General features: G+C 44.3%; 1 protein-coding gene, 1 long non-coding RNA gene and 1 other non-coding gene across 3 annotated transcripts; all 3 read left to right on the top strand.

Moving 5' to 3' along the window:
- The first annotated feature begins 60,186 nt into the window (after positions 1–60,186).
- LRIG2 (leucine rich repeats and immunoglobulin like domains 2) lies at positions 60,187–99,382 on the top strand. The gene is made up of 18 exons (XM_029069336.2): positions 60,187–60,369; positions 76,063–76,128; positions 76,647–76,721; positions 76,872–77,006; positions 77,584–77,727; positions 77,834–77,977; positions 78,897–79,040; positions 79,437–79,580; positions 82,052–82,132; positions 83,305–83,376; positions 83,966–84,034; positions 86,680–86,843; positions 90,867–91,187; positions 91,973–92,254; positions 93,673–94,122; positions 95,213–95,362; positions 96,071–96,352; positions 97,896–99,382. Exons 3-18 carry the CDS (start codon positions 76,651–76,653, stop codon positions 98,120–98,122), a joined length of 2,880 nt encoding a protein of 959 aa, XP_028925169.1. The 5' UTR covers positions 60,187–60,369; positions 76,063–76,128; positions 76,647–76,650; the 3' UTR covers positions 98,123–99,382.
- A 4,363-nt stretch (positions 99,383–103,745) lies between these two features.
- On the top strand, positions 103,746–112,739 carry LOC114813281. Its single transcript, XR_003760991.2, has 3 exons — positions 103,746–103,869; positions 105,377–105,437; positions 112,546–112,739. It is a non-coding gene; the product is annotated as an uncharacterized LOC114813281 (long non-coding RNA).
- Positions 112,740–124,852: 12,113 nt separating this feature from the next.
- On the top strand, positions 124,853–124,990 carry LOC114813482. The gene has a single exon (XR_003761199.1). It is a non-coding gene; the product is annotated as a small nucleolar RNA SNORA7 (small nucleolar RNA).
- The last annotated feature ends 10,047 nt before the right edge of the window (positions 124,991–135,037 follow it).

Raw genomic sequence — 135,037 nt, 5'->3', positions numbered from 1 at the left:
AATGGGGCACCTGGAAGTCAGTCAGTGGGTCAGTCGTGTTTCCTAAGTACTTACTGTGTGCAAAGCACTGTACCTAGTGTTTGGGAGAGTACAATCTAACAGATGCTTTCCCTGCCCACAACACCCTGGGAAGACAAATTGTTTCTGTAAAGCTTTTAGGTATTTGATGACTGACTGAAGTATCCTAATCATAGTTACCAGGGGTGGGGTGAGGGTTGCCTTTATTGTTTTATGAGAGGTACACTTTGCCTACTCTTGCTGTCTCACCCAATTTTAGATTGGAAACTGCATGGGGCCTGGACTTACTGGAATATTGTAGTTTGCCTATTAAATACTTGTGATGATTATGATGCTGATGTTGATGGAAAGGAATATAGGGACCATTGATAGTAGCACCACACCAAGCACTTTTTCTCATCCCTGAAGCATCTATATGACCCATGCACCTTACCAGAACACCAATGAAGATTACATATGGCTTCTCACAAACAAGGGAGGAACGCTGTGGAGTGGATAACAATGCTTAAAAAACCTTCTAAACCCTTCCAAGTGCTTAGTACAGTGCTCTGCACATAGTAAATGCTCAATGGATACTATGATTGGATGAATCTTCCACCATTGTAGATGTAGTTCTTTAAAGCACAGAGAATCTGCCAAAATCTAAAGGCATACAGATCCTTTTGATGGAGTCACTACTGTAGTTAAAGCCATGGAAAATGGTAAAATGCCAGGGTCTGATGTTTGTCTGCTGAAAGCTAACAAGAAAAAAGGGAACATAATGCCTAGAGGTGAGGCAAAATAAGTTCTTCGGATATGGAATGTTGGAGAAATCCCTCAGGACGTCAAAGTCACCACCATGATCACCATCTTCTCGAAAAAAAGGTAAAGCCACTGACTGCAGAAATGACCCTTGTAGCTTGTTGCTTCCCATAACCAGAATGTTCCTAACTTTAGATCTGGATTGGCTATTGAATCTTTATGCCCTTCGTGGCTTAGTAGAAAGAACACCAGCTTGGGTGTCAGAGGATGTGGGTTCTAATTCTGACTCCACCACTTGTCTGCTGTGTGGCCTCAGCCAAGCCACATGACTTCTCTGTGCCTCAGTTACCTCATCTGTAAAATGGGGATTAAGGCAGTGAGCCCCACAAGGGACAACCTGATTACCTTGTTCTATCCCAGTGCTTAGAACAGTGCTTAGTACATACATAGTAAGTGCTTAACAAATACCATCATCATCATTATTAGTATGCTCATTGTGGGCAGGGAATGTGTCTACCAACTCTTTTGTATTGCACTCTCCCAAGTGCTTACTACAGCGTTCTGCATGCAATAAGTGCTCAATAAATACCATTGATGATGATGATAATGATGACAGAACTCTAGAGAATAACACTGAGACCACTACATTATACTTGTAGGTGTTTACTGAAGCAAACTGAACACCATTAGCAAATGGCTGCCCTGGAAAGCCCACCGAAAACATAAGGCTATTCTGTGATTGAATAATAGCTGATAGTATGCTGTTTAGCTTTCTCCCCAAAACATAGGAAGAAAACAGGACGGAATATTGGGTCCATTCCTGTTCAACCTAATTAGGGTTGCCATCTTGAACATGCAGCAAGCTGGTATTTGAATAGTCTTTAAATACCCCAGCGAACTCTTTCAACTCAACGATTTACAAACACCAAATGTCTTTGAGACAGACATCCAAGAATTGTTGTGTGTTGATGATTATGCTCTGGAGACACAAACAGATAATAACTACAATGCTTATGAAGACATGCAACGTCATTATGAACCAATTCACTGACTGATCACTGCGTTGTGGCCTGAGATAAACCTGAAAAAGACTGAATCTATATATGTCCACATTAGGGAAAACCTACAATGAAATGTTTAATTGAATTGAATTTAACTTAATTGCCCTGACTTGCTCCTTTTGCTCTACCCCCTGCCCCGCCTCCCCCGCCAGCCCCAAAGTACTTACGTATATATCTGCAACTTTATCCCTTTGCTCTTCACCCCTCCCACAAAGCAGTTATGTACTTATCTGTAATTTTATTTATGTTGTACTGATGTTTGTCTCCCCCTACTCTAGACTCTGAGCTCACTGTGGGCAGGGAATGCCACTGTTTATCGTTGTACTGTATTTTCCGAAATGTTTAGTATAGTGCTCTGCACAAAGTACTCAGTAAATACTACTGAATGAATGAATTGAATGGGTGTTAGAATTATGCCACCTGAGCAGCATATTGTTCACTGATTCTCAGGTGGAACACCTAATTAAGAAGTCCAACATGTCTTTTGGGGATATTGACAGAATTTGGCAACATTAAAGCATTGACCCTCTGCTCTCAGGGTTGCACCTGGAGAGTTTCCAGTACTCTAGCACTCTTGGCTATGGGAGGGAGGGTCAAGCAGAGGTCTACCCATTCCATCTCTAGGTAGGACAGCGGTTAACGAGTGGAAGGCAATCTGCTACAAGTCAGAACTCATCCACACTGGGCAGCAGCAGCATGAGAGTCGAGGGAGGACACTCAAGTTTACCGCATGGAAGGAGGCAAAGGTAAATCACTTCCAAATTTTTACCAAGAAAACTCCATGGATACACTACCAGAATGATTGCAGATGGAGAGCAGAGCGTTCTGGGAGACATGTGTCCATGATGTCGCTATGGGTCAGAAACAACTCGATGGCATAAGACAAAGCATTAACTTTATAACCTTTATCAGGACCATCTATAGCCATACTTAACATCTTGTAATAAAACTGGATCGACCACGATGTTATTTTGGAACATGGCCAGTCCGCTAGCACTGAAGCAATGCTCATTAGTAAAAAGATTTTCCAGGCAGGATGAGAGGGAAATGAAGGCCAAGAGTATTCCTGAACAGCTGCTGTAAGGCAAGCCAAAATAGGATATAGGCAAGCAGAGAGGACAGAACAAACATTTGAAAGCACGATGCAGAATAATGTCAAGCAATATGATTTCATAATGAATTATGAAGAAATAATATCAGTAGGCAGATTGGGTGGATGACAAATGAGAGAGGGCTCCAATCAAGGAGAAACTTTGGAATCTAAGAGGCATTTTCAGATACACGGCAGGGTTTGTACCTGGCATTAGCATGGCAAAAGGAAATCTTTATAAATACACTGTTTGGAATAGATTGCAATTCCATTATTATGAAAACATCTACCTTTCCATAATAATTATGCTATTTATTAAGTAGTTAATAGGTGCTAAAGCATTGAACCGAAGGCTAGGGATCAATATGAGAAAATCATATTGGACACAACCTTGTCCCAAATAGGGCTCACACTCTAAGAGGTAAGAGGGAGGAAGTATGTTAATCCCATTTTATGGATAATGAAATTGAGACCCAGAGCCAATAGGAATGTCGAAAACAATCCTATGAGCCCTCTAATTACTCAGAAAATACTTCTGATTAAATTAAAATAAAAAATTTTTAGATTCAGTATCTTGAAAATGCTGTGTAATAATTTCACTTTGCTGGTCAGGTAGCTCAAACTCCCTTCATTTTTTTTTTTTAATGGGAGGAATAACTAAAATTAAATGTATTTCTTTTGAGGAATTCAAGTACTTTATGTACATTACTTCATCTAGCTTCGTAAAATCTCTGGGAGGTAGAAATGGGGCATGAATTGATGCAAAATTGGATGTCCCCATTTTTTGATATTAATATTTACCCCTTTTTCCAGGACAGTTATAAGATATTAATACATTTTAAAGTGACATTAAATAATCACATTTACTACTTGGATGCTGTAATGAAAACCCAGATTCCTACAGTTTGGAAATTCAGAATTCAGTGCAATAAACTAAAAAAAATCAGAAATCACTTACACTGCTCCCTTCCCAAGGGTGCCTCAGTTTGAGATTAGCATTGGTTTGAAAAGAAAATTCCATACCTTGCCCTATCTTCACAGATCTATTTGTCACTTTGTTTACTTTTTGTGATTAAGTCTTGGTGACCAAGAAGAAGGACTGTTTTGGATCATTAACAAACTGTTGATGGTATTGAGAACTACAAGCAGAACTTTAAAAAGTCTTCAGGCCTGCAAACATTCTCAGAATCTAGCATTTTCCCCTTAATTAGATATAAAGGCATTTTTAGAAATACAGAATTCATAAAGTCATATAACTTGTCCTTTATGTGTTTTTTCTTTTAGATTAGCAGATCAGGCTAATTTCTCCATTTTTTTTTTCAATTTTGTTATAAGCTATTGTGCAGGAGAAAAGAATTACCCTCATGCAGCTGAGGGAGAGGCAGGAATATTTTAAGATATATAATGTCTCAATGCCTAATATCTGTCTTTATGACTAAAGCCAAAATTGTGCTTTTAGATTTGGTGTGAAACCTATTACCATCTAGAACAGTTTCAGTATAGTCCAGACCATTCTCTTCTTGAAATCCCTCCACCACTTTATTTTGAGGAGTAAATGATTTCTAAGAACTTATTGGCTGATTCTGATTCCCTCCTCGAACATTTCAGCCCTGGAGAGTAAGGTTTGAAGCAAGAATGGAAATTACAAAGGTTTAAAAAAAAAAACCACTTTCTTTTTTTCCCCTACTTAGACATTTGCTCAATAACTAAGGTCCTACAAAACCCATTCCAAGGCAGAAAAGCCAGCATTTTTATGACATCCATTAGCCCGTTTGCATTCAAAACTTCTAATTTTCTTGTTTTTCACTCAAACTTAGGAACTAAAAGCTGTGGGTTCCATTTAAATGGGCAAACCATGCCAGCACCCTAAATGAGAGTAGGACATTAAATGGTTTTGAAATGTTAAAAGATAACATTTCAGTTGTTTGTTTTATCTCCATTAGAGAGTCTGCTTCTGGAGGACTGAATCATCCCAGGGTTCTGCAAAGGGCTTCAAATGGAATTATTTGCAAATGGGCCCTCAGATACTCCCTGTAGTTGATTATTTCAAGATCTTGGAAAGTAAGGCAGACAGTTTGAAGCAATTACTTCAACAAGCTTTCCTTAACTTTCTCTCTGACATGTTTAGAATTCCCTCTCTTATGAATTCTAGTAGACTCTTTACCTTCCTGGCAGGAATCCCAGATATTCCATTGCTTTCTGTTTTTCATTTTCACTCTAAAAGATGTCATTTACTAGACACATTTCTTCAGGGTGTACTTTAAAATGATTTCTCTGAAAACTACCTTCCTTATCTCTGCTCATGTTGCACAAAAGCCTAAACAGTGACTGCATTCAATATGCATGGCTGCCCTGATTTAAACTGCAATGAAGTTTGATATTTGGGAAGTCACTTTGATTTGAAATCTGCTTGTCTCTCTCATGAGAAACCTGGTCCATCCCATCCTTCCTAGGAGCCATCTTTATAAAAAATACACTTCTATAGTTTTTCTAAGTGATAGATTGACAAATTGTCACAGATTTTATTTTCCTCTCTCAGATGCTATTTATTTTTCTTTTCGTACTATTTTGCCTTATGCTCTATGGGCAGAGATCCGGAGTACCAACTCTGTTGTAGTGTACTTTCCCTAGGGCTTAGTACAGTGCTCTGCACACAGTCAGTGCTCAATAAATACCATTGATTGATTGCAAATGAGAAGCTTCTCTATAGCCTAGTAAGAGGCAGGCTGATAAAACTGCCAGTAAGCCTGGAACCTGACATTTTTTATGAGCTTAAAAGTCTTGGGTTTTCTAGGGATATTAGACTGAAAGGGAACATGATTGAAATTTTCAAAATCATGAAATAACCAGATTGGGTGAAGTGGAAGTTGTAGATCACCAAATCTTATAGCATTGGGACAAGGAGACACCTACAGGACCTTGAAGGTGATAGACTCAAAACAAACAAAGACAACACTTCTTCCCACAGTGGGTGGTAAGCATGTGGAATTTGTCACCACAGAAAGTTATAAAGACAGGAAAACACCAGTGGGTTCAAAAGAGTTTGAATAAACTCATGGATAAATAGTACATTATGGATCGCTGGAGGGAATGTTATAAAAAAAACTTCAAAAAACTCTAGTGGCTGCCCATCCACCTCTGCATCCAACAAAAACTCTTCTCCACTGGCTTTAAAGCACTCTATCTCCTTGCCTACTCCTACCTCACCTCTCTTCTCTCCTTCTACACACACTTTGCTCCACTAGTGCTAACCTTCTCACTGTGCCTCGATTTCGCCTATCTCGCCACTGATCCCTGGCCCACGTCCTGCCTCTGGCCTGGAACACCCTCCTTCCTCTAATCCAACAAACAACCACTCTCCCTGGCTTCAAAGCCTAAATGAAGGAACATCTCCTCCAAGAGGTCTTCCCAGACCAAACCCCCACTTTTCCTCATCTCCCACTCCCTTCTTCAGTGCCCTAACTTGCTCCTTTTGCTATTCCCGCCTCCCGGCCCTAAAGCACTTATGTACATACCTGTAATTTTATTTATTTATATTGATATCTGTAACCCCTACTCTAGACTGTGAGCTCATTGAGGGCAGAGAATGTCACTGTTCACTGTTTATGACTGGACTGTACTTTCCCAAGGGCTTAATGGCTCAGTGGATTGAACAAGTGCCTGGGAGTCAGAAGGACCTGGGTTTTAAATCCGACTCCACTACGTGTCTGCTGTGTGACCTTGGGCAAGTCACTCAACTTCTCTGGGATTCATGTCCCTCATCTAATGGGGATCAAGACTGTGAGCCGCATATGGGACAGGAACTGGGTCCAACCTGATTAACTTGTATCTACCCCAGCGCTTAGAGGAGTGTATGCACTTAGTAAGTGCTTAACAAGTACCATAATTATTATTAATAAATGGTTCATCCCTATACATTAGAATGGGTGTCAGGGAGGGCAGTTATTACCCAGTTCTTCCAAGCATCCTGTTAGTACTGTCAGAGGTATAATACTCACCCACTAATAACACTGCTTATGTTTTTATATTCTAGAGTATAATTGCTTCTAATTAGCAGCAAATATACTCCATGGATTTATGATTTAAACTTGCTCTTTTTACTCGATTTCTGAAATTTGAGGGTTCTAGGCTAAAATTCATATAGAACTGGTATAGTTTATCCAGTAAAACAGACAAAAAGACATTTCCCTTAACAGCAGCATTTTACTTTTCTCTGGAACCTTCACAAAATTTGACTGTCTCACAAGTGCCTAGTCTCAAATACATTTATGAAGGCTGAATAACTTTTAGCATATGGTAGGTGCTCAATATTCATTCACTGTTATTTATTGAGAGTCCACTGTGTACAGGGCCTCAGACTAAGTGATTAAAGCAACAATTCAGTAGAGATCAATGAGATGGTCTCTTTTTGCAAGAATTTCTTATGCAACATTACACTACTATTGACCTTGATCCAGGGTTATTTCGATGCCCAAGATTAAGGAAATTTGGTATTACATCAAAAACGTGATATTGAAATGCTGTTAAAAATCATGCCAAAAGAAAGAGGTTTGAACAAGACAATTTCAGCAACAGAAAGGAATGAGTTTCCCTTGAATCATCATCCAATTATTTTAGTAAGTATCAAAGTAAAATTGTATACTCTGAACACAAGAGCTCAACGAACTGTACATTCCAAGAGCTTAGTACAGTGCTCTGCTCATAGTAAGTGCTCAATAATTACTACTGAATGAATACCACTGATGATTGATGTGAATCAGTAACTAATAAAATCCCCCAACATGTATTGTCTAGTAATAGAATTTAGGTTTTGAATCACCCTCAACTAAGTATGTGACAGCAGAGGAGATGCTGAAATTCTAAAGGGAAAATCAAGACAGGGAGAACAGGACTGTATTAAGTGAAGAGATGCAAATTTGATATTTATTTAAGGTATTTGTTAGGCTCTGTGTTACAGGCACTGTACTAAGCACTGGGGTAGATTCAAGCTAATCAAGTTTGGACACAGTCCATATCCCACATGGGGGCTCACGGGGCTCACAGTGTAGATCCCCATTTTACAGATGAGGGAACTGAGGCACAGAAAAATTAACTGACTTGCTCAAGGTCATATAGCAGACAAGTGGTGAAGTTGGGATTAGAACCTTCTGAGTCCCAGGCCAGGCCCAGACTCTAGCCATTAAGCCATGCTGCTTCTTTGTTTTCTTTCTTCTCTCTCTCTCTCTCTCTCCTCTCCCTCCCTCACCCCAACCCTTGGAGGTGGGAGAACTAATTAGTCCTCACACTTAGGCTAAAATTGATTGGATGAGTTTCCTGATGGCATTTCTGGCTCAGAGTGCAATTGCTACTAATACTAATGTTGGTATTTGTTAAGCGCTTACTATGTGCCGAGCACTGTTCTAAGCACTGGGGTAGACATAGGGGAATCAGGTTGTCCCACATGGGGCTCACAGTCTTAATCCCCATTTTACAGATGAGGGAACTGAGGCCCAGAGAAGTTAAGTGACTTGCCCACAGTCACACAGCCGACAAGTGGCAGAGCTGGGATTCAAACTCATGAGCCCTGACTCCAAAGCCCGTGCTCTTTCCACTGAGCCACGCTCAGAACCTACCTCTCCAGATCCTAACCCAACTAAAGTTGTGGTTAGGAATGTTTTAGTATATATTAGGAGAAGCAGCATGGCAAAATGGATAGAGCACAGGCTTGGAAATCAGAAAGGTCATGAGTTCTAGTCCCTCCTCCACCACCTGTCTGCTGTGTGGCCTTGGGCAAGTCACTTCACTTTTCTGGGCCTCAGTTAACTTCAGTAAAATGAAGATTGAGACTGTGAGCCCTAAATGGGACAGAGATTTATGTCCAAACCGATTTGCTTGTATCAACCCCAATGCTTATTACAGTGTCTGGCACATAGTAAGCGCTTAAGTATACCATAATAATGTGCAACTGAATGAGAATATGAGTGGGGGTGAGGAGTGGGGGGGAAAGGGGGAGAGAGAGACTGTGTGTGTGTGTGGGTGTGTGTGCATGCACATGCGCGTGTGCTGACCTTCAGGGTTGGCAGAGCTGACAGGCAATGGAAGTTGCAGAGGAAAGGAAAACTGAGAGAATGGGGAAGAAGATAGGGGAAGGAAGATGGAAGAGAAAGGAAATAACAGGGGCAAGTGGGGATCAAACACAGGGAAAGTTAGGAGAGGAAAATAAGCCAGTGGGCAATGTCAGATAAAGATGGGAGAAGGAGACTAGTAGAGGGATTGAAAGAAATAATGAGAAGTAAAAGATGCGAAATAGTACATTTTCATGGGACTCAGTCAGAACAGAAATAAAAGTAAAGAGCTAAGAGGAAGCCAAAAAGGGAAAGAAATGTAAAAAGAGGTCAACCAGCAATGTAAGGATTTTTACATAATAGTATTTCTTGAGCACCTACTGTGGGCTTTCCATTCATTCATTCAATCGTATTTACTGAGTGTTCACTGTGTGTAGAGCACTTGGGAGAGTACAATATAACAAGAAACAGACACGTTCCCTGCCGGCAATGAGAATACAATCTAGAGGGGGATACAGGCATTAATATAAATAAATTACAGAGATGCACACAAGTGCTGTGAGGGAGGTTGAATAAAGGAAGTATGTCAGGGCTACGCAGAAGGGAGTGGGACAAGAGGGCTTAGAGAAGGCCTCTCAGAGGAAATGTGCCTTCAATAAGGCTTTGAAGAGGAGAGAATGATTGTTGGATTTGACAGTCTGGGCACTGAACGAAGTGCTTAGGAGTGTACAATAAAGTAAGTAAACATGATACCTCCTCTCAAGGAGCTTACAATCTAGCGGGGGAGACAGACACTCAAATAAATTACAGAAAGGAGGAAGTAATAGAGTTAAAGGCATAAAAAATAACAATACTAAAAATAAATATAATATTTAAGAGCTTACTAAGTACTATAAGACAATCAGGTTGAACATAGTCTTTGTCCCACATGGAGCTCACAGTTTAAGTAGGAGGGAGAACAGGTATTGAATCCCCATTTTACAGATGAGGAAACTGAGGCACCAAGAAGTTAAGTGACTTTCCCAAGGTTACTCAGCAGGTACATGACATTGCTAGCGTTAGAACCTGTGTTCAGAGACTACGGCAGATTAGTTCAACTCTGGACTTTGGCTTTACCTACTGTATTTTTTAAAAATCTAGACTAATCCTTAAAAATATTTAAATCTGCATTGGTTTTCTTATATGTGTTAAGTAATAGCAGAGTTAATTCAGCTCCTAATGTGTGCCATTTTTGTGGTTGGGGGCACTCATAAAAAATATAGAACATGATCCATGCTTGTAAGGATTTTACCATTTGAATGGGGATGAAAGTAGATGTAGATTAACTAATATACCATAATTAACCGTGAGAAAATAGAGGTAAAGGCTAGGGAGAAATAAATAAATATGACTAGATCAACAGTTAATTGAATCTCGCTTACTGAGGGAAGGGACCAGTGGTTTTGAACCCTAGGATTAGTAGGCTCTTCAATAATGTTTGTTAAAAAGATCAGAAGATGAATAATTGATGCACTGGTGAAGTTTCTGGAATTACAGATTAATATGCAATTGACACTTCCATCTGCAGTTAATTACTGTCATATTATAACTTCCCTTTGGTCAAATTAACTAGAAAGTCTCTGCTGCAAGAACATTTGGATACTATTTCATCTACGGGCAATTGGGGTTCTTTTTTTTGTTTTGTTTTTTGGGGGGGTTTTGCCATTAGTCTGGTGGTATAGGAAAACATTGAAAGGAAAGGCAAAACCAACGCCTACCAATTCTTGGTTGTAGAAGAATGTTTATGAGAAATGCTACCTTAGACTTCAGTACATCCTACTGAACCTGCAAGAATGGAGTAAAATACATTCCGACAGCTCTGCTGATATAAACTGAGAAAGAATTCTGTTATCTGAGACCTAGTAGCCTGACAAGGTTCTGGCAGTCCCACCAGGACTTTTTGGCAGCCTAGATTGAATCCTCCCCTTTCCAGATATTTGCTCTTTAGATAGGAAAGCAAAACTCCTCCAATCATTTGGAATCAGAACCTCCTTTCTGGCAAAAGAGACCATCTACCATCATTCTAAGGATTTTTTCAGCTGCTTGGCACCACTGATAAATCCCCAAGGCAAGAATTTGCCACACATTTAGAAAATGGGCATCAAGCCATGTGGACAGATATGAATGCCTGAGAAGCTCCGCATATGGATGAGGAGGCTGAAATTAAAAACCAGAACATCCTATGTACGTATGTTCTAAGTCAGGTCAGACAGAGTTGACATTGCAGCTGCTCCAACTCTTGACTGGGGAGATGAATAAATGAGGATTCACCTGTTGCATAAAATTAATTGAGGGTTTTTTTGTTTCACCCTTACACAAAATGGAGCAGGCTGTGAACCAAAATGGAGCAGGCTGTGAACTGATATCTGGCAAGTGTGCTAGATTGACTGTGACCAATTCCGCTCCTGAACTACTTAGAACCACGGTATGGCTGTGTCTGAACTAGGAGATTATGCTAAACTTTGTGAACCGAATCCTAACCTAAGAATCAGGAAGCCTGAATTCTAGTCCTGGCTCTGTCAATGCTGGCCTGGGTGGTCTCCAGCACTCACTTCTCCAGACTGTATTGTTCCTGCTACAAAATATGGACAAGCAATATTTTCTACTTTCCAAGTCTCCAGAAATTCAGTGAGGAAAATGAATTCAGGTTCTAAAACACTTAGAGGTCTCCTGGGAGAAAGGAAGCATTTATTCCTGTGCTCTCTACCTGTTTGCTCAAGTACTCAAACATAAGTGTTAAATTAGGACTAAAAGAGCCATTATTATTTGAACAATCCCACATGCCCCTTTATTTCCAGCATTTTCTTATCTCTATGATCTAAATGCTTCACTCCTGCAAACAATCCACCTCTCTTCTTTATCTGCCTAATCAATCCTTTCAGGGAAATTCTCAAGCCACTTTCAGTTTAGCGTGAAACCATGTAAATAATTTATAGATTACTGTATTTTCTCCATGGGAGAGGGCAGCCATTTTGAGCCACTCCCCTTTCTATTTTATCTAACGTTTAAAATGAAGTTGTCTCTGAATTTCAGAGCTAATTAGTTATGGTATTAAGTGCTTACCATGTGCCAAGATTTGTTCTAAAAGTTGAAGTAGATACAAACATAACAGATCTGATACAGATTCTCTCTCTGGCCTGGAACTCTCATCCCCCTTCATAAACACTCTTCAGCTTCAAAGCCTTATTAAAATCACATCTCCTCCAAGAGGTCTTCCCTAAATAAACCCTCATTTTCCTGACTCCCTCTCCCTTCTGCGTCACCCTTGCATTTTGATTTGTATCCTTTAAGCACTTGATATTCACCTCACCCTCAGATCCACAGAAATTCGTTTTAATTTCTGTCTCTCCTTCTGGACTTGAAGCTCCATGTGGGCAGAGAACATGTCTACCAACTCACTTGTACTCTCCCAAGTACTTAGTATGGTGTTCCGCACACAGAAAGCACTCAAATATTATTGATTAATCTACTGATTGGTGGATCAGATCCAATCCCTGTCCCACATGGTTCACAATCTAGGTTGATTTGGATTTTTTTTAATGGCATTTAAGTGCTTACTATGTGCTAGACACGTACTAAAAGATACAACCTAATCAGTTTGGACATAGTCCATGACCTACATGGGGCTCACAGTCTTAATTCCCCCTTTACAGATGAGATAAGTGAGGCACAGAGAAGTTAAATATCTTGCCCAAGGTCGCAGAGCAGACAAGTGGCGGAGCCAGGGAAAGAACCCAGGTCCTTTGACTCCCAGGCCTGTGCTTTTTTCACTGGGCCATAATGCTTTTCTTATTTCTATAATTTAAGTGAAAAAATCAATATTCTTGTATAAATGGAGTAGTAGTGTGGTCTAGTGAATAAACAAGAAATCTGAAAGTTGAAGGACCTGGGTTCTAATCCTAGTTCTTCCCCTTGCCTGATGAAAGGCCTTGGGCAAGTCACTTACCTTTTCTGTACCTCAGTTTCCTCATTTATAAAACGAGATTCTCCCTCCTATTTACAGTGTGAACGCAGCACAGTGTAGTGGATCGAGCACGGGCTTGGGAGACAAAGGTCATGGGTTCTAATTCCAGCTCCGCCACTTGCCTGCTGTGTGACCTTGGGTAAATCACTTCACTTCCTCTAGGCCTCAGTTACTTCATCTGTAAAATGGGATGGAGATTGTGAGCTCCATGTGGGACAGGGACTGTGTCCAACCTGATTACTTTGTATCTATTCCAGTGCTTTGAACAGTGCCTGGAATATGGTAAATGCTTAACAAATACCACAATTATGAGAAATAGCATGGCGTAGTGGATAGAATACAGTCCTGGAAGTCAGAAGGCCACAGGTTCTAATTCCAGCTCTGCCCCTTGTCTGCTGTGTGACCCTGGGAAAGCCACTTCCCTTCTCTGTGCTTCACTTACCTCATCTGTAAAATGGGGATTAAAACTGTGAGCCCCACATGGGGCAGGGACTGTGTCCAACTTGATTTGCTTGCATCCACCCCAGAGTTCACTGTCTGCCACATAGTAAGCACTTAACAAATACCATCATTAACAAATACCATCATTAAGAGTGTCAGGGAATGTGTCTGACCTGATTATCTTATATCTACCCCAGCGTTTAGTACAGTGGTTGGCACATAGGAAACATTTTACAAATAACATAATAACGATTATTATAATCCCAAAGTAGAGAACGACAGGTAACTGCCACTGAGACCATGAGAAACTTGTTCTATATCTGACCAAGAAAATACATTATGCTTTTTCTCAGGTGATATGTGCAGATGAGGATCTAATCAGTGTCAGGGGATTTATCTGCCATATCAGAGGTCCAAAACAGAACTCCTCATCTTCTCAATCCAAACCCCATCCTCTCCTTACCTTTCTCATTACTGTAGACAACATCAATTTACACATTTGAATGTTTCTCACCTAGTACTTTTCACTCATGGTCTCTTTAATTTTCAGCCATTTCCTTTATTCTCTATGGGTGTGAATGCAGTCAGAGAGGCTGTCTCCCTAAGTCCCCAGAAAATTCAGAAATTACTTTTTCTTTTTTCTTCTTGGTCCCCAGTGGTCTTTTTTTAGGGGTATCTCTACCCACTCAGGGAGCTGTCTCCTGCTTGACAGAAAGGAGGAAGCAAGTCTGTCAAACAGGGTCCAAAGGTTGCTGCAGTATACATATACATGTCAAAAATGTATCTGCAGTTCTCCTGGTCCCCATAAATATTGTGGAATTCTCCAAATATCACTGTGCCTCTCTTAATTCTTGGCCAAACTTCAGACTTGCCAGTACTTAGAGCTGTTGTTCCCTTAAGGTTCCGCTGCCAAGCAACAGGGAACGGTAGTGTCACAAATCATTTCAGTTTACACAGTGAACTGTCAAGTGCCACAGACAGTCAGCCTTCTCTCTGACCTCCCTTCCTCCTCTCTCGCCCCGCTCCGGTCTATTCTTCACTCCGCTGCCCGGCTCATCTTCCTGCAGAAACGATCTGGGCATGTCACTTCCCTTCTTAAACAACTCCAGTGGTTGCCTATCGACCTCCGCTCCAAACAAAAACTCCTCACTCTAGGCTTCAAGGCTCTCCATCACCTTGCCCCTTCCTACCTCTCCTCCCTTCTCTCTTTCTACCCACACCCCGCACGCTCCGCTCCTCCGCCGCCCACCTCCTCACCGTCCCTCGGTCTCGCCTATCCCGCCGTCGACCCCTGGGTCACGTCCTCCCGCGGTCCTGGAACGCTCTCCCTCCTCACCTCTGCCAAACTGATTCTCTTTCCCTCTTCAAAACCCTACTTAAAAATCACCTCCTCCAAGAGGCGTTCCCAGACTGAGCTCCTCTTCTCCCTCTACTCCCTCTGCCATCCCCCCTTTACCTCTCCGCAGCTAAAGCCTCATTTTCCCCTTTTCCCTCTGCTCCTCCACCACCTCTCCCTTCCCATCCCCACAGCACTGTACTCGTCCGCTCAACTGTATATATTTTCGTTACCCTATTTATTTTGTTAATGAATTGTACATCGCCTCGATTCTATTTAGTTGCCATTGTTTTTACGAGATGTTCTTCCCCTTGACGCTGTTTATTGCCATTGTTCTCGTCTGTCCGTCTCCCCCGATTAGACTGTAAGCCCGTCAAATGGCAGGGACTGTCTCTATCTGTTGCCGACTTGTTCATCCCAAGAGCTTAGTACAGTGCTCTGCACATAGTAAGCGCTCAATAAATACTATTGAATGAATGAATGAACCTCATCACTGGTTGGCGATCTCTTCTTGAAAAGTAGACCTTAAAGCAAACTCTTATTTCCCATATTCTTAATTATGTAAGTAGAGGTCATTCACATACAGACATACATTAACAACTCCCCTTGTAGAGGAGAAGAAACAGGTTTTCTGAATTTTTGTTTGGTGTCCATCTTAACCTCATATTAAAACTTGTGTTTTATGCATTCAAAAGTCACACTGCCAAAATAATGTTCTCTCATCTTTGGCTTTGATCTCAGAAAGGAAGAATTCTTTGAAAAAAAAATCACACACAAAATGAACTTTTAAAAAAAGTGTTTACCATCTAAATGCACGTGACATTCTAATTAAGTGATTTTGCAAAATAAAGGCTTTCTTCAGAAACTTCAGTAAGGTCTTGAGTGAAATAACACGAGTCTAAGTGAGTGTTTTCTTACTAATGGAGTGTGACTTGCCCAAGTTACACAACAGATATGCGACAGTCCAGGGATTAGAACCCAGTTCTTTCTGACTCCCAGGCCTCCGTTCTATCCAACTAAACCATGCATGGGCCTGGAAGTCAGAAGGTCATAGGTTCTAATCCCAGCTCTACCACGTTCTGCTGTGTGACCTTGGGCAAATCACCTCACTTCTCTGGGCCTCATTTCCCTCCTCTATAAAATGGGGATTGAGACTGTGAGCCCCCTGTGGGCTAGGGACTATGTCCAACCCGATTTGCTTATACCCACCCCAGCACTTGGTACAGTGCCTGGCACATAGTGAGCACTTAACAAACACCATAATAATAATAATAATCTATTCCAAAGGTTGTACAACTCTGCCAAGAGCCCCTTTTTGTGAGACAATAGGGTGGCAGTTTAGTCCTTGCTACAAGAAGTGCAGTGATGGGATTGATAAACCCATAGTCAGTCCTTGAAGCATTTGGTCTCTCTATACACATGGAGGCTAGGTCCCTAAATGTGGGCTCCGTGCCTTGCTTCCCATTCTACTAATTCCAGAGATTCCATCACTCCAGCTCCTCCCGGGCATTCTGGAAAACTGTACTCAGGAGCATGAGCTGCAGCTATTGCCTGGTTCAGCCAGAGAGAAGCCAAAAAAAATAGCTTCACGCTGTGTACTCCAACTCCCCCATCGCTGGCACATGTGGTGTGTGTCTGTAGTGTTATGTTAGTTCTTCCCCAGGTCTGCTACCTATTCAGTAGCTCTGCAAATGCTATTTGTCTTTCTATTTGTAGTTGATGACCTGGACATCTGCTGATTATTTCCTTTCTCGTCAGTTTCCAGTGTCTCTAAAGTTGGGGAGGGTGAAAACAGTGCCTACTGACAGCAAGGACATCTCATGACAGACTCACTTTCTGATTTACTCTTTCTAGAAAGTCCCTTGAGAAGTGTTGTTTACAATCCCCCCCTTCCCCAAAGCATATGGAATCTCCCAGGAACTGTTAGTCTTGAAGGGCCTGTAAAAGGAGGTGATGCACCATGAAAAACATCATCATCAATAATGGTATTTACTGAGCACTTACTGTATGTAGAGCACTGTACTAAGCATTTGGGTGAGTATACTACAGTAGAGATGGTAGACACATTCCCTGCCAGACTAAAGATCCAAACAGTACCTAAAAGCTCAGAGGAAGAGCAGTGAATTGCAATGAAAATCAGTGTTGAAACCAGAATGGCTATCAACATCATCAACAATATTTATTAAGCACATACTAGCATTTTTTTAGGGCTTAATACAGTGCTCTGCAGGAAGTTAACTCTTAGTACATACCAATATTACAACTGTGACTAAGGGAGACATACAGAAGTATAAAATCTGATGCCAATCTTTGAGAAGTTGGAAATTTCACAGGAAAGAGAAACAGACATAATTCAATTGCTATACAGTAATTTTTAAAAGAGTGAGAGAGGGTAGCAATAATGAATGAAGGTAAATAAGTCAATAACAAAAACATAGACATTTGCATAGGAGTACTGAGGTAGCTAAAGGGGAAGCATGAATGGAAAGCTGGGCTCATTGTGGGCAGGGAATGTCTCTGTTCATTGTTGCATTGAATGGTCCCAAGTGCTTAGTACAGTGCTCCATACACAGAAAACACTCAAATATGATTGAACACTTGAAAGAACTGATGAGAGAATATTCTCAGAAGGAGAAGGATGAAGAGAAAGCTTTTTAGAAGAGCAGGTAAATTTTGAGATTGAGAGTTCTATTCTGAAGTCCACCCTCAGTCAGAAGAGAAACAATATTAATTAAAAGATATTCCATTACATTAGGGCTCCTAGCTTTTAAAGGGCCATTTGTAATTCTTGGAGACATTTCTTGAATGTCTGGTCAGGCTGATGCCTTACTCTAGATCTAATTGTGGGAATCCTTGCAACTTTGGAGGCTACAAGCATGAACTGTAGGTGCCAAGAAGGCTTAAACTTTATGTCTCCCCCTCTAACCACCTCTATCTCACGGACTCACACTTACCAGTATATCACGCTGGGAGCGCAAGGGGCCATTGCCAGAGCTCTGAACTTGGGCTCTTCACCCCGGCTCCCAGATGGCCAAATCCCCCTGCACACCCAGAGGAAGCCACTGATGAGTCTATGTCTGCCAAAAGAAGATGAATCCCTTGTTTCTTTGTAGATGGTACTTGCAGTGAAGATGATAAGTCCATATTTCATTTTCATACCAAAAGGAAAGTCAAGGCAGTCAAATACTGTAGTTTTCAGTGCATTTCCCACCTCAGTTTCTGCACATCCTTTTAGCAAAGTTTCACCAATATTATTATAATTCCATCCCAAACTAATTTGTCATCAAATGACCCCAATTTATTGGCAACACAGAGACCTTGTATATATATTCAAGTAAGTATTCAAAAGGTTTATTAAAGCCTCAGTTTTCAGTTATCCTTTCTGAAACCTGTTGCCTGGAGGTTGGCCTCCTGCCCAACAGTAATCTGCAAATTAAAACAGCCAATATCATAAAGATCTTGTTTTTGATTCAGTCTCTAAAAAGAGTTTTTGTGGGTGAAAGTTCATTATTTGGAAACATCAGAAAAGAAGACACTCGGGATTGGAATGTAGACTTTGCTCCTAAAGCCCAGAAGCTTAGTACAACTTTACTTTCATTCCTCAAATGGAGGAATATTGACACAGCTTTGCTACGCTCCCACATAGTCACCTTTCAACAAGGAATTTTGTAAACTGATCTTTGATATCAGTTGAGGGCAACCAGAAGAGAATCTCCTCTGAGTTGGTCTAATAATAATAATAATGTTGGTATTTGTTAAGCGCTTACTATGTGCAGAGCACTGTTCTAAGCGCTGGGGTAGACACAGGGGAATCAGGTTGTCCCATGTGGGGCTCACAGTCTTAATCCCCATTTTACAGATGAGGGAACTGAGGCACAGAGAAGTTAAGTGACTTGCCCACAGTCACACAGCTGACAAGTGGCAGATCCGGGATTCGAACTCATGACCTCTGACTCCCAAGCCCGTGCTCTTTCCACTGAGCCAAGCTGCTTCTGCTCCTGGTCTAGGAGACCAGTGGAGCAATCAGACATGAACTTCATGGTGTTTGTTCTCTGCTTAGCAAAAAATCCCTCAAAAGATGAACTAAATAATTATTTGCTAAAAAAATAGCTAATCTTCCTATTTTCTATTCATTTCCTTCCTCTCTATTCCATGTCCACAATTAAAAGAAAATACATCATATTTGAGATCTTCCTTGATATGAACCAGACTTCTAAGTAACAATCTCAAATATAAGAACTCAAAACCTAAATTTCATTTGGCAGGGCCCTGGTTTTGGTAGGTCATCACGAATTTCCATTTGGAGGAGAGGTGATTAAAATATATGCCTGATAATTTGGTTTAGAAGCCATAATGCCCTTATACTAGCAATGATATTGGCTTGATTCTCCCATCATCTGTGGAATTGCAAGGAGCTAAGAGGTTATAATCACAAATAAATCCCTAAAATGCTGTAATTACAATAAGTTTGTTTCAGAATATCAGAGGTTCAGACACTGGCAAACTTGGAAATCTCTGGATAGTCTATAAATACCTGCAGCATAAAATCAAGATAGGCATATTTATTGATCACTGTGTGCAGAGCACTATGCTAAGTGCTTGGGAGAGTACAGCATAACAGAGTTGACAGACACAGTCCCTGCCCACAGTGAGTTTACAGGCTAGAGGAGGATTATTAATTAGGGAATGGCAAATTACTACTTTATAATCTCTAAAACTTTCTACACATTCCAGATCTCTCTTATGTGGGCTGCTGGAGAGTTGCTTGTAGCTAGTACTCCCATTCACCAATAATGAAACTGCGTCAGAGAAAAAAGCTGCTCATAGTTACTTTGAGGAAGGTAGCAGATAGAAATCTAATGTGTTCTCAGACCTCTTCACTGTATCTGTCTCTTGGACCAAAAGTTCTGCCCTCAGTCTTGTAAATCAGGCAGCTCACTTAGGAGCCTCTCGTGGAATGTATTTGTCCTTGGGAAGCCAAGCAACAGCATGCAGAAATGCTGACCAAGCGGAAATATACTTGGGCAGAGAAACAGCTCGTAGAGGCCAGGTGCATTTGGAAATAATGTGTCATTTTGTCTGCAGAGGGGTCCTTTGAAAACCATGCTCAGACTGTACATTACTTGTGAATGGGGTCATCTCTACTCCTTACATGCAACCCATGGGCAGCTCTCAATACTGTAAATATTTATTGACTGACAAATTCTAAATATGGACCCAAACTGAATTTACTAACTCTTCTCACTTAGTTCATGTGAACTTGTAGAGAATTCTGTTTTCTTTTATGACTCAGTTGCAGATTCCAGGCCAACTTCAACTTAATATGGGCCTCAACCAAAAATCCAATTTCTTCCCCCAATTTCACCTCAGAGCCTCTCCAAGTCACATTCTAGCCAACTAAAGTGAATTTAAATGTGGCTGATAATCTGGCTTGTTCCTTTGAAGAAATGACTTAAAGCAAACTCAGTTTCCTTGTTTTTTCTAGTGCAAATTCTCTACATAAAGAGCTGAGAAATTCTAGATGTAGAATCGAATCGAGAGGTAGGGGAGGAATAGGAGCCAGGAAGGGTCCATTTGACCTTGTCGCCAACCACCATCTCAGTTTTCGTTACTTTCTGCAGCATTCCTGGATCGGCTGCCGTCAGGAAGCAGAGAGTAAGATGACAAACCTTGTTTGTTTCTTTATTTAAAAAAATTAAAAGAAAAGCAAACATGTACAGGAAATGTAAAAGTGTACAGGAACTTATATTTTAAATATTCATAAATACATATTATGGAACATTTTTTATCATCCCTAGAATCTCACTCCAGGTCCCCTTTAATCTTTTTAAACATCCTCTAAAGTTAGTTCCAGCTGCATCTACACCAGGAAGAATAATAAGATAATAATTGGTCAAAACCCAGAAACACTTGGGTGGGTCTTATACAGCTCTTTCATCCCCTCTCCCACAAACACACCAGTTCTTAAATTTCTTCCAACTGCATTCTTGTGTCTTTTTCTATTTTTTTTTCCCCAAGTTATACAAATTTTTACCAGGTTAAGGGGTTTTGAATGATGCTTCTTGGAGGGATCCTGGGCAATAAGACAAGTCCCCACAGATGGACTAGGTTCTCTCCCCTAGCTTTGGTGTCCTCCAAACGGTTTTCAAGAAGCAGCATGCCTAATGGAAAGAGCATAGATTTACCAATCAGGGGACCAGGATTTTAATCCTTTCTCTGCCACTTGCCTGCTGTGTGACCTTGGGCAAGCCACCTAACTTCTCTGTGCCTCAGTTTCTTTTTCTGTAAAATGAGGATTAAATCCTACTCCCTCCTACCTAGACTGTGAGCCTCATGCATGACAGAGACTCTGTCCAACATGATAACCCAGTGCACAGAACAGTGTTTGGCATACAGTAAGCACTTAAATATTATTCTTTATCCTGTGTTGAGGTTTTTCTTCAACTTAATTTTTAGAATTTATGAGAACTGTAATATGGCACAGTATCGTCCTGGCCCTCTAGCAATCTGCCTGGATTTTTCCACATCTGAACATTGCCTTGCCATTAATAGGAAGAAAGATATGACAGGTGACAGATACAGCAGGTGAAACAGAGCAGTGGTTGTAGGAGAGCTGGTTAATCAATCAGTGATATTTACTGAGTGCTTACCTTCTGCATAGTTGGGCCTGCTTGAGATTTTAAAGTGTTATGTCATGAATCAGGTAAGAGAAAGCTATTCTGCTACAAAAACCAGAGGAAGCTATTACCAGTACTCCTGCCTCAGATCTTAGAATAACTGCTCAAATTCAGAATAGTTTGCAGGTGGCTGTTAGATCTTATGATGGCTGGGTTTCTTAGAAAATCCTTAAAATCCACAAATCAATTTAACCCCAGATAAGATTCCCCTGGGCCTTCTCAGGACTCATTAGATGAAAGTTAATAATGATGAAAGCAAAAAGCATTTGGTGACATTGGCAAAGGTGGAATGGGTGGGGCCAATTAGTTTATGTTTTTGTTTTTCTGGTCCTTATTGTTCTTTAGTTTGCTTCTTTCCTTTCCCAGAATCTGAAATGTTTGACTAGGGGTATCCTGTGGTGCTTAAAGACTTGTTCAGTATTCTTTTTATTATAGCCCTCGAATGGCTAAGCCAGCCAGTGTGCCTGTTAATTAAGTGCACCCCCCATTTCTCATTCCCATTGGCAAATTTTCTTGCCTCATGTACATATTGCAGCTTTCCCTGACTCGCTGTTTGATTCTGGGACCAGAGCCCTGTGGGATTCCTATAAACTCCTACTGAGAAAGTCAGCTGGTGCCATCACCTCACCACCAGACTAATGTCTCCAAAGGCAGGGAGCCACTCATATCATTTCTGTAAGCTTCTAGAGACAGAACCATCTTTTGGGATGTGCAACATCTCTGGGCACTTTGCAACACTTTCCCTTAAACTTTTTTACATAGGAAATAAGAGCCTTACAAATACTTGCTATTTAGGAAGCACCTTTCTTTTGTGGAGGCCCAAATCCTTTAAATCCCAGAGCTAGGGTCTCCACCAAGACTTTTCCAACAGCCATGTCCAAGCGCTTCCCTGAAGGTTATCATATCTTGATTTTTTGTTGTTGTTGTTCTTCACGCTTAGTTCTCCCTGGCCCAGATCACCTCAGCAAAATGCAAGGCAAAGAAGAGTGGTGGGGAGATACACAGAGCTGGGGACAGGGAAGAGAGAACCACACAGGTGTCCAAAACCTTTTCTGGAGTCCAGAAAGCCCATAAACCATAGTTGGAAGACTATCAACACAGACTTTGGCCTACAGTGGGCTGGTTGGTAGAAATAGACAAAGTTGGGGAGGGATAGACTGATATTATTACCCCTATTTCGTAGGAGGAGAAACTGAGATGTATTTATTTATGAGTTCCTCACATCTGCTAACAAATCAATCATATTTACTGTGTGCAGAACACTGTACTAAGCACTTGGGAGAGAACATAATGGAACTGGTAGACCTGTTCTCTGACCTCAAGGGGTGAAGAACTTGCAAAGTCAACATCACTGGCCCCCGGGAAGCTTATAGTCTAAAACACTGTGGGAGGGAAGTAGAGGGAAGAGCTTTCTTATCATAAAAGAGGAAGTCAGCAGCACACTTGTGAATAGGCACTACATTCGTTCATTCATCCTGCCTTCTAGTTCATTACCTAGTAAGCAGGGAAAAGTTTCCTGCTTCCATGTGATGTCATCACGTTACACTGAAGGTTTCACCCTGGTTATGCAGCATAATAGTGACAGCAGTCCAAATCCCTCAACAGAGAGGATTACTGTTGCAGGGATTACTAACACCTCCCCACTTCGCTCCAGTGTAACAGGGTTCTCCTTCCAGGCCCCTATCAACAAAGAAACTGCTTCTGACTTGGATGGAAAATGACCAGCTGCCTTCATATTTTCAACTGCACCATTCTGTGGACTCCTGTCTCTTCCCACCCACCTTCCCCACTCCCACTTTAACAGCACACCCTGAAGCAACTGCTCTTTTCACTTGCTGCCTGAAGCAGGCCCAGCAACTCATTACTTAGACCACCATGAGCCCCATAATAACAATAATAATAATTGTGATATTTGTTAAGCACTTACAATGTGCCAAGCAATATTCCCAGCGCTGGCATAGATACAAGGCAATCAGGTTAGACACAGTCCGTGTCCCTCAAAAGGCTCACAGTCTTAATCCCCATTTTACAGAAGGGGTAATTGAAGGAATAGAGAAGTTAAGTGATTTGCCCAAGGTCACACAGCAAACATATGGCAGAGCCAGAATCAGAACACACAACCTCTGGCTCCCAGGCCTGTGCTCTTTCCACTAGGCCATGCTACTTCTCTAATGTGTGGAAACTGTGCGATCTGTATTTACTGATTCTACCCCTGTTCTTAGCACAAAATGTTTAATTACTACAACTATCATCATTATATGGATTGTATTACTTTTCATCAAAGCTAATCTTAGCAAAATTGAGTACTAGATCAAAATATACCTCCCCGTTGGGGTACCAATATCTTCTACTAGACCTGATTTGGGGAGTAGGGAGGAGGAAGAGATTCATTTTAGCCTCTTTTTTCCAGAAAGACATTCAGGACTGGGAATTCAGGAGAGGAAGTGCTGAATTAGTGCTGGGACTTGCCAGTTTTGACATCCATTCTAGACCCAGAACCACTGCCTTCCTCATTTGCTGCTTCAATTACATATCTTGAGCAGTGCACAGTTAATGTGTAAACTCTAGCACTTCTTTCTTAAAAATGAAGCACTAAGATGGGAAGAGAGAGAAGCTTAAAAGGATTGAGGGAGATAGAACAAAAGAATCAGTAGGAGAAAAACCACCCATTCTGTGCTGGACAGAAGAAGACAGAAGCTAAGTGTCCTCTCTTCTCTAACCAGCTTCCAGGATGACCCAGCATCCTGTAATGGAAGCAAATGTCTGTGGATTGAAGAATGAGTTTTTGTCTCCCTCTCGCCCTCTACCCCCATCCTCTCTCTCTCTCTCAAACACATACCTTCTCAGCTTTTCTATTCAGAAGGGCATTTATTTGCATGGAAGGGCACCAAACCAGATCAGGCCACGTCAGGACACAGCATGTTATGTCTGAAACAGCATGGCTAAATTTACTTCTGAAATCCTAAGGCAGCCATTTCATTCATTCATTCAATTGCATTTGAGTGTTTTCTGTGTGCAAAGTACTGTCCTAAGTGCTTGAAATTACAATTTGGCAACAGATAGAGTCAATCCCTACCCAACAGTGGGCTCACAGTTTAGAAGAGGAAGACAGACAACAAAAAACAAGTAGACAGGCATCAGGGAACAAAATTGTCCCGGTTTTCTTAGGTAAATTCCAAATAATTAAAATCTTTTTTTTTTTTTTATTTCATAGCTGAAGTGCACCAGTTTCTTGTGGACGAAGACTGCATGTGCACTTAGCCTGATGCTGCCCCTTTACCCGTCCCCCATCTTCTCGCTTGTTGCCCCAAACAGGAACCTGACTGGCAGGGATGAGTGTACAAGTAACACTGCTCTCAAGGGTCTAGCACAGAAATCAATTGCTCTGCATAGGTTCTTGATCCCGAGACTCCCCAGTGGGCGACTCCATCAGTATTTCCTAATTTAAGAATAAGGGGGTTGGCGGAAGTTGGCTAGAAACCCCCAAGGAAAGATGAAAATCATAAAAACAGTCCTGCCGTCACCTCAAGCTGTACATGTTCAAAACAGAACTCCTTATCTTCCCACCCAAAATCTGTCCTCCCCCTGACTTTCCCGTCATTAAGGACAGCACCACCATCCTTCCTGTTATACAAGTCCATAACCTTGACTCCTCTCCCTCATTCAACCCACATAGAGAAGCAGCGTGGCTCAGTGGAAAGAGCCCGGGCTTGGGAGTCAGAGGTCATGGGTTCGAATCCCCCCTCTGCCACTTGTCAACTGTGTGACTGTGGGCAAGTCACTTCACTTCTCTGTGCCTCAGTTACCTCATCTGTAAAATGGGCATTAAGACTGTGAGCCTCAAGTGGGACAACCTGATTACCCTGCATCTACCCCAGCACTTGGAACAGTGCTCTGCACATAGTAAGCGCTTAACAAATACCAACATCATTATTATTATTATTTCTACACCTTTTTTTTTGCTTCAAAGAGTCCCCGCTTCTTCTTCTTGTCCAACCAAAGGGAAGCATTGGAAAGGACCCAAGCCTGGGAGTCAGAGGACCTGGGTTCTAATCCCAGCTCTTCCACTTGCTGTCTGGATGACATTGGGCAAATCTTTTAACTTCTCTGTGCTTCACTTTCCTCATCAGTCTAACTGGGATTGCATACCTCTTCTCCCTCCTACTTAAACTGTGAACTAGGGAAACTGGGACTGGATCCAACCTGATAAACTTGCATCTACCCCAGAGCTTGACAGTGCTTGACTCATAGTAAGTGCTTAAATAGTGTAATAATTTACTGATCATTTACTCTATGCAGAGCACTTTATTAGGTAACATGTCTACCAACTCTGTTGTACTGTATTCTCCCAAGTGCTTAGTACAGGGCTCTGCAGACAGTAAGAGTTTATTACCAATGAAAACTCTTGGGAGATTACAGTAGAGTAAGTAGACACAATCCCTCCATTTCTGTCCCCAGTACTCTCTGATGAAAGAGCTGAAGAAATTTGTGACTTGAAAAATAAACCACAGCTTTTTGATATCATACAGAGATTTGGCTTAATGGAAAGGCAGAGGTCTGAATTTAGGAGGCTGAGCTACAGGAGGCTCCTTGTTTCTAAATTTCTAGTGTAATTTTTTTGACTAATTTTATAGTGCTCAGGAGGCCACTATGCCTCTTAGGGCTTCAGATCCTATTCTAAATGGGAATGTAATCTCTGTTTCTCTTTCCATTAAACATATGAAGTTAAATGACATGAAGTATGTGAAGCTCTTTGGGTTTCAGAGGAAAAATGGTTGAGAGATGGGGAGCATTACTCTCATAATTATGTCCACTCCACTTTACCATCATGTATACTTGGCTTCTCAATTAGATTTTGCCTCATCTAGTGCTCCATCAGGCTTGGCTGAACTGATTTTCCAGTTACAATCCTGAAGAAATTTGCTAAGAGGCACCTTTATAGCATAAACTGGGATCAGATTTCTTCAGGGACCACTCCTGTTTCTGTTGTGCTCTCTCAACAGTTTAATACAGTTTTTCATTCAGAGTAGGCCCTTAATAAACACCACTGGTGACAGTGATAGAGCCAAATCTAGCAACTAAATGAGGTAACAGTGTTATTTAATTGCTTACTATATGCCAACCACTGTACTAAGTGCTGGGGTAGATACAAGATAACTAGACCCCACATGGGGCTCACAGTCTAAGTAGGAGGGAGAACAGGCATTGAATGCCTATTTTGCAGATGAGGGGAAAAGGGCACAGAAGTTAAATGACTTGGCCAAGATCACACAGTAAAGTGGTGGAGCAGGAATTAGAACCCAGGTCCTCTGACTCCCAGGTCTGTGATCTTTCCATTAGGCAATGCTGCTTCTCCTGATCATCATCATCATCAAGCCATTTATGGAAATAAAATATTAAAAAGGAAATGTTAGTAGTAACTGGATTGCTTGTTAAGATGTCTGTTCACCATGTCAGATGGTAAAAGGTTCCTGAAGAGGGGTTAGGGAGAAGGATTTGGGGCAGAACTGATGTCATGGGAGGTGAAGAAGGCATAGAGAGGAAAAGTCCCATCTTGATCATTTAGGTCAGAACCAAAAACTTAGAAGGGCTTCACCTAGTAATTCTGATAAGGCTGAGGTCAAGCTGATCTGCACTAGACTACACTCTACTACAGGATATACTAGCTTGCCCTGTGTTTGAAATGTGGAATCTTCTGGGGGATTAGACCAAGTGTCAATTTGCTGGAAAACTGCTGGACTCTGGGTTAGAAAACTTGGAATAAGTCTTCCTCAGTTCAGGAAGTTAAGTGATTTTGAAGAACTGCCAAATAGTTGGAATCCAGACACTCAGGATTGGAAAAAGCTTGAGAGAGAGTGAAAAAGAGAAGCAGAGAATATGAGAGAGAAAGGATTAAGAGAGAGGCAGAGGAGGATGAGAGAAAGGACAGAGAGAGGAAATAGAAAGAAAGAAACCCAGAAGGTAAGAGAGGGAAAACAAAGCCTAAAAAATAGTAGAAAGAACAGAAAGGGGAAGAAGATGAAAGATAAAGGGGAAAAAAGTGTACAACCAAAGATTGTCAGGGCTTCAGTAAGGAGGTAAGCACTCTATACTACTACTAATGATAAAGAGCAAAAAGGGGAAAGATAAGGAAAGAAACCAGCTAAAGAGAGAAAAAGTGAAAGGGTCAGAATAAAGAACTGACCAAAGAAGTGCTAAAATGAAGTTAAATATGAAAATTAGCAAGTCATGTCCTTCATTCCTTCCCCCTCTTCTCACCCTGACTTTCCAAAGTGTTTTCTTGAACTCCCTATTAAACCCCATATCTCCAGCACTTTCCCTTCTATTACCCTGTATCTAGAGATGATAATAGTCAACCTAGGGGCCCATTTGCCTTCTGGAACTTTCTTTCCCCACTCCCCCTTCCCTATGTGACTAGTTTATGTTCAGGTTTCCAGTCCAAGTTTCTTTCCAGCTACTGTGGCCAAAAGAACGCACCCTACACGTTCCTGGAATCATTGTGGAGGGTGTGCCGGCGATTTAAGGGCCCCTGGAGCTGATGGCAGATAAAGACGTCAGATCTAGTTCAAACTATCTTTCTCTCACCAGTACTGAAGCCAAGCAGGAAAAGACTGAATGACAACTAGGCCAGAGGAGAGATAGACAGACACAGATCACCCACCCTGGCTTAGAATAAAGAGGGGAGTTTGAACAAGATCACCAAGGCTCTAATATGTGGTTTTTGTAAAGTGCTTACTCTGTGGCAAACACTATTAAGCTCTGGGGTAGATATAAGATGATCGGGACCCGTTTGGGGCCCAAGGAGGGAGATGGGGGGGATTGAATCCCTGTTTTACATATGAAGAAACTGAGGCACAGAGAAGTTAAGTAACTTGCCCAAGGTCACACAGACAAGGGGCAGAGTTGGGATTATAACTCAGGTCTCCCGACTCCCAGACCTGTGCTCTTTTCACTGGGCCACACTGCTTCCAAGTAATTTGTTTCATTAAAAACATGTGAGGTGCCAGGGCAGATCAACTGGCCTACTGGGCCTCCTCATCCAGTTATAATAACCCAACCCTCGCAGCGCTTTTGTTCACATTCAAACAATATGGCTTGGACAGTGTACTGATCTGGACCTTGGATGACTTGGGTTCCATTGTTGAGTTTGCCACTGACATTTTAACTTCTCTTGCCCTTCTGTAAAATAGGGCTAATACCTAATCTTACTTCCTATAAAGAGATGTTGAGAAGATATAGAACATGTGTTAGGGTATAGTTTGAACTCCTCAGGAAAGTGTGTGGGAGGGAATAAGTACACTATTATTGATTTTGGCAATTGAAGGCTTCCCTTTGATTAGAGTCAGTCTTCACCTTGTTTTCCACTGGAACCAAAATAGAGGTCAGTTGTTCTCCCAGAAGCTGAGGAAATTGTCTTTGCCTTCCATCCTTCTCACTAGAGGCTACTGGTAACAAGACAGCCAGCTGCACCAAGCTGGTTTCTATTGAGCCTGGCCAACTAGGTCCTCCCAGCTGTACAGATCTGCCAAAAGAGTAGTGTTCTAGGGACTGAGTGCCATGGTGAGGAGACCAGCAGTAGCTCTGTGACAGATCCAGGATAGTCACATCTGCTAACAGCTAGAGTCAGAAAGGAACAATTATTAATATGCACAGTTGTCCCTGCTGGCCCCAGCACACGCCCATTTTTCCTCAGAGTAAAGGACCCACAGGACCCTCGGCTTGACTTCCGATAGCCCCGGAAGGCGGAACCTCATCCCTTCAGTTCATGGGGAGGTAAGAAATCAGAGGAAGAGGGAGGACAGCAACCATGAACTAGATCACTTACCCAAGCCTAGTCTCCATTTTCTGGATAATTCTCCACATCAGTTGGAACACTCAGCAATGTCCCTGACTGCTTACAGACTCTTTCCATCAGAAAATCAGGACACACTTTTCCCATTTTGATCCATATTGGTTTGAATAGCCCCATTGTTTCCCTTGTTCTTGCTTTTTGAGGGTCACCCTAGATCACTCCCTTCCGCAGTCTTTGTTTCTCCTTCAGCTGAAAGTGAGCAGCTGGGAAAACTCTCAAAGTCACACTGGGAAAGGTTTGTGTATGAACTGAACTGAAGCTGTGTCAGTCCATCACCACCTCAGCACTCTTCCCTGAAGCAGGATTGGAAAGGGAGCTTCCCTACCTAGCCCCAGGGTCCCCCAAAACAAGGGCCATGATCTAAAAATAATAGTATTTAAGTACTTCCTAAGAGCCAGGCACTATTCATTCATTCATATTTACTGAGTGCTTACTGTACTTAGACCACTGTACAAAACACTTGGAAGAATGCAACAATGAATACTCACCGGGTCCACAGCTAGTTTACAGTCTAGAGGGGAAGACAAATATAAATTACAGATATGTACATAAGTGCTGTGGGGCTGGGAGGGGAGAAGAACAAACAGAACAAGTCAGAACAACACAGAAGGGAGTGGGGGAAGAGGAAAAGGGAACTTAGAGAAGGCCTCTTGGAGATGTGCCTTTAATAAGGCTTTGAAGTGGGTCTGAGTAATCATCAGATTTGAGGAGGGAGGGCCTTCCAGGCCAGAGGCAGGATGTGGGCCTGGGGTCAAGATCGAAGCACAGTGAGAACATTAGCAGTAGAGGTGCAAAGTGTGCAGGCTGGGCTGTAGTAGGAGAGTAGCAAGGTGATTGAGTGTTCTAAGCACTGAGGTAGATACAAAGTAATTGGATTGGACACAGTCCTTGTCCCATACGGGACTCACAGTCTTATTCCCATTTTACAGATGAGTTAAACAGGCACTGAGAAGTGAAGTGACTTGCCTAAGGTCACACAGCAGTCAAGTGGCAGAGCCAGGAGTAGACACAGATCTTTCTGACTCCCAGGCCCATGCTCTGTCCACTAGGCCAAGCTGCTTCCCTCATTCATTCACTCAATAGTATTTATTGAGCGCTTACTATGTGCAGAGCACTGTACTAAGCACTTGGAATGTACAAATCGGTAACAGATAGAAACAGTCCCTGCCCTTTGATGGGCTTACAGTCTAATCACAGGCTTACAGTCTCACCTACACCATGTTGAGACCCAGCATCATATAGGCCGGAATCAGAGCTAGAAAAATGTATTCAGATGCTTTTAGGTTGTAAAGTGTCCTCTTATGCTCTTGCTACCTCCAATCTTCAATAGTTTGAGGTTATCCCTCTCTAGGCATGATGATCTTTCATTTTTTTTCTCTGTAGCAGTATGCTGAATTGAATCTGCTAATGGTGCTTTTAAAATACTAATTACTAAAGTATAGTGTTTTAAAACATTATATTAAGTACTGGAGAAAACTTCTTGGGAGAGAATTAGACAATTCCTGGCCCGCTATCTAATGAAAAGGTCGGTATTGGACATATAAGGATAGAGAAAATATACAATCACATAGCATAGGGGATAGAGCACGGGACTGGGAGTCAGAAGGACTTGGGTTCTAATTCCAGCTCTGCCACTTGTCTGCTGTGTGACCTTGGGCAAGTCACTGCACTTCTCTCTGCCTCAGTTACCTCAGTTATTCAGTCATTTATTGAGCACATACTGTGTGGAAAGCAATGTACTAAGCGCTTGGGAGAGTACAACAGACACCTTCCCTGCCCACAATAAGCTGAAAATGGGGATTAAGTCTGTGAACCCCATGTGGACAGTCATCCAACTTGATAATCTTGTATCTACCCCAGCGCTTAGAACATTGGTTGGCAAATACCATATTCTATTTCCCCTATCCCTTAATCTATTTTAATATCTGTCTCCCCTGAGAGCTTCTTTTGTGCAGTGATTGCACCTACCAACTCGGGTAAAGTACAATACACCAAAGGACTTAATTCAGGACTCTGCCCAAGTAACCTCTCATTACTACTGATTGAAATAACAAAAACAGAGACCAGGACAGCAATGAATATGGTAAAAGCTACTGAACAGTGAGGCTTAAAGAGGAATGATTGGCTCCTTAGCACAGGTGGACCTGTTCAAAATTTGTCAGCCACTGTCACCCCTACCCCAGTGTCCTAAAATCTTGGAAGCCTTGCTATCACTTGTCTTCATCCTTGTCAAATGCCATCATAACCATGGTGACTCCATAGACACATCTTCTCCAGAGTGTCCCATCAGTAGTCATTCCAATATGCAGTCCATAAGGTTTTCTTGATTTAAAAAAAAAAAATAGAGAAGTGGTTTACCATTGTCTTCTTCCATACAGTAAAAAACTTGAGCCTCTGTCCTTGTTTTGGATCAACATTTTGATCCACCTTTGACTCTTTCCCACTTAGCTACTGCCCAGCATAGGTGAAACAATTTTGTCTTACACTTCAGCTTAGATCTTTCCATTATGGGTAACCCTGATGAGAGAATCTCTCTCAAAGACATAGCTCTTGGCATCATCAGCGAACGTAAACTCTTCTGCCACGATAAGGTGTTGAGTCATAGGAGAAAGTCTTTATCCTGCCATTCTGGAATAAAGCAAAATGGGGGTTGATGGTGAAGAGTGGGGAGGGGAAAGATAATGACTGGGATGTGTTTCCATGTTTCCCAGACTACAGGTCTTGCAAATGGGTCTGGCCTGAGAGTCATGCTAGGGTGATTTGGTATCAGATACTGTTAAGGCAGTCAGTCAGTACAACTGGCCCATTCTCTCTAACACTACCACTAAAGAGAGTCAAAGAAGGAGGGTCCTGTAGAAAGCAAAATGACCTAGTTTAAAAGAATACAGGCCTGGGAGTGAGAGGACCTGGGTTCTAATCACAACTCTGCCATGTGTGCTTCTCTGTGCCTCAGTTTCCTCATCTGTAAAATGAGGATTAAATCCTGCACCCTCCTTACTTAAGGCTGTGAGTCTTATGGGACAGAGATTGTCTCCAACTTAATTATTTTATCAGTGTTTAATATCATAGTTCACCTGTTCTGTTTTGAGGATAAGGAGGTTGCCTCTGGGTACCCCATCCAGTCTGATTCATTCATTTAATTGTATTTGAGCGCTCACTATGTGCAGAGCACTGTACTAAGCGCTTGGAAAGAAACTCAGCAACAGATAGATAATCCCTACCCAACAAGATCACAGTCTAGAAGGGGGTGACAGACAACAAAACAAAACAAGTAGCCTGATCTGACCCAGGGGCAGTTTAGGGAAGAAGGAGGGGGCAGACGAGCCACTGAATTAGAGGGACCAGGCCAGGGAAGATTCCTGGCTATTTTGACATTAAACAGAGGGTGCAAGTTTAGCACATTGCACTTTCCTGCCAGGTCAGAGGCATGGATTGGGCCCGGCCTCAAGTCCCAAGACCCAAGGGCTTGGGAGTCAGAGGACGTGGGTTCTAATCTTCATTCCGCTATTTGTCTGCTCTGTGACTTTGGACAAGTCACAACTTCTCTGTGCCTCAGTTACCTCACCTGTAAAATGGGGATTAAGACTGTGAGCCCCATGTGGGACAACCTGATTACCTTGTCCAGTGCTTAGAACAGTACTTGGCACAGAGTAAGTGCTTGAATACCATCGTTATTATTATCCCATTGAGAGCTGGGTCTTGTACCAGCTCCAGCTTTCAAATCAGACTCCACTGTGGGTGAAGGAAGCAAGATGATTTGTATCCATGTGGGGCTGCTGACAGTTTAGTCCAAGATAAGTCTCTGTATCTTAAAATAAGAATCCCAGCTTGGCCACTTTGTGTGACCTTGGGCAAGTCCCTTCATTTCTCTGGGCCTCAGTTACCTCAACTGTAAAATGAGGATTGAGACTGAGCCCCACATGGGACAGGGATGTGTCCAACACGATTTGCTTGTATCAATCCCAGTGCTTAGTACAGTGCCTGGCACATAGGTGCTTAAATTCCATTATTATTATGTCTCCCTGTCCATGGGCTCTGAATCCTTCCCCAGCTTCATTCCTCAGAGATGTGAACTGCTATTTGTTTCTTCGGTCACTATTTCCTAGAGTCTCTCTCAGTCTCTCTCTCTCTTCCCCCCGCCCCCATGTGTGGCTTCTCTAATGTTTATAGAGGCTTGAGCAGCTACTGCAGGCTTTTCTACAGACTTTCTTCAGTGCAGATTTTTCTGGAGTTCAGTAAGGTCTGAGCTGTCACTGAAGTCCTTCTCACATCCACTGAGTTTGTACAGTCTCTTCCCTTTGTGCAGAAAGATTTAATCATCTGATGTTTTCCTCCATGTGTGATGACTCATCAGTATATTCCCAGCATTGGCTCAATTCATATTTGTTCATTTGCTGCTGCTTAAAGGACTGTTGGATTAAGGGTTCAGGAGAGCTTGGGGCACATAAAATGGAGAGGTCCTCGTGGGAGAGAAGATAAGAGGGGTAAGGGGAACTGGGCAGGCAGAGAGGGGCCAGTGAAAGAAGAAAGGAGCAGGGAGGAAGGGAAAAAAAGTGTAAGAGGAAGAGGGTATTCACCTTCACCTAAGCAGCAATGGCTATAGTGCCTGGCTGGGGCTCATCTGATTGTTTTGGATGCCTAGGGAAAAAGGACAATAGCCCTGGCCTTGGGAATGTTGGTATTTATGTTGGTATTTGTTAAGCGCTTACTATGTGCCGAGCACTGTTCTAAGCGCTGGGGTAGACATAGGGGAATCAGGTTGTCCCACGTGGGGCTCACAGTCTTAATCCCCATTTTACAGATGAGGGAACTGAGGCACAGAGAAGTTAAGTGACTTGCCCACAGTCACACAGCCGACCAGTGGCAGAGCTGGGATTCGAACTCATGAGCCCTGACTCCGAAGGCCATGCTCTTTCCACTGAGCCACGCTGCTTCTTGGGAATGGTGCAGTGACTTGATAAATTAATTCCTGTGGGGTTTAACCAGTCACAGTAGGGGCCTGAGTAGCTGCCTCCGCCCTGGAGGGTTAGGGTGAGACAAGGACATTCATTCATATTTATTGAACAGTTACTGTGTGCAAAGCAATGTATTAAGCAATTGGGAGGGTTCAATATAACAGTAGACACTTTCCTTGCCCACAATGATCTTAGAGTCTGGAGGGGAATAAATCACATATATATTTGTAAGTGCTCTGTGAGCAATGCCTGTGAGCTCTATTAGGAGAGTTCATTGTCCAGAGGGAGATTGGAATCAGTCTCTCTCACCCCATTGCAGAATGCACAGGATTCAACTACAGTGGTGTAGCTAAAGGAAATAAACAAACCCTTTTTCAACCTGGAGCTGGTAAACATGGAATTCATTCCCCAGAAAATTGAGCTGAAGACTTCAGCGCGGTCAAGAAAGACCTGGATAAATTCATGAATGAGCAGCCTGCAGTAGGCTGACGAAGGGAACAAGGATGGAAATGCAGAAGTTAGGTGGTTCAATCCTAACCACGAGTATGGATGGCCAGGAGGGCACCTCTTTGCAGAGTTCTGCCACGTGGTTTAATGCCACTGCCAGAAGCAAAAATCCTAGGATAGTTCTGATCTAGGAGAACACTGTTCAGTCTCAGGTCCTTGGGCAGATTCCTAGCCAGTCAGGAGGAAGTGACTTCAGTACCATAACAAACCCACTTGCACAACACCAAAGGAAGAGCTTATGTAAGGGAAACTCTCAGATCTCTTCACCTCAGTATCTACTCCTGAATAACTGCAGCTAGTGCTCCCCAAGACCATCCAACTACTTTGCTGCTTCCATCCTGTGAGTGGATAGACTTGAATCTCCAAGAGGCAAAGGGAGCTTGGGGAAAGGTTTGTGTGATGCTGTTCAGCACTCCCTTGGGTTTAACAACTAGCAGAGACAGCTAATAGCCTCCAGTCCTTCCCCATTATAATGGCATGGCTTCCTTATACACAGACAGAAGACCCAGACAACCCTCTTCTAGAGGTAATATGGCAAGAGTTTCAAAACATTCACATCAGTCTCTTAAATTTACCTTAGCTAAAAGTAAGCAAGATTAGGCAAAGTTTTAAAAAACACAAAAATTCAAGTTTAAATGACAAACTAACTTTAGTTTGGTTCCCATCCTTACCCTAACCTGAACAACACCAAAAATTTAAAATATTCACTTATCTCCTTTCCTTGGGGAAACATGCTGCCTCCAACTCCACGAGGTGAATTCAAGCTAGTTCTCTCAGACAAGGCAAATTATGCCTTCCTTTGCTCATTTTAACCCCTTCTCTCCCTTCCCCCTTTGTGCCCATCCTTCCAGATAAGTTTCAGCTGGGGTCAGCAGGTGAGCTCACCTACCCAAAAGTGACTGACAACAAATGCAGATGGTTTGCCCTCATAGCCAGGTGTGCCACATGACCTCCTTCTTGGGCCAAAAGCCACAATTTCCCCCTTTAATAATGAAAATGATGATATTTGTTAAGCACTTACTATGTGCCAAGCACCATTCTAAGCGCTGGGGTAGATACAGGGTAATCAGGTTGTCCGATGTGGGGCTTATACTTTTAATCACCATTTTACAGATGAGGTAACTGAAGCACAGAGAACTAAAATGACCTGTCCAAGGTCACACAGCAGACAAGTGGCAGAGCTGGGATCAGAACCCACATCCTTTGACTCCCAAGCCCATGCTCTTACCAGTAAGACTGCAGGAATGCTTCTTTCCCACTCTAGGGGATCTGCAGAGAATTCAGGTAAAATATGCAAGCCAGGAGCCGCCCACATGGTAGTCACCATGGCTTAGTGGATAGAGCATAGGCCTGGGAGCCAGAAGTTCCTGTTGTTCTAGTCCTGGCTCTGCCATGTGTCTGCTATGTGACTTTGGGAAAATCACTAACTTCTCTGGACCTCAGTTACCTCTTCTGTAAACTGTGTGAGCCCCATCTGGGACAGGGATTGCATCCAAACTGATTAACTGGTACCTACCCCAGTGCTTAGAACAGTGCTTGGCACATAGTAAACACTTAACAAGTACCATAATTATTATTATTATCGTTGGCAGGGTCATGGACTTGGGCACTGAAAGAAATTTGGTCAGGCCTATTTGAACAATCCTAAATTAAAAAAAAAAACTTAATATGTCTCCCCTTGTAGACTGTAAGCTCCTTGAGGGTTGGATTCTCATCTACCAGCTCTTCTATATTGCATTTTCCCAAGTGCTTAGTATACTTAGTCACAGTAAGTGTTCAATAACTGACTGATAGATTGACTGAAGGGAAGTTCAGTCTTGGGCTAATGATGGGATCTTAAGATGGTGCTGTTGGTGAAAGTCTCCAGGCCCGGCCTGAGGTGAAACCTGAGACACAGAGAAATGTGAACAAGGCCAGAATGGTGAGCACAGGAGGTGAAGAGATCCCTGCTCTTCCCCACTCCCTCCTACCCTAGACCCGTTCATTGACCACAAGCAAGGAGAGGGGTCCTGTGCTACGGCCATGAGCAGATGGTGTCGTGGCAGTGCCCGGTCTGGAGAAGAAAAGCAGCCGATCTTATCATCACAGTGGGAGTGGATAGTCAAACCACGGTTCAATCCCCCACCTTCTGAGCGGGGAACCTTGATTCCTCTGGCTCTCTGGGGGATTCTGCCCTAAGCTGCCAGACCTGATTTCTGTGAGGAAGTCCTAAAGTTTAAGGACCTGTCCCTCCTCCTCCTTTAGTTAATAATGGTACCTGTTAAGCACTTATTGTGCGACAAGTGCCATTCTCAGTGCTGGGGTAGATACCAGTTAATCAGGTTGGATGCAGTCCCTGTCCCAGATGGGGCTCACAGTCTCTTAATCCCCATTTTACAGAGGATGTAACTAAGTCCCAGAGAAGTTAAGTGATTTGGCCCAAAGTCACATGAAAGACAGATAGCATAGCTGGGATTAGAACCCAGGTTCTTCTGACACCCAGTTCCTTGCTCTATCCACTAAGCCACACTGCTACCCCAGGTTCCTCAAGGAAACTCTTGTGCCTCGAAAGACAAAACTTTAGCAGCTTTTGGAGATGTAAAAAAATTGGCTGCACCCTTGAGAGTAGTGCGGTATGGAGAAGAGTGCATGCTCACAGTGGCATCCACCTCTCTCCCCATACGGGGGCAGAGGAGAAGGGCAGACAGGACAATCCCAGAGCAAGAAGGGGACAGGCAGGCAGGCAGAGCAATTTAGAGAAGCAGCATGGCCTAGAGCACAGGCCTGGGAATCAGAAGGGTCAGGGTTCAAGAAGCAACATGGCGCAGTGGAAAGAGCACGGGCTTTGGAGTCAGGGCTCATGAGTTCTAATCCCAGCTCTGCCACTTGTCAGCTGTGTGACTGTGGGCAAGTCACTTAACTTCTCTGTGCCTCAGTTCCCTCATCTGTAAAATGGGGATTAAGACTGTGAGCCCCACATGGGACAACCTGATTCCCCTGTGTCTACCCCAGTGCTTAGAACAGTGCTCTGCACATAGTAAGTGCTTAACAAATACCAACATTATTATTATTATTATTCTAATCACGCCTCTATCACTTGTCTGCTATATTGACCTTGGGCGAGATAGTTTACTTCTCTGTGTCTCAGTTACCTCATCTGTAAACTGGAAATTAAGACTGTGAGCCCCATGTGGGTCATAGACTGTGTCCAATCTAATTAGTTTGTACCTACCCTGGGTTTTAGTACAGGGTCTAGCAAGTAGTAAGTGCTTAATAAATACCATTTAAAAAAATCCAGATCAACCTAGATTGTGAACCCTGTGGGACAGGGGTTGGATCTGGTCTACCAGTCGGTAGATCAGTCAGTGGTAGCTAAGGGAGCTAGTGCTAGTGGCTAAAGAGAAGCAGCATAGCCTAGTGGCTAGAGCATGGGCCTAGAAGTCAGAACGACCTGTGTTCTAAGCCTGGCTCTGCCACGAGTTTGCTGTGTGACCTTGGGTAAGTCATTTCACTTCTGAGACAGACTGCAGTCACTGCACCAACTGCATCGCATCATCAATGTAACAACTCCCCATTCATCTTACCCTCGAGTCCAGCTGACAAGCAGGAGTATTTCTCTTACAGTCCCTCTAGGCAGTAAGCTCCTTGTAGAAGGGAACATGTCATCCAACACTCTATTCTCCCAAGCCCTTTGTAAAGTGCTTTGTACACAGTATGTGCTCAGTAAATATTCTTGATTTATTGAGTCTGAGGGCTGAGATAATGTCACCCTAAGCAGGAACCAAGGCATAAATTCTTGGAACTGCAATCTCTTCCAGGACTTAACAACTCCAAGAGGCCTTCCCAGACTGAGCTCCCCTTCTCCCTCTCTTCTCTCTACCCCCGCCACCTCTCCTCAGCTTAACCCTCTTTTCCCCCCATTTCCCTCTGCTCCTCCCCCTCTCCCTTCCCATCCCCTCAGCACTGTACTCATCTGCTCAACTGTATATATTTTCATTACCCTATTTATTTTGTTAATGAAATGTACATCGCCTTGATTCTATTTAGTTGCCATTGTTTTTACGAGATGTTCTTCCCCTCAACTCTATTTATTGCCATTGTTCTTGTCTGTCTGTCTCCCCCGATTAGACTGTAAGCCCGTCAAACAGCAGGGACTGTCTCTATCTGTTGCCGACTTGTTCATTTCAATAGTATTTATTGAGCGCTTACTATGTGCAGAGCACTGTACTAAGCGCTTGGGATGAACAAGTCGGCAACAGATAGAGACAGTCCCTGCCGTTTGACGGGCTTACAGTCTAATCGGGGGAGACGGACAGGCAAGAACAATGGCAGTAAATAGAGTCAAGGGGAAGAACATCTCGTAAAAACAATGGCAACTAAATAGAATCAAGGCGATGTACAATTCATTAACAAAATAAATAGGGTAACGAAAATATATACAGTTGAGCGGAGTACAGTGCTGTGTACAGTGCTCTGCACATAGTAAGCACTCAATAAATACTATTGAATGAATGAATGAATATGTCTTCCTACCCTCAGAATCTTTCCCAGGCCCCTCTGCCAGCCCCATCCCTGACCCCAGAAGCTTCGTTTCCTTCCCAAACCCAAGGTGGTAGGGAAGTGCAGGACACAAATTGTAAGCTCTTCATGGGCAGGGATCATGTCTACCAACACTCATTCAATTGTATTTATTGAGCACTTACTGTGTGCAGGGGACTGTACTAAGCACTTGGGAGAGTAGAATACAACAATAAACTATTGTATTATATTGTACAATAAGCAATATGACCTAGTGGAAAGAGTCCAGGCCTGAGAGTTGGAGGACCTGGGTTCTAATCCTGACTCTGCCAATTACTTTTATTTTTTTGTAATGGTATTTGTAGGTGTTTATTATGTGCCCGGCACTGTTCTAAGCTCTGGGGTACATAAAAGGTAATCCGGTTGGATACAGTCCATGGCCCACATGGGGCTCACAGGCAGATGGAGGGGGATTTGATTCCCATTTTATAGATGAGGTAACTGAGGCCCAGAGAAATTAAGCGACTTTCCCGAGGCCACAAAGCAGGCCAGTGGCAAAACAGGATTAGAACCCAGGTCCTCTGACTTCCAGGCCCGTGCTCTATCTACTAGGCCATGCTGCTTCTTACCTGCTAGTTGTGTGACCTTGAGCAAGTCTTTTAACTTCTCTGTGCCTCAGTTACCTCATACAGTGCTATGCACACAGTAATTGTTCAATAAATACCATCGATTGACTGATTGGTGGGGATTGAATTAGCTGGTTGAATTGGGATCCAGCGACCTGAATGAAGATGGCCACATCCTAGGCTAATGTTTCCTTTATCACTTAGGAAGAAACTCTATAAGGTCTTTGGCAGGGTAGGGGAATAAAGGAATCATCTGAGAGTAATCTTGCCATGACCCCTGGTTCAAGGAGGTTAATAAATCAATACTTCAGTGTTTATTATTGAGCACTTACTAAGTGTGAAGCATTGAACCCTGGGGGAGAGTAAATTCTTGCCTGCAAGGACCTCACAATCTAATGAGACAGAGAAAAATTATTTATAAATAATGGGAGTTGAAGGAGGAAAAAGGAAACAATAAGTAGGAGTATAAATATATCAGGATAAGGAAGCTGTATACATGAATATATATATATATGTACACAAGTGTAGATTGGAACAAAATATGTAGGTGCCATGAGTGGTTATCAGGCTCACATGATTTAGGGTGTGGTAAATTAAGGTTTCCTGGAAAAGCACTCTTAGCAGAGCATTGTACTAAGTATTTGGGAGACTATATTTGGGAGACTACAATATAATAGCATTAGCAGACAAAGAGTTTACAGTCTATGGGGGAGACAGGCATTAAAAGAAATTAGGGATATGAACCTAAGTGCTATCCCCTCTAGGGATCTCACCTGGAGAGTTTCCAATACTTTACCAGTCTTGACTACAGCAGGAGGAGTCAAGCAGAGGCATTCCTTTTTCCATTTCTATCTTGGGTAGTGGCTAGTGAGTGGAAGGCAATCTGCTACAACTCAAAACTCATCTGTGCTGGGCAGCAGTGGCATGGGAGAGAGTTGAGGGTGGAGACTCAGGTTTACTGCACGCAAGAAGGCAGTGGTAAACCACTTCCGTATTTTTACCAAGAAAACTCTATGGAGACACTATCGAAATGATTGCAGATGGAGGTGGGACATTCTGGGAGTGCTGTGTCCATGGAGTCGCTATGGGTCGGAGACCACTCGACAGTGCAAAACAAGACAAGACATAAGTGCTGTGGGGTAGAGGGTGGGGTGAATGACAAATGCTTAATAGGTAAAAATGCAAATGCCAGAAGGCAAAGGAAGTAGGGGAAATTTGGGCTTAGTTGGGGAAAGCCTTTTGGGGGAGTTGTAATTTTAATAAGGTTTTGAAGGTGAACAAAGTAGTAATCTATTAATTATGAAGGGGGAGGGAATTCCAGGCCAGAAAGTTTGGCAATGAGATAGATGAGTTTGAAGTTCAGCTAGTAGAGTGGCATTAGAGGAGCCAAGTGAGTGTATTGGGTTGTAGTAGATGATGGGCAAGGTGATATAGGAGAGGGATGTCTGAGTGAGAGCTCTAAAGCTGATGGTAAGGAGTTTCTGTGTGATGAGGAGTTTGGTGTATAGCCACTGGAGGTTCTTGAGGATTGGGAAAATATGGATTGAATTTTTTTTAGAAAAATGATCTGGGCAGCAGAGTGAAGTGTGGACTGGAGCGGGGAGAGAGTGGCATGGGAAGAGAGGCTGGAAGGTCAGAAGGAGGCTGATGTAGTAGCCCACTCTCTTTTCCAACGGCCAACAGTGGGGATTAAAACTTCATGGGGGCGGGGACACATAACACTGGAGGGGTGGCGGGGGGGCGCAGAAGCATGCTTGTGGGGAGAGGAGGCAAAGGGAAAAAGAGAATCAGGGAGAAGAAAAAAGGCAGAGAGGAACAGGAAAGACAGTGGAAAAGGAGAGGAGATTAGCTTGGTTCACAGCAGTGGGATTGTCTCCAGCCCAGGTCAGTCCCCTGTTCCAGGGTGGCAGTCACTCAAGGAACAGTGAGAGGACAGTTGCCCCAGCCTTAGAAGTAAGTGACCACTAGGTGGAACAAAGCTACAGGGTTTGTCGGGTATCTATTAACTGCTTATTAGTTGTCAAGCGCTGTTCAAAGCATTGGAGTAGGCACAAGATAATCAGGTTGGACTCAGTCCCTGACCCACCCAGGGGTCACAGTCTAAATCGTAAGGAGGTGGATTTAATCTCCATTTTGCAGAAGTGGTTAATGAGGCCCAGATAAGTTAAGTGACTTATCCAAGGTCACACAGTTGACAAGTGGCAGAAGTGGGATTAGAACCCAGGTCCTTCTGACTCCCAGGCCTGTGCTCTTTCCACTAGGCCATACTGCCTTGCCCCTGCACCACTCACCAGGCTCTTTGGTGGACCAAGAATGAGACAGGGCACAGAGCGCCCACATCGGGCTCTGGGGCAGAGAGTGAGAGAAGCTTCAGGCCTGGACTTGGAGCCCAGCAGGATTAGCAGAATCTAGACTATAATAAGCTCACTGTGGGCAGGGAATGTGTCTATTGTTGTATTGTACTCTCCCAAGTGCTTAGTACAGTGCTCTGTACACAGTAGCGCTCAATAAATACTATTGAATGAATGAATGAAACCTCCATGGCTCTGAGCTGGATCAGTGAGCTACAGCTGCCCTGAAGGGGGCTCCACTTTTAGCCCTTTCCCATTCTGAAGGGTTGGGCGGGGTAGCTACCAGGGTCAGCACCCACCTGCCCAAAAGGTAAGGGAATGGGCTGCCTCATCTCCACAGAAAAGGGCCCCCCCCTTTTAAATGACATTTGTTAAGTGCTTGCTATGTGCCAGGCACTGGGGTGGATACAGGCAACTCGGGTTGGACACAGTAGTTGTCCCATATGGGTCTCCCAGTCTCAATCTCCATTTTACAGATGAGGTAACTGAGCCCCAGAGAAATGAAGTGACTTTCCCAAGCTCACACAACATACAAGTGGCAGAGTTGGGATTAGAACCCAGGTCCTTCTGACTCCCAGGCCTGTGCTCTAGACACTAGGCCAGGCTGCTATCTTTATCCACTAGCACTAGCTCCTTTTGTCCCCAGGGGCTAGTGCTTCTGATAGGGGGCTCTCTGTGTCCCTCCGCCTCCCCCATCGCCCTTAATTACTGTTCTAGTTGGGAAAGTCGTAGGGGGAAGGAGAATAGATATTCCTTTCAAGAATGAAAAGGAAAATGACTTGGGGACAATGCTCCTTTGTGCATTCTCCTGCCTTCTGTTGATGGAGCTGAAAGTCATTAGTAATGGAGACACGGCGGAGGTGACCGGGGACACCCACCATCAGAACGGGCCACTGCCACAGCCTCTGCGGCCACCGCTGTGGCCACTGCTTCTGCTTTACCAATAAGCCATGAAGGTCTTCAGTTGCCTGGTCCTCGGGACGGCTTGGGGCTGCCAAGAGGAGAGGAAGATGTCTCCGGGCCAAGGCGGGGGAAGAGGACATGACGAAGGCCGAGAGTTCACAAAGTCGCTACCTCACTGCTGCAGAAGAAATTAGACTGTGTTTATAATCAGGAGGAAGCAACTGGGGCGCCGATGTTTACAGTACTTTGACTCTCCTTCAAAATAGACAGTGGGAACTCTGCCAAAATTCTGGAGCCCCTGACCTGCTCATTTCCTCAGTCACCTTTTTTTAATGGTATTTGTTAAATGCTTACTATGTGCCAGACACAGTACTATGCGTTGGGGTAGATACAGACTAAGCAGGTTGGACACAGTCCACGTCCCACGTGGGGCTCAGTCTTGGAAGCAGCACAGTATAGTGGATAGAGCAGGGGCCTGGGAGTCAGAAGGCCATGGGTTCTAATCCTGGCTCTGCCACTTGTCTGCTGTGTGACCATGGGCAAATCACTTCACTTCCCTGGGCCTCAGTTACCTCATCTGTAAAATGTGAATTGACAGTATGAGCCCCATGTGGGACTGGGACTCTGTCTCACCCGATTTGCCTGTATCCACCCCAGCATTTAGTACAGTGCCTGGCACATAGTAGGTGCTTAACAAATACCATAATTATTATTATTTTACAGAGAAGGTGCAGAGAAGTTGAACCACTTGCCCAAGGTCACACAAAGACAAATGGAGGAGCTGGGATTAGAACCCATTTCCTTCCGACTCTTAGGCCCACTCTCTAACCCCTAGTCTACAGTTTCCCTTTTCTCCGTTTTCCCTCCTTCCCTCCTCTTTGAGTCTCACCTCTCCCTCTGCCTCTGTCATCAATGACTCAATCAATCAATTCTATTTCTGAGCACTTACTGGATGCAGAGCACTGTACTAAGCACTTGGGAGATTACAGTATAACAGAGTTGATAAGTACATTCCTTGTCCGCAACGAGCTTACAGTCTAGAGGGAGAGACAGACAGCAATATAAATCAATTGAATTACAGATGCACACAAGTGTTATGGGGCTGAGGGAGGGTGTGAATAACCCTAGTGCAAGAGCGAAGCAGAAGGGAGTGGGAGAAGAGGAAATAGGGGCTTAGTCAGGGAAGACCTCTTGGAGGAGACATGCCTTCAGTAAGGCTTTGAAGGTGGGGAGAGTCATTGTCTGTCAGATATGAAGAGGGAGGGCACTGATGAGGGCATATGATGAGGATTTGCCGGGGAGATAAATGAGATCGAGGTACAGTGGGTAGATTGGCACTAGAGGAGTGAAGTGTGCAGGCTGGGTTGTAGTAGGAAATCAGGGAAGTAAGGTAAAAGGGGGTAAGGTGATGGAGTGCTTGAGGGCTAATGGTAAGGAATTTCTGTTTGATGTGGAGGTGAATGGCCAATCACTGGAGGTTCTTTGAGTAGTAGGGAATCATAGACTGAACATTTTTGTAGACAAATGATCCAGGCAGCAGAGTGAAATATGGACTGAAGTGAGGAGAGACAGCAAGGAGTCTGATGCAACAATCAAGGAGGAATAAGTAAGTACCTGGATTAACGGGGTATCTTTGGATGGGAAAGAAAGGACAGGTTTTAGGGATGACACTGCCTCTCTCTTACCTCCTAATAATGTTGGTATTTGTTAAGCGCTTATTATGTGCAGAGCACTGTTCTAAGCGCTGGGGTAGACATAGGGGAATCAGGTTGTCCCACGTGGGGCTCACAGTTAATCCCCATTTTACGGATGAGGTAACTGAGGCACAGAGAAGTTAAGTGACTTGCCCACAGTCACAGTCACACAGCTGACAAGTGGCAGAGCCGGGAGTTGAACTCATGACCTCTGACTCCAAAGCCCAGGCTCTTTTCCACTGAGCCACGCTGCTTCCCACCTCCTCCTCCTTTCACCTTCATTGCTTCTCTTCCCAAAGAATAGTGAGTAAACGAATGGTATAATTTTTTAAGTCACCATAAAATAGAACCCTTTAAAAGGGAAGGGGACATGTAGTAAAGGCTTTCTCTACATCTTTCTGGCTGGGGGTAGCGTTTCTGTTTTCTTGGACATTTTCCTACCACCCCAATGCTGGGGGAGCCTCAGGCACACTCTGGCTTTATTGACCTGTTTTACTGCCTTAAGCTTTAGTGGGTCTTTATGGCAAAGACAGGAAAGATTTGTCTTGAAACAAAACTCAAACACAGAGGTTGCCCCAGCCAATGCCAAGTCATCCTATTTTCTCCTCCTTCCCCCAGTGCTTCTTCTCCCTGACCACAGGAATCTTGCCAGGATGAGGCTGCTCTTCCTACTGAGATGACAAGGAGCAGAAAACAGGCTGAAAAAGGCAATAACTGGGGTAATATCAGTTGTACAAGCAACTGAAAAAGGTCTCCTGTTGGGTGGTTTTGCACAGTATCCAGGGATTTATCTCTATCCAACCCCTAGTGTATACACAAGTGCTTTTTGCTCTCTACCACTCACTCTCCCTCCTCCTGAGGACAAATTCCATGTGACATTCTAGGCATTTGTAGTTTGCTGGACTCAATTCTAAAGATTTAAGTAAAAAAGGGGCATGGGGCATAGGACAAAAGCATGAAATGAGCACTGGATAAACAGTTTCCCTTTTCTTTCTTTTCCACTGAGGTTGAAGTCCTTGTGACAGGCTCACCCATGCTTGTTGATTTCTAGTCTTCCATCTCTGATCTGGAACCAGGTCATCATCAGCTGCCTCTGGTCATTCACCCCCTGGTGTGGGAGTCAATAAATATTAATCAGTGGTGAGGTTAGGCGAGTGTCCACCAAGTCAAACAGAAGTCAAACTTTTGCCCCAAGTTCAAGCACATCCTGAACCAAATCGACCTTGCAGTTTCCCAATCTGGGATTGACATTCTGGGAATTCTACCCTGTTTTGCCATTTGGCTCAGTGGGGTACTGACCTGGGCACTCCTGGTTTTAGTTTAGCAGAAAAATATCCCTCTAAATGCTATTCGAGAAGTAGATGTCATAAGGGTTTAAGGGCTCAACTAAAACATACCAGGTCTTTTTCCCCTCAGGCATGGGGCAACTCCTTGAGGACAACGGCCTTCCCATTGTACCCATGGATTTTCTATCAGGGGCTGACACAGAGGGAGAAGTCCTTTTTTCTACCCCCAAGTTATCAGTCTCTCATCCCAGAAACCCACGGCTTGGAGAGGGACAAAGTGAGCAGGGTTTTTTGTTTTATTTGTTGTTTTTTTCATATTTGTAAGCACTTAATATGTGCTAGGCACTGTACTAAGGTCTGGGGTAGATTCAAGATAATCAGATTGGACACAGTCCCTGACCCACATAGGGTTCACTGAGGCACAGAGAAGTTGTGCCTTGCCCAAGGTCACACAGAAGGTAAGTGACAGATCTGGGATTAGAACCCAGGTCCTCCGACTCCCAGGCCTGTATTCTTTCCACTAGGCCATGCTGCATCTCAAGAAAAGTCTCCTGACCTTAAAGTCTTCTGACCAAACTTTTTAAAGTTTGCCTTCCATTCCCGAGTCCCATCCCACTTGGTCCTTCCAGCAAAATCCGCCCCAGCTCTCAGATTTTCAACGGAAAATGGTAATTGTGAGGCGGAGGCGACAGTGGGAGGGGGATGGGCAAAATGAATGTTTAAATCTGTGCGGAGGTGGGTACGTTGTGCGTAAGCCCTGTCCCCTTCTTTTTCCTCCCATATCATTCTTTTCTCAGAGTCTCCGACTCTGTCTATATCTACCCATTACTACCTATATATAGTAAGACATATATACATATGTTATAGGCATATATATATTACTGCCCTTTTATATATTATATATAATGTATTACATATATAAATACATTATATATATATTATAATAATATATTACATATGTTATTCATTCAATAGTATTTATTGAGCGCTTACTATGTGCAGAGCACTGTACTAAGCACTTGGAATGTACAAATCGGCAAACAGAGACAGTTCCTGCCCGTTGACGGGCTTACAGTCTAAAGGGGGAGACTATAGACATATATATATATTACTGCCGTTTTGGTCCATCCCCACCCTCCACCCTTCGGGTCCCTGATCACCTTCCCCTCAAGCAAGTCCAAAAGGAGGGAGCCCTGCCTGCCTTCAAGGAAGTGAGGCACTGCGCCCCAGCCCCTCTCCAGCCCACCATTATGGCGGGGGGGATAGCCATCCTGAATCCCCTTCTGAATAACGGGCTGGAACCCACTGCCAAAATTTGGGGTACAACTTCCATCAGGGCTACGAATAATTGCCCTGAGTCCCTGCATGGGCAGGAGATCCGGTCTGGGGGCCGGTTCCCAAAGCCCAGTAGTTGTGCCAGGCTCAGAAACTCTGAAGACTCCAGCAATTTTTGGTTCCGGGCTTAGCGTGCGAGCAGTTGGAAACAAGCTCTAAAAACCCAAAATGACATTCCAGGGCCTTGAAGGCAGCCTTGCCCTCTCTGCTTTCTTTGACAAGAGATTTTGCTGCCATCTAGTGACTCATTGGAGGTTCCTTGTGGATAGAGAACGTGTCTTCAATTATTCTTTCATTGTTTCAGTCGTATTTATTGAGCCCTTACTGTGTGCAAAGCACTGTATTAAACGCTTGGGAAGTACAATTCAGCAACAGATAGAGGCAAACCTTGCCCACAACGGACTCACAGTCTAGAAGAGGGGTGACAGACATCAAAACAAGTAAATAGGCATCAGTAGCATCGTTTTAAATAAAAAGAATGTTGTGCTCTCTAGCATCTAATTCAGTATTTCACATGAAGTAGGAATTTAGTAAACACTGCTGATGTTGGTGATCATATGATGACGATGGGTATAAGGAACATGTCTCTCAACTATCTTGAATTGTACTATCCCAGGAGCTCAATTCAGTGTTCTGCACTTAGTCTAGACGGTGAACTTGTCATGGACAGGGAACATATCAGTTAAATCTGTTGTCTTATACTCTCCCAAGCGCTTAGTACAGTGCTCTGCACATAGTAAGTGCTCAATAAACACAAATGACTCGTTAAGCACACAATAAATGTCATTGATGATCAATCAATCAATCACTGGTATTTGTTAAATGCTTCTTATGTGCCGAGCACTAGATGATGGTGATGATGATGACAATGATGAACTGAATCCTCATATGGCTGCCTCAAAGAGCCTGGAATACCATGACCTGATTTTTCATACACATCTGCACACCACTGATCTCTGAGGCAGAAACCTTGTCTAATTCCCACCTCTGTATATTTTCCAGCGTGTAGCCCAGTGCTCAAGATTCGGTAAGCACTTAATCAATACTATTACTCTTACACATTGATTTGTAACCTGCCCTCTCTCTACGGCCCCTGAATCAAAGTCAATGGACTATTTGGGGGACCTCAAGGAAAAAAGGATAAATAGGAGCCTTGAGGGCTAGGATTGAAGCAGTATGGCTTAACGGAAAGAGCCCGGGTTTGGGAGTCAGAGGTTGTGGGTTCTAATCCCAGCTCCTCCACTTATCAGTTGTGTGACTTTGGGCAAGTCACTTAACTTCTCTGTTCCTCAGTTCCCTTGTCTGTAAAATGGGGGACAAGCTGATTACCTTTTATCTGCCCCAGTGTTTAGAACAGTGTTTGGCACAGAGTAAGCGCTTCACAAATACCATCATTATTATTAATGTTAGAGTGTCCTCCCAAGCACCTGGCTTAGTGCTCTGGACACAGGACCTGCTCAATAATATGGATAATTATGATGATGATGATAGATGGCAGAGGAAGCCACACTGAGCAAGCTGGGTTTGGCTAGGAGGGTCCCACCTGCAGAATAAGAGGCAGAGTTCATGAGAGGCTGTAACTACTTTCCTTAGTGTTATGTGTGTCCCCTTTCAGAGAGACGGAGAGGGGTCATCTTTTTTTTTTTAACGGTGTTCATGAAGTGCTTTATTATGTACATAATTATCTACATAATTATGTATTATGCATTGTTGTAAGCACTGGGGTAGATATGTCCTACATAGACCTCAGAGTTTTAATCCCCATTTTACAGATGAGGTAACAGGCACAGAGAAGTTAAGCAACTTGGCCTGAAGTCACAGAGCAAACAAGTGGCAGAGCCAGGATTAGAAGCAGCGTGGCTCAGTGGGAAGAGCATGGGCTTTGGAGTCAGAGGTCATGAGTTCAAATCCCGGCTCCGCCACTTGTCAGCTGTGTGACTGTGGGCAAGTCACTTAACTTCTCTGTGCCTCAGTTACCTCATCTGTAAAATGGGGATTAAGACTGTGAGCCCCACGTGGGACAACCTGATTCCCTTGTGTCTATCCCAGCGCTTAGAACAGTGCTCGACACATAGTAAGTGCATAACAAATACCAATTGTTCCCCAAAGATAATAATAATAATGATTTGGTATTTGTTAAACACTTACTATGTGCAAAGCACTGTTCTAAGCACTGGGGTAGACACAGAGTAATCAGGTTGCCCCCGTGGGGCTCACAGTTTTCGTCCCCATTTTACAGATGAGGGAACTGAGGCCCAGAGAAGTGAAGTGACTTGCCCACAGTCACACAGCTGACAAGTGGCAGAGCCAGGACTCAAACCCATGACCTCTGACTCTCAAACCCGGGCTCTTTCCACTGAGCCACGCAGCTTCCCAGCCACACTGCTTCCAAAGATGGGCTTGTGGATGAGAGACCAGTACCCCCTGGAGGAAGAATTCCTGTATTTGCAACCTCAGAGTAAGGTCACTACACATGGAAATGGTCAAAATCAGTCTGTGGGCTGTATTTGACCCTCAAAGCCATTTAATGCTTCCAGCAGGGCAAATTCAGGCTTTCTGAGCTAGTTGCTTCTATCCATCGGGGCTCCTACCTCCACGCCTGCCTCTCCCACTACCCGTACTAACTTCTAGGCCCATGGCAATCCTAAAACCAGCAGTTTAGGGGTTTATTAACTATGTCTGTGGTTGGTTTGGAGTGGGAAAGGAGACGATGGGGTGGAAACGGACTGCAATTCTGGGATCCATAGTTCTGCCGTCACCCAACCCCTTCCCTTGCTCTACACTGTTGACGGCTCCAAAGACGCTTACAGGGCGTGGGGAGCCACCTGGGCATCAAAATAATTGGCTTCCTGAAACCTGGGGAGGGCCAGGATTTTACACTGGAACTAGTACTCCTGTCATGGGCAGATCCTGCACCTGAAACCTTGAACCAGCCCCCACAGTCCTCACAAACCCATGAGAAACTGCCTCACCCCCTCACACTGCTGCCCCCACTGAGGAACAGTGGGACCAGGTGAGCACTTTTTTTAAACTTCACTCCCCTCTTCCCACCACCTTATCATTCCATCCAATAAGCCCTCCTTCCCCCTGAATGGTGCTCAACCTGTCTTTTTAGTCCTTTGTTCCCCCTCATCCCTGCTCCCTACCCTCATGGCTTTGAGGAAACACATCTACTCCTATCCCCACCACACCATGCCAGTTCCCCCTTCTTCCCCACCATAAATCCCAAACCCAACCCCCTGCCTTTCTTTTGAAAGAGAAGCAGCTTGGCATAGAGCAGTTACCTCATCTGTAAAATGGGGATTAAGACTGTGAGCCAAATGTGGGATGGTCTGGATCCAACCTGATTTGCTTGTATTCCCCCCCATCCAGCAGTTAGTACAGGGCCTGGCACCTAGCAAGCATTTAACAAATGCCATAATTTTTTTTTCAGTTTTTGTCCTCCTGTTTCCTCCATCCCACTGCCCCAATCCCATCCCTGCTGCTCCCCTCCGCCAGACCCCAGCACTCCATAGAATGGCAGGCATAGAATGGGAAGACAGTGGGAGGGGCAAGATTGGCATAGCTGGAGAGGGTACAGGGAGGGCAGAAGTGGGACGTTGATGGTGGGGATGGGAGAGGAGAGAAATTGGGCAGGTTGGGAACAGAGGCTGGAGGGGCAGGTTAGGGTTTGCGGAGGTGATGGGGGGAGAAATGCCAAAGCAGAGTGGGAAGGAACAGACGTAGGAAGGTCACGGGGATTGTTTCGCCGTGGGGGGCGTTTTATAATGGTGGGGGGCCGTTATAAAAAGATTCCAGGTCGGGGTGGGGTGAACAGAGCCTGACAATAGCTCCCTTTGTCAGGGAGCTTCTCACTGGGAGTGACTGTGATGTTGAGCAAGTTAGTCAACTGGGTGCCTAAGTTCAGGACCAATCAGTAAATCAATGAATCGCATTTACTGAGTGTTTTCTGTGTGCAAAGCACTGTACTAAGCACTTGAGGGAGAAGACTACAATAGAGTAGGTAGACATGTTCCCTGCCCTCAGTGAGCACCAGGACTGGCATCACCTGCCTGAGGGCTGCTCCTCCTCTCTTGGTCACTAGCCAGTGGCCAGGATGCCCAGTCCACTGCAGTCATGGGGAGGCCCTGTTTCCTGAAAGGGACTGTAAATAAGAACGTGTGGTGTTACCTGAAGTGTAGCCTGAGGAAGTGGGGTGAAGCAGCATGGTGTAGTGGATAGAGCACAGGCCTGGGAGTCAGAAGGCCATGGGTTCTATCTAATCTTGACTCTGCCATTTCTCTGCTGTGTGGCCTTGGGTGAGTCACTTCACTTCTCTGTGCTTCAGTTACCTCATTGGTAAAACGGGGATTAAGATGATGAGCCCCAAGTGGGACAGGGACTCTGTCCAACCCTATTTGCTTGTATCTTCCCCAGTGCTTAGTCCAGTGCCCGGCACACAGTAAGTGCTTAACAAATACCAAAGTTATTATTATTATTATTATTACCCTTAGCTCCTATTTCTGAGTGGACGGGTCAGGGGTGCCAGCTCCAAGGGGGCCATCCAGAGGGGTCACCCCCATGGAATTGACACTGTGGCAGTGAAGCCATGAAGAGGAAGCTCTGAGAGTTAGATAGAGGCTCTGGGTATAAGCTGGGAACTCATCTCTCTCCCCCTCAGCTAAAGGGCCGGACCCAAGACTTCTCTCTTCCTGGTTCAGGAGGAGAGCTTGGGGGACCCTTGAGTGGATCCAGGACTCGCTCACCCTCAGTCTGGTCCTGGGGCCGGGCAAGAGCTTAGGACATGAGCTGGGATAGGGAATCTCTGGCCTCTAGTGGGGATCTTTGGACTTCACTAGGACATGGTGCTGGCTGGGTCCTTTTCGCGTCTTTCCAGGCCGGGTCCATGGCCAACCTGGAGGCTGTGGGAAGAACCCACTAGAAGCCACACCCCCTGTGCCTTCCTCTGGAGAGCTCTGCCCCAAGCTGACCCCTCTGCCCAAGCACCAACTGTTAGTTCAGGTTTGAGCAAGGGGACTTGAGCCAAGTATTGATAGTGGCTGTTCCTCCTGGAGAAGGTAACAGAACAAGCACTAACCATTACAGTAATGGCATTGTCACATTAGGACCAAATGATGTCATGGCATGGGGGAGAAGATGGATCCAAATTTAAATCCTGCCAATCAATCAGTCAAGTAGTGGTATTTATTAATTGCTTACCGAATGCAGAACACTTTACCGAGGGCTTAGTTAGACAAAACTGCTCAGGGGACCAAAATTGCTCTGTTCTCCTGCTGCTGAAGAGAGAGCAAATCTTGGACCCCCTCTTTTTGCAAGTCCCCTACGATGCTGCTGGCATTGCTTGGACCAAATCTAGACTCCCAGACGTGACCCTCTCCATCCCCAGCTCCCCCTCCCCCAACTGCATACTCCATTTTAAAAGGAACTAAGCTCTTTTTGCAAACCGCATAAGAAAAGTCCAAAGTGGTACATAATTATGCTAGAATCAAAGGACCAGAGGACTCTTCAGAGAACAACTAGCCTCCCTATTACGGAGATGAGATCGATGAACCAGAGAGTTATGAATGAACAGGGACAGAGATGGGAAGGAGACTGAGGAGTCCTTGTGCACAGTACCACCCTGACTGGGGCTCTAACCCGACATCCTGCTGGCTGAGAAGCTCCCAGGGCTAACAGACTCCAGAGTCCCATCAGCAGGAAGTTCTTGCTGAGAAGCGCAAGCACCTGGAGCAATCTGTTAAGCAGCAGCTACCTTTGCATTTCTCCTTCTCCACCCACATCCCCTCCTTGATGATTCGGGGACTTAGCCAGCAGGCTGGCAACAGTTTAGCATCAGGATGTGCCAAAGAGCCACCCTGGGCTCTCTCTTTGCTTCCTCCCTCTCTCCCACACTGGGCATAATTTCTCATTAGTCCAATTAACAAGATGCCACTGTCAGTTTTTGCAGCCCTGAGCTCAGGGGCAGAGGGAGGCCCTGGCAGCCCAGAGCGGGTAGGAGGGTGTATGGTGAGGTCTGGGACTGAGGTGGAGAAGCGGAGGGGGAGTGCTTTCATTCTCACCCGGGAACAGAGCAGGGTTTTGGAGATGGAGGAATACAGGTCCACTGAAGCCAGGTACTCCCAGCGCCAGCTCATTAGTGCAATCCATCAGAAGAAGCCCTGTCGCTGAATGAAAGCAAAAACTTCTTTGTAAGAGGACAGTACCCAGATGCTACTAACTTTGGAGGAGCAAAAAGAAGATAATGAGCAAGGCAGGGAGATTTGCTCTCTTGGCTCCTTTTCCTATTCCCCTTAGCTTCCACTCATGCAGTAAAATCCATACACTCACATGTTCTCTAAGGGCTGGAAGGGCGCCACTGAAGGGTGGAAAGAGTAGAGGGATGTGAGATCGCAGGGAACACTGGACGGATGTGAGGACACAGGGAACACTAGATGGATGTGAGGTTACAGGCAAGACTAGATAATAATAATAATAATGGCATTTGTTAAGCCCTTACTATGTATCAAGCACTGTTCTAAGTGGTGGGTAGATACAAGCTAAGCAGGTCGGACAGTCCCTGTCCCACTTGGGACTCACAGTCCTTCATCCCCATATAGATGAGTTAACTGAGGCATAGAGAAGTGGAGTGACTTGCCCAAGGTCACATAGCAGGCAAGTGGCAGAGCCGGGATGAGAATCCAGCTCCTTCTGACTCCCAGGGCCGGACTCTAACCACTAGGCCACGCTGCTTATGTATGGTCCCTGGAAACATTAAATTGACGTGAGTTCCCTGAAAATTCTAGATGGATGTGATGTCACAGGGAAAACTAGATGGATGTGAAGTTACAGTGAAGACTAGATGGACTTGAGGTCACAGGGAAGACTAGATAGATGTAAGGACATAGTAAAGATAAGATTTCCTTCCCCTCTTCAAATCTTCCCAGAAGCAGCACTGCCCATTTTAGAAAAAGGAGATTATCTTCTCACTGCCACCCTGTACACTACACTCTCAAGGGGGAAAGAAAATAAAATCTTGAATTTTTAAAGCATTTCTATTTTTCCTAAGCATTGTCCCATCGATTATTTCATTTTATCCAGTTGCAGGGGTAGGCTTAAGTCTCATTTTAGAGGTGGGATATGGAAAGATAAAATGGATTGCCTAAGATCAAATAGCAGTACTGAGCTGTACATACCGTAGCTGTTCAATAAATACTGATGATGATGATGATAATGATGACGAAGATGATTATAATGATAGGCCAGGGCAAAGGTTTTCTAGCCTTACTGAGCAGTTTGATTGCTTTGAGAATTTTTTACAGTGCTGTATTCAGAATAGTAAAATCATACTTGCTGAATGTTCTTATAAAAGAACACATTCCATAGAAATATGTATCCCCAAAATGCCTATCATGGTGGTATCTTTGGACCAGGTACCAGCTCACCCACTGGGTCAATCGTTAGTGCAGCACAATTTTCCCATACCATGAAGTTCTTTAGCAACCCAACTACACCCAGTTCTGCGATGATTTGAATAAATAAATAAATAAAAGCCTAAAACAAGGGTATACTGCTATATATATTTTATTACCCTATTTATTTTGTTAATGAGTTGTACATCACCTTGATTCTATTTATTGCTATTGTTTTAATGAGATGTTCATCCCCTTGATTCTATTTATTGCTATTGTTTTTGTCTGTCTCCCCCGATTAGACTGTAAGCCCATCACTGGGCAGGGACTGTCTCTATCTGTTGCCGATTTGTACATTCCAAGCGCTTAGTACAGTGCTCTGCACATAGTAAGCGCTCAATAAATACCATTGAATGAATGAAAGCTGAAAGAGGAGCTCAGGTCTCCTGACTCCCAGACCGAGGCTCCTTCTATTAGGCCTCCACATGTACAGCTTAATAATAATAATAATAATGTTGGTATTTGTTAAGCGCTTACTATGTGCCGAGCACTGTTCTAAGCGCTGGGGTAGACACAGGGGAATCAGGTTGTCCCACGTGGGGTTCACAGTCTTAATCCCCATTTTACAGATGAGGTAACTGAGGCACCGAGAAGTTAAGTGACTTGCCCAAAGTCACACAGCTGACAAGTGGTAGAGCCGGGGTTCGAACCCATGACCTCTGACTCCAAAGCCCGTGCTCTTTCCAGTGAGCCACGCTTAGAATACCTTTCAAGTCAGAACAGAGCAGCTAAACTTCACGGCTCCCTATATTGTTGCATTTAGCTTCAGCTGCAAGTTAAATGGGAAACCCTCTGCTCCCCGACCTAATTTAGGACAATCTCTAACCCACATTCCCTGACATCCAGAGTTTCACTTGGCATCAATAATGACCGAAAAGGAGATTCCCAGGTTAATGAATAACTTGAGAGACTCTCTCTCTCTCTCCCTGCCTTTTCAGGATGGAGCAAGAGAAAAGGGGCAAGGCATCCATGCTGGAGTAAATAAAGCCAGAAGTGTTCCCATTTTACCAGAACATCTTGCCAAGAGAACCTTGGTCCCAAAAGGAGGGTCCACAAAATACTCCACACAGAGAAGAGTCCTGGTGATAAGACCAAAGCCTACCGTTATCCAGGTGAGAAACAGGACAACGTGAGGGACTAGAGATATCAAGGACAAATAGCGGAGGGGTAGAATGAAGTTGGACCCTTGAGAATTCTTCTCCCCACTGATGGGATTTAAATGGGAAAATAGGGTGTGTGTGACTTCAATTCCACCCAGACTAAAATGCATGGAGAGAGAGGTGAGGAGACAGAGAGTGTGTGTGTGTGCAGAGTGTAGAGGGGAGAACAACCAATCCATTCCCAGACCCCAACTCGATATATATGGGGGTCTCTCTTTGGACCTAGATTAAGGCCTTAGTGGGCCTGGGACAGAGGAAGCCAAGTCAATCAGTGGTATTTTTAACCTTGAGTGCTAACTGTGTGCAGAGCACTGTACTAAGCACTTGCGAAAGTACAACAGAAAAAGTCTGGAGCATAGCCCCAGTCTCTGAGACTCCTCCCTATCTGACCTCATTGAGACTTCTTTTAGTCCAATGTACAGCAAAGTAAAGGTAAATCAGTCAATCAATAGTATTTTTTGAGTGCTTACTGTATTCATTTATTCAATCGTATTTTTTGAGCCTTTATTGTATGCAGAGCAGTGTACTAAGCACTTGGGAAAGTACAACAATAAACAGACATATTCCCTGCCCACAATGAGCTTATAGTCTAGAGGGGGGAGACAGGCATCAGTACAAATGAATAAAATTACAGATATGTACATAGGTACGCTGGGGCCGTGACAGGGGACGAGCAAAGGGACCAAGTCAGGGCAATTGAGAAGGGAGTGGGAGATGGGGAAAGGTGGGACTTTGGCAGGGAAGGCCTCTTGGAGGAGATATACCTTCAATAAGGCTTTGTAAGTGGGGAGAGTAATTTTCTGTCAGATGTGAGGAGGGAGGGCATTTCAGGCCAGAGGCGGAACTTGAGCTAGAGGTCGGCGGCGTGGTAGATGAGACTGAGGCTCGGTGAGAAGGTTAGCATTAGAGCAGGAATCTGTGCAGGCTGGAGTGTAGAAGGAGAGAAGTGAGTTGAGATAGAAGGGGGCAAGGTGGTGGAGTGCTTTAAAGTCAATGATGAGGAATTTTTGGTTGATGTGGAGTTGGACGGGCAACCACTGGACTTTTTTAGGGAATGAGGTGATATGTCCTGAACGTTTTTGTAGAAAAATAATCCAGGCAACAGCGTGAAATACGGACTGGAATGGGGAGAAACTCCAGTGAGGAGTGAGCTGGGAGGTCAGCAAGGAGGCTGATGCAGTAATCCAGGAAGGATAGATGAGGGATTTTATTAATGTCATAGCAGTTTGGATGGAGAGGAAAGGGCAGATTTTAGCAATGAAGGTGAGACCGACAGGATTTAGTGAAGGAGTGAATATGTGGGTTGTATGACAGAGAGGAGTCAAGGAGAAGCAGCATGGCTTAGTGGAAAGAGCACGAGTTAGGGAGTGAGAGGTCATGGGTTCTAATCCCGCCTCTGCCGCTTGTCAGCTGTGTGACTCTAGGCAAGTCACTTCACTTCTCTGGGCCTCAGTTCCCTCATCTGTAAAATGGGGATGAAGACTGTGAGCCCCACGTGGGACAACCCGATTACCTTGTATCTACCCTAACGCTTAGAACAATGCTCGACACATAGTAAACACTGAACAAATGCCATCATTATTATTATAAGGACAACGCCGAGGTTACGGGCTTGTGAGACAAGAAGGATGTTGAAGCCATCTACGGTCATGGGAAAGTCAGGGGGAGGACAGGGTTTGGGTGGGAAGATAAGGAGCTCTGTTTTGGACATGTTAAGTTTGAGGTGATAATAAGAATAATGATGACGGTATTTGTTAAGCGCTTACTATGTGCCAAGCCCTCTTCTAAGGGCTGGAGTAGAGACAAGGTAATCAGGTTGTCTCACATGGGGCTCACAGTCTTCATCCCCGTTTTACAGATGAGGAAATTGAGGCACAGAGCAGAGAAGTGACTTGCTCAAGGCCATACAGGAGACATGTGAGGAGCCAGGATTAAAGCCCAGGTCCCTCTGACTCCCAGGCTGGTGCTCTGTCCACTAAGCCAAGCTGCTTCTCATAGCCACTTCCACCTATGAAACGCTAAAGAAAGGAAAGAAGCCGCCGAGACTCAAAGATCTGTAAGGAGGGGGTGAAAATCGAGTAATGGACCCAAGAGTCTCAACCCTCTGTTCCCCACTCCGCTCATTACAAGGGCTGCTTCTCTAAGAGCGGGCTAGGCTGGGAACGAGGGATGCCATGTGACTCAGTGGAAAGAGCCCGGGCTTGGGAGTCAGAGGTCCTGGGTTCTAATCCCCACTCCGCCACAAGCTGTGTGACTTTGGGCAAGTCGGTTCACTTGCCGGGACTTCAGTCCCCTCATCTGGAAAATGGGGATTGAGACTGTGAACCCCACGTAGGACAGGGACTGTGTCCAACCAGATATGCTTTTAATAATAACAATGACATTTGTTAAGCACTTACTATGTGCAAAGCACTGTTCTAAGTCCTGGGGGGGGGGGGATATAAGGTGATCAGGTTGTCCCATGTGGGGATCACATCTTCATCTCCATTTTACAGATGAGGTCACTGAGGCCCAGAGAAGTGAAGTAACTTGCCCAAAGTCACCCAGCTGACCAGCGGCGGAGTCGAGATTAGAACCCATGACCTCTGACTGCCAGGCCCGGGCTCTTTCCACTGAGCCGCACTGCTTGTATCCATCCCAGCAATTATTACAGTGCCTGGCGTATAGTTAAGCACTTGAGAAATACCATCATTATTATCATTTCCTTGCACCTACCCCAAGCGCTTACCCCAGGTATGGTAGATATTACCTTGTACCTACCCCAGCACATGAGAAGCAGCATGGCTCAGTGGAAAGAGCCGGGGCTTGGGAGTCAAAGGTCATGGATTCGAATTCCAGCTCTGCCACTTGTCAGCTGTGTGACTGTGGGCAAGTCACTTAACGTCTCGGTGCCTCAGTTACCTAATCTGTTAAATGGGGGATTAACTGTGAGCCTCAAGTGGGACAACCTGATTACCATGTATCTACCCCAGCGTTTAGACCAGTGCCCTGCACATAGTAAGTGCTTAATAAATACCAACATTATTATTATGAAAATGGGGATTAAGACTGTGAGCCTCATGTGGGACAACCTGATGACCCTATATCTACCCCAGCGCTTAGAATGGTGCTCTGCATAAAGTAAGCACTTAAACACCAACATTACTATATTAAGCGCTTAACAAATACCAACATGATTATTATTATTATTATTGTTACTGTTATTAAGCGCTTAAGAAATAGCATAATAATAAATTAATATAATTATTATTGTTATTATTAAGTGCTTAAGAAATATCATAATAATAAAATAATGTCATTATTATTGTTATTATTAAGCGTTTAGAAAAGCATCATAATAAAATATCATTATTAAGCGCTTAAGAACTATAATAATAAAATAATATAATAATTATTATTAAGCGCTCAAGAAATGCCATAATAATAATAAAATGATAATTATTAAGCACTTAAGAAATATATTGATAAAATAATATAATGATAATTATTATTAAGCACTTAAGAAATACCATAATAATAACAAATTAATTATTATTAAGCGCTGAAGAAATACCATAATGAAACAATATAATAATAATTATTATTAAGAGCTTAAGAAATACCATAATAATAAAAAATTATTGTTAAGCGCTTAAGAAATACCATAATGGAAAAATATAATAACAATTATTATTAGGCGCTTAAGAAATACCATCATAATAAAAATTATTATTAATCGCTTAAGAAATACCATAATAAATATGATAATAGTCATAATGATAATAATAATAATAATAAGATTTCGGGGACCCCCCCTCTCCCGCCACCTCGCGGGCAGGGGAGAGGCGGCGCGCAGCCTCCGGCCGCCAGGGGGCGGCGTCCCCGCCGGCCGCGGGGGCTCCGGCCCGGCCCGTCTAGATGGGGGTTTCAGCCCCTCTCGTTGGCGAAAGCTCCCGAGGGGCGGGGGCGAGGGCGGGGGCGAGGGCGGGGGCCGCCTCGGGGCGCGGCGCCGATTGGTGGGCGGCCCGTGCGCGCTGACGTCACGGCGCGCGAGCGGGGGAGCGGCGGCCATCGGGCTCCTCGGCCGCTGGGCGAGGGCCGCGGCAAGATGGCGGCGCAGGACCGGCCGCGGCCGCCGCCGTCGTCGTCGTCCTTTCCGCCGCCCCCGCCGTCCTTTCCGCCCGTCCTTCTCCTCTTCCTCCTCCTCCTGCCGCCGGCGACGACCTTCTCCGGGTCCGGGGCCCGGCCCTGCCCCGCGCCCTGCGCCTGCCGCCCGCCGCCGCTGCTCGACTGCAGCCGCAGGAGGCTGCCCCCGCCCGCGTGGACGGGGCTCCGGGGCCCGCTGCCCGCCGCCGCGCACCTCCTGTGAGTCTCTCCCGCACACACCCGCCGCCGCGCTCCTTTCTCTACATTTGATTCCCCTATTTACTTGTACTTAGTTTACTAATGAGGTGTCCCTCCCCTTCATTCTATTTATCGTGATTAAGTCCTCTTGTTTCTCTTCTAATAATAATAATGGTGGTATTAAGCGCTTACTATGTGCAGAGCACTGTTCTAAGCGCTGGGGTAGACACAGGGGAATCAGGTTGTCTCACGTGGGGCTCACAGTCTTAATCCCTGTTTTACAGATGAGGTCACTGAGGCCCAGTGAAGTGACTTGCCCGCAGTCACAGAGCTGACAAGGGGCAGAGGCGGGATTCGAACCCATGACCTCTGACTCCCAAGCCCGGGATCTTTCCACTGAGCCGCCCAGTTGTCCATTTCAAGCGCTTAGTCCAGTGCCCTGCACAGAGTAAGCGCTCAGTAAATACTGTTGAATGAATGAATGACCCCGGGCCCCCTCCCCTCCTCACCGTCCCCCCGCCACCCACGTCCCACCTCTGGAAACGCCCTCCCTCTTCCCCCCCTTCCAAGCCCTCCTGAGAGCTCCCCTCCTCCAGGAGGCCTTCCCAGGCTCAGCCCCCCGAGCGCAGTGTCAAGAGCCCGGGCTGGGGAGTCAGAGGTCATGGGTTCGAATCCCTGCTCCGCCACTCAGAAGCTGTATGACTGTGGACCAGTCACTTAACTTCTTTGTGCCTCAGTTCCCTCATCTCTAAAATGGGAATTGACTGTGAGCCTCACGTGGGACAACCTGATTACCCTGTATCTACCCCAGGGCTTAGTGCTCTGCACATAGTAAGTGCTTAACAAATACCAACATTAATTAATTTCCCTCACCCCATCACCCCTACCCCTCTGCTCCTCCCCCTTCCCACACCACTTCTATTTGTTCATCTTTATTACTCTATTTTATGAATGATGTTTATATATATATATATATGTATAAACATATATATATATATCTAGGATTCTGTTGATCTTGATGGTAGTGATGCTTGTCTGCTAGTTTGGCTTTGCTGTCTGTCTCCCCAGTTTGGACTGGTAGCCTGTTGTTGGGCAGGGGTGGTCTCTCTCTGTGGCCAAACTGTACTTTCCAAGCACTTGGTGCAGTGTTCAGCACATACTAAGCGCTTTAATACTATTGAATGAATTGTACCTTCCAAACGCTTACTACAGTGCTGTGCCCACACTGAACGAATTGTCCATTCCAAGCGCTTAATACAGTGCTCTGCATATGGTAAGCGCTCGACAAATATGAGTGAATGAATGAATTGTACATTCCAAGCGCTTAGTACAGTGCTCTGCACACAGTAAGAGCTTGATAAATACAATTGAATGAATGAATTGTACATTCCAAGCACTTAGTACAGTGCTTTGCACACAGTAAGCGCTCTATAAATACAATTGAATGAGTGAATGACTGAGTGCGGCCGTCCCGGAGGGGTCGGGGTCACGGGCAGGACTGGGTGGGCCCGACCCCCACCTCCCCGTCGGGGACCCCAGCAAAGCTCCCCATAATAACCCACAAGAACCCCTCACTAGGTGCTTAACGCTCAGCTAATAACAACTCATCCTCACAGTATTTAAGCGCTTACTCTGTGCCGAACTGCAAATGTATATTTTCCTCAAGAACCTCTCCTTTCAAAAAGCAACACCTTGAGGTTTTCCCCTTGCTCTTCAGGTTAGATAACCACAAACATTATTTTTCTAATAACTACGTGGTATCTAATAATTTCTAAAATTACATGATTTCTAATAATCGTGATATCTAATAATCAAGGTACTTGTTAAGTGCTTACTATGTGCCATGCACTGTTCTAAGCGCTGGGGTACATACAAGATGATGATGATGATGGCATTTGTGAAGCGCTTACTATGTGCTGCACACTGTTCTATGCGCTGGGGTACATATGAGGTGGTAATGAGATAATGGCATTTGTTAACCGCTTACTATGTGCCACGCACTGTTCTAAGTGCCGGGGTGGTGGGCGGATAGAAGGCAATCAGGTTGTCCCACATGGGGCTCACAGTCTAATCCCCATTTTCAGATGAAGTAACTGAGGCCCAGTGAAGTGACTTGCCCATTGTCACACAGCTGACAAGTGGCAGAGCAGGATTAGAACCCATGACCTCTGACTCCCAAGCCCAGACTCTTTCCACTGAGCCACAGAAAACCTGTGAGCCCATTGATGGGCAGGGATCGCCTCTATCTGCTGCTGAATTGTACTTTCTGAGCACTTAGTACAGTGCTCTGCGCACAGTAGTCACTCACTAAATACCATTGAATGAAAGCTTGTCCCACTTGGGGCTCACAGACTTACTCCCCATTTTACAGATGAGGTCACTGAGGCACAGAGAAGTGAAGTGGCTTGCCCAAGGTCACACAGCAGATGAGAGGCAGAGCTGGGATTAGAACCCAGGTCCTCTGACTCCCAAACCCAGGCTTTTTCCCTAAGCCACACTGCTTCTCTAAAATATAATTATTCGCTCCAATGTATTAATAATAGTATTAATGGTATTTGTTAGGCACTTACTCTGTGCCAGGCACTGTTCTAAGCACTGTATTCATTCAGTGGTGTTTATTGAGTGCTTACTGTGTGCAGAGCACTGTACTAAGAGCTTGGAATGTACAATTTGGCAACAGGTAGAGACAATCCCTGCCCAACAGTGGGTTCACAAACTAAAAGGGGGAGACAGCAAAGTTATACAAGTAGTTAGGCTATAATCAGTCGGTCCTGCGTATTAAAGATAATAGTATTTGTTAAGTGCTTACTATGTGTCAGATACTCTTCTAAGTGCTGTAGATACAAGATAATCAGTTGTTCGTATGTATTAATAATGTATTTGTTAGGCACTTACTATGTGCCAGGTACTGTTCTGAGCACTGTAGATACAAGGAAATCAGTTGTTCATATGTATTAATAATGGTATTTGTTAAGCGCTTACTATGTTGGCAGGCATTGTACTAAGCGCAGGGGTAGACACAAGCAGATGTATTGAGCTCTTACTGTGTGCAAAGCCCTGTACTAAATGCTTGGGAGAGTGCCCTACTACAATAAGCAGGCACATCAGGTTGGACACCGCCCCTCTCCCACCATGGGGCTCCCAATCTTAATCCCCACTATTTGAAGATCCGAGGAGTTGTGGCGGGGATTCATTCCTTCGTTCCACCGTAATTATTGAGAGCTTACTGGGTGCAGACCACTAGACTAAGCGCTTGGAGAGTAGAATACAGCACTAGAGAGAGACAATCCCTGCGCACAGCGAGCTCACAGTCGAGAGGGGATGTAGTCCTCTAGGCTCACTCACTATGGGAAGGGAATGTGGCTGTTATATTGTTATATAGTACTCTTCCAAGAGCCTAGTACAGTGCTCTGCACCCAGTAAGCACTCAATAAATACGATTGAGAGGGGCTTGGGCCCCGGATGCTTTAGGAGGTGGACCCCCCCCCCCCCACCACCACCACCTTTCGGGACCCTCTTAATTTCCCAGGAGCTGCCAAGCCTCCTCTGGGCAGCACTTAAGAGAGGGATGGATGGATGGATGGATTGATGTGTCACTTCCATCATGAGGAAAAGAGCTTGGCTGAGCGAGTGTCATTTGCTTTGGGGCCACAACTCAATTGTGTTACCACCCCGGCCCTCCATTCTCCCCCCCCCCCCCCCCCCCAAACCACCAGAGACCACCCAGGAGCATCCTGCAACAGCCCAGAACTATTTATCCTCCCAAGATATATTCGGAACCTGTTTTGGTTATAGCGGGAGCGAGAGAGAATATGTATGTAGGGGAACATTTTTCTCACTGTGGAGCAGAGGTGCCTTGCAGTGCATCCTTTTTGTGAGCGTGCTAAAATTAGTTAGAAACCACTCTTTATTTGTGTGTAAAAAAAAAAACAACAAACTTGAGTTCTTGTTGAGTCAGTTCTGCAGGTTCACCTTGAAGAAAACGTTCTCGGGTCTAATGTGAACGGATTCACCGTCAGTTTGGTGGCTCATGGAAAGATGAACCGTGTGAGTCAGGGTAGTGGTGTTAGCAGTAGTAATAGATATAAGTGCTGCAATTATGGGGCTACTTAACCAGCCTACTAATACAGTTATTTTTCTGCCGCTAGCTGGGATTTGTATGTTAGTCGAAATCATTCAAACCAATTTCTCAATCCGAAGAGGATTAGGGCAAGCTAGGGGTGGAGAAAACTTGTTACTAGTACTGCAATAAGCCGAAGAAGGAACATTTTAGATAATTGAATATTTTGGTGCTCACAAAGCAAGAGTAAAGTATTAGGACATCTTGGGCACCCGTGGGCAGGCTGTAAACTCACACCTGTGGCTAAGCTAAGGTTCTCCAAAACTCCATTTACTTTGAATAGATTAACATCAGCACAATGCATCTTCTGAATTCATTACAGCTCTGCATCTTTGCTACAGTGTCTTTCTACATCTCTCGTTCATTCAGTCGTACTTATTGAGGACTTACTGTGTGCAAAGCACTGTATTAAGCGCTTGGGAGAGTACACTAAAACAAAAGACACGTTCCCCAGCCTGATCAGTGGAAAGAGCCCGGGCTTGGGAGTCAGAGGTAATGGGTTCTAATTCTGACTCCACCGCTTGTCAGCTGTGTGACTTTGGGCAAGTCACCAAACTTCTCTGGACCTCAGTTACCTCATCTGTAAAATAGGAATGAAGACTATGATCCCCTCGTGGGACAACCTGATCACCTTGTGTCCTCCCCAGCGCTTAGAACAGTGTTTTGCACATAGTAAGTGCTTAACAAATACCAACGTTATTAACAAATACATTATTATTCCTGCCCACAATGACCTCACAGTATAGAGGACCGAGCTCACATCTAGCCACTGAATAGTGACCAAAAGCAACAAGGACACCTTTAGGTTCATTTTTTAAGTTTTGGTGGGAAAGAAAAATAGGCCAAATGGATTCATTTTATATATTCTCTGAGTACAAATTTCATCTGTCTAGTCAAGATAATACGCCCTATTTCAGGTGGCACCCCCCCCCCCCCTTTAATGAATGTGTAATGCAGTTTTCATTTTTGGTTATGTGAGTCTCTGTAGAATAGCTCTACCATGGAAAGCAGCTAATAATAAAGATCATGCTAGTTGTGGGATTTAAATGTTTACTATGTGACAAGCACTGTACTAAGCACTGGGATCAGACTCCGTGGGTAACAGAATCTAATGTCCACATTCTTAAGACTACTAAAAGGTAGCACAGTATTGTTATGCTTGAGAAATTTAACACAGTGATAATCTTGTTCCTAAATACCATCAGAAACAAGAAGGTTTCTTTATGAGAATTTGAGTCGTGTTAGCTAAATTGTGGCATTTATGATGCAACAGAAGTTAGAATTCAAATGTTTAAGCCTGTAGGAAGCTAAAAAAATCCGCTCTACAAGAGACATTTATTTGATAGGAATAAAATGTTTCAAGATTGTGTTTGTAACCTCTAACGGGGGGGGGGGGGGTAACAGGACTGTATTTGCTTGGTGATTGTTAGCTTCAAAATACAAATGGATGAATAGTTTAAAGAAAACAAAATCCCATTTTTAGCCAGTTAAATATCTATTAAAATTCTGGATTTCTTTGCTTTTGCGACTCTTAAATGGGACTTAGGAGTTTCTGGATGTCTTTAAGGGATGTCTAGAATGTTAGGAGCAGGGAACGCCTGTAGAATTCCTAGACGGGCAAAAGATAGGTGGAGAAATTACTCGTTGGGGACAGAGAAATTATCAATCACTGGTATTGATCAAGTGCTTATTATGTGCAAAGCAGTGTACTAACCACTTGGCAGAACACAATACAACAGTTGGTAGGCAAACTCCTTGCCCACCAATGAGTTTACAGTCAGAGAAATTATGGTAAAAAACTATAGATTCCAGGTAATGAGGCAATAAGTGTATAGAAAAAGCTCTTAAGGTGCAGCACACTACATCTTTGGCATATGACATTTAGGGACAGTGACATTCTGTGCCTCCAGTCTCTTTCCTCTTTAGTCTGTATCCCTTTGAAACCCAGATCAATATCCTTGAATGCCATTAGCACCCATCTCTTCCCCTCCTTGAAAACCAGCAAGGTCGTCTATCTCCCTGTCCATCTCCCTCAGCGGCAAGATTACTCATTGGCTACAAGGCTCCCCACAGTTCTCTCTCCGTATTCCGTCTCTGCCATCTTTTCTTGCTCTCCTGCTCTCCAGTCTCTGTTCAGTGCTCCTCCCTAAGTCACTTTTTCACTTGTCCCACAGTGCGTCTCTCGCTTTCATCCCTTCAGGGCCAGGACCCTGTCTAATTCTCATCCGTGTGTTCTTTGCACACAGTCAGCGCTTAATAAATACCATTACTGCTATCAGTGATGATGATGATGATGATTGTGGTATTTGTTGAACTCTTCCTCTTTGCCAAACACTGGACTAAACGCTAGGGTTTTTACAAGATAAGCAGGTCCCACATGGGGCTCACAGTCTGAGTAGGAGGGGGAACAGGTATTGAATCCCCATTCCTGTAACTGTTGCTGCAGCTTCCTCCCCATTCAAATCCAACGGACCACAACTCTTCACCTAACTCCAAATCCCTCTTGAAATCCCATCTACTCCAAAAAGTATTCCCGGATTAATTTTCTTCTTTTGGAGACCAAACCCCCGCCTTCTCCTCAGGTCCTCCTCCTCATCACCCCAACTCGCTCCCTTTGTTCTACCCTCCCCACTCCACAGCACTTGTGTATATATGTACATATCTATAATTTTATATATTTATATTAATGCCCATTTACTTGTTTTGATGTGTGTATATCTATATTCTATTTATATTGATGCTATTCAGTCAATCCACCAATGGTATTTATTGAGCACTTACTGTGTGCAGAGCACTGCACTGAGCACTTGGGAAGGTACAACACAACAGAGTTGGTAGACGCTTTCCCTGCCCATAGAGAGCTTATAATCTTTAGCTGGGAGACATGCTACACACACAAACCTCCCAAACAGACACACACCCAGATACAACACCCAGCGGTTGCTGTACATTCACACAAACACTAACATCCACATAGATGCCCACTTCATACACTTGAGGAAGGCAGAAGGGGAGAATCAGAGAGTTGGAGTCAGGGAGAAGAAGTTGGAGGGGAGAAGAGGGCTTGTTTTGATATCTGTGTCCCCCCTTCTAGACTATAAGCCCGTTGTGGGCAGGGATTGTCTCTCTATTGCTGAACTGTACTTTCTAAGCACTTAGGACAGTGCTCTCCACCCAGTAAGCACTCAATAAATACGAATGAATGAATGATTTCAACCTCCACCTCAACATTTATGTAATCAATCAGTGTACTTACAGCCATTCCAAACATGTATGTATACATGGATTTGCATGTGCTATTATTTATGCACTCACTTGTTGGCATATCTGTTTTTCCATTCTCTTGTTATAACCCATCGTAACTTTCTTTTTCCTACTAACTAAGCCATGTCATATCTGCCTGTCTTCCCCCATTAGTCTGTAAGTTCCTTGATAGCAGGGATCATGTCTCCATTGTACTATTCCAACTGCCTAGTATAGGGCTCAGTCCACAGTTGGCCGTCAAAAACCACTGTTAGATTCACTGCATCTTAATTTGCGGTCACCTTAACTCAGTCGATTCTCCTTTTTGGACGTTTACAGCATGTTTACGAAACGCCTACTCAAAAATGAAATGTGTTTGCTTTGTGACGTGCAGGCAGCTTTTTAATTTATGAAAGTACTTGTGTGATTTTTTTTTTCTCAGAAATTTCAGTGTATATGTTTGAGCCTATTTGGCTAAAAAATAGGAAAGAAGTAGTGTTGGCCAAGGCTCAGGATTGTGCAATCTAGTGAATACTGTAAACAATAATTAAGTGTATGTATGTTTTCTGTTGTAATTTTGAGGGGTTGGAGAAGGGGAAAATGGAGGAATAATTTTGCTGTAGCCAAATACTTTTATAAAAAGTTGGAAAAATAGTTAAGAAAACTCTTGATTTTTTTTAAAAAAGGAAAACCATCTTATATAAGACTTGTCTTCCTCTTATTGTTTTTTGGCATGAAGTGCCACAAATTGTTTTTATTTTTCAGCCTCCCAGGCTGAGAATGTCCATGTTTAGGTTTCAAGTCTAGTTTCTTATTTTTAGAACTCTAACTTAAATGCCAAAAATCTCTAGAGGAAATGTTGAAACACATGGAATTTGGACATTAAAAATTACTGATTCTGTGCCACTTGAGTTTATTTTAAAACAAAAGAAAAATATCGCCTCCTGATTTGTAGAACTCCACTGCTTTCACGTAAGAGCCACTGCCTCTCTCAGACCTCGTCTATACATTACACGGGAGTAAAATCTAGGAGTAGAATCTAGGAAATGGGAGTGAGTGACTGGAGAAATCTAGCGAGGAGCCACTTTCCACCCATCAGGGATCTTGGCTCTGGCATAAATTAGTGGCTCTTAAAAGACATTTGGCCTCATTTGCGGGTGCCACGTCTTTTTAAAATTTGGCAAACAATGGAAAAACTAGCAGAAATCAACCAAATAGTCATGGTATTTTAAAGTGTACTTGCTGTGTCTCTACTCTTTCAATCTGAATCATCCTGCTTCTCTGGCCTTGGCACGGAAATTCTCCTGGCGATCCCAATTTTCACCTATGACAGGATTTAACTAAAGTGCCCTAGGCTCCAACCTAGCTATGACTTAGACTGAACTTGGAGAAGCAGCATGGTTTAGTGAATAGTGCACAGGCCTGAGAGTCAGAAGCACCTAGGTTCTAATCCTGGCCCCACCGCTTGCCTGCTGCGTGACCTTGGGTAAATCACTTCACTTCTCTGGGCCTCAGTTACCTCATCTGAAAAATGGGGATTAGGAGCATGAGCCCCATGTGGGACAGGGACTGTGTCCAACCGGGTTAACTTGTATGTACCCCAGTGCTTAGAACAGTGCTAGGCTCATGGTAAGTGCTTAACAAGTACCCTGATTAATTACTTTATTGCTTGGAGGCTGCTTAAAAATAACCCCTTTCCAATCCTAGGGTAGGGTTAAGGAGTTGAGTTGTTTGAGGCCAGCCCAGAATCTAAAACTGGGCACATGATCCCCACTCTTCCACCAATGCCTCCGGATTTCTTCCCAAACCTAGGAAATCCAGTAGACAGCGTGCTAAAAATCCACTTGCTTCTCTTTAGTCCCGGTCTCTGGTAGAAAGTGGGCTTGAAGTCATCCAGCCCCTCCTCCTTGACTGGAGCTGCAGAGAATTGAATGAACTCTTGCATATTCAGAAAAATTTCAGACATTTCGGGCAAATGTTCTTGACATAGTAATAGGTAGGAGAGAAGTAAGAAGGCGGCATTAAAAGCACTAAGTAACAATAGAGAGCACCGTACCAGGGGTAATTTTGTTTCGTGACTGAAGCCAACATCATTTGAGCCCTGGGGATGGAGTGGATGCTGAATCAATGTTATTACTCTGACCAGTACAGCTTGTCCAATTTCCATTGGGATTATTCTGGAAGGAACATGTTGTCAGAGTGCCAGACCCAGCTGCAACTCCTGGAGGAACAGAATGGCCTTAATCCCAGTGGGGTGGGGGTGGGGGAAGCATCTTGTCACCCTTGCATTGGGAAATGCCCCCTTTACTCACCCCATCCTTAGCCCCACAGTGCTTTTGTTACATGTGTGTAATTTATATTGTCTGCTCCCCCTCTAAACTGAAAGCTTGTAGGGACTGTGTCTGCCAACTCTGTTATATTGTATTCTCCCAAGCACATATTACAGTGCTCTGCACACAGTAACTGCTCAATATTCACAGTTTCTTCTGTCTTTATCGCAGAGCCATTTTTCCAACCCTAAACCTGCCAAACATTCACATATTCATTTTCTTTCTCTCTCCCTCTCTCTGTCTCCCTCACTCCAGTGCAGCCCGGGCAAAAGGTGAAAGGAATTAGGGAGGTATTAAATCAGGATGTCAGCCTTTTCCGTTTATCCACTTATTTTTTGACCTGTCATAGCTTTTAGTTTTCAGCTGTTAACTGTACTTGTCTTGACTTGATTTTAGTAGTGCAGCCTGTGACCTGCTAGTTCTCAAAACAGGCTCCAAGAGAAAAGGTTTAATCAGTGCTGATGAGAGCATTTGTGGAGGAAAGAGGGCCTAGAATTTGAAAAGTGACACAGCATTTTGTTAATACTTCACTCTTTACCACTCTTGCTTTTCGATAGGGAGGTACATCTTTTTCAGACTTGATCGGAGACCCTTGAGGAATAGGAATTTTAAAAATGCCTCAGTTTTTCAAAATGATTTGTCATGATATTTTGTTTGGGATGTTAAATTTTAAAGCTTTACAGAAAGCCTGGGGTGATTTGGGAATAGGATCATGTTATCACCTGGGGAAGAAGTCAGTAGGCTGAATTTAGCCTTGTCCCCTTCTGTTTCTGTTTTCTTGAGAGATAGAGACATATGAAGTTAAAACTATCAGATTTTCTCTGAGATTAAACTCCTTCAATATTCCCCAGGGCTGAAGGCAAACACTGTTGCAAAATGAACTCAAAAGAAACATCAGACAGTAGGGAAGAGAAATTTGGGATAAAATAAATAACCTGTTCATTCACCATTCAGAAGAGAAAAGGGGGATGCTCCCCAGAGATTGGTATGGCTGTTATTCTGTCTAAAGTCCAGCTCCTCTATAAAGGTTTGAAGTCTCAGCTTTGAAGTCTGCAACCCTGCCACTCTGCCAAATGTTGAAGGGCAGAAAAGTATTTTATGATTGAAGGAAAATGACTCAGGATTTACCTCTGCAACTGGGCAGAAGAAAATCCCTTAGAATGCAGAGGTGACTTCTCTGTTGTTGCTGCACTGGTTTGCCTCCTCTGGCCTGTTGTGATTGCCGCACACATCCATCATCTGAATTATTTACACCCTGATGGCACCATTAATGGCACCTCTGGCTCCACATGCTGTCAAGAACTTTAATAATTCATCGTTTATTACAGTTATATCCCCATAGATTGACATGAGAGGGAGCATGAGTTCACAGTGTGGCCGAGATTTGCTTTTATTCTTTAGCAGCGGTGTTGGGAGGTGAGAGAAGTCAGTGTATAATTGCAACATAGGACTTTTTAAAGACTTATATTAACAAGGATTTTATACCTCATCATATATGCACGTACCTTCCTGGGGCCTGTTGAAGGAAGAAAAGTCTTTGAAAAAGACTTTCCATGTTCCATGTAAATACACTGAGTTACAGTTGCTTTGTGGTGATGGGAAGATGTGTTTTAACAAATTGGAAAGGCAATGTTTGCGTTGACCATAATTCATTATCATTGCTGTAAACCCACAGTAAACTAATCTTGAGTTCCCCAACAGAAATTTTGCTGCTGAGAGAACCACAGTACTGTAACCATATAACCTGGTTACGTAGTTTTCTGCTTGGTTTCACTTGCTGGACTATATATGGCAGTCTTCTCAGACTGCTGAGTCAGAAGAAGCAAGATATTGCTCCTCTCTTTCTTTGGCCTGAAGAAATGTCATATTAGGAATAAGGAACTGACAGGTTTGCAGGTCTTTGTTTTTGCACTCATTTTCTTAACCTTTTTTTGTTTTTTGTTTTTTTATGGCATTTAAGTGCTTACTAGGTGTCAGGCACTGTACTAAGCACTGGGGTGGGTGCAAGCTAATCATTTTGGACACAGTCCATGTCCCACATGGGGCTCCCAATCTTCATCCCAATTTTCAGATGATGTAACCGAGGCACAGAGAAGTGACATGCCCAAGGTCACCCAGCAGACAAATGGTGGAGCTGGGATTAGAACATGGGTCCTTCTGACTCCCAGGCTCATTCCTATCCACTAGGCCACACTGCTTTTTGTGAGCCCTCATGGGAAAAATCAGATGATTAGTAGCTACTAAATTTTTATTCTGTGTAACGGTTCTTATTTGATATTTCAGTCTGTGTTCTAAACATCCAGTTCAATCCTTTGCACATAGTTGGTACTCAGTAAATAATGTTAAGAGAATTTAATGTTTCCATGATACTTATGTCAAATGGCAGTCTGTGTAATTCTGTCCTGAGGCTTAGCTGCCTAGAGCAGGCTGTGATTTTTTTAAATTGTCTAATTGTTTAATTCTTCAAAATAAATTTCCACCACTGGTTAAAAGGGCCCTTCCTACCATAAGTAGGACTGCAGCATTCATTCAATCAATTATTCAGTAGATCGGCCCTGCCGTTGATCGAGTGGAAAGAGCACTGCTCTGGGGATGAGAAGATCTGGGTTCTAGTCCTGGTTCTTGCTGTAGCTAACATGGACGAAGACTGCATGTGCACTTAGCCTGATGCTGCCCCTCTACCCGCCCCATCTTCTCGCTTGTTCCCCCAAACAGGAACCTGACTGGCAGGGATGAGTGTACAAGTAACACTGCTCTCAAGGTTCTAGCACAGAAATCAATTGCTCTGCACAGGTTCTTGATCCCGAGACTCCCCGGTGGGTGACTCCATCAGTATTTCCTAATTTAAGAATAAGGGGGCTGGGGGAAGTTGGCTAGAAACCCCTGAGGAAAGATGAAAATCATAAAAAACAGTCACCTCAAGCTGTACGTGTTCAAAACAGAACTCCTTATCTTCCTACCTAAAATCTGTCCTCCCCCTGACTTTCCCGTCACTAAGGACAGCACCACCATCCTTCCTGTTTTACAAGTCCATAACTTTGACTCCTCTCCCTCATTCAACCCACTTAGAGAAGCAGCGTGGCTCAGTGGAAAGAGCCCGGGCTTGGGAGTCACAGGTCATGGGTTCAAATTCCGCATCTGCCACTTGTCAGCTGTGTGACTGTGGGCAAGTCACTTGATTTCTCTGTGCCTCAGTTACCTCATCTGTAAAATGAGCATTAAGACTGTGAGCCTCAAGTGGGACAACCTGATTACCCTGTATCTACCCCAGCGCTTAGAACAGTGCTCTGCACATAGTAAGCGCTTAACAAATACCAACATTATTATATTCAATCTATCACCAAATCCTGTTGGTTTGGCCCTCACAACGTTGCTAAAAATCCATCCTTTCTTCTTCATCCAAACTGCTACCACGTTAATCCAAGCACTTATCCTGTCCCACCTTGATTACTGTATCTGCCTCCTTGCTGACCTCCTTGCCTCCTGCCTCTCCCGACTCGAGATCACATTTCACTCTGCTGTGTGGATCATTTTTCTCCAAAAGTGTTCAGTCCATGTTTCCCCACTCCTCAAGAACCTCCAGTGTTTTCCCTTCCACCTCCGCATCAGACAGATGCTTTAAAGCACTCATCTGCTTTGTCCCTTACCTCACCTTGTTACTCTCTTACTTCAACCCAGCCCACACACTTTGCTCCTCTAATGCCAACTTACTCACTGTACCTCCATCTCTTCTATTTTCTTGCTGTCATCTTGACCACATCCCGCCTCTGGCCTGGAACGGCCTCCCTTCTCATATCCAACAGGCAAATGACTCTCCCCACTTTCAAAATCCTAATTGAAGGCACATTTCCAAGTGGGCTTCCCTGTCTCCCCCTCTAGACAGTTTGTTTTGGGCAGGGAACGTGACATATTGTTGTGTTATATTGCCCTGCGCACAGTAAGTGTTCAGTAAATGTGACTGAAGAAAGAGTAACAGTAAAAGCAATGACCCTCAACTAGGTTCAACTAAAGTAGAAAATAATGAATATATACATATACCTAATTGCTGAGGGTAGGTATAAATACTGAAAGTTGAAAATAATTAACTGAAACGCTAGCAGCCTTTGTCCTCTCAGGGGGCAGGAGCCACTCCTATCTGGAGCTGTCACTCTGGGTTTCTTTCTTATCCTGGTTCAGAATCCCAGCTCACTGCACTAGTATAAATCAGTAAGTGCTAAGGGTGACTTTTAGTTGTGGTGTCAGGAATTAATTGGAAGTCTCTCTGGAGGAGTAGGATTTTCAGGAGGGCCTTGAGGATGGAAAGAGTTGCGTGGGGGTCTGGTGGATTGGATTTTGCGGGTGGAAAGGGAGAGTGGAAATAATTCCCAGTTGGGTAACTACTACTCTGTAAATGTAGTGCTGTGCACATCGTCTTGACTGCAGCTACAGTATGGTATTTTAACACCAGTAGTTAGGGGGTCTCAGCAATCCATGTAATTCTGATTGCTCCAGATTCAGATGTTAACAGATTTGGGATCAGCCATTTCCTGTAATAGGGACTTGTGGTTACTCAGCATGTTACTTAGATACTGTCTCTGCTGTGACACATCTGTTCTTCAGATAGTAAAACTTCAGAGTTTGTCATGTTGGGAAGGGTTGTCCAAAGTAGATCTTCAAACTGCCTTGAAGGGCAAAGAAAGATGTTTACTTTAATTTTTGCTGAAATTTATTTTAAGAGCATATCACCCATGGCAATTAATGAACTGGATCATATTTTCTTTTGCTATGATTAAAGGAAGGGGAGACACTGATTATACCTGGATATTGAAACCCATGGAAAATGTCCAAGTTCCACGTTAACCAGTTTCCATTCAGTCCTGTTAATGCCTTGAAAAACACGTAGAACGAATCAGGGTGGAGGAGGATTTTTTAAAATAAAATTTTTATTTAGAAAACTTTTGGACTGCACAGTATAACAAAGCTTAGGGAATGAAAGCGATTCAGAATTTTAATCATTAATGTGATATTATCTATCCAATTAGGAGATGGGAATGGGATCACTAAATTCAGTGAAAGTGAATGTTTTTAATTGAAATCTAGAATGATGAAAGCACTTCCAAGTGACTACTGTAGGGACCCCAGATGGATTCTACTTTTCCCTTTAGTGTTTGTTCATTTAAATACTGGGAACACATGCTGAGACATTTCATGTTTAAATGAAGTGATATTGCATAAAAACATCTGTTTTTATTTTGGTTTGGTTTCATTTGTGCTCGATAAAATTTCCTTGAACTGATCACACTGGTGTAGAATGGGGGTTTGCTGACCTGGCCTTTTAGTAATTATCGAGTTCAAAATTCCCTAAGCTAGTAGCTCATTTTTATTTAATTGAAAAAGGTATAAATCTAGTCGAGAGCATTCTACTCTCGTAGACGTCATTCAAAACTATAAGCTTGTGTCCAATGGGCCGATACTGGTGATAAGCTCTTCCCACTCAAGTTTTAATGATCTGCAAAACTCTGGCTTCATAATGCGTATTCTCATCCATCTTATAATATATTGTTTAACATTAGGGCAGACAGCTAATTCAGACCGGATTCCACCACAGTTTTAAAAGGTGACAGGAGGCATTAGCGTGGTGGAGTATCTAATTATCTGACAAGGCATTAACTTCAGTCAAGTCTGAATTGCCCTTCATATTTTATCTGCTATTGGGTACTTTTCAGAATTTAGTTTACTTTTTTACATCTTCATTTATTTTTTGTCCTTGTTGCCATTGTCTGGAATGAGATGGGTGTCCTTCACTTCAAGGTAAAACTGTGTTCTAACAGGCCAAAACCAACGAAAGGTGGATGCAACCCTAGTATCCAAATCGCCATACTTTAGCTCTGATAAATCTCTGAGAGTTTCATTTCACATTTTTCAGTTGTTCTTAAGCAGATGTTCTTATTCTCCTTCTCCCCCATTTATCTTAAAGGTGTTATTTTCCTGGATATGATAGCTCAGATCGAAATGAAGATGTAATCTTTTGTCGTTGTTTAGGGATTTGAGTCACAACCGGCTGTCTAATTGGAGCATCAGCTTGGACTCTCAGACACTACAGGAAGTGTAAGTTATTTGGAATTGTATTTATATTTATATTTTTGTGCAACTGGTATTTGAAAATTCATGAAAAATGAAGGAAAAAATTGGCTAGAACATGTTACTAGACAGCAGGGTAAAGGACCACAAGGGACCTCAAAGTTTCTTCATATATTCTTTCAGTATTCCTTATTTCTTTGTAGACATTATAATCATGAAAGCAACCCACCAGGGCAGGTACAGAAATCATTTTGCTGACTAAGTTTTGCCCCCACCCCCCACCCCTTTTAGTCATTTAGCAGGAACCTGAAAAAGCTTAGAACTAGGTCTGAGGACATGATTCCGATTTTCATTAAAGAAATTGTGTTCTGACAGTGTCAGCTTTTAAGTTGCCATCTAATTTCTTTTGGGCCCTGGATTTGGCTGAGAATGGATTTTATAAAAAGCCATATAAGAAAGTTAAAATAAAACAGTGCTTGGCACATATAAGTGCTTAACAAATACCATCATTATTATTAAAAGAATAAATTATTTTCTCTTTTTAGGAAAATGAACTATAATGAGTTAACAGAAATTCCCTATTTTGGCGAGCCAACTTCCAATATTACTGTTCTGTCTTTGTAAGTAAATGCTCATATTATTTCCTATATCTTCTCAATCATATAAAATACCCCCAAATTTATGGACTATTCATTCTTTTTTACTTGTGGCATTTTGCTTAAGGAACGGCTTATTTGTGTTCTTTACAATGCCTTCTCTTTGATTTTCAGAATTCACAATGTAATTCCAGAGATCAGTGCAGAACAGCTACAGTTTTATTATTCCTTGGAAAACCTGGATCTCAGCTCTAATGTCATCTCTGAAATTAAAATATCTTCATTTCCTCGGATGCAGCTAAAATACTTGTAAGTGAAGTGTGGGTATCACCCCTGCTATTTTTGGAAGCACATATCTGCACTTTACCTTTAGGAATGCAGAGCGTATGAGATTATTAAAGAAGGTTTGTTGATAAGTGGTCAAAGATGATTTTAATAGAGGAAGCGTCTAAAAATTTTGGTGGGAAGTGGAGCAGGGAGCAGTGACCCAAGGAAGATGTCGTCTCATGGCAGGAACCCCAGCTCAAGCCAGTGCATTGTTTGCAGTGGTGGAAGACTAGGGGACGGAATTGCACCACCCTCCATTGCATGCATCGTATCATTGTGCTGTGGTGTCATTGCTCCCCGGGTCCCATGCAGATCAGCGATTGACCCGGTTTCTAGGGTTTAATGCTGACTTAACTTAGCAGGATGACCTTGTGCTGACTTTTTGATTTCTTTGAGGGTAGTTGTGCAAAGTTAAAATAGCAGTATAAATGCCATGAAAGGTTTGCCAAATAAATGCCAGTTCTACTTAGAGCCCATGGAATGAAATGCAACAGGCCCAGGCAGCTCTCTTGCAGTAGACTTTTCATGTTCCGAAAACCTTTTTCTGGCTTCATTTCAGGAATTTGAGTAATAACCGAATAACCACCTTGGAGGCAGGCTGCTTTGATAATTTATCCAGTTCCCTAGTGGTGGTGAAGATAAATAGAAATAGGATTAGTGTGATTCCACCTAAGATCTTCAAGCTGCCTCATGTACAGTTCTTGTAAGTAAACTGATTGGCAGGGCCTTGGGTTGAAATCACTTTTTTTTTTCAAGTTAGCAAGGTAAAACAACTGTACTTTAAACTTTGGTTCTTGTTTCTCTTTAAGGGAGCTCAAACGAAATAGGATTAAAGTTGTGGAGAGTCTTACTTTTCAAGGGCTGGAGTCCTTAAAATCTTTGAAAATGCAGCGGAATGGAATTAGCAAACTAATGGATGGGGCTTTCTTTGGCTTGGATAACATGGAAGAGTTGTAAGTACTAGTACTCACAGCAGGGGAATTAATAAAATGCTTGAGGTGTTTGTTAAACATTGACTGTGTGCCAAGCACTGGGATACAGTTCAATCAGATCCAACATATTCCCTGTCCCTCATGGGACTCATGGTCTAAGGGAAAGGGAGAACAGGTATTTAATTTCCATTTACCGATGAAGAAAGTGAGTCACCGGGAATCTGAGTGACTTTCCCAAGGTCACACAGCAGGCAAGTGGCAGGGTGAGGGTGAAACACCTAGGTCTTCCAACTCCCAGTCTGATGTTGATTAAAATGTTGATTAGGAAGCCTGATTTAAGCTTTTGAGGTCAAACAGCTAGAGCTTCGTGTTTAATTCTGAAGGCTTTCCCTGAGGGTATTGTATGCCCTTATCTGAAGCATTAGAACATTACAGTAAATGTACACAGGGCGGTCTTCTTTTAATGTTGTATGGTTGCTAACATTGAATACATCACCATTACCTCAAGCAGCCTTATATAAAGTATGTTGAGTTCCATTACTGTCATAGGTGGAGAAAACCTTCAGAACACACCAGAATCAGATGCATTAGTCTGGCCATTGCCTTTTCTTGAATTAGGAGGATTTTGCTGTTTTGAAAGTCTGATATTCTGAGTGGTTCAGCTGGAGATATTTATGCATTCATTCATTTAATTGTATTTATTGAGTGCTTACTGTGTGTGGAGCACTGTCCTAAGCGCTTGGGACAGCCCGATACAACAATAAACAGACTCATTCCCTGCCCACAGCGAGATTACAGTCTAGACTGGGGAAGACAGATATTAATATAAAAAAATTACATGAAGACAGTCTCTTGGGGTTAAGTGAACAAGATCCTTCCCCAGCAGGACAAGGCCTTGAATATTTTTCTGTCTTAGACGCTTTTTGTCGTAATTCTACAGGGAACTGGAGCATAATAACCTGACAGAAGTGAGCAAGGGCTGGTTATATGGCTTACGGATGTTACAGCAGCTGTATGTGAACCAGAATGCTATTGACAGGATCAGTCCTGATGCATGGGAGTTCTGCCAAAGACTAACTGAACTGTAAGTGTTGGGCTGCATTTTGTGGGGGACGTCTGAAGATAATAATAATAATGATGGTATTTGTTAAGCACTGACTGTGTGCCAAGCACTTTTCTAAGGGCTGGGGTAGATACAAGGTATCAGGTTGTCCCACATGGGCCTTCACAGTCTTAATCCCCATTTTACAGATGAGGTAACTGAGGCACAGAGAAGTTAATTGACTTGCCCAAAGTCACCCAGCTGACAAGTGAGACTCACTTTGTTTAATCTGAAGTGGGTGAGGGGCCTGGACTGTGTGGTAGAAGTTGGTTGAAGACTCTAGAGACATTCCTCTCGGAGGTAGAATCTTGACTATTTTTCACCTTAATAGGAAGTTGACTGAGGAATAGTGATCCATCTTATCTCCTTCTCATTCAGTGACTTGTCGTACAACCAGCTGACCCGTTTAGATGAGTCCGTCTTTGTGGGCCTAAACTTATTGGAGAGGCTGAATTTAGGGGACAATAGAGTGACTCACATTGCCGATGGCGTGTTTAAAGGCCTTTCAAATCTGCAGACACTGTAAGTACTCGTTTATGTGAAATTTTCAATGGCTTGATGATTCAAAAAGAGCAGAAAGTAATGAAAATGACCGTGTCAGCCAGTCAGTATGTCAATTTGTCTTTGCCCATTAGCTCTCAAATCTCCCTTTCCCTCACCTTGAGCTAACCGGAGAGATGATCATACACTCCCAGACAGAAAGCCCATGGGCTCACCTTGACTTTTACAGGCAGAAGTAAATCTGAACCACAAGACAGTCATTTGAGAGGCCGTGTTTTCACCCAAGCTTGGGATCATTTCATTAAGAAAATACCTTAATAAGCAAAAGCAGATGTGACTTTTGTAAATGGTCATGTTCTATTAACTTTAATGAAGTTTTCAATTGAAATAATTAAAAATCTCTCAACTTTAGAGCAGATTGAAAGTGAGCAACAGGAGATTAATTAGCAGAGACTGTAGGCCCTGAGTGGCCAACTCCTGGAGCTTCTGATTTAGGGTTGACAAAATGCTCTCTGACCAAAGGACATGTAGATGAACAAGGCTGCAAACTCTTGGGCCTAACCATGCCTGTGTGAAAGAAAGGGGCTGATGTGAATAAATTCCCCCAGAGAAATATCCTGACTGAAGTGAATGATTAATGCTTCCTAACGTGCTGCATTCTAATAGTATACTTTTAAAAAGGGTAGTGGACACAGACAGGAAGTTATCCAAAACCACAGAGGTAGTTAAGAACAGATTTGGGGGCAGAATTTGGAGATTCTGGTGTTTAATCAGTGCTCAACTATTCTCTTCCTCTGTGTGATTGGGGAGGTAGGAGACAAGGCTACAAATAAAGCCTTTTCTATTCTTAGTGTCATTCTTGATGGGATGGGCCATTGGTTGTTCAGGAGACCACTGCTTAGCTCTTAAGTGTAATGAATTGTGCAAGTCAGCCCAACTGAATTAGAAAGATTGGCCTGCCTACAGTTCATCATCTAATTTAAAGTACTTGGAATAATGCATTTTGTCTTGTTTCAAATAGGCTTAGTTTTGTTCTCAGTGAGAACTTCAGTGAGACCCTATTGTGTGCAGAGCACCAAACTGAGAACTTGGAAGAGTACACAATAGAATTATTAGATATAATCCTTGCCCTGGGGGATCTTACAGACTCTAAACTAAATTACAGATGGAAGAAGGTCCAGAAGCACAATGGTCAAGGTTCTGCATTTGTCCACCTTTCTCTCTGACCTGCCTAGGCCCCCTTGACCATTTTGCGTGTGCCTGATGAGTTGATTGACTCCAGGCTTGGTTACTTGGATTCAATCAAGTCAAACCCAGTAGTTTGATTAACCCAAACTACCTGGTTACTTGATTTGCTCCAAGCCAAGCCCAGTCATTTGACTGACTCAAATAACTTGGCTGTATGATTGACTCAAATCGAGTAGCCAAGCTTGATCTCATTCAAGCACATTACAACATAGTAAAACCCCTCCCTTGAACTAATCAAGCCCCTGGCCCTGCTTAGCACCATATCAGAGGAGGTTCAGGACTAAACAGAAATGGTATATATCTATAACTATATTTATACTGATGCTATTGATGCCTGTCGTTTTGGTTTGTTGTCTGTCTCCCCGCTTCTAGGCTGTGAGCCTGTTGTTGGGTAGGGATTGGCCCTATTTGTTGCCGAATTGTACTTTCCAAGCATTTAGTACAGTGCTATGCACACAGTAAGCGCTCAATAAATACAACTGAATGAAGTATTTCTATTATATTGTTCTGATCATTATGAATGTTGTACTAATGGTATATAAAGAAACTGTTTTGCTTAAAGTTGGCTGGCCTTGACTAGCAGGGGGAATCTCTGCTGCTTAACGACTCTCCCTACTAGTGCTGGATAAAGCTCTAGTAGTAATAAAACTTGTCTCTAACATACCTTTTTCTGAACACAAAGCAGAGTCTGTCAAGTTTTTCTTCCACAGAGGAAAAAGGGGTATATGTACTGAATGCAAATGAAGCACACTTTTTCTCGAACATCTCCCGCATAGTATATTGGTGTGACTGCAGCTCCTCTTGGAAAGAGACGTGGATTTTAAGACAGAAAACTTAGTTGGATTTCAAAAGGAAACACCGACATCCCTGTTATGTGTATGTGGAGGGCAGAGTATCATCTGGCTTTCCAGTGGAAGAGTTTAATTGTGCTAGAACTGAGAAGTGCTGCATTTATATTGCTGTGCTAAAGGCACAAGGGATATGCATAAGTTTGCTCAGAAATCCCATTAGTAATGAGCAGTTATCCAGGCCGGTGTGCTTGATTTGTGGTTAAAAAAACACCAAAAAAAATACCCAGTTCTCATCACCAAACTGACCCTTTTCAAAGACAACTAATTCAAGCGCTGCAGGCAAAAAGTAGAATTAGAGTGCTGTCCTGGCACATCACTCCAAGATCCTGATTTAGAAGTTGATATCCTCCATCATCTTGCTCTTCCTAAATGAATATGGTTTGTTTCTTGTAGAGATTTGCGAAACAATGAGATTTCATGGGCCATTGAAGATGCGAATGAAGCCTTTGCTGGACTCTCCCGGCTCACTAAATTGTATGTATATATAAATCTATGATATAACTGTCTTAAAGATATACTTTCAAAGCATACTTTTGTTGGCCAAGAAATAGACTGAACATGACAAATGTGACACACATTTGAGCATGACACACATGAACATGACACACAGACACCCCCGCCCAATCCACAAAAAGGGAAGCTCAGCAGTAGTTTCAGAATTGCTTTGTTTCTTGAGGGCCCTTCTATTGAAGATCACTTTTCAGTAGCCAACTGGAGCAAGCATATGCCTTCCAAAGTTGATTACAGTAAAGGGTTGGCATTTTGGAAATAGAAACCCATTGTAGCTTTTGGGATTTATAGGGAATTCAGTTAACAGCAGGGTGCCAAATCTTGCATTTAAAACTTAATCTAAATGGGATGAATTTAGAACAGCGCTTTAGGGTGGGGTTGGGCTTTGGGAGAGTGTAGTGTCCTCTGTGCTTCCTCCTCCTCCTCTTTCATCGCCCTCCTCAACCCACCTCGCACATCTCCCTCACCCACAAGTGACCCCAGACCCCCTTGGAATTAAATACCGACCGCAACCTAGGGTAGGAGCCATCTAAGTTTTGAAGGTGAGCGGAGACCCAGCTTGCTTCATGCTCTTTCCCAGACCCTCTACCAGGCTGCCCTTCTAGACTAAGAGGAAGAAAATCCATTGGTGGTATTTATTGAGGCACTTAGCTTGTGCAGAGCACTGTACTTAAGTGCTTGGAAGAGGTGAATATGGCAGAGTTGCAGATGTTACCTACCAACAAGGAGCTTGCAGTCTATAAAGAAAAGCATCCTACCCAGCTCCGGGTTGCCCAAAGAGCCTGGAGGGGGCCTGAGGAAACCTAAGTTTTGGGATCGGGGCTGGGTTGAGTACTTTTGCTGACTTAAGCTTTGTATGATAATAAAGAGAGGAATATGAAAAAGGGGAAATATTATCCTTGATGCAGTAATTACTCGTGCAGCAATGATAGTTTCCCTATCCAGAGAGAGATTGGGAGACATTAAATCTTTTCAGAAATGCTGAACTGAGAACTTTTATTTTGGGTAATAGTTGAGCCTCCTCCTTACCCCCCAAAATTAATTTGCTAAAGCATCCTGGCTGTTATATGACAATTTTGGTGAGATTTACTTTCCCTTTTTTTGAGGGGGATAACTTATTTCTGTTTGTATTTCAGAATCTTACAAGGAAACCAGATTAAATCAATCACAAAGAAAGCATTTATTGGTCTTGAAGCACTTGAGCATCTGTAAGTATTCTGCTTCACCAAACAAATGACTTGCTATTAGTATCAAAACTTTTGTCTCCCTATTTCAATTTTATTTTCCCAAGCTCTTAGTGTAGTCTTTGCACATGGAGGTGTGCAGTAAATGTTATTGATTTGATGTAATTTATTGGGTACTTCCTGTGTACAGGAGTGCATTAAGCCTCTCACCCTTGAGGTGCTTACTGTTCAATGAAGGGTAGATATAACACACAAATACATAAGCACAAATAATATCCAAACAAGAGATAATAATAATAGTATTGGTTAAGTGCTTACTATGTGCCGGGCACTGTACTAAGCACTAGGGTAATCGGGTTGGACACTGTCCCTGCCCCAGCTGGAGCTCACAGCCTTAACCCCCATTTTACATATGGGGTAACTGAGGCACAGAGAAGTCAAGTGACTTGCCCAAGGTCACACAGCAGACAAGTGGTGGTGCTGGGAATAGAACTCATGATGTTCTGTCTTCCAGGCCCATATTCTGTCCACTACACCAGCCTGAAATAGAAGTGTATTTTATTGTCTGTGTGCACAAATGCAGAATGCTAATGCGGGTGTTCTTTGTTTTCAGAGACTTGAACAACAATGCTATAATGTCTATCCAAGAAAATGCTTTTACTCAGACACATCTTAAAGAATTGTAAGTACTTTGTTGTTTTCACTAATATTCAATCCATTCTTTCCACCCTCCTCAAGGGCTACTCACTAGATAAAAAATGAAATGCTCCCAGATGTTCCTCAAAGAGAGTAAAATAGCAGGTAGGTTCCTTTCCCAGCCTAATGGCTTGATTCTATGGGAAAATTAATCATGTATAGAACAGTGCTTGGCACATAGTAAGTGCTTAACAAATACTATTATTATTAACATAATTATTATTATTATTAACATCTAGGCTGGGTGACACCAAGAACCTTCTGCTTGTTCCCTAAGCTACCATTCTGCTCTTACTGTTTTGGAGGATAGGAAAAGGAAAGCAGAGTTTCCTCAAAACTGCCCCATCCACGCAAACTTTCTATATGCTTTTTCTGATTCCTCCTTTTCCCTCTCATGAATTTCTCTTTCTTGGTTTCTGCTTTTAGAAGCTAATATACAAACTTTAAAAAAAAAAACTTGAAGGGGATTTTAGTGCTTGCCACTTGTTTCTGTTTTGTTCCGATTTGGATTTACCTTAAATAGTTAACTGTTACTGCAATGAAAGGAGCCCAGGAGACATGTCCAGCTCTGGGCTTGTCTTATGATGGGTCTGGCAGCAATCGGATTAGAATTGCTTTAATTGGTAACAGCACGAAAGCCCTGTTCTTTCTTAACTGCATGGTGCCAGATGTCAGTGTATCCTAGCCTTTCCTAATTGGTTTTCTTATTGAGTGTTGGGAAGTCCAGATTTATAACCCCTCCAGATTTACCAGATCATGAAAACTTAGAATTTTACAAATGAGAAGGCCCTCAACCAGCACCCAAGAAAAACATTAACTCAACATGGAAAGATGTCTGACTCCAACTCCCGTGAGAACCCATTTTTGAAACACTGACTAGTAGTGAGGAGAAAGGAAATAATTTGGCTGAATTTTCAGGAGTGTGATTGTGGAGTTGCATTGCTACCTCAGTCCTTTAGCCTTTTAATGATCTCATTGTGTCAATGCCACTTCCTTTCAGCAAAATTGAAGACAGAATTACTGAGTTTAGACTTGATAAATTTATCAGAAATGGAAGGGGTCATTATTAGAAGTGATCAGCATTCAGTAAGGCATGCCTATTTTCAATTAGTTTTCGTACAATAAGGAGTGCTAGGGGTGGAGAGTGGAGGATTTCTAGACCCTTTTTAAGGTGATTGATCAGTCATATCTCAATTTATTTTCCTTGGCAGGAAATTGTATTTGAGCTCTGGGCATCCTGCCAGTAAAACAGTGGTTTTTGCAAAATCCTTTTGTGCTATCAACCTGAAATCTGGTTCCCTGCAATCAATCAATCAGTTGTATTTATCTAGCACTTACCGTGTGCAGAGCAGTGTACTAAGCGCTTGGGGAGTACAGTGTTACTGAATTTGAGTCCATATTCCCTGTCCACAAAGAGCTTACAGGGTAGAATCTATACAGAATGTTTACAGTCTATAACCAGAGCATTTTCTGAATAGGAACTTCAGATATTGTGAAATCAACATAAAAATCTGACCTCAACTGGATGATCTTAAGCTATGATTGAGTTACACCAGAAGCCTTTTATGTGAGAAGGTGAAATCCACCTCCAAAAACCCACCTCCTCTGGGATGCATTTCCCAAAGAATTACTCAGCCATTTTTTTTCTGTTTGTTTTTGTTCATTTTCTCTATATTTTTGCTTTTACCCTAATATATCATTTTTTTCTCTTGCTTTCCCTGCATGTCAACAACGTGTGTTTTGTAAGCTCCTTGAGGGCTAGGGCATGTCTGCCTTGAAAGCAGCATGGCCTAGTGGAAAGAGCACAGGCCTGGGAGTCAGCAGACATGAGTGGCTCAGTGGAAAGAGCACGGGCTTTGGAGTCAGAGGTCATGGGTTCAAATCCTGTTCTGCCACTTGTCAGCTGTGTGACTGTGGGCAAGTCACTTCACTTCTCTGTGCCTCAGTTACCTCATCTGTAAAATGGGGATTAAGACTGTGAGCCCCACGTGGCACAACCTGATTCCCCTGTGCCTACCCCAGCGCTTAGAACAGTGCTCTGCACATAGTAAGCGCTTAACAAATACCAACATTATTATTAGTTCTCATCCAGGCTGTCACTTTCTTCCTGTGTGACCTTGGGGAAGTCACTTAACTCCTATGTGCTTCACTTCCCTCATTTTCAAAATGGGGATTCAGTACCTGTTCTCCTTCCTACTTCAAGTGGGAGCCTCCGGTGGGTCCTGATTATCTTGTATCTACCCCAGTGCTACGTACAGTGCTCTGTGCAAGTTGGCACTTAATGGATACTAATGAATGAATTAAGTGGAGAGAGGTGGCAAGAGTCAGCAGGAACAGCTTATTGGAAGTGGTTTCTTGTGAGGTTTCAGAGCCTCAGAACCAGATCCAGTATTGGTAGGAACTACTTCTAGTTCTTGTTGGAGCAAACTTTCAATCTCTGGAATCACCACAGATGGGTGTGTAGCCCTGATGAGAGGGATTTTGAAAGGATTGATCATTTCCAACCCCTCATTCTCTACTGAGGTGTTTCTAAACATTGGTTTCTAGTATTTCTGACAGGAAATAGTCACATAGAACGAAGAGTGAAACAAGTGATGTTTTCTTCTGTTTTGTTGTTTTTTCTTCCTTCAGGATGCTCAATACCAGCAGTTTGCTCTGTGACTGTCAGTTGAAGTGGCTGCTTCAGTGGCTAGTTGATAGTCACTTACAGCAGGCCGTGAATGTTAGCTGTGCCCACCCAGATTGGCTAGCAGGGCAAAGCATCCTGAATGTGGACCCTGCAGACTTTGTTTGTGGTTTGTATTTCTGGTGCTACTTATATTAAAGTTGGATACCAGTGTCAAAGTAGAAATTCTTCCTCTCTTCCCTAGAAGGCAGGCTGCCCATCTCCTGCACCTTACCTCTTGTTTCCTTGATGAACAACCTGGCCTAGTGGAAAGAACATGGGCCTGAAAGTCAGAGGACCTGGGTTTTAATCCCGGCCCCACCATATGTCTGCTGTGTGACCTGGGGCAAGTCACTTTTCTTCTCTGAGCCTCACGTCCCTCATCTGTAAAATGGGACTGAGTGCCCCATTTGGGACATGGACTGTTCCAACCTGCTTATCTTGTATCTATCCCACCGCTTAGTACAGTGCCTGGTACACAGTAAGCACTTAATAAATAATATTTTTAAAAAGTACCACTTTCTACTACTTGCTTAGGCCAACTGTAGGCCAAATTCAAAGGGGTTCCCTGTGTGAATATTGTTGCTTATTCTATCACCCTGCCTTTCTTAATGGGATAATGGTGTCTACCTTTGGGAGTGCAAATGAGTGTGGCATGATACACCGCTAAATTAGAATTGCCATTTTCATGTCTTAAGTTCTAGAACATAAAAGCATATTCCATATCTTCCTAAATGCCTACATCAGGCTTCTTAATCTTCATTCAAAACAACATAGGACTGGGAGTCAGGTCATCTGGGTCTTAAACCCGGATCTACCACTTACCTTCTTTGTGACCCTGGGAAAATTGCTTAGTACCTGTACCTCGGTTTTCTCATGTGGAAAATGGGGATTAAGTACTTTTCTCCTTCCCCTTGTTAAACTGCGACTCTGTATGGGAGAGGAAACATTTTCAATTCATTCAGTATTTATTGAGCGCTTACTATGTGCAGAGCACTGTACTAAGCGCTTGGAATGTACAAATCAGCAACAGATACAGTCCCTGCCCAAAGATGGGCTTACAGTCTAATCGGGTGAGACAGACAAAAACAATAGCAATAAATAGAATCAAGGTGATGTACATCTCATTAACAAAATAAATAGGTTAATAATATATACAAATGAGCAGACAAACACAGTGCTGAGGGGAGGGCAAGGGAGAGGGGGAGGAGCAGAGGGAAAGGGGGGCGAAAAGGGGGCTTAGCTGAGGGGAGGTGGTGGGGGGTGTAGAGAGGGAGCAGAGGGAAAAGGGGAAGCTCAGTGTGGGAAGGCCTCTTGGAGGAGTTGAGCTCTCAGTAGGGCTTTGAAAAGGGGAAGAGAATTAGTTTGATGGAGGTGAGGAGGGAAGGCATTCCAGGACAGCGGGAGAACGTGGCCCAGGGGTCGACGGCAGGATAGGCAAGAACCGGGGAAGGTGAGGAGGTGGGCGGCAGAGGAGCGGAGCGTGTGGGGTGGGCAGTAGAAAGAGAGAAGGAAGGAGAGGTAGGAGGGGGCAAGGTGATGGAGAGCCTTGTAGCCTAGAGTGAAAAGTTTTTGTTTCATGCGGAGGTTGATAGGCAACCACTGGAGGTCTTTTAGAAGGGGAGTGACATGCCCAGAGCATTTCTGATTATCTAGTATTATCCCAATACTTAATACGGAGCTTGGTATATTATAAGCACTTAAAGGACGATGATTATCAGTATTACAAACCCTCCCAAAAAGCGTGGGCAAAACAAATTGCCTTTCACCTTCAGTGACAATCCCAATATTCCTTTTTGAACTGCATTTTTTTTTTCAGCTGGGAGCACATACGGTCGTCATCTGAGTCTCATCTGATTCTCTTGTTTCTAACCCTGCTCAGATGCTTTGCATATGAGCGGGAGCTGTAGAGGATGAATTCTCCAGCATAAATTTTCTCATGCTTTAAGAGAACTAGGTGTCCAGGCATGCCCTGCATGATACAGCTGTAATATATTGCTCGAATACATGGATGTATCATGTGATGCACTTCCCCTTTCACTTATAGATGTTGTATTGGGATCCATTCCAGTGTCTGGAAAAATATAAAACTATTTTATGTACAATATTCTATACATCAATAAACTATTATCCTCAAAGTAATGCAAAGCATAACATCATATCAGTAACTAAAGCATTGTAATGTGATTATTGGTCTTTCAAGGGTGCTACAGAAGTAGAAATTTGTCCTGCTTACTTTTATAATGGATTTTCAACTTCAATGGTTTTTCTCATCTGATTATCTTTTACAGTGCTTAGCACGGTGCTTGATCCCTAGTAAGCGCTTAATCGATTAGTGAAAATTTTCACTGTACGTTTTAGTTAAACCGCAGCATTCTATTCTTTTTAAGCACTCAGTAGCAGGCTAACTCTTTCTGAACAACAACAGCAATAATAATGATGATTGTGGTATTTAAGCATGTAGTGTATGCTAAGTACTATTAAATGCTGGGGAAGATACAAGATAATCAGGTTGGTCATAGTTCCTGTCCTACTTGAGCTCATGGTCTAAGTAGGGAGAATGAGTATTGTGTCCCCATTTTTACAGATGAGGCGACAGGCCCAGAAACATTAAGTAACCTGCGCAGGGTCACACAGCAGGCATGGCAGTGTAGTAACTGACTCCAGGCCTGAGCTCTTTCCACTAGGCTGTGTTGCTTCTCCTTCTGAACATCTCCGCTCACCTTTGGTGTCCTCTTTTTATCACTGTCATCTTTTTTAATCATTTCTTTAAAATGTACCTGTTTTTGGAAAATTGATGCAAGACTTTTGCATCCAAAAACCTTAGCTGGTGATAGAATGATGATTTTTGTTTTAGCTTCAGCCATGACAACCTCTACCACCACCACCGCCTTTGGGGTGGGAGGGTTTCTCTGCCTCATCAGAGAGCGGCATAGAATTGGGGCAAGGCAGACGGGGCCAAGAACTTAGGAAGATTTCAGCGCCCCCTCCTTCCGCGTCCTGATCCCGTGTAGCTTTCATCTGAAGCGGAGAAGCTGAGCTTCCATTTTTATTCAGGAGGATGTAGGGGAGGCAGGACTTGAGAGCAGTTGCGCTAGGATTTCTCTGTTTCAGCTGAAAAGAGCCCAGAATTGGGCAGAAGAGATGGGGTTACTTAAATCACCTAAGGTATCTGCCCCTTCTATTCCGACCCAACTGTGTTGCCTTTCTCCTGAGACCCAGACCCTGGCCAAAGCGGAGAAGCTGGGCTGCAAGTCTTTGGGAAGCATGGGCCAAGGTCGGAGCAGGCAGGGAATTTGATTACCTGCAGCGATTGGATGTGATGACGGTGGTGGAAGGGACTTTGGGATATGAGCTCCATCAGTTATTAATGCATATGTATCTCTGGATTTTTTATATTATGATTCAGAACCAGAGATGATGATGATGATGATAGTGTTTATTGCCTACTATCTGCCTACTACTGGGCTAAGACCTGGAATAGACACATTACTTGTCTCGCACAGGGTTCACAGCCTGAGGATGGGGGACAAGTATCTAATCCCCATTTTACAGATGTGGAAACTGAGGCACAGAGAAGTTAAATGACTTGCCAGTGGGTCTCCCAGCAGGCAATAGGCAATGCCAGGATCAGAATCCAGGTCTCCTAAATGCCCGGCCCCTGCTCTTTCCAGTAGGAGTTATACTTGTATTAGAAAGTTAATAGTCTTTATCCATTTTGTGCCTGTAAAATCTGCAGAAGTGAGTAAAATGTAGATTTTGCCAACAACAGCGGTAACACTGGGGAGGGGATTGTCAGCGAGGATTCCATCCTAGATATCATCCAAGGTGCGGTCAGAAGGGTCTGGGTGGGGGAAGTGGTGGAAGGAAAGGATTGACCATTGGGTAGGTTGCCCTCTTCCTTCAAGCCTTTCAACTAACTGTGGAGTGATTGAGTATGAAGGAGTATCTGCACACTCATGAGGGTGTGTTTTCTACCTGGTGGTTATTCTTTTCATTTTTATGGGTTTTCTAAGGGGGTGGGTGGGTGTGTTGGGAAGGTTGGCAGTCTAACAGCCTTTACCTAAATTATTAGTTCATCTTACAACTGAAGCTTTATTAGCAGTTCAAAAAATAAATGCTCTAATACTTGTGCTTTTTTTTCCCCCCACAGATGATTTTCCTAAACCGCAGATACGGACACACCCAGAGACCACAGTTGCTTTAAGGGGAGTGAACGTGACTCTTACCTGTACTGCAGTGAGCAGCAGTGACTCCCCAATGTCCACTGCGTGGCGCAAAGACAGTGAAATCCTCTATGATGCTGAGATTGAGAATTTTGCCAGATATCGTCAGCAAGGTGGAGAAGCTCTGGAGTACACGACCGTCTTGCACCTTTTCAACGTGAATTTCACAGATGAAGGAAAATATCAGTGTATCGTCACTAATCATTTTGGATCCAATTATTCTCATAAAGCCAAGCTGACGGTGAACGGTAAGCAGTTGCGCTCTTTTGATCTTTTCTTTTTGGTCAAGAAAGCTAGACGTGGCTCTACAGCTTCCCACTGTAGGTGGTGTTGCTGGCTGTATTAAAATCACTGTACTCTTGAGGCAGATCCCTGGCTGAGCCAGTTTGTTCGCTCAAATTGTCCCCCGTAGATCCAAGCTTTGGCTGGGCAGGGAGAAAGAGGAAATGATAGAGATGGTTTTTACCACCATGTCTTCCTCATCTCCTCCAAACAAAACTTTAGCATTCTGCCTCAGGATACTCAGTGTGGGGTCACGACACTCTCCCCACCCCCAACTGGCTGCTTAGTGCATTCCATTTTTTGCTTTTGATTTCAGAAATTTAGCATTGCATCTAATTGGGAGCTGGGAAACCACTGTTAACTTACCTAACTGGGGGGCTATAGCCTACAACAGATAGCTGGAATGGTAGTCTGGAAGAGAATCTAGAAACTGTAGGTTTGTTGTTTGTTTTTTTTAAAGAAATTAAGGATGAGGCGTCATCCATGTAGCAAATCCATGTTCTCCTTCGTCCCTTCGCACTCCCCTTGCCAGTGAAGGTGGGAAGTGGCAGGTCCTTCATCTGGAGGACTCCTTTCTGAAGCGCTGAAGTTCCAAGTTTTCAAGTAAAGGCGAACTCACCTCTTGGTCCATAAATGGCATCTGCAAGGGCAAATAGGGCACGAAAGCATTCTTTCTGGTGTTGGGCTTCCAGTGCTTTCCCCATGTATTGATGTGGCTTTGCATTTCGTTATGGGGTCTCTCTCGACTTAGAGCTGCCTTCATTTCTGAAAACCCCGATGGACCTCACCATCCGCACCGGAGCCATGGCTAGGCTGGAGTGTGCCGCAGAGGGGCATCCAGTTCCTCAGATTTCCTGGCAGAAAGATGGTGGCACCGACTTCCCAGCAGCCCGAGAGAGACGCATGCATGTCATGCCTGAGGACGACGTGTTCTTCATAGCAAATGTGAAAATAGAAGACATGGGGATCTATAGCTGCATGGCCCAGAACACTGCCGGAGGCCTCTCGGCTAATGCTACGCTCACTGTGCTAGGTAAGCCTGTCTCGCGACTGATGATGATGTCAAGCTGCTTCTCTCCTCGAGGCTTCCTCTTAACCTTATGGAGGACAAAGTCCCCAAGTTGGGGACGACCTCCTCTTCCTCACCAGCCTCTTCCCGGAAGGGATTTTGCCTGCCTGTGGAGTGAAACTGGCTAACCTGGTAGGAGAGGCATTGTACTGTCATGGAAAAGCAGTAGGGTTGGAGTCAGGGTAGAAGATGACCCCCAGTGAAAACCCTTGTTGTTCTGTAAGCTCATTGTGGCAGGGGGCGTGTCTACCAACTCTGTTGTACTCTCTCAAGTGCTTTTTACGGGCTTTGGAGTGAGGGCTCATGAGTTCGAATCCCTGTTCTGCCACTTGTCAACTGTGTGACTGTGGGCAAGTCACTTAACTTCTCTGTGCCTCAGTTCCCTCATCTGTAAAATGGGGATTAAGACTGTGAGCCCCACGTGGGACAACCTGATTCCCCTGTGTCTACCCCAGCGCTTGTACCCACTGTACAAATATATTGTTGGTATTTGTTAAGCGCTCTGCACATAGTAAGCGCTTAACAAATACCAACAATATATTTGTACAGTGCTCTGCACATATTAAGTGCTCAATAAATACCATTGATCTTTCAGGCCTACTATTCCCCTGTGTGCAGGCTGAATTCCTTCTGAGAGAAAAAAATCATTTGTCCTTGTTTTAAATGACCCTGAATTGGGGCATCCTTTTTTTTTTCTTGAAGGTCACTCCCATGGTTTTTTAATACTGATGCACAGAAAATTTGACAGGTATCGGAATAATTTTCCATGGCCAGGTTTTTTATTTGTCAGCAGAGCTTGAGTGCCTGCTCTAGGAGTATTTCTTGAACACCCAGTTTGTGTAGCTCACTATAATAACAATAATAATAATGATGATGATGATGATATATAAGTACCTACTATGTGCCGTAAACTGTACCAGGTGCCAAAGTGGATACAAGCAAATTGAGTTGGACACAGTCTCTGTCCCATGTGGAGCTCAGTCTCAATCCCCATTTTACAGATGAGGTAACTGAGGCACAGAAGTGACGTGATTGCCCAAGGTCACACAGCAAACAAGTAGCAGAGCTGGGATTAAAACCCATGACTTTCTGACTTCCAGGCCTATGCTCTATCCAGTAGGCCATGCTATACTATAGAAGGTACTTGGAAAGTACAGAATAAAGAAGTGACATGAGCCTTCCCCACAAGAAGTTTGCACCCTTATTGGGTTGTGAATTTTAAATTTTAAGAGAGATTAGTCATTTGGGGGGGCATGCATTTATGTATATGTGTGTGTATATATTCAGTGTATTCACCCACAACAAAAGTCACAATGAAAATACTTTAGGTTTTTGGAAGAGCTTTACCCTTAAAAAAATTTGTTTGCGTTCCTCTTGTTTAGAAACCCCTTCATTCATCCGCCCTCTGGAAGACAGAACCGTAAGCCGGGGAGAAACCGCAGTGCTGCAGTGCATTGCTGGAGGAAGTCCGGCCCCTCGCCTCAACTGGACGAAAGATGACGGTCCTCTGATGGTCACAGAAAGGCACTTCTTTGCTGCAGCCAATCAGCTCCTTATCATTGTGGATGCTGGGCTAGAAGATGCTGGGAAATACACTTGCATCATGTCCAACACCCTTGGGACTGAGCGGGGGCACATCTACCTAAATGTCATCTCCTCTTCAAATTGCGATTCCTCTCAGAACAGCATTGGGCACGAAGATGACGGCTGGACGACAGTTGGCATTGTCATCATTGTTGTGGTGTGCTGTGTTGTGGGCACCTCCCTGATCTGGGTCATTGTTATTTATCATATGAGGAGGAAAAACGAAGACTACAGTATCACTAACACAGGTAAGGGAGATCCAGAGCTGACCAGTTGCTTAGGTTATAGCAGGGTTCTGCCGCTGAGCGTGAAGCTATTTAAGAGACCTTGACTCTTAAGTCCGGAGCTTCTCTGATTTCCTTTGTGTCACTGCTGGTTTGGAGGGACGATAAGTTGGTGTTAGTCTTCCTGAGTGCCAGTTTTCTATCAAAGAGTAGAAGAGTACTCTTAATAATAGAAATGGTGTGCTGTTCACTCGCATAATTGTCTCCACTGCATAATTCCCCCACTCCCCTCCCTATTTCTGAGGGAGGGGTAAATGGTTATTTTTGTAAACAGTGATAGTGGCACTGGCTGGGTTAGAAAGAGGAGTTGGGTCAGAATGTCAGCCGATACATGCCTGGGTCAGGAGAGGATGGGGGCGGGCGGGGGTGTTAGTATAAATTCACTGAGTCCTTGGTTTATGCAGCACTGGGAAGAGTGTGACAGTGCTGAGAGAAGCCCTCAAGTCCCTTCTTACCCAATTCTTCCTCCCCCCCCTTCCTTCTCCACTCCCTTTTTTGCCAGACTCAATTCCCCATGTAATAGTCTCCCCTCTACACCTCCCCATTGTCTGGTTGCCATAAAGTGGGGCGTTTATGGGCGTGATTATGGGGCGTATCCCAGAGCACATAGTGGGGGCAGTGACAGCATCATCTCTGATGACATCCTGTGCCTCACAGCATTCTGGCTGCCTCACAAGGAGGCCAGGAGTAGGGATCTATACGCCTGTTACCCTGGAATTTCAAAAGGAGGGAAACCAAGTTGTCATTGGCAGAGAGTGGGAGTGAGTATGGTTTTGGTTGGGGAGGATGACTTTTTACAGATGTATAACAGGGTGAAATTTTGATGCCAATTTGCAGTGTTCAGTTGATGGAAATGAGTCGAGGTGGGCAATGTAGCCTATCTAAGTCTAAAGAAATGTACCTGGCTGGTCAGTGGCATAGGCATTTCAGCAGGGGGGTGCTACTGGATGTATTTTGGTATGCGAGGATACCACAGTCAGTGGAGGGCATTTTTTTCCCCCTAAATATAATTTTAAAGCTAGTTTAATATCTGTCTTTACATGTGTTTTTCCAGAGGAAATGAATTTGCCTGCAGACATTCCCAGTTATCTGTCTTCTCAAGGAACGCTTTCCGAACCACAGGAAGGCTACAGTAACTCTGAGGCTGGCAGTCATCAGCAACTTATGCCTCCCGCTAATGGATATGTGCACAAAGGCACTGATGGTAATCACTATTTGTTCTCTGCCGAACTGGAATACAACCAGTATTTCTTTACGAAAGATTTTGAATTTGTATGGCCTAACAATGTGTTTGTCTTCTTGAGTGTCTTGCAAAATTCCGTCTTAACTGGTCTGAAACAGATTTGGGGAGATAAATATCTCACACTCAGCACTTTCTGTCAGACATGCCAGCCGATCAGACTGTTGGATGAAGGGTGCTGTCTCCCTGCCAGCCTCCCAAAGCAGTTTTTTTTATTTATCATCTCCTGGAAGACAGTGTGGAGATGGGAAATAAAATCTTACCATGGCTCTTTGCTCCTTTGCTTTACTTTATAAGCCAAGGGTTAATTAAAACCTTGAATTTGGTTAGCACTTGTTTTTAAAGGGCTTTGAAATGAATTTTTTCATTGTAGCCTCAACATCCATTGTGGTTGGGAGATGTGGGTATTATCCCCATTTCCCAGATGAAGAAACAGAGACTGCAGTTAAGGGTTGTATCGAAGGTTACCCAATAGACCAGTGGCAGAGCTGGAATGAGAACATCGGCCTCTTGACTCTTGCTCTCTCCGCTAGACCATGTTGCCTCTCTTTGCATTTTTGGGGTGCCGTGCCAGTCTCTTCTCCGTTCCTTTGTACGTTATTTTACATGCCAGGCAGGGTTTGGTGTCTTTCACTCTGTCAGGAATATTCTTTTTCTTGTGTTTTTCATTAGGTGGCACAGGCCCCCTGGTGATCTGTTCAGATTGTTATGACAATGCCAACATCTACTCGAGGACCCGAGAATACTGTCCGTATGCTTACATTACCGAGGAAGACCCCCTGGATCAAACATTGTCCAGCCTCATGGTGCAGATGCCCAAGGAGACCTATGCAACACGGGCTTCCCAGGAAGCCACAGGCCTTGAGAGTTTGGCTGCAGACAGAGATGCGTCAGTCTTCCTTACCAACCATGACAGGATAAATGAAAAGAAACTCTCAGCTCATATGAACAGCGGTAAGGGGTCCGATATTTTGTCCTCTCCCACTTGATAGCTTTCCTAGTTTGGGGTAGGAATAATTTGACATGGAGCTAAATGAACAGCCAAAGGAGTCTGGGAAACACTTTTCTCCAGATGTTGCTGGAACAGGTTTTTTTTTTAAGATAATTAAATATTGAATAATCCAAAGCACTTTGCCTCTGTAGGGTTGAAAATAGCGCTTTCATGGTGGCACTTGAGCCAAGATTCATGCTAGAGGTAAAGGCCTTTGGGATTTGCTTAATAGCAGTTTAGCCCTTGAGAAATTACTTGGGAAAACCTTAAAAAATAATGGATTGGATGCTATGAAATATTGTTCCTCTTTGGTTAGAATTTACTCTGAAAATATAATTTAAAATAATTAGTATTCAGTGGGCCAGAGGAACTGCTAGAAATACTGACTTTTAATCCATTTTTACTTGCTCCTCGGTTGTAGTTCTATTCTGCTGAGTAAATAGTCTAAAATAAAGAACTCTTGAGACATGTTTACACAACACATTTGAAGCGCCTCTTTGGACCTTGGTCCAACATAGTGTGCCTTAAAGACCAGTGAAGGGTAGGCCGTGATTAGGCCCACTGTCACTGCTGTTATTTCACAAGAGATAATTGAACAAATATGCCCTGTACTTTCCCTTTCCCTGAGATGTTAAGTGAACAAGACATTGTCTCAGAAGCAAGGAGTGTTCAAGTGTATTCCATAAAGCCCTTCAGCCTTCTTTCAGTCCACTTTAGTTACTGTTGTAGTATTTCAGGGAATGATTTTCTTTTCTGTGACAGTGAGGAAAAGGCAAAAGAATAGTTGAGAGTGCTTTTCCTTCACTGATTCTGTTTTGCCAGGTCCCGGTTTCGCTCTGGGCAAGCACTTGCGTGCTTGTTTCCCAGTTACAGCTTCTTGAAATGCATCATCAGCCTTATTACTTCAGCATACTGTAAACAGGGCAGTTGAAAACCCATTATTTCCGTGTTACCCAAAAGCCCTTAGTTATTGCAGCCAAGCCAAGTGGTCTAACTGAAAATCTAACAGTCTGATAGAAAGTCTCCAAGAAATAGTAGCGCATAATCAGGCTAAGAATAACGTCTGCCTTTTGGAAACCCGGAAATTGAATTATCTGTATCCATTTTAGACCAGGGCTTTCAGCACCCAACAGTGTCTTGTGACCCTGTTTTCCTCTGTAAATGTACTCAGGGGTTTGTGGTCATGTCGTTGAATGCAATAGCCTTGAAGGGGCTGGTTTTGTATCTGTGTTGGGGAGACCGATTAGAAGATTTGAAAATAAGAGGTTTTATTCCCCAGGTCAGCTTTTGACTAGATTTGCTATGTTATTAAGCAGTTGGAAAGACATTTGTTACCCATCTATTTTCTGAGGAATATCGGTGGACCCTGTTTCTTTAGTATTTGGCCTAAAAGGCTATTAGAAGTGGAACTTTACCGCCCCCACCCTACCAAAAAAAAAAAAATTAACACCCAAAATCACAAATCCTAAAATTGATGACTGATACTCCTTTTAATTTTATTTTCAGAAACGTCACAGCGACCGTTGTGGGATATAAACAAAGATCTGGGCCTGCCAAATGCACACTTCCCTCAGCAGCCAGTTCTCGAGGCCCCTCGACTGCTCCGAAACAAGGGCCTGACAGAAAGTGACCAGGACCGTCCTGGGTCTCCCAGGCCCTGCCCCAGGTTGTGTGAGCATTCGTTTGACTTTAACAGAACTCGGAGCACCCAAGATGGTAGGGAGGCCACATGAAACGCTACCCCCTGGAAGGTCTGAGCATAGACACTCAGATCCGCTGACTTTGTGTTTACTACCTCAGAGCTGAAAAGAAATCCCATGGTCACCGTTGCTTAACACAGATGTTTACAATTCCAAAGTGAGTGGACCAAGCTGAACACGTGGACTGAGCTGAAGAGTAAGAAAGCTGCTTGAGCGATTCGTGCTAAAGAGAAGGGGTGCAGGACTGCAAGCGTAAGGGCTTGTTTCTGAAGATATGAAGGCCCAGAAGAAAGCGCTGCTGCACTGTCCCAGGTGACATGCCCAGGTGCACACAAACTCCCCAAGCTGGGAGGAACCTCTTGCTGCTTAAATGCCAAGTTGTCTCAGTTTTCAAAGTGATCCCGAGGAAGCTTTCCTACTTTTCTTTGCTTTCTGAGAAACAGAAATATCTTTGATTGTTGGGTAATTTTGAGCATACAATTTTGGCAGGCTTTTCATTACTCAAGACCTGTTTTGACAGGTTGGTAACTGTTTTTGGGGGGGTGGAGAAGAGTAGGAGGGTATTGTTTTGCCTTTTTGTCCCTGCGAACTGGGGAATTTGGTTGTAAATACATTTATACATATTTTTTTTGTATACACTAAGCATATGTGTTGGCTGTAATGTAAATATTTTTTGATAGGCCAGAATCATATACCATCTTGTGTTGTAATCTGGAAGGCTGCTTGTCGAACCAGAGACTCATTTTTGTATAACTTGGTTTTATGAAATCTAAAGAACTTGTGTAAGGGTTTGAAACTTCTTATTTGTTAAGAAGTATGTGTCTAAAGGACAGGTTGTTTAGTGATTGTTTATACCAGTCGTGAGGCCTGGTGTGACTTTAATCACTTGTAATATTGTCAAAATTTGCTAACTGAACATTTGACCTCAGTTGTTTCTTCATGGATAGAATGCCTAGTGGGATTTCTCTTTCCATGCCTAGGGGCTCTTGGTTTAAAAAAAAAAACAAAAACTGCACAAGTGGGGGAAAATACACAGTGCATAATTTAAATAGATGTCTCAACTGGGATTAGGGAGGAAAGGAGGAAAATATCTTCTGGGATGCTGGAGAGAAGCTGTGAGCCTGTAGGTTTTGTTATCCTTGTTTTGTGTAAGTTGTCTTTAAAGCCAACGTGCTCTCTGAAAAAAGAGTTCTGACCACTAGTAAGCAGATTACTAATAACAGGGTCAGTGTCATCGGTCCTGATTTCAGAGTTTCTTTGCAGAAGATATTAAATTCAGAATGCAAAACCTCATTGTGATGGAAAGCAGTGGGAAATTACATAATTAAGCTGGGTCACCAGGTTTGCATTAACAGAAAGTCTGGGCCCGGGGCTGGAACAGTCAGTGCCCCTCCCCCTGCCATGTGGCCTTCGATGATGTCATTCCAGCACCACCAAACAGAATGGCAGGGGAGATTTGGGGGAGCTTGTGGGTGGTCTCCGCCTCCAGGACGGGAAGCCTGTTGAATGGTTGGGGGAGCAGGAGTCAGGATGGACCCCCTCACCGTGAGTGGCATTTCCTGATGTGCCTCTCCTCACCACCTCCCCCCCCCCCTTGCAGTGAGATGGCACCTCTTGAGAAGTCACACACACACACACAAGCAGGAGTTCACTTTGTTTCTCCCCCTGGTGACTACCTCTCTGAACCAAGGACTCTAAGGTTTCTCTTAGAGGCACTGAGATGAAAAGCTTGGAACTGGGGTGGTTGTTTATAACCTCCCTCCACCCACCTAACTGAGAAAAAGGGGGAGAAAGCTGAGGAAGGGGATTTTAAAGGAACAGTCCCAGGGCATGCAGACAGAAACTGCATAGCCTAGTGGACAGAACACGGGTCTGGGAGTTAGAAGAACCTGGGTTCTAGTTCCAGCTCTGCCACTTGCCTGCTGTGATCTTGGCTAAGTCATTTAATTTGTCTGTGCCTGTTACCTCATCTGTAAAATGGGGATTAAGACTGTGAGCCCCATGTGGGACAGGACTTGTGTCCAACCTGATTAGTTTGTACGTACCCCAGCACTTAGAACAGTGCTTGACACATAGCGCTTAAATAATATTATTACTGTTCTGTGGAATTTCATGCAGAGGAACTCCCTCGCTGGGGGCTGCTATGTTGTCATAATGCCCCAATCAGCAGCTACGCTTAAGGTAGAGAGGGAGCCTGAGGCCCTGGAGTCTTGCAGCAATCCAACCCCTTCTTATCACCTGGTATCATCTTATTGACATTCCTTCACTAATTTGCCCTTTAAGAAAGGCCAAATCCTCTGGTCCAGTGATTCCCGCAGTTTTCTGCCTGAAATTTCAACCCCTAACTAAGCCTCCCAGGTGATTTTTTTCCAGCTTTTAATTACTTCTCCACACCTTCTGCTTCACAGCCAGTGCTTCTTTATCTACGTGACACCCTCTAGCACGTGACACCCTCTAGCACCATTCTCAACTACAAAAACAACTACTAATCCCTGCTTAGAACTAACTTTCAAGTTATTCCCTCTACTACCTATTATTTTGAAATCCCTCCGTTTCGATCCATGATCTCTCTCCTTTCCAAGTTTGACTGTCTACTCTTAACTCTCCCATGATGGTATTTAAGTGCTTACTATGTGCCAAGCACTATTCTAAGCACTGTTCATGGTCAAGTGAAAAAAGGTGACTCTAGTAAGAACAATCTTTACAGAACAAGGTTTAACACTTTTTGGAGGAAAGCTTTGATGTATGGCTTAGCCAGTCCCAGGCAGAGATGGGGCCAAATGGACTTCAGATCTGATCCAAATTTGCACTGTTTGTGTCCTTATGCGAAATAAATTAGAGCATGGGAATGCATTTTAGGTTTTGGGGAAAGAAACCTCCACCCAGACCGATATTAGTTCGATATATGCTGAAAGCCCCTGCTAGTTCACTAGAAGACAATCTTTCTGCCTTATAAAACCTCTTGGTTTGGATTGCTTAGCAGTTAACAGTGCTCAGCTCTTAGAACAATGCTCAGTGCTTAGAACAGTGCTTAGCACATAGTAAGCACTTAGCAAATACCATCATTATTATTCATTACTGAACTGTACTGGCATACGAATCCTTAATGACCCATGGGCCTTTAACCAAATAGTCCGTGAATGCTAACCTGAAGAGGAGACTTTATCGTTTAAAGGAACTTGTTTATAGTCTTTTTAAAAAAAAAATCATTATTAAAGTTTAAACAGGGCAGTGTCCCCCTTAGTCTAAGATAGCTAAGCGAGTTTTCAGGAGATTCCTAAATGGAAAAGGAATGATTCCTACATGGTTGTCAGTATTGACTCGGACAAATCAGCTTCCCAAAAATGAATGGACTCTATGGGAACCTGTCCAGCCACTGAGACTGATCACAGAAAAGTCTTTAAATGGTGACTGTAAGCTCCTTACTCTGGTGTGGGAGTCTGCACTCAGTTGCCAGTCCTATCCTCCTGGTGAACTGCTAGGTAGTGACATGACTTCACTGCAAGTATTCGATTTCCTGGGATAAGGACAGAGACTCTAAGGATGAGGAAAGCCGGCTTGCTGCATGATTTCAGCTGCAGAAATTACTCTCTGAAAAATCAGCAGCTGCTTCCTGAAAATAAACATGTTTCTCTTTATACTGTCAGTAGAAAGGTGTTTTTAGAAATCACTAATTCCCCACTGGCATTTCTCCCTCATTCTGGGTCCGCGAAGTCCTCCCTTCCTCCCTCCCCCATCTAAGCCACTTGGCTCCTCATTTCCTGGTTGCTTCTGAACTGCTTTCTGCCAGCTAGCAACTAAACTGGCAAGTATCAAAGCCTAATTAAAGGCACCGATGCACCTGTAGTGCCACCTAGCATATTTAAACCTGCAAGGTATTTCCCCCGAAACATAATTCTCCTAGGTAAGGGCTATTGACTCCTCGCGTCATCTCGACGATCAAAGGGTGTGTCATGGTATTGAGAGTTCAGACTTTTCTCCCCCACCCCCACGCCCCTCACTTCTGAATACCTCCCAGAGTGCTCACTCATGAAGGTAGTTTGTGATGCCCAATGTGATGATTTTTAGTTTTTTTTAAACTTTGAGGGCTTTTGGTTGAGTCAACAAAGCAGTGTGGATCACCTGGGTTGATAGGAAGCAATAGTGAGATTTAATCCTTTGGGACCTTAGCACTCAACAAATTTGTCTGCTTCAAAACCAAAAGTTAACTTGTACCTGATTTAAACACCCTCTGGGCATTTTATTCTGTGCAGGTCTCTTGATTAGCCTCTCTATTTGGAACCAGATTTGCTGCTGTTTCCGTTGGAGCTAGAGTGCTTAAAAATGGTCAAATATATTGCTCTTCTGCTTCTTGGTTTTGCTTTTCGTTCTGGATTGTCAAAGTCTGTGTGACTCAGTAGGTCTTTGGAAGGTTAAGCTGTTGATGGTTTGAAAACATTTCATTTACTTTTCCATCCTTCCCATCTGGCAGGTGTTCTGTTATCCACCTACTCTGTTCATTCCTCCCTTAACAAAATCCAAGCCAGTGTTGTCCAGGTTTATTTTTTTTCTGACATTATCCTGCAGTGATGACAATGTGAAATACAAGTGGGTAAATTATTTGGGACTCCCTAAGCCACTCTAATGAAACAGTTGCTTGCAAGGCAATACTAATGACTCTGGGTTTTAGAAGATTAAACCTGAATCTAAAAAGGGCTGTTAACTAGCAGTGTTCCAAAAGGCTGCTTTCTCATCTAGTTACAAAGTGGTCTTTTGGGTTTCAAAAATTAATTCAAATTCTCCCCATTCCCAGTCCCCGTTTTCTGTTAGAAAATGCCAAAATAATAGCAAACTTTGGCAGTAGGTGTACCTAAGGAGAGGTATAAGCCAAGTTGCCCTTTCCTAGTTCAGTATCTATTTATATTTTCTCACATATAAGAATGTATATTTTGTATAGCATGTCTAACATGTTTGTCTACTGTAGTATGTCTCCAATAAAGCAAAAAATACATTGATTCCTTTGTCACCTTATTGACACACGTGAGCAAAATCGTGCATCTTTTAGGACAACTGATGATAGAAACTGGATTGATTAATTATGGTAGGAAGTATTTTATTGGGTGCTGAGCCCTGTGATAGATATTAGAGAAGCAGCGTGGCTCAGTGGAAAGAGCCCGGGCTTGGGAGTCAGAGGTCATGGGTTCAAATCCCGCCTCTGCCACTTGTCAGCTGGGTGACTGTGGGCAAGTCACTTAACTTCTCTGTGTCTGTTACCTCATTTGTAAAATGAGTATTAAGACTGTGAGCCTCACGTGGGACAACCAGATTACCCTGTAACTACCCCAGCGCTTAAAACAGTGCTCTGTACATAGCGCTTAACAAATACCAACATTATTATTATTAGGGTAAATATCAATAAGTAATTTAGATTGTCTTGTAAGAACTCACGCTCCAGGTAGAGAGGTTCTAAAGAAATGTGAGGTAATAATTCAGAAATTAAAGAGCCGGGCTTGGGAGAGGAGACCATGGTGGGGGGTGGGGGATTCTCAACAGAGCAACTGGGGTGGCTGGTTCCCTGTGGTGGAGGCTGGTCTGGTTATAGAGCAGCCCATGAGGGTCTTGGAATCCCCAGAGGTGTAGCCATGGCTCTGTGTTGGTGGGTGGGGCTTACTTCTGCAGGCGTGGGGCTGGTCCCCAGCAGGGATGGATGGGAGTGACAAGCGGAAACTGCTCTGGCCACTGGACAGTCACTGGCGGGTACTGGAGCTCGTGAAGACCCAGCGGTTCCGTGCGCAAGAATTGTGAGTTGTTTCTCCTCATTACCTGTCCCATTTGTGCAGCTGTCAAGGTATGCCATATGCACCTAGCTTGTCCTCTTCTCCAGTCCAAATTCACTGTAGCTTTCTTGGCTGTTGGTGAAGATTGCTCCCTGGAGGATATGAAGGAAACCAAAAGGTTCAGAAGCAGCATGGCCTAATGGAAAAAGCATAGGTGTGGGAGTCAGAAGACTTGGGATCTAACCCCAGGTCTGTCAGTCAACTTGCTTATGTCTGTTTCCTCATCTGTAAAATAGGGATTAAATCCTATTCCAGGTTGGAGAAGGACTGGGTCCAACCTGATTATCTCCTATCTACCCCAGCGTTTAATACAGTGCTTGGCATTGTAGTAAACACTTAAATACCATAATAAATTGATTCAGAAGCAAGTTGATTCCTGGCCAGAAAAAAGCACCCACTGTCAATCCTTTTTGACTTGATTGTTAAACATCTTGTGGGTGATGGTTCCAATGTAATAACAGTAATAGTAATAATAAGCAATACTTACTGTGTGCCAAGCACTGTGCTAAACACTGGGCTGGACACAGCCCCTTGTTCCACATGGGACTCCCAGCCTAAGAAGTAGTGAGAGCAGGTATACCCCCATTTTACAGATGAAGAATAGAGATTAGGTGACATGCAAGAGAAACACAGTAGGTCAGTAGCTGAGCTGAGATTAGAATGCAGGTCTCCCTGCTCTATCTACTAAGCTGTGCTGCCTCCCCTATCAGAAGTTAAAGGCCTTGAGGGGTATTTTGACTATGGAGTGAATTGCATTCATTTCCATCAGCACTAAAAGGACCTAAATCCAACTATAGACATCCTCTCTCAGTCTTCTCCTTGAGTTTCCAGGTGCTTTGAGTATGAACTGTTTCAATGGGGAAGAAGGAGATGTGTTTCAGCCCCTTTCACCATGTTCCCATTACCCCACAGAGACATGTAATCATGAAAATAAAGTACCTCCAAGCCTCTCAGTGGTATTTATTGAGCACTTACTATATGCAGAGCACTGTTCGAAGCACTTATACTTGGGAGGGTACAATACAACATAATTAGAAGACACATCCCCTGCCTTTATTGAGCTTATAGTCACAAGTGTTGGATGCTGTAGTAGTTTGTGTGAAAAAGTCTGATACTCTGCACAGAGCAGGCTCCCGGTTTGTGCAGGTTACAGAAGAGCTATTTATTAAGGACCCCCTACTCCCTCGAAGCCTGACTTTCCCCCTCTCCACCACATTCCTTTCAGGCAACATGCCTTTGGTGACTGGAAAGCTGACAGGGACAATGCTGCCTCAAAGCCCCATAAAGGAGCTTCCATTGGATGGTGGGATTCGGGAGAAACGTAGCAAGCTCACTGCAGGCAAGAATTGCCTACTAACTCTGGTGTATTTTCCCAAGTGCTTAGTACAGTGCTCTGCATGCAGTAAGCACTCAAATATTATTGATTGATTGATTACTAGGAGTTCATTTGTTACCCACATTCCTATTTCAGGTGTGAAATGAGACAAACACTTGAACTGTTCTGCTACCACCTGGAGAAAACACAAAGCTGAGTAAGTCTATCCTTTCGGCCTGCCTCTGCAGGAACCCTCCTTCCCCATCCAGAGAAAAGCAAAGACATGGAACTTCTCAACCCGCTCAGCTGTTGGCCACCAGGAAATAGAACCTATAATAGTGATGGCAGTTTGTTTCCTCCTGGCAGTTGTTTCCACACCCCTTCCAGCTCTCTTATTGGCTCTTTGGAGAATAGGACAGGACTGTACTGTTTCCAGGTCACTACTCCTGCAGTTGATAGCTCTGTGGTACTCCACTCTTGAGGACAACTGGAAGCATTTAGACTCCTGCCATCTGATACTGTTCATTAAAAACCCTTTTATCATTGAAGGGGAAGGGAGGACTTGACATCTAGGGACCCAGTAGAGCAAACTGGATTTAACTCTTTAACATGCTTCCCTGACCTCAAAGAGGAATTTAAACCAGTGGCTACTGCTGCTTGCATAAATGCAGTGAGAGGAAATATCTTTATAACACAATAGTTTGAAGGAATTAATGGAGCAAGTTAATTCATTCGATCATATCTTTTGAGAGCCTACTGTGTGCAGAGCACTGAACTAAGTGAAGGGGAGAGTACAATGCAACAATAAACAGACACATTCCCTGCCCACAGTGAGCTTTCAGTCTAATTCTATAGTGCATTCAAAGAAAGCTTTAAGCTATTTACAATTTTTTAATTAGTATTTAAAATCCAAGATAATGTTGGTATTTGTTAAGCGCTTAAATAAATACTTAAATAGTATTTATTGAGCGCTTACTATGTGCAGAGCACTGTACTAAGCGCCTGGAATGAACAAGTTGGCAACAGAGACAGTCCCTGCCGTTTGACGGGCTTACAGTCTAATCGGGGGAGACGGACAGACAAGAACAATGGCAATAAATAGAGTCAAGGGGAAGAACATCTCGTAAAAACAATGGCAACCAAATAGAATCAAGGCGATGTACATTTCATTAACAAAATAAATAGGGTAATGTAAATATATACAGTTGAGCAGACGAGTACAGTGCTGAGGGGATGGGAAGGGAGAGGGGGAGGAGCAGAGGGAGATGGGGGAAAAGAGGGTTAAGCTGTGGAGAGGTGAAGTGGGGGCGGTAGAGGGAGTAGAGGGGGAAGGGGAGCTCAGTCTGGTAAGGCCTCTTGGAGGAGCTGAGTTTTAAGTAGGGTTTTGAAGAGGGGAAGAGAATTAGCCTGGCGGAGGTGAGGAGGGAGAGCATTCCAGGACTGCGGGAGGACGTGGCCCGGGAGTCGATAGTGGGATAGGTGAGACCGAGGGACCGTGAGGAGGTGGGCGGCAGAGGAGCGGAACGTGCGGGGTGGGCGGTAGAAAGAGAGAAGGGAGGAGAGGTAGGAAGGGGCAAGGTGAGGTAGAGCCTTGAAGCCTAGAGTGAGGAGTTTTTGTTTGGAGCGGAGGTTGATAGGCAACCACTGGAGGTGTTTAAAAAGGGGAGTGACATGCCCAGAGCGTTTCTGCAGGAAGATGAGCCGGGCAGCGGAGTGAAGAATAGACTGGAGCGGGGCGAGAGAGGAGGAAGGGAGATCAGAGAGAAGGCTGACACAGTAGTCTAACCGGGATATAACGAGAGCCTGTAGCAGTAACGTAGCCGTTTGGGTGGAGAGGAAAGGGCAGATCTTGGCGATATTATAGAGGTGAAATTGGCAGGTCTTGGTAACGGATAGGATGTGTGGGGTGAACGAGAGAGACGAGTCAAGGATGGCACCGAGATTGCGGGCCCGAGAGACGGGAAGGATGGTCGTGCCATCCACGGTGATAGGGAAGTCTGGGCGAGGACCGGGCTTGGGAGGGAAGATGAGGAGCTCAATCTTGCTCATGTTGAGTTTTAGGTGGCGGGCCGACATCCAGGTGGAGACATCCTGGAGGCGGGAGGAGATGCGAGCCTGAAGGGAGGGGGAGAGGACAGTGGCAGAGATGTAGATCTGCGTGTCATCTGCGTAGAGATGGTAGTCAAAGCCGTGAGAGCGAATGAGTTCACCAAGGGAGTGAGTGTAAATGGAGAACAGAAGAGGGCCAAGAACTGACCCTTGAGTAACTCCAACAGTTAAAGGATGGGAGGGGGAGGAGGCGCCTGCGAAGGTGCCGAGCACTGTTCTAAGCACTGGGGTAGATACATGGTTATCGGGTTGTCCCACCTGGGTCTCACAGTCTTCATCCCCATTTTACAGATGAGGTAACTGAGGCACTGAGAAGTTAAGTGACTTGCCCAAAGTCACACAGCTGACAAGTGGCAGAGCCAGGATTAGAACCCATGACCTCTAACTCCTAAGCCCAGGTTCTTTCCACTGAGCCACGCTGCTTCTCTTAAAAATTTAAGACTAATAATTAGTAATAACTGTAGTATTTAAGCACTTACTATGTGCCAGGCACTGTGCTAAGCGCTGGGGTAGATACAAGTTTATTAGTTTGGACACAGCCCCTGTTCCATATGGGATTCAAGGTCTCAATCCCCACTTTGCAGATGAGGTAACTGAGGCACAGAGAAGATTGAAATGGTTTTTGGTGCATCGTACCTTTGGATAGTTCAGTTTTACCAACTTCCTAAGCATTCACCTGTACAAACGTGCAGGGCTACAAAGAATCTTGTGCCTGGTTAAATGACTTTGTTTGAGTTCAAAACCCCCAGCCAGTAAATAATGTTGTGGGTCATGTTATATAGGCTCCTGGACAGCATTGTTCCTCTGATTCTCAGTGCACAGATCATCCAAAACAATGAACTGCTGCTGCCTGCATAGCTTCATTCCCTTTCCGTATCGCCTTGGCTTAGATCAATCATTCCATTCATGCTGTTGATGGAAGGAGCTGGGATCAATGATCCATGTGGGAAAGGGTTTAGAAAATTTGTCTTTGAAGAAAAAAATGCTGATGTTCCCACAGTGGAGTTGGGAATACTTGAAAACTCAGCTTGTCGATCTTTTGAAGATAAGTCCCAGTGACGAAAGAAGCCCCAGATACCTAGCTATATGGATGACTGTAAAAGATGGCAGGGCTTCCACTGCCTCTAACCGAAAGGATTTTATCGGGGAGAAAGCCTCGGGCCTGTGCAATTCATTTTTTGCAAGGATTATCATATTCTCCTCCAGGGGCCTCCCCGCAGTCCCCAGTCTGGTCTAGAACTTAAAAAAATTTGACTCCACTTCCTGCCGACATGACACTGTGGCGATGAAATAACCTCATTAACCACACAACTGGGGGGGGGGGGGGGGTAGCAGTAGGAGGCCTTAAAAGCTTGGCACAAAGGTTTCTGCAAACTGAGGTCAATAGGGGGCAGGGATGGGGTGTGTGTGGGCGGAGTGGGCAGTTATCCGGGTAGTTGCATTGGCCACAGCATCTGTTTCCAATGGAGATTATCCCACAGATGTTGCTGTTTCTGCATCTTCCCTTTTTCAGCTGTACTTAGTCATCTCTCCACATTTTACTTGGCCAAACTTCGCCCTCTCCTAAGCCTTCAATTATGTAGGTCTCAATAACCCCGAATGGTTTAAAAAGACAGTGCTTTCTCCTAACCCCAAAGAATTAATGGAATCTTCCTAAAGGAGGCCATTGACTCCGTTCTCCCAGCCTTCTCTTCTTGCAAGAAGGCAGAGGTAGACTGGATGGATGAACCTGGCAACCGCTTGATTTTCATTAGAAGTAACATGATAAGGGCATGGTTCATGAAAGTTTGCAGATTCATTCATTCATTCAATCATATTTATTGAGCATTTACTGTGTGCAGAGCACCATACTGAGCACTTGGAAAGTACAATTCGGCAGCAAGTAGAGACAATCCCTACCCAACCGGCTTACAGTGCAGATCTCGAAAGGAACATTTTTGGCAGTCCTTGGAACACAGACAGCTCCCAGCCTCCAACCTATACTTCCAACATGGTATTTGTATTCTGGTTGCCTTGAAGGTAACTGAGGATGAAGCAATCAGCCTCTAATAACAGTAATAATAATTATGGTATTTGTTCAGTGCATACTACATGTGAAGCACTGTTCAAAGCACTGGGGTAAATACAAGATAATCACGTTGGACACAGTCCCTAACCCACATGGGGCTCCCAGTCTTAATCCCCATTTTACAGATGAGGTAACTGAGCCCCAGAGAAGTTAAGTGACTTAACCAAGGCTACGCAGCAGACAAATGGAGGACCCGGGATTAGAACCCACGTCCTCTGACTCCCCAGCCTGTGCTCTTGCAGTAGGCCATGCTGCTTCTCATAAGCTACAGTAACAGTGATGGTCTATTAGGTGCTTACTATGTGCTAAACACAGTGCCAAAGGAGAGGGAGGGAGAACAGGCATCTTATCCCTTTTTCACAGATGATGAAACTGAGGCTCTGGGAAGTTGAGTGACTTACCTAAGGTCTCACAGTAGGCAAGTGGCAGAGTTGAAACTAGAACCTAGGCCTCCTGACTCCCTTGCCCATCTTCTTTCTGCCTCTGTTTTCCAGAGGGGTGGTTCCAGACAGGATCTCTGGAGATTCTTCTTAAGACTTATTTTTGAGTGAGTGCCTGAAACTTTGGAGAAGAAGCTTATGGCCTCGCTTTGGGCTCTGAGCACTTTTAAGGTTCTAGAGTAAAGAATGGTCTTCAACTTCAACTCAATGTTCTTGCAAAACAAAAGCACAAATGTGTCAAATCCCAGACTGATCTCTCCACAGAAGGGTCTTACATTGTGGAGATGGTATATACTATTATATCATTAAAAAGAGGTAGACTGTAGAAAGGAGGGTTGGAAGAAGAGAAATGAATAATTAGCATGCCATTTCCAACTTCAGTTAAAAATTAAGCAAGCCCAGTTCTGGGAAGGTGAAGAACTGACCTATCCAAGAACTATTTTGAAGGTCTTTCAGTTTTCCTTCCCTTAGCTGCTATAGTTATCTTGATTTCAGTTTTCTTTGCCCTGGGGTTTAAACTATTTTCTGATACAGTTCTGGGGGAAAAAGAATATCTGCACAGTTCACTAGAGTCTTGACCAGGTCCTCTCTCACTTGAGGGATCTCCAGTCTACGTTTACTTGTGTCTTAAAAAGCAGACAGCTGAAGAGCACATTTACTCCCTCTGAAAAAAAATGCATTGAAATTCAGAAAAGAATACTAAGATTGTCACTGAATGAGTGATGCCTTAGTTTCACCCACACTGCTTTTTTGGGCAGGGTTTGTTGTAATAACAATAATAATGTTTTTTGTTAAGTGTTTACCATGTTCCAAGCACTGTTCCCTGTGCTAGTGGAATGCTAGATAATCAGATTGCATACAGTCGCTGTCCCACATGAGGCTCCAGTTCTAAATGGGAGGGAGAACAGGTATCGAATCCCCATTTTACAGATGAGAAAACTAAGGCACAGAGAAGTTAAAAGACTTGCTCAAGGTCACACAACAGATGGGTGGAGGGGCCGGCATTATAACCCAGCTGCCCTGAGCCCCAGGCCCATGGTCTTAACATTAGGTTATACTGCTTCAAGTAGTCATGGCTATGCCACTTTGCTCTGTCAAGCCAAAGATGTTGGCATCACTTACGTGCTGCCTGCAAAACCTGGGCTAGTATATATAGATGCCTCGCCTTGCCCTCTTCCAGCCAGAGGGTCCCCTTCCCTGGCTGCTGGCTCCAAACCCACTGAAGATGAGTTCTATGCAAAGATGCCACCATTTCAATCAGTATGGGATGAAAAGGGGGCAGAGATTTTAGTGGGGAGGCTTCAAACAGCGAAAAGGCCAGAGAGATTCCATTCTTTTCAACTCTACCCATCAGTCCTACAATGGTATTTATTGAGCACTTGCCGTGTACAGAGCACTGTACTAAGTGCTTGGGAGAGTGCGGTAGAATAGACTTGATCGACACGTTCCCTGACCTCAAAGAGCTTACGGTCTAGTGATTACAGCCCTGTCTGGAAAGTCAAAAGAGTCTTTTCGGAGACATTGGTTGAGCAAGTCTGGGTGGCCCACTCGGAAACATGTAGAGACGATCACCCTTGTAGGCCTCATCCCCAGCCAACCTTGGGCCATTGCAGCATCTGGTTAAACCTCTGGAGGCTTTCCAGGCAGTGCCACCACACCAATTCCAGCACAGACCCCCAGGGTACTACTGTTTGGCCAAGAGGAGGCAGTGCAGCAGTGGAGGGTAAATATCTTCCCTCCTTCATTCGCCTCTCTATCTTGTTGACTTCTCTTCTTTCTCCTCCTCCTTCATCTCATCTTTCCCTTATATTTCCCCTCGGAGGGGCAGAGTTAAAAAAAGGAAAGAGAAGCAGAGGAAAGGGAGGAAAAGAGAATCCCTCTAGTCCTCTTTCCTTTCCTCTCTCTTTGCCCCACGTCCCCCAAGCTTCACCCCAAAAGTGTCCCTGCTGTCAAAATCCAGGACTCAGTGGCCACCTCTAAGAAGGGATAACTGCTCCTGGAAAGCTTCTCAAGTAGAAAACTTAGGGAATTTCTGACCCTTCTGGGAAAGGCCAGAAAAGTTTGCTTGGAGTTTTCTGCCTTTCCCTCCTGATTTTAGAGAATGTGGATATGACCCAACAGCTGGCTCTGTCCCAGCCCAGTGAAATGAAGGATTGAGTAATTCTTTTGGTGATTTGCTGCATGAAGATAGCCCCAGTGGATCATTCAGGCTCCAAAGTTGGGTTTCCTTGGCTTGTGTGTTTGGAGGAATTCAACCAAACAATCATGCAATCTTCACTTGAGCTATGCGGTGCCAGCACCACCATTTGATGGACCTTTTTTTCATTTTAGTTAATGAGCCAGGACAGGAATCCTGGCCCAACTAAGATTTGGGCAGCATAGTCACATAGCTGGGAAAATCCACCCCTTCATTCAACAAGAATAGAACACTGGGCAGACGGAAGATCTTTCCAGGGGTTGTTTGACCTTCGATAAGCATTTTTTTCCCTTTCCATGCACACTTTCTATAGCATTTGTATGTAAAGAAGAATCTTCTAGAGTGAGCCTCTAGGTGGCATGGGTGCACTGAGAATGCAACTGGAAACTGGTCACTTCAGCCATCAATACTGCAGACATGATTATTATGTTAGAGGATTCATGTGAAATCCAGCTTCTCTAGGCAATGCACTATTGAACAATGAGGATAAAGTTCTTCTTTTAATACGCAGCTTGGCACTCGAGACCAAGAGGAGAGGAAATGAAGACCCGCCCCTCCCAAGAGATCCTTTTACATTTGTGCTACAGCTCCGACTTCAACTGCGTCAAAAGTACCACAGAAAACACCTCAGTTCCCTGAGCAAGGCCGAGCCAGGTGACTTGAAGAACTCAAAGAGAGAATTCAAAATGGTGCCTTTCCAGAGAATTCTCCTTTTAGGGGGTAGTTTTGTCATTTGTTTGGAACCTTGCCTTTGGAGGTAGCTGCATATTTTTGAATCAGGGTGAGACAGATGGGAGAGGGATGATGCTTTGGGACTATTCTTATCTGGGAATGCTCTGCCCTTTGATTTATCTCCCTAATTCTTTTACATAAGTATGTTGGAGCAACTACATCAGATCAGTCTTCCTCTAGGTTTATCAGCCAGCCCTGCTGAATCCCACTGGACAGAGGCAATCAATCAATAGTACTTATTAATCATTTACTGTGTGCAGAGCACTGTATTGACTATGGTATAATGGAGTTGGAGGAGCAGCATGGCTTAGTGGATAGCGCATGGGCCTGGGAGTCAGAAAGACCTGGGTTCTAGTCCCAGCTCTGCCACATATCTGCTGGGTGACCTTGGGAAAGCTGCTTCACCTCTGTGCCTCAGTTTCCTTACCTGTAAAATAAGGATTAGGAGTGTGAGCCCCACGTGGGACAGAGACTGTGCCCAACTCGATTTGCAGAGCCAGGATTAGAACTCATGACCTTCTGACTCCCAGGCCCACTACTGATGCCAGGGGAGGCTGGTGAAGGGCAGTCAGTGCATGCAAGGAAGTGGCATAGAAGTGGAATAGAAGTGGCAGAACCTGGTACAAGTAGAAGACCCTTAGCAAGTCACTTAACTTTTTTGTGCCTCAATTCCCTCATCTGTGAAATGGGGACTAAGACTGGGAGTTCCACATGGGACATGGACTGTGACCAACCTGATTAGCCTATATCTATCCCACAGCTTAGTACAGTGCCTGGCACATAGTGAGTGCTAAACAAATACTATTAAAACAAATTGGCACCCCTGTTCTCCAGCTGAGCAAACAGCTGACCTTGGCAGACAACTAACAGAGTTTTTTAAGGCATTGCTCTGCAGAAGAGCTGGTTACTTGACTTGCTGTAGGGAAAGGCAAGGCAAGTCCAAGGACCAGCTAGATCAAACTAATTTGTCAGGAATAAATCTATCAATGGTATTTATTGAGGACTCACTGTGTGCAGAGCAGTGTGCTAAGTGCTTGGGAGAGTACTATACAACAGAGTTTTTAGTCATATTCCCTACCCAAAGTGAGCTAACCATTGTTATCGACAAAAATTAGACAAATTAGAAAGGGTTCGTTTAGTCGATGAAGAGACGAAAGACTCCGAGAGAACGGGTCAAAGAACAGGATGGTAGGAAAGTGGCGAGCGGCCCGTTCACCCCAGTGGGGTACGAGTGACCGCAGTGCCCCGATCCCGGGCCGCCCTGCCAGCTTTATTGGTACGGCGAAACCCCCCCCCCTCGGCTGGCCCAGGGCACCCAATCGGGGCTAGGCACACATAGTAACAGTAGCCAATCAGTAAGCATTTTCGTGATCCCGTGACACCCAACCGGTCCGCGCGAGAGTGGCGCACCAAGTTTGAAGTGGCACATGGTGGAGGAGTTTCACGTGGCATGGCCATTTTACAGTCCACATGGCACAGGCAACGGCGCAGGCATTTTACAGGTCACATGGCACAGGTCCCCTGACTTGGGGTTGAGGCTGGCCTCACCATCACCATCTTGAGGCGATACGCAACACCATCTAGAAGAAGCTTACATCTAGAGAGTGGTTTGAGGATTTCACACTCTAGAGCACAAGACAGGACTCTCACTATAACAGGACCATCCCCTCCTCCTCCATACCTTATCTCACCTTGGCTTCACGGACTCCGTCCTCTCCTGGTTCTCCTCTTACCTCTCTGGCGGGTCATTCTCCATCTCCTTCGCTGGCACCTCCTCCCCCTCCCATCCTTTAACTGTTGGAGTTCCTTAAGGGTCAGTTCTTGGCCCTCTTCTGTTCTCCATTTACACTCACTCCCTTGGTGAACTCATTCGCTCTCACGGCTTTGACTACCATCTCTACGCAGATGACACGCAGATCTACATCTCCGCCCCGTCCTCTCCCCCTCCCTTCAGGCTCGCATCTCCTCCCGCCTCCAGGATGTCTCCACCTGGATGTCGGCCCGCCACCTAAAACTCAACATGAGCAAGATTGAGCTCCTCATCTTCTCTCCCAAACCCGGTCCTCTCCCAGACTTCCCTATCACCGCTGATGGCACGACCATCCTTCCCGTCTCTCAGGCCCGCAATCTCGGTGTCATCCTTGACTCGTCTCTCTCGTTCACCCCACACATCCTATCCGTTACCAAGACCTGCCGGTTTCACCTTTACAAGATGCTCGGCTCATCTTCCTGCAGAAACGATCTGGGCATGTCACTCCTCTTCTTAAACAACTCCAGTGGTTGCCTATCGACCTCCGCTCCAAACAAAAACTCCTCACTCTAGGCTTCAAGGCTCTCCATCACCTTGCCCCTTCCTACCTCTCCTCCCTTCTTTCTACTGCCCACCCCACACGCTCTGCTCCTCTGCCGCCCACCTCCTCACCATCCCTCAGTCTCACCTATCCCGTCGTCGACCCCCGGGCCACGTCCCCCCGCGGTCCCGGAACGCCCTCCCTCCTTACCTCTGCCAAACTGATTCTCTTCCCCTCTTCAAAACCCTACTTAAAACTCACCTCCTCCAAGAGGCCTTCCCAGACTGAGCTCCTCTTCCTCTACTCCCTCTACCACCCCCCCTTCACCTCTCTGCAGCTTAACCCTCTTTTCCCCCCATTTCCATCTGCTCCTCCCACTTCCCTTCCCATCCCCTCAGCACTGTACTCGTCCGCTCGACTGTATATATTTTCATTACCCTATTTATTTTGTTAATGAAATGTACATCGCCTTGATTCTATTTAGTTGCCATTGTTTTTACGAGATGTTCTTCCCCTCGACTCTATTGCCATTGTTCTTGTCTGTCTGTCTCCCCCGATTAGACTGTAAGCCCGTCAAACGGCAGGGACTGTCTCTTTCTGTTGCCGACTTGTTCATTCCAAGCACCTAGTACAGTGCTCTGCACTTAGTAAGTGCTCAATAAATACTATTGAATAAATACTATTGAATGACATTGTTAGTGCATTGGACGAAGGGGGTTCCACTCTGTTTTTTTAAATGGTTTTGTTAAGCACTTACTATATGTCAAGCCCTGTTCTAAGCTCTGAGGAAGATAAAAGCTTTGGGGGAGCAGCGTGGTTCAGTGGAAAGAGCCGGGCTTTGGGGTCAGAGGTCATGGGTTCAAATCCCGGCTCTGCCACTTGTCAGCTGTGTGATGGTGGGCAAGTCACTTCACTTCTCTGGGCTTCAGTTCCCTCATCTGTAAAATGGGGATTAAGATTGTGAGCCTCATGTGGGACAATCTGATTACCCTGTATCTACCCCAGCACTTAGAACAGTGCTCTGCACATAGTAAGTGCTTAACAAATGCCAATATTATTATTATTATAAAAGATAATCAGGTTGGACACAGTCCCTGTCCCACATGGGGCTCACAGTCTAAAGCAGGTTAGCCAGGGAAAGTTGAAGCATTCTAGAAATGAAGAGTTCAGACCTCTTGCTGTTTGAGTTGAATTTTGATTCATTCCTAAACAATGATTAGGCCATAGTCCAGATCTATGGCTTGAGGGAGAGTTGGCTACAAGGTAAGAAGCCCTTCTTACCCTATTCCCCATGTGCTTATGAAGGAAGGAATGTTGAGGGAAGAAAACAGGTCAATTCCCTCCACACTAGAAGTTCCCTTTCTGGTCCCTAGCTGGTCTCGGTGCTGTGGATTACATGCTCTACTGTGCCTTGCTTGTCTGGGCCATCCTTGCCAAAGTTTTAGCCCCTGCACTCTAGGCAGTTTCTCTTACTGCACTGGAGAGGGGAAGGATGGCAGGGAGCACGTAGCCTCATGGAAAGAGTACGGGCCAGGGAGCCAGGGTTCCAGTCCCAGCTCTACCACTTGTCTACTGTGTGACCTTGGGCAAATCACTTAATTTATCTGTGCCTCAGTTTCCTCATCTGTAAAATGGGGATTTAATGCCTGTTCTCCCTCCTACTTAGACTCTGAGCCCAATGTGGGACAGGGACCGTGTCTGAACTGATTAACTTGTTTCTACCCCAGCACTTAAAACAGTGTCTGACACATGGTAAGCACTTAAAAAGTATTACTATTATTACTACTGCTACTATTCATTCATTCAATCATATTTATTGAGCACCTATTGTGTGCAGAGCACTGTACTAAGCGCTTGGAATGTACATTTGGGCAACAGATAGAGACAATCCCTGCTCAACAACGGGCTCACAGTCTTAAAGGGGCAGCAAAACAAACTTGCTAATAATAATAGTAATAATAATGTCCCACCTACAGGCAGAGGGGAGTGGTCTGGCCCATCCTCAGAGCTGGAGGTGACCGGGCCAATTATGCTAGGACCTTTTTCCTGAGAGACTGGATCCAGACAGCAAAGTCCTAAACCCTTTTGAGGCAGCTTGGAAGCCAGCCTCCTCTGCTTTGCCTGCCTTGCCTGCCTCACCAGCCTCGCTCAACCTGGAGGCGGGGCTGTATTTCAACTGAGACAGGGAGAGGGAAGGAGTGGATAAACCCCTTTAGCCGAATCTGATTTTTTGACATCTTTTCCTTTACAGATCGGGAAGGGAAGGTTCATTTGGCAATGATGATTACCCCTCTTTTTGTCCTACAGTGTTTTGTTTGTTTTACTTTTTTTTTTTTTTTAACAAGGGAATCCAGAGCAAGTGAAAGGTGCCAGATTTGTTGATATTCTCTGGCCCCACCCATGGTTTTTCTGCCAGTTTGGCTTCCCCCGACTTCACTGACAGACCGGATATGCCTCTCTGGACTCACCCTCTGGTCCTCAATCTCTCCTGTTGAATTGGAGCTCAGCCCCAAAAAGGAGGTCTCTGGTTGACCATTCCGAGTACCTCTGGGTGAACAAAGCTGCCCTAGAAGGCTGCCCGAGAAGGTATGTGTTGCCTATGGAGTCCCCTGCAGCACATTCCAAAGTAATGGAGCTCAGGATCTTCAAAGTAAGGCATATGCTATTACTTAGCCTGCAGAGTCGAAACTTAATGGAGAAATATTGCCAAAGGCAGGAAGGACAAGAGCAGAAAGTTGGGAATGCACATTCCTTTGTGACAGTGGAAGGAAGGAAGGGGGAGGAGAGGATGATAAGGGAGCTTTTTACAGATTTTGAGAGTCAAGACTATCTCATGGTCTCATTCAATTCATTTATTCAGTCGTATTTTTTGAGCGTGGCTCAGTGGGAAAAGGACGGGCTTAGGAGTCAAAGATCATGGGTTCTAATCCCAGCTTCGCCACCTGTCAGCTGTATGACTTTGGGCAAGTGACTTAACTTCTCGGTGCCTCAGTTACCCCCTCTGTAGAATGGCGATTAAGACTGTAAGCCTCACGTGGGACAACCTCATTACCCTGTATCTACCCCAGCGGTTGGATCAGTGCTCGGCACATGATAAGCGCTTAACAAATACCAACATTATTATTGAGCGCTTATCGTGTGCCGAGCACTGTACTAAGCTCTTGGGAATCTACAGTACAGAAGTAAGGAGAGACAATCCCTGCCCATAGCAAGCTCACCCTATAGAGGGGGAAGCAATCAGACAATCCATTATTCTTGTCATTTTTGTGAATAAGGATTAAATGTCTGCTTGCTTTAGGATTACCCCAATCCATCAATCGTATTTATTGAGTGCTTATTGTTTGCACGGCACTGTACTAAACCCTTGGGAGAGTACAATATAACATTCCCTGCCCATAGTGAGCTTACAGTTTGGGGGGAGGGGGGACAGACATTAAGATAAATAAATATGTAAGTGCTGTAGGGGTGAATAAAGGATGCAACTCTGATTGCAGCTGAGCCAGCTGAGAAAGGAAAGTCTTCCTTTTACAGGCCTGTTTCCTTAGAAGAGTCAGACTCTGGGGCCCCTCCTCACAAAGGTTTTTGCCTATTGGGTCTTACTCTTCTTGCTCATCACATCCCTCTCCTGGGGGAGAAACCATCTAGCACAACCCACAGGTCCCCTTTTATAGCATTTTTACATCATTTCCCTCTCACAGGGCAGTGCCCTGAGGGCTTGCTCAGAGGCAGATGGAGAGAGAAGACAGGGCTAGATAGGCGGACAAAGTGGGACAGTTGAGATTTACCTCCTCTTGCAAGTCCCTCCCGGTGACTGGGGGGAGTAAGAAAGGGCGAGGGAAGAAAAGTGACTTTGCCTAGGGGCAAGGAGAAAAGGTGCCCAGCTTGGGGCTGGGGGGGAGGGGCATCTCCGCTATATGCGGCTGAAAGCCATTAAGGAACAACAAAATCATCCGGCTTGAGGCTTTCAGGATTGGGTAGGGGGTGGTGGGAGGATATGGTGAGGTCTGCCTTTGAGCAGAGAGGCTTTGGTCAGATCATACATCTAAAGGGCAGAGTTGAAAGCCAAGCCGAGCGCTGAAAATACCAGCTGTTGCCCGAAACCCAAAGTGTACTGGCTCCAAAATGGCCCATCCATCCCATAAGAGCCTTTTATTGACATCACAAAGGTTGAGCCCCCCTAGCCACGGACAGATACATATTCATTTGGCAGAATCTTCCCCATGGACGACTACCCTGAATGCCCTGCCCTAAGCCAGGACCCCAGGAGCCTCGAAGGCTGTCAGCCGCCGCTCCCTTTGGCTGGAGCTGCCTGTGACTCTCGTCATTTCAGTAAACGCATTACATCAACTCTGCTCCAAATCCTCTAAGTCGGCGGTTGCCACATGAGCAAATCCCGGGGGATAACAGCTCTGCAACTGAAAAGCAAGCCCAAGATTTCTTCGACTCCTCTGCTTTTTGGACACGATGGGGGAGAAGTGCCAGTCGGTGACTTCCTGCTGAACAGCATTTCAGCCTCAGTTGGCCCAAGTCTCGGGGAGATCTCAGCTTAGGACAAAGTAGGGGGTGCCGAGATTGGTTTACTGGCAAGTATTAGATCTCCTCTCTTCGGTGCATTCATAGACATCCCAAATAGGTTTAAAACTTAGTAAACAGAGGAAACTCCAATTTGCATAGACCCAAAGAGCAGCAGCTTGATCAAAGTGAGGTACTCTAGTGATTCAAACAAGTTTCCCAGGGCTGAAACCACAGGGGTTCTTTCTTCTTGCTCCTCTTTGTGTACTTTGTCTCCCAGGGCTTCCTTTGTCTCTGAGAATATTCAGTGGAGCTCCCTGGGGCAAATTCTGATACCGTTTGACCCCACTGCAGCGTGAGGTCCATCGTGTTTGAAAAGAGAATTCCTTTGTTAAATAAAAAAAAATACAACTCTCCTACCTCAACCCGCCTCCCCTGTATCTGATCCTGTGGTCCCAGTTAGTGGCTATTTATTCTAGCAGAACTCTCCTTTTTTGAATGTTAGAGGATGGAGAACTAGTTTTCCTTCCCCTCTACCCTCTCCACTTCTACTTCCCACCCGCTCATCCATATGCTCATACCCACCCACCCAAGGAGGGGAAGTCTAGGGAAAGAAGGATCCCGAGGAAAAGAGGTTTCATAAAGATGACAGCCACCCTGGTTTTTCAGTACCGTGCTTGGCACATAAAAGGGCTTTACAAACACCACAATTATCATTATTATTTTCAAAGTCAGCAGACATGCAGTGTTATCACTACCCTTCACAAAGATGAGGGCAGGGCATTGGTTATGCTATCCCAGGGCATGCAGCATAGCATATGCCATTTTGTGGAAGTATGATGAGTTGGCCTGAATCTTGGCATTTCTCCAGGGGGAGAAATTGCTCCTGATTGAGTGCATTCCCTTCCCATGTGTACATAGGTACAACATAAGTCAATGGCAAAAACCATAGCAAAAAAGCCTAGACAAGAAAAATCCTGATCACAAAGGCAAGCACCACCATATTGGTACCGCATAGAGGACAGACAAGCTGAAAATTCAGGGCTGGTTATCAGCTCCTTTTGCTGACCACCTGGCCTGTCCTTACCCATTTGAGATAGCAGCACTGGGCAGTGACAGTGGTTGGTGGGTAGTAGTAGGTAGCTGGGGTTTGGTGATGGCAGCAGTAGTGTAGATTCTCCTCTTCAGTAGACCTGCACTGCTGCCATGACCATTATGTCTGAGAGATTCCTGTCTTGCATCCCTGGACAGAGGCAGGATCCTTTTCAGGTGATGGAAAAGTACCCCAAAATGTATGGTGAGCTCATAAGCGCTCAATAAGTATGATGGAATGAACAAATCTGTCAAGGGATGTCTGGTCACCTTACCTACTGGAAGGACCATCACAGCTCCCCTGAGCAAGCAGAAGAGTAGAAATACTGGTAGTGAGGGAAGTGACCAGATGGTGAGCTGCTTCTTTGTTTTGGGGAAGGGCAGGCTGCATCTCCACCTTCCCCAAAATACAATCTCTGAGGCTTCAGGCCAATCCCGGGAACAGGAATAGGAAAAACAGCTTTGTTCCTCTAGGCACTTGCTCTCCCTTAGGATAGGGCACCCAATTAGCAAAGCCCACAGCGTCCTAACAGCTAATTTAGCAGATAGATAATTTGCTCAGAGCCTAACAAACACTGGCCTCCAATAACAATTCAATGCTAATCCTACCTATTGAGTAGAAGCCTATTATTCCCATCCTAAATCCTCTAGAACACATAGGTCATTAGTGTATGAACAGACCTTTTAAGCAGCAGAAAAACCTGCAGTAAATTGTAGATGATTTGTTGAGTTTTAAAAATTCCACCCACCCCAGGGAAAGCTGGGCCACATGAGGCTCTGCCCGTCTCCTGCCATCCTGGCTGCCCGCCCTTCCCACTCCCAATCCCCCTGTTCAGCCTTTGCAGCTGCTTCCCCTGTCTCTCAGGTGGAACTGGGAATGAGACTTGAAGCATGGGAATCCATGTGAGAAAACCTTCAGCCTGCAGCTTTGCTCATCTTAGTACTGCCAGGAGTCGAGCTGAAGGGCTGCCAGTTGACTACAGGGCCAAGAGTGGTGACACTTGTAAGCCTGTGAAGTCCCTTTCAGGAGGGTAGGAAGAAGGGCTTCCCTGACTAAAACCCTCATTTCCTTCTGTGTCACCAGATTTGCTCCTTTTATTCGCCCACCCCCACCCCTCAGCACTTATGGGGAGAAGCAACATGGCCTAGTGGAGAGAGCACGGGCCTGGGAGTCAGAAGGACCTGGGATCTAATCCTGGCTCTGCCAATTGCCTATGTGACCTTGGACAACGGTGCTTGGCATATAGTAAGCACCTAAATACCATAATTATTATTATTAAACTTCTCTGTGCCTCAGTTACCTCATCTGTAAAATGGGGATTGAGACTGTGAGCCTCATTCATTCAATAGTATTTACTGAGCGCTTACTATGTGCAAAGCACTGTACTAAGTGTTTGGAATATACAATTCACCAACAGATAGAGACAATCCCTGCCCACTAACGGGCTCACAGTCTAAAGAGTCTAAAACCTCATGTGGGACAGGGTCTATGTTCCACTCGATTTGCTTGTATCTACCCTACCCCTTGGTTCAATGCTTGGCACATAGTAAGTGCTTCAGAAATACCGCAGTTATTATGTACATATTCATAATTTATTTCTATAAGTGTTTGTCTCCTCTGCTAGACTGTGAGCTTGTTGTGGGCAGGGAATGTGTCTACCAATTCCGTTGTATTGTATTTTCCCAAGTGCTTAGTACAGTGCTCTGCACACAGCAAGTGCTCAAGAAATAGGATTGGTTGATGGATGAAATATGATTGATTGATTAAGAGGGCTTCTCCCAGAGCCCATCTGGGGCCAATGGCCCACTAAGGTTGGTTGTCGCTTCTCAGTGGGAGACCCCGGGAAGGAGAATGGGAATGAGATGCATTGGGCTGGATCCAGCTGGCTTGGAGTAGCCTAGGAAAGGGGAGGTCACCTTTCATTCATTCAATAGTATTAATTGAGCGCTTACTATGTGCAGAGCACTGTACTAAGTGCTTGGAATGTACAAATCGGTAACAGATAGAGACAGTCCCTGCCCTTTGACGGGTTTACAGTCTAATCAGGGGAGACAGACTATAACAATAGCAATAAATAGAATCACCTTGTATAAAGTAATTGCCTAGTGGGAAGAGCCCAGGATTGGGAGTCAGGAGACCTGCTGCATTGCTGCTCTGTGACCTTGGACAAGTCACTTAACCTCTCTTTACCTCAGTTTCCTCACCTGTAAAGTAGGGATGAGGAACCTGCTCTACCTCCCTCAGACTGGGAGAAGGAATTATCTTGTATCTAATCCAGGGCATAGTACTACTGCATTTGGCACATAGTAAGCACTTGATAAATACCATCATTATCAATTTCTACCCTGGTTGACTTCTTTTCTGCAATACACAGTCATTTTTGAGGTCCAATACTGATCAAATATTGTCCAACCCTTTTCATTAATACTCTAAAAGGGAAACCAAGGCAGGGCACCTAAGTAGAGTGATGCTCCAAGGCCAGAGGTGCAGTTAGATTAGAACTCACAACCCATATTAAAAGTTAATCAGCAAAAAATGAACTATTTTGTAACTAAAGCCTGAGTGACCTAGCAGCAGCTGCAGGGAATAAGGAGGGTGGGGGGATTGCTGCATGGAAGGTAAACAAGAGCACCCACCACAATAAGCATACTTTCTTGGGGGTTCAGTGGGTTGGTGGAGGGTTTGGATTGCTAGGACAATTTTTGATCCCCTTCCCAGTGGGGGCAGATTTTCCAAAATGGGAAGCTTTAACTCACCCCGTTACTTGGGCAAGTCATTTCTGGAAAAAAAAATCACAGAAATAAATGCTTGGGTAAGTTTACACGTTACTTCCACAAAATGTTTCACATACCCTGTAAAAGTCACAGATGTAGCATTATATCTGTAGGGGAATTGCTTTGAATTCTATTCATGTTTATTGTCAAAGGACAATCATTGTAAATCCCCTCTGATACAGATTTAGGCCAGCCTGGGGTTGTGGAGGGGAGGAGACTACCTGTCTCTGAACTTCAGACGTGGTGCTCCCCAGAAGGGAGAGGCTAGCAGTGGGGCTCATCATACCTCTGTTAATCAATTAATTAATCAATAAATCAGTGGTATGTATTGAACACTTTAATAAAATAATAATTATTATTATATTGATAGTGTTAAGCACTTACTATGTGCCAAGCACTGTTTTAAGCACTGGGGTAGATTCGAGGTTATCAGGTTGTCCCACGTGGGGCTCACAGTCTTAATCCCCATTTTACCGATGAGGTAATAGAGGCACAGAGAAGTGAAGTGACTTATCCAAGGACCCCCAGCAGACATGTGGCAGAAGCAGCATTAGAACCCATGACCTTGTGACTCCCAGGCCTGTACTCTATCCACTACACCATGACATGCAGAACACTGTATTAAAGGCTTGGGAGAGTGCATACAATACAGCAGAGCCAGGAGTCACGATTCCTGCAGACACGGTGCTTACAGTCAGTTTAGAGGGAGGAGCTTACAGTTTGTGAATTTACAGTCTTAGTTCTCAAGATTCAAGATTCCCTAATCTCTCCATCCCCATCCTGCTCCTGCAAATCCTGATCCTGCCCCAGGTCTTCAGAGACGCCACCGGGTGTGAGCAGGGACAGTCTGGAAGCCTTAACAAAATTTTAATTAACTGAAGAGAAACACAGCCAGGAAGAACTGGCCCAACGGCATGCCCCACCACTGCTGCCACAGAGGAAGAGATCTTGCTTAATCACCCTCCACAGCAGGGCAAGGAATCTGCAGACCACAGAGCTCCATTTGCATTTAAATTAAAAACCATATTTTCAAGACAAAGATATAGTTCCACCCTGATTTTGAGGTGTTTTTCCTGAAGAAGGGGAGAGCTGAGAGATGAACGCTTCATCGTGTTTTAATCTTCCAGTCATGGAACCTGGTGAGCTGTGGTGAGCTGATAAATAAGCCACTCGAAATAGCAAGCCTAGGTTGACGCTCATGTCCCTCCTAAGGAAGCCATGAAGGTGGTGGAGAACACACGGAGCTGGGCCTGCCCTCGGTGAGAAAGTCAACTCCAGCTGACGGCAGTCATCTCCTCCCCCTGGAGCCAGTGCCCTGAAACATGGAGGAGGGGAAGAAGAATGGGCGTTGAGACCTCCTCTTGCTTGCTGATCAGAGGAAGAGGGGCTTAGTTTAAGGTCGTCTAAAAATAACTGCCCCTCTCAGGGTTGCATCTGGAGGGTTTCCAGTAGTTTACCAGTCTCAACTACGGGAGGGAGAGTCAAGCCGAGGCATACCCATTCCATTCCTAGCTTGGGCAGTGGCTAGCAAGTGGAAGACAATCCGCTACAAGTCAAAACTCACCTGTGCTGGGCAGCAGTGGCATGGGACAGAATCGAGGGCGGAGACTCAAGTTTACGGTGCGGAAGGAGGCAGTGGTAAACCACTTCTGTATTTTTACCAAGAAAACTCTATGGATACACTAATAATAATGATGATGATGATATTAAGTGCTTTCTATGTGCTAAGCACTGGGGTAGACACAAGGTAATAATAATGTTGGTATTTGTTAAGCACTTACTATGTGCAGAGCACTGTTTTAAGCACTGGGGTAGATACAGGGTAATCAGGCTGTCCCATGTGAGGCTCACAGTCTTAATCCCCATTTTACAGATGAGGTAACTGAGGCACAGAGAAGTTAAGTGACTTGCCCACAGTCACATGTGGGCCTCACAGTCTTAATCCCCATTTTACAGATGAGGTAACTGGGACAAAGAGAAGTGAAGTGACTTGCCCAAAGTCACACAGCTGACAGGTGGCGGAGCCTGGATTAGAACCCATGACCTCTGACTCCCAAGTCCATGCTCTTTCCACTAAGCCACTCTGCTTCAACTACCAGAATGATTGCAGGTTGAAGTGGGGAGTTCTGGGAGAGATGTGTCCATGGTGTCACTATGGGTCAGAGACAACTCGACAGCATAAAACTAGACAAGAAATATCTGATTTTGGCTCTAGGTCATCTGGAATGTCAAGACTATGCAGACACGGGGCCAGGATTTGGGGATGTTATTTACTTTGGCCTTTAGCCAATAACGGAGGTCCGGGGTGCTGGAGGGAATCTAGGTCTTTGTAAGGGCTGAGATTGTTTATATGACAAAACCCAGGCCCTGTGAGGAGTAGCAGTTACGACTGTCAGCAACTAATCATTAGATATAAATTCTAGTTCAGATGCCACTGCCCAACCTGAGGGAAAACACTCTGAAACAATTGCCAAATCTATGAGAGAGAGTCTTGCACAGGCTGGGTCCCGCCCCCTAGGGCTCTGGGTTCTAGGACTGGGCTTCCAGCTCCCAGGACCAGGTTCCACAGCTCTGTTTCTGTCATTTTCAGATAGGGACCAGCTACAGTGGTGAAATCTGCCCCAGAGTGGTCGACTGGAATGAGCATAGGATTGGCAGTCAGGAGACTGGACTCTCCTCCCAGCTCTGCCACTGGTCCGCTGGGAGACTTTGGGTAAGTTCATTCATTCATTCAATCATATTTATTGAGAGCTTACTGGGTGCAGAGCACTGTACTAAGCTCTTGAGAAGTACAATTCGACAACAGATAGAGACAATCCCTACCCAACAACCAGCTCACAGTCTAGAAGGGGGAGACAGACAACAAAACAAAACAAGTAGACAGGCATCACTACCATGAAAATAGAGAAATAGAACCATAGATAAATGCACATCATTAATAAAATAAATAGAGCAATAAATATGCACATCTATATACAAGTGCTGTGGGGAAGGGAAGCGGGTAGAGCAGAGGGAGGGAGAAGGGGCAATGGGGAGGGGAGGAGGAGCAGAGGAAAAGGGAGGGCTCAGTCTGGGAAGGCCCTCTCTGGGTTTCAGTTTCCTCATCTGAAAAAAAAAGGAACACAATCATATTTATTGAGCAATAACTGTGCTCAGATCACTGTACTAAGTTCTTGGGAGAGTACAATATAACTCGGGATAAATTCCTTGCTCACCCCCATCTTTTAGATGGTAGCTGGGCAGAAACCAATCTGATCTGATTATCCACATCTTCCCCAGCACTTGGCCCAGCGCTTTGGCAAATAAGAAACAGTTAATGCCATCATTGTTATGGTGATTATTAGTAGAGGTAACGTGATTCTGGAGACACCTCCTTCCCTTTTGAGGACCACCCGATCCTGGGAACTTTCATTCATTCATTCATTCAATAGTATTTATTGAGCGCTTACTATGTGCAGAGCACTGTACTAAGCGCTTGGAATGAACAAGGCAACAGAGAGGGACAGTCCCTGCCGTTTGACGGGCTTACAGTTTAATCGGGGGAGACGGACAGACAAGAACAATGGCAATAAATAGAGTCAAGGGGAAGAACATCTCGTAAAAACAATGGCAACTAAATAGAATCAAGGCGATGTACATTTCATTAACAAAATAAATAGGGTAATAAATATATACAGTTGAGCAGACGAGTACAGTGCTGAGGGGATGGGAAGGGAGAGGAGGAGGAGCAGAGGGAAATGGGGGGAAAAGAGGGTTAAGCTGCGGAGAGGTGAAGGGGGGGTGGTAGAGGGAGTAGAGGGAGAAGAGGAGCTCAGTCTGGGAAGGCCTCTTGGAGGAGGTGAGTTTTAAGTAGGGTTTTGAAGAGGGGAAGAGAATCAGTTTGGCGGAGGTGAGGAGGGAGAGCGTTCCAGGACCGTGGGAGGACGTGGCCCGGGGGTCGACAGCGGGATAGGCGAGACCGAGGGACGGTGAAGAGGTGGGCGGCGGAGGAGCGGAGCGTGCGGGGTGGGCGGTAGAAAGAGAGAAGGGAGGAACTTCAGCAAGGAAGTACCCTATCCTGGGGAGGTGAGGGTCCCACAGAAACAAGGCAAGGGAGAGGGGCCTTAAAATCCCTACTCCCACCAACCCCTCCCATTTCCAACAGGCACCAGTGAGGTAGGTCACTGCCCAACCTTCAGGTGTAACCAAATGCAGCTCAAGTGAGTCAGAAATGAGGGCAAGAGAGGGTGCCTGGATTGGTGATTCTTCAGGCAGAGTAGCCCTCTCCCAAGTCAGTCACTAATATTTATTGAGCGCTTACTATGTGTGTGCAGAGCACTGTACTAAGCGCTTGGGAGAGTACAACAATATAACAGCCACATTCCTTGCCCTCAACAATCTTACATTCTAGAGGTGCCAAACTCAAGCAATTTTAGAATGTTCACCCTATGAAACAGTCTTAAAACTGGAGGAAAGAATGGAGCTAATGGGGGTCAGGATGTATTTAGTCTGGTGATGCATTACTAGCAAATGCAGAGAAATCGCCACTGGCAAGGCTGCCCATGACAGGTTGTCCTTCTGGGCTGTAATTCAGTCATTCAGTAGTATTTACTGAGCACATACTGTGTGCAAAGCACTGAGGTACTTGAGAAAGTACAATAGAGTTAATAGACACAATCCCTGACCAAGAGAAGTTTAAAATCTAGTCGAGACAGACATGAAAACAAATCACAGATAGGGGAAAGCTACAGAGTGTAAGCAGTAGTATGAATTAAGCACTTACTCTGTGCAGAGTACTAAGTGCTAAGAGAGAGTACACAGGTCTCTGTCCATCCTTCATGGGGCTAGGGATATATACATAAGTGTTGCGAAGATATGGAATGAGCATTTAAGCGCTTAGGGGGTGAGGATTCAAGTACATAGCGAAGCAATAGTATAGGGGAAAAGAGTGGAGGGATGAGAGGTTGGTCAGGGAAGGGAATAAGACTAATTAGTATTGTTAATTGCTGGATATGATGGGGGAGGGAGTTTTAGACAGAAGGAAGGACTGAGCAAGCTTTCAAAAGTGAGAGAAAAGAGAGTGCAACACAGTGAGTAGGTTGTGAATTCACAGCCACTATGTGTCTGGCAGATCCATGGGTGTGACCATCCCCAGCTTCAAAAGCACTTATGTACATTTCCCCTCCATTTCTCCTATAAGTAATTTATTTTAATGCTGGTTCCCCATTCTAGTCTGTAAATTCCTTATAAGCAGGGATCTTGTCGACCACCTGTATTGTACTGTATTCTCCCAAGCACTTAGAGCTGTGTCCGGCACATGGTAAACACTCGATAAATACCACTGATTGTTTGACCACACCTGCCCTATCAGCTTGGCCAGATCCCCATCTGAGGTCACTTCTCTATCAGTGTACATAATAATAATAATAATGTTGGTATTTGATAAGCACTTACTATGTGCAAGCACTGTTCTAAGTGCTGGGGTAGATACAGGGTAATCAGGTTGTCCCATGTGAGGCTCACAGTCATAATCCCCATTTTACAGATGAGGTAACTGAGGCACCGAGAAATCAAGTGACTTGCCCAAAGTGACACAGCTGACAGGTGGCAGAGTTGGGATTAGAACCCATGACCTCTGACTCCTAAAACCATGCTCTTTCCACTGAGCCACGTTGCTTCTATTCTGACCAACCAGAAAAGACAACAATCATTACTCCTGAAAGCAAATTGGTGCCTCCAGGAGAGTTTTGGCAAGAATCCACTAACTCCCATACTAAGAAATGTTCCTTAAAACATCCAAGACAAGTCATTTAAACAAATGACTCTCTAGAGGTTTGAAGAACCCAGACATCCGATTCTATGCAGTCAGTGGGGAAGAGACAGCTAACAGAATTCGCCAGCCGGCTCTGGTCCTGGACAACTCAAACAATTATTGCCCACTTATGTGCAGTAAGTGCGTGAGAGTACAACAGAGTTAGTAGGAACTCAGATTTTGTTTTCTCCGGGGACTTGCTCTCCTTAATTTGGGTTTGTTTCAGCAGTGCCTCTAGCCTTTGACCTACTCTGGGCTAATTAGAACTCTGCTGATTCTTAATCAGTGGTCATTTAAAGAGAGGAATGAGGCTCTGTGGGGGCCAGGCTTTTTGCTTTGAATTAGCCATGAAATTTTCAGTAAACATTTTTGAGGAAAGAGAATATCCATTCCACAGTATTTACAAGTATTTACTCAGAGTAAGACCGGAGTCCAAAGATGATTTTCCAACCCCAGTTCAAACCCCTATTTGCCTGGCTAATACCTTGTTCAGTGATTGTGATAGAGTTTAACAGGTAAGCTTACCACATGGATGGGCCAGTTCCCAAGGCTGGGTGAAACAGAGAAGCAGCATGGCATAGTGAGAAGAGCACAGACCTGGGAATCAGAAGATCATGGGTCCTAATCCCGGCTCCACCACTTGTCTGCTGTGTGACTTTGGGCAAACCACTTCACTTTTGTGCTTCAGTTTCCTCATCTGTAAAATAAGGATTGAGACTGAATCCCACATGGGACAGGGACTGGGTCCAGTGTGATTTGATTGTATCCACCCCAGTCCTTAGTATAGTATCTGGCACAGAGTAAGTGCTTAACAAATACCGTAATTATTAATTTCCATAATTATTACCCTCAGGACCTCTGGCAAACAAGAGAATAAATTGAACCCAACCAGCCACTCCTAAATAGGGTGGAGGTTTTCTTCACCCAGGAAATAGAGGCAGATCCTACCCAGGAAACAGCCCCTGACGTTGCTGGAATATATAGGTCAAACCACTAGAAACCAGCCCCTTTGCTTATTGAGAAATGGAGCCTAAACTCCTTTTTCCTGTTGTATTCTAGCATCACCTCCAATAATATGCTGGATTAGCTGTTCTGAAAGATAGTACAGCCCAACCAACAAGAAATGCACAATTCTGACACATTTATTACTACCTATGAGCCTGAAGCAGAAGTATTTCAGTTCTCTGGGCTCCTTTGTGGTTTTACATCTGGGTTGTGCTTTGACCAAGCCTCAGGAATCTGGAATAGAAGAACTTTACACTAATAACAAGGAATCTCTGCATTCATAAGAGGCTCCTAGGTTGCTGGAATCCACCAAAAATTCTCCTTATTCCCCAGAGGGGCCCCAGGGCTATTCTATTTCTCTGCTAAAAGGCAGTGATAAATGTGACAGGCAAACATTATTCTCCCGCCAGCTCTCTTTCTCTTTACTATTTTTAGTCAAAATATCAAAACCCAAGACCCTCTTTAAGAGTTTTGCTCTGCCCACATTGAGAAACACTCCACTGCTGCCAGTTCCAATCTGCCAAGCAGCCACTGGGTAATGCCTCTGTGTCCCTGTTAGATGAGGAGGAAGGAAATATCATTCAAGGGATTTGACATCAACACCCAAGCTGAAGAGTTAAGCAGTTTTAGAGGTACATGGGAGTTTTCCTCTCCATAAAACTGGGCAAATACTCAAATGTAAACACATCAGCTGACCTCATTGGCAGGAAGACTGCCCTGGCAGCCCTCTCTGGGTGATTATAATTGGCTTGGATCAGGCAGAACCAATCCTGGACATTATTAACAGTGATGGCAGCTCCATCGGCAGAAGACCAGGTGGAAAGGTCACTTTAGAAGCACTCTTTCCAATTACAGCATGAACTCATTCTAGCTTTTACAGCCAAGCTGAGGGAATGGCCCATCGACATCAGTTCTTCAGGGTTTTGTGTCACTCACTATCTTTCCCCCCCCCCATTTTAAGGAGTCTCAGTGCTATCCTGTTATTTCCACGGAGCAGTTCACCAGAAAAGAGGTAAAAATTCTTAGCAGGAAGGTGAATGCAAGTCTCTTGGTGGTGATACTTTCCATCTCTTGGTCAGAAGTTTAAATTCCTCCATCAGTTTGTTTCCAGGATCTTGATCCAAGCACCTCTCACTGGGGCTAAACTCAGTTTAAGAAGACAGATTCAGTGTGACCTAGTGGAAAGAGCCTGGGATTGGGAGTCAGGAGACACGAGTTCTAATCCCAGCTCTGCTCCTGGACTGTGCACAGAGCAGCTACTAAACTTTTGGGAGGCTACAATATAACAAAAGTTGGAAGACAAATTCCCTTCCTATAATGAGCTTACTATCTAGATCTCAGAAGAGCCCAGGCTTGGAAGTCAGAGGTCATGGGTTCAAATCCCGACACTGCCACTTGGCAGCTGTGTGACTGTGGGCAAGTCACTTAACTTCTCTGTGCCTCAGTAACCTCATCTGTAAAATGGGGATCAAGACTGTGAGTCTCATGTGGGACAACCTGATTACCCTGAACACCCCAGTGCTTAGAACAGTGCTCTGCACATAGTAAGCACTTAACAAATACCAACATTATTATTATTAGAGAGGGAGACAGATGTTAATATGAGTAGTTATGGATAAGTACATAAGTGCTGTGGGGCTAAGGGAGGGGTGAATAAAGGGTGCAAATCCAAGAGTGAGGCAGAAGGGAGTGGGAGAAGAGGAAAGGAAGGTATAGTCAGGGAAGGCTTCTTGGAAGAGATGTGCCTTCAATAAGGCTTTGAAGGTGGGGAGAGCAATCCTCTGTCAGATATAAGAGGGAGGGCATGCCAGGACAGAGACAGGATGTGGGTGAGAAGTCAGCGGTGAGATGGATGAGATCAAGGTACAGTGAGTAGGTTAGCAATAGGGCAGCTAAATGTGAGGGCTGGGTTGCAGTAGGAAAGTAGGTAAGGTAGGGGGGGTAAGGTGATTGAGTTCTTTAAAGGTGATGGTAAGGAGTTTCTGTTTGATATGCAGGTGGATGAGCAACCAGTGGACGTTCTTGAGGCATGGGGAAACATGGACTGAATGTTTTCCTAAAAAATGATCCAGGCAGCAAAGTATGGCCTGGAGGGGAGAGACAAGAGGCAAGGGGGTCAGCAAGGAGGCTGAGACAGTAATAAGATGGGATAGAACAAGAGCTTGGATTAACGTGGTAGTAGTTTGGTTGGAGAGGAAAAAGCAAGATCCCAGCAAGACCCCTGGATGGAGGGCTCCAGGTCTTAGACACAGAGATCCTGGTCCTGGCCTTATTCCGGGTATTTTCTCCAGGCTCCTCTTGGCAAAAACCACAAAAGACTCTGTAAAGCAAAGGGTAGATGAGGATCAGGCTGCTATTATCCCCACCAACCCCCTTCTCCTTTCCTAGGTCACAGTATCAGGGATGGGAACACAACTGGGCTGGGGTGGAAGATGGGTGGGAAGTGATCCAGGCCTTTGCCACCACCATTCCACTAAAGTAAAAAATTAAAGTGAAAACAAGAAAGAGCTGGACTAGTTACAGGGGCTAAGCCAGCTGAAGGAATGTGGAGGGAAGCCTGGAGGAAATCAGTGTCAGGTGAGCAAAGTTTTTTTAAAGAAGTCAAGGGTTGGAGGGAATGTGTGTGTGTGGAATAATAATAATAATAATGATAGTATTTAAGTGCTTACTATGTACTAAGCGCTGGGGTGGATACAAGCAAATTAGGTTGGATGCAGTCCCTGTCCCACCTGGGGCTCACAGTCTTAATCCCCATTTTACAGATGAGGTAATTGAGACACAGAGAAGTGAAGTGATTTGCCCAAGGCCACACAGCAAACAAGTGGCCGAACCAGGATTAGAATGCTTGATATTCTGATTCCCAAGCCTGTGGTCTATTCACTAGGCCATGCTGCTTCCCTTGGAAGGAACTGGAGAAACAGAAGGAGGGGAGGAAGCGCTCAGGGTGAGGGGAGAGAGGGAAAAGAAAAACTGCCAGGAACAGGGGAGGGAATCTTCTTATTTGTGAGACCAAGCAGAAGTATTCTGGGATAATATATCAGTCAATCATTTATAAATCACTAATCCAGATAAACTGTATCCCCAGTATGGCCACAGAAGCTGGGTGGCTCCTAAACTTTATTCCCAGATTCTTGGGGTTGGAACTGAAGTCCCAAGAGAATCAAGGGAGGTGGTTCTCAGGAAGCTCTTTAGCTAAATGTGGGGAAGGCCAACAGAGGGTTCTCACTTTCCTCATTCTCACTCCTGGTTCAATTTCCCCAGGCATAAAAAGCTTATTGTATCCCCATATATATTGCCTGTGACCGCTGACTACTAGATGCTTTAGTATGTATAGTTCAGATGCCCCTATCCAACAGAGGCATCAGGAAAGCCTTCTGTTGGAAAATGGATGATCCAATCAATCCCAAAATGTCTGATCCAACTGACCTCCTTTCCTGTTATCCATTCATTGCCTCTGGCTCACTGGCTCACTCTTCAGTCAATTCAGAAAATGCTGATTTTATTTAGGAGTTTGGGTCAGAAAATGCCACTTGAACTATGGCAATTGAAAATTATCATGACATCCCTTGTGATGTGATCCCTTGTGATCACATTATTTGTGCATCACCTTCTGAAGCAAGGTTTAACTGCTCTGTAGGTACTCATAAACACTACTGATTGGTAAGCAGCATGTCCTAGTGGAAAGAGCATGGACCTGGGAGTCAGGGGACCTGGGTTCTAATACTGACTCTACCAACAGCTTGCTGTGTGACCTTGGGCAGTCATTCATCTTCTCTGTGCCTCAGTTTCCTCATCTGTAAAATGAAAAATGCCCCATGTGGGACAGGGACTGTGTCCAACCTGATAAACTTGTATCTACCCGAGTGCTTAAAATAGTGGTTGAATAAGCACTTATTGCATACCATAGTAATGATTAAAGTTGTAAACAAAATCCCAGTTTCCCCATGCTCTCCAGATTAGTAGTTTGGAGGTTCTTCTCCGGATCAGGGGCACCAAAGAAAGGTGGCTTCATTAGGGCAGGGAGCTAGCCTGTCCTCTGCATAGAGAGAGCTACAGGAGTAGCTGACCCTGTGGAGTGCTTCAACCTGGAAAAGCCCTGGAAAGCCTTGCTGAAGATAGGAGCTGGAAGGTTGGTTGCTGGGGTTGTCTACCCCTTCTGACTTATTATTTTACTTTGGTATTTTTTTAATAGTATTTTTTAATGCTTACTGTGTGCCAGGCACAGTTCTAAATGCTGGGGTAGATAAAGTAATCTAGCTGGACACAGTCCGTGTCCCACATGGGATTCACAGTTTTAATCTTAAGAGAAGCAGCTTGGCTCAGTAGAAAGAGCACAGGCTTGGGAGTCAGAAGATGTGAGTTCTAATCCCAGCTCTGCCACTTATCTGCTGTTTGACCTTGGGTAAGCAATTTAACTTCTCTGTGCCTCAGTTACCTCATCTGTAAAATGGGGATTAAGACTGCGAGCCCCACATGGGACAACGTGATTACCTTATATCTACCCCAGAAGAGTACTTGGCACATAATAATAATAATGTTGGTATTTGTTAAGCGCTTACTATGTGCCGAGCACTGTTCTAAGTGCTGGGGTAGACATAGGGGAATCAGGTTGTCCCACGTGGGGCTCACAGTCTTAATCCCCATTTTACAGATGAGGGAACTGAGGCGCAGAGAAGTGAAGTGACTTGCCCACAGTCACACAGCCGACAAGTGGCAGAGCTGGGATTCGAACTCATGAGCCCTGACTCCAAAGCCCGTGCTCTTTCCACTGAGCCACGCTGCTTCACTTAACAAATACTGTTACT

This window comes from Ornithorhynchus anatinus, chromosome 7, assembly GCF_004115215.2.
Source record: "Ornithorhynchus anatinus isolate Pmale09 chromosome 7, mOrnAna1.pri.v4, whole genome shotgun sequence".
NCBI classification, from domain to species: domain Eukaryota; kingdom Metazoa; phylum Chordata; class Mammalia; order Monotremata; family Ornithorhynchidae; genus Ornithorhynchus; species Ornithorhynchus anatinus.
Note: the sequence above shows the minus strand (reverse complement) of the source record. Positions and strands in the feature narration are given on the sequence as shown.

What these genes read in the sequence shown, in the direction of transcription:
- LRIG2 (XM_029069336.2), top strand. Translation starts at nt 76,651, where the DNA reads ATGAACTATAATGAGTTAACAGAAATTCCCTATTTTGGCGAGCCAACT. An exon ending in CTACAGTATCACTAACACAG is followed by an intron (nt 94,123 to 95,212) that starts GTAAGGGAGATC and finishes GTGTTTTTCCAG; the next exon opens with AGGAAATGAATTTGCCTGCA. An exon ending in TGTGCACAAAGGCACTGATG is followed by an intron (nt 95,363 to 96,070) that starts GTAATCACTATT and finishes GTTTTTCATTAG; the next exon opens with GTGGCACAGGCCCCCTGGTG.